Source organism: Zea mays, chromosome 1 (assembly GCF_902167145.1).
Source record: "Zea mays cultivar B73 chromosome 1, Zm-B73-REFERENCE-NAM-5.0, whole genome shotgun sequence".
Lineage (NCBI taxonomy): Eukaryota > Viridiplantae > Streptophyta > Magnoliopsida > Poales > Poaceae > Zea > Zea mays.
The window spans coordinates 254,097,262-254,239,119 of record NC_050096.1 but is presented as its reverse complement, the minus strand read 5'-3'; the positions used below and the strand labels follow the sequence as shown (position 1 = coordinate 254,239,119).

The 141,858-nt window shown below is 46.9% G+C and overlaps 7 protein-coding genes, 4 long non-coding RNA genes and 1 pseudogene across 14 annotated transcripts; 2 read left to right on the top strand and 10 right to left on the bottom strand.

Annotated features, from left to right (window-relative positions):
- Positions 1–32,685: 32,685 nt before the first annotated feature.
- LOC100274988 (uncharacterized) lies at positions 32,686–34,602 on the top strand. Its single transcript, NM_001149215.3, has 3 exons — positions 32,686–32,958; positions 33,814–33,908; positions 34,065–34,602. Exons 1-3 carry the CDS (start codon positions 32,880–32,882, stop codon positions 34,338–34,340), a joined length of 450 nt encoding a protein of 149 aa, NP_001142687.1. The 5' UTR covers positions 32,686–32,879; the 3' UTR covers positions 34,341–34,602.
- A 393-nt stretch (positions 34,603–34,995) lies between these two features.
- Positions 34,996–35,793, bottom strand: LOC100275314 (uncharacterized). Its single transcript, NM_001149421.2, has 3 exons — positions 35,576–35,793; positions 35,419–35,482; positions 34,996–35,336 (listed from the first exon to the last, which is right to left on the bottom strand). Exons 1-3 carry the CDS (start codon positions 35,742–35,744, stop codon positions 35,192–35,194), a joined length of 378 nt encoding a protein of 125 aa, NP_001142893.2. The 5' UTR covers positions 35,745–35,793; the 3' UTR covers positions 34,996–35,191.
- Positions 35,794–36,136: 343 nt separating this feature from the next.
- Positions 36,137–44,606, bottom strand: LOC100280460 (acyl carrier protein). Its single transcript, NM_001153380.2, has 2 exons — positions 44,204–44,606; positions 36,137–36,551 (listed from the first exon to the last, which is right to left on the bottom strand). The coding sequence occupies exons 1-2, from the start codon at positions 44,414–44,416 to the stop codon at positions 36,354–36,356; spliced, it is 411 nt and encodes a 136-aa protein (NP_001146852.1). The 5' UTR covers positions 44,417–44,606; the 3' UTR covers positions 36,137–36,353.
- A 229-nt stretch (positions 44,607–44,835) lies between these two features.
- On the bottom strand, positions 44,836–63,139 carry LOC103643660 (factor of DNA methylation 1). Of its 2 annotated transcripts, none has more exons than XM_020546803.3 (7): positions 62,741–63,139; positions 61,145–62,059; positions 60,770–60,948; positions 60,552–60,641; positions 60,199–60,483; positions 59,909–60,112; positions 44,836–45,326 (listed from the first exon to the last, which is right to left on the bottom strand). In XM_020546803.3, exons 1-7 carry the CDS (start codon positions 62,949–62,951, stop codon positions 45,099–45,101), a joined length of 2,112 nt encoding a protein of 703 aa, XP_020402392.1. In that variant the 5' UTR covers positions 62,952–63,139; the 3' UTR covers positions 44,836–45,098. The 2 variants fall into 2 exon arrangements, with proteins under 2 accessions (XP_020402392.1, XP_020402393.1); XM_020546804.3 differs by having other exon boundaries at positions 61,145–62,038.
- LOC109943521 (uncharacterized) lies at positions 45,104–45,884 on the top strand. The gene is made up of 2 exons (XR_002266453.3): positions 45,104–45,385; positions 45,463–45,884. It is a non-coding gene; the product is annotated as an uncharacterized lncRNA (long non-coding RNA).
- Positions 63,140–64,048: 909 nt separating the features above from the next.
- Positions 64,049–66,565, bottom strand: LOC100193634 (60S ribosomal protein L24-2). Its single transcript, NM_001138733.2, has 6 exons — positions 66,489–66,565; positions 65,740–65,778; positions 65,487–65,562; positions 65,304–65,405; positions 64,587–64,735; positions 64,049–64,418 (listed from the first exon to the last, which is right to left on the bottom strand). The coding sequence occupies exons 2-6, from the start codon at positions 65,748–65,750 to the stop codon at positions 64,271–64,273; spliced, it is 486 nt and encodes a 161-aa protein (NP_001132205.1). The 5' UTR covers positions 65,751–65,778; positions 66,489–66,565; the 3' UTR covers positions 64,049–64,270.
- Positions 66,566–67,943: 1,378 nt separating this feature from the next.
- On the bottom strand, positions 67,944–68,618 carry LOC103643659 (probable histone H2A). The gene has a single exon (XM_020546805.2). It carries the CDS (start codon positions 68,522–68,524, stop codon positions 68,174–68,176), a length of 351 nt encoding a protein of 116 aa, XP_020402394.1. The 5' UTR covers positions 68,525–68,618; the 3' UTR covers positions 67,944–68,173.
- Positions 68,619–68,759: 141 nt separating this feature from the next.
- Positions 68,760–70,512, bottom strand: LOC103643658 (uncharacterized). 2 transcript variants are annotated; one of them, XR_561185.3, is made up of 4 exons: positions 70,329–70,512; positions 69,911–69,971; positions 69,665–69,819; positions 68,760–69,254 (listed from the first exon to the last, which is right to left on the bottom strand). It is a non-coding gene; the product is annotated as an uncharacterized lncRNA (long non-coding RNA). The 2 variants fall into 2 exon arrangements; XR_561184.3 differs by having other exon boundaries at positions 69,911–69,967.
- Positions 70,513–70,654: 142 nt separating this feature from the next.
- LOC103643657 (uncharacterized) lies at positions 70,655–71,340 on the bottom strand. Of its 2 annotated transcripts, none has more exons than XR_561182.3 (3): positions 71,180–71,340; positions 71,011–71,047; positions 70,655–70,738 (listed from the first exon to the last, which is right to left on the bottom strand). It is a non-coding gene; the product is annotated as an uncharacterized lncRNA (long non-coding RNA). The 2 variants fall into 2 exon arrangements; XR_561183.2 differs by having other exon boundaries at positions 70,656–70,728.
- A 1,697-nt stretch (positions 71,341–73,037) lies between these two features.
- On the bottom strand, positions 73,038–73,341 carry LOC103643656 (uncharacterized). The gene is made up of 2 exons (XR_561180.4): positions 73,261–73,341; positions 73,038–73,180 (listed from the first exon to the last, which is right to left on the bottom strand). It is a non-coding gene; the product is annotated as an uncharacterized lncRNA (long non-coding RNA).
- A 167-nt stretch (positions 73,342–73,508) lies between these two features.
- On the bottom strand, positions 73,509–74,492 carry LOC103645446 (inositol polyphosphate multikinase IPK2-like; annotated as a pseudogene).
- Positions 74,493–104,804: 30,312 nt separating this feature from the next.
- On the bottom strand, positions 104,805–105,641 carry LOC103645445 (probable xyloglucan galactosyltransferase GT19). The gene has a single exon (XM_008668499.1). The coding sequence runs from the start codon at positions 105,639–105,641 to the stop codon at positions 104,805–104,807; it is 837 nt and encodes a 278-aa protein (XP_008666721.1).
- Between the last annotated feature and the right edge of the window lie 36,217 nt (positions 105,642–141,858).

Below are 141,858 nucleotides of genomic sequence, written 5' to 3'. Positions count from 1 at the left end.
TGCTGGCGACCACCTTCGAAGCAGAGATCCTCCCGCTTGCGCCATCGTCCGAGGCCGGGGCGGATCTCGACGAGGGTGGAAACGAAGCCGAGGGCGCGGCTCCTTCTCTGGGTGACGCCTGATTCTGCCGGAGCAGTTTATTTTGAATGCATATGTGTCTTTTGCGGCCACCGAGGCCCGAACACTTTATCGTTGTAATATAAGGTTGTGTCTCTTTTCCTCCTGTTTTGTGTATCCGGACTCGTTCGTCAGTAGCAGGATTGCCTACCCAAGTAAGAGTTATTTTTCGCGGTAGGTGACGAGTGAGGTATCCGTATCCCAGAGGCGTAGGAGTCCCTCGGCTCGGTCGGCCTTGCCACTTACATGTACTCTTATTCGTTTCTTGGGGTCCTGTTACTGATATAGCCGGGAGACGCGAAAGTCGTTTTGATGGAAGACTTTTTCCGAGGAAAATTTTGACGCGGAGGGGGTTCGCCCCTTCTAGCCCCCGAGGGAGGGTCGGGCTTTGCCGAGGCAAGGCTGACCCTTCCTTGATGGTTAGACTTTATTGGCGTATGTAAACGAGGTGTATGAATGACTTGAAAACATCTTAAGGGTAGAAGCGACGTAGCTGTCGGATGTTCCAAGCGTTGTTGTAGACCTCGCCTTGACTGTTGGCCAGCTTGTATGTTCCGGGCTTCAAAATCTTGGCGATGATGAATGGCCCTTCCCAGGGAGGCGTGAGCTTGTGGCGCCCTCGGACGTCTTGTCGCAGGGACTGCTGATACCGCGCCGAGTGTAGTAAGGCCATGTCCCGAGCCTCTCCCAGCTGGTCCAGTGAGTCTTCTTGGTTGGTTCGATTGCTTTGGTCGTCGTACGCCCTCGTCCTCGGGGAACCGTATTCTAAGTCTGTGGGCAAGATGACCTCGGCACCATAGACTAGAAAGAACGGCGTGAAGCCCGTGGCTCGGCTCGGCGTTGTCCTCACGCTCCAGACCACCGAGGGGAGTTCCTTCATCCATCGCCTGCCGAACTTGTTGAGATCGTTGTAGATCCATGGCTTGAGCCCTTGCAGAATCATGTTGTTGGCACGCTCTACTTGCCCATTCGTCATGGGGTGAGCTACGGCGGCCCAGTCCACCCGGATGTGGTGATCCTCGCAGAAGTCCAAAAACTTTCTGCCGGTGAACTAGGTGTCGTTGTCGGTGATGATGGAGTTCGGGACCCCAAAGCGAGGGATGATGCTGGTGAAGAACGCCACCGCCTGTTCGGACCTAATGCTGTTCAGGGGTCGGACCTCGATCCACTTGGAGAATTTGTCGATGGCGACCAGCAGGTGCGTGTAGCCCCTGGGTGCCTTCTGCAAGGGACCGACGAGGTCCAGACCCCACACAGCAAATGACCAGGTGATGGGTATTGTCTGCAGAGCCTGAGCGGGCAGGTGGGTCTGCTTCGCGTAGAATTGACACCCTTGGCAGGTGCGTACAATCCTAGTGGCATCAGCCACCGCGGTTGGCCAGTAAAAACCCTGTCGGAAGGCGTTCCCAACGAGGGCTCGAGGCGCTGCGTGGTGACCGCAAGCCCCCAAGTGTATTTCTCATAATAACTCCTGACCTTCGGTGATGGATATGCATCGCTGGAGGATGCCTGAGGGGTTGCGGTGGTAGAGCTCCTTCCCATCCCCCAGCAAGACGAACGACTTGGCGCGCCGCGCCAGTCACCGAGCTTCGGCTCGGTCGAGGGGCAGCTCTCCTCGGTGGAGATATTGCAGGTACGAAGTCTGCTAGTCTCGATTAGGCGGGACCCCATTCCGCTCTTCCTCGACGTGCAGTGCCTCACCCTCGGGGGCCGAGGGTGCCTCGGGCTGAGCCGAGGGCGCCTCGGGCAGGGCCGAGACCTTCTCAGGCTCGGGCGTGTCGTCGGTCTTGACTGAGGGTTGATGTAGGTCTCAGGAGAAGACGTCCGGGGGAACCGTTGTCCGCCCCGAGGCTATCTTAGCCAGCTCGTCCGCAGTCTCGTTGTATCGTCGGGCGATGTGGTTGAGCTCGAGCCCGTAGAACTTGTCCTCCAGGCGCCGAACCTCATCGCAGTAGGCTTCCATCTTCGGGTCGCGGCAATGGGAGTTCTTCATGACTTGGTCGATGACAAGCTGCGAGTCACCACTAGCGTCGAGGCGTCGGACCCCTAGCCCGATGCCGATGCGCAACCCGTTAACCAGAGCCTCGTACTCAGCCACATTGTTGGACGTCGGGAAATGGAGGCGCAGCACGTAGCGGAGGTGCTTCCCGAGGGGTGAGATGAAGAGCAGGCCCGCGCCCACTCCTGTTTTCATCAGCGACCCATCGAAAAACATGGTCCAGAGTTCTGGCTGGATCAGAGCCGCTGGAAGCTGGGTGTCGACCCATTCAACCACAAAGTCCACCAAGACTTGGGACTTGATGGCCTTTCGAGGGGCGAACGAGATTGTCTCGCCCATGATCTCCGCTGCCCACTTTGCAATCCTACCCGACGCCTCTCGGCACTGGATGATCTCCCCCAGGGGGAAGGATGACACCACAGTCACCAGATGAGACTTGAAGTAGTGTCGCAACTTTCGTCGCGTCAGAATTATCGCGTATAGTAGCTTCTGGATTTGCGGGTAGCGGATTTTGGTCTCGGATAGTACTTCATTGATGAAGTAGACCGGCCTCTGGACGGGCAATGCATGCCCCTCTTCTCGTCTCTCAACCACGATCGCGGCGCTGACCACCTGAGTGGTAGTGGCGACGTAGATCAAGAGGGCTTCTCCGGCAGCGGGAGGCACCACGATGGGTGCGTTCGTAAGGAGCGCCTTCAGGTTCCCGAGGGCTTCCTCGGCCTTGGGGGTCCAAGTGAAGCACTCGGTCTTTCTTAAGAGGCGGTACAGAGGTAGGCCTCTTTCACCGAGGTGCGAGATGAAACGGCTCAGAGCCGCAAGGCATCCCATGACCCTCTGTAAGCCTTTCAAGTCCTTGATGGGCCCCATGTTGGTGATGACCGCGATTTTCTTTGGGTTGGCCTCGATGCCCCGCTCGGAGACGATGAACCCCAAGAGCATGCCTCAGGGGACTCCGAAGACGCACTTCTGGGGATTGAGTTTTACGCCTTTCGCCTTGAGACACCGGAATGTCGTTTCAAGGTCGGAGAGGTGGTCGGAGGCTTTCCTCGTCTTGACTACGATGTCATCGACGTAAGCCTCGACGGTCCGACCAATGTGTTCGCCAAACACGTGGTTCATGCACCTTTGGTATGTCGCACCCGCATTCCTCAAACCAAATGGCATAGTAACGTAGCAGTACATGCCAAAAGGTGTGATGAAAGAAGTCGCGAGCTGGTCAGACTCTTTCATCTTGATTTGGTGATACCCTGAGTAGGCGTCGAGGAATGACAGGGTTTCTGAGAGCACCTAGAGGGGGGGGGGTGAATAGGTGATCCTGTAAAACTTCAAAGATTAAGCCACAAAAACTTGTTAAGAGTTAGCACAAGTATGGCCAAGTGGCTGGAGAGGAGTCAAAACACAATAACCACAAGAAAGCAATCACAGAGTTGACACGGTGGTTATCCCGTGGTTCGGCCAAGTACAAAACTTGCCTACTCCACGTTGTGGCGTCCCAACGGACGAGAGTTGCACTCAACTCCTCTCAAGTGATCCAATGATCAACTTGAATACCACGGTGTTTTTCTTTCCTTTGATCTTTTCCCGTTTGCGAGGAATCTCCACAACTTGGAGTCTCTCGCCCTTACAATTGAGTTCACAAAGAAATACGGAGTAAGGTGGGAATGAGCAACGCACACAAGACTCGAAAATCAGAGCAACAACACGCACACAAGTCGCAACAAGAGCTCGCAACGCAACACAAAGAGTTCACAACTCCACAAGAGCTCTATATGCTATCACAATGAAACGAATGCGTGAGATTGATGTCTTGGTGCTTAGAAGAGTTGTAGGAATGCTTGGTTGTCTCCTCCATGCGCCTAGGGGTCCCTTTTATAGCCCCAAGGCAGCTAGGAGCCGTTGAGAGCACATCTGGAAGGCTATCCTTGCCTTCTGTCGTCGGGCGCACCGGACAGTCCGGTGCACACCGGACAGTGTCCGGTGCCCGATTCCTTTCCTTAATTGGCGAAGCCGACCGTTGCCGACCGTTGCAGATCTGGCGCACCGGACAGTCCGGTGCACACCGGACAGTCCGGTGCTTCCTTCCGACCGTTGGCACGGCCACGTGTCGCGCGCCGATCGCGCGGCCGACCGTTGGCCCGGCCGACCGTTGGCTCACCGGACAGTCCGGTGCACACCGGACAGTCCGGTGAATTTTAGCCGAAGTCGCCGGAGAAAAACCCGAGAGCGGCCTGTTCGGCCGAGGCAGCCTGGTGCACCGGACACTGTCCGGTGCACCACCGGACACTGTCCGGTGCACCACCGGACAGTCCGGTGCCCCAGACCGAAACAGTCCCTTGGCTGTACACAGCCAAGTCTTCTCTTATCTTCTTTTATCTGTTTCTAACACTTAGACAAATATATTAGTACACAAAACCAATGTACTAAGGCTTAGAAACATACCTTAACTTGTGATTTGCACTTTGTTCATCCATGAGCATATTTTCACATTTAAGCCCTTGTGTTTGCACTCAATCACCAAAATACTTAGAAATGGCCCAAGGGCACATTTCCCTTTCAATCTCCCCCTTTTTGGTGTTTTATGCCAACACAACATAAAGCAACTAGAACAAGTGCAAAATCACTTCAAATAAAAACTGACTTTGAGTTTTATTCAATTTTGACATATATGGATCATCCTTTGCCACCACTTGGTTTGTTTTTGCAAATCAAACCCAAATCTCTATCTCTAAGTCAAACACACATATTGAAGTATAAAGAGAGTCATTCCAAAAGAGATTGATCAAGGATTTCAAAAACTCCCCCTATTTCCCATAATCAACACTTCTCCCCACAAGAAGCCAACTTTTGACAATAGAGACAATAAGAGACAATAAAAGCTTTTGACAAAACAAAAACTCTATTCTACTATTTTCAAAATCTCTCAAGTGGTAGCTGATCCATTTATCACTTTGGCCTTTATTTTCTCCCCCTTTGGCATCAAGCACCAAAACGGGATTAATCTTGGCCTCTTAACCCCATTGCCTCACCAAAGTCTTCAATTAAGAGCAAATGGCAATAAGATTTCATGAGATGAACTTGGAATTAGTTACCCTCTCATCGGAGTGCAGTGGAAGTCTTTCATGGTCCAAGTCCACCTTTTCCCTTTCAATCCTCCTCCGAGACTAAATCATCAAACTCAAGCACATGGTTAGTCTCAAAGGGTCAAGTTGTAACACATCTCCCCCTAAACATGTGCATCACTTTGCAACGGACTTGTGAGGTCCAGGGAGTGTTTGTACAACTTGAGCACCATAATAAGCAACAAAATGCAAAAAGGAACATGATCAAAGGCATAAACACATGTATGCTACAGTTCAATCCAGGTTCCGCGAATCTAAGACATTTAGCTCACTACGCAGCCTGCAAAAGGTCTTCTCATCTAGAGGCTTGGTAAAGATATCGGCTAGCTGGTTCTCGGTGCTAACATGAAACACTTCGATATCCCCCTTTTGCTGGTGGTCTCTCAAAAAGTGATGCCGGATGTCTATGTGCTTTGTGCGGCTGTGTTCAACAGGATTTTCCGCCATGCGGATAGCACTCTCATTGTCACATAGGAGTGGGACTTTGCTCAGATTGTAGCCAAAGTCCCTGAGGGTTTGCCTCATCCAAAGTAGTTGCGCGCAACACTGTCCTGCGGCAACATACTCGGCCTCAGCGGTGGATAGGGCAACGGAGGTTTGTTTCTTAGAGTTCCATGACACCAGGGACCTTCCTAAGAATTGGCACGTCCCTGATGTACTCTTCCTATCGACCTTACATCCAGCATAGTCGGAGTCTGAGTATCCAACTAAGTCAAAGGTAGACCCCTTTGGATACCAGAGCCCGAAGCAAGGCGTAGCAACTAAATATCTAAGAATTCGCTTCACCGCCACTAAGTGACATTCCTTAGGATCGGATTGAAATCTAGCACACATGCATACGCTAAGCATAATATCCGGTCTACTAGCACATAAGTAAAGCAAAGAACCTATCATTGACCGGTATGCTTTTTGATCAACGGACTTACCTCCTTTGTTGAGGTCGGTGTGTCCGTCGGTCCCCATCGGAGTCTTTGCGGGCTTAGCGTCCTTCATCCCAAACCGCTTTAGCAGATCTTGCGTGTACTTCGTTTGGGAGATGAAGGTGCCGTCCTTGAGTTGCGTCACTTGGAACCCAAGGAAGTAGTTCAACTCGCCCATCATCGACATCTCGAATTTCTGCGTCATCACCCTGCTAAACTCTTCACAAGACTTTTGGTTAGTAGAACCAAATATTATGTCATCGACATAAATTTGGCACACAAACAAATCACCATCGCATGTCTTTGTAAAAAGAGTTGGATCGGCCTTCCCAACCTTGAAAGCATTAGCAATTAAAAAGTCTCTAAGGCATTCATACCATGCTCTTGGGGCTTGCTTAAGTCCATAGAGCGCCTTAGAGAGCTTACACACATGGTCGGGGTACCGTTCATCCTCGAAGCCAGGGGGTTGCTCCACGTACACCTCCTCCTTGATTGGCCCGTTTAGGAAAGCGCTCTTCACATCCATTTGGAACAACCTGAAAGAATGGTGAGCGGCATATGCTAGCAAGATTCGAATTGACTCTAGCCTAGCCACAGGAGCAAAAGTCTCCTCAAAGTCCAAACCTGCGACTTGGGCATAACCTTTTGCCACAAGTCGAGCCTTGTTCCTTGTCACCACCCCGTGCTCGTCCTGTTTGTTGCGGAACACCCACTTGGTTCCCACAACATTTTGCTTCGGACGAGGCACCAGTGTCCAAACTTCATTGCGCTTGAAGTTGTTGAGCTCCTCTTGCATGGCCAACACCCAGTCCGGATCTAGCAAGGCCTCTTCTACCCTGAAAGGCTCAATAGAAGAGACAAAAGAGTAATGTTCACAAAAATTAACTAATCGAGACCGAGTAGTTACTCCCTTGCTAATGTCACCCAGAATTTGGTCGACGGGATGATCCCTTTGAATCATCGCTCGAACTTGGGTTGGAGGTGCCGGTTGCGCTTCTTCCTCCATTACTTGATCATTTTGTGCTCCCCCTTGATCAAGCGCCTCTACTTGAGGTACCTGTTCGTCATCTTTGGTTGGGGGATGCACCATAGTTGAGGAAGAAGGTTGATCTCGTTCATCTTGTTCCTGTGGCCGTACTTCTCCAATCGCCATGGTCCGTATAGCGGCCGTCGGAACATCTTCTTCATCTACATCATCACAATCAACCACTTGCTCTCTTGGAGAGCCATTAGTCTCATCAAATACAACGTCGCTAGAGACTTCAACCAAACCCGATGATTTGTTGAAGACTCTATACGCCTTTGTATTTGAGTCATAACCTAATAAAAACCCTTCTACAGCTTTGGGAGCAAACTTAGAATTTCTACCCTTCTTCACTAGAATGTAGCATTTACTCCCAAATACACGAAAGTACGATACATTGGGTTTGTTACCGGTTAGTAGCTCATACGACGTCTTCTTGAGGAGGCGATGAAGGTAGACCCTGTTGATGGCGTGGCAAGCAGTGTTAACGGCTTCCGTCCAAAAGCACTCGGGGGTCTTGAACTCTCCTAGCATCGTCCTCGCCATGTCGATGAGCGTCCTGTTCTTCCTCTCTACCACACCATTTTGCTGTGGTGTGTAGGGAGCGGAGAACTCGTGCTTGATCCCTTCCTCTTCAAGGAACTCCTCCACTTGAAGGTTCTTGAACTCGGACCCGTTGTCGCTCCTTATCTTCTTCACTTTGAGCTCAAACTCATTTTGAGCTCTCCTGAGGAAGCACTTGAGGGTCCCTTGGGTTTCAGACTTATCCTGCAAAAAGAACACCCAAGTGAAGCGGGAAAAATCATCTACAATAACTAGACCATACTTACTCCCTCCTATGCTTAGATAGGCGACAGGTCCGAAGAGGTCCATATGCAGCAGCTCCAGGGGTCTTGAAGTGGTCATCACGTTCTTGCTGTGATGTGCTCCTCCCACTTGTTTACCTGCTTGACAAGCTGCACAAGGTCTATCTTTTTCGAAATGCACGTTAGTCAACCCTATCACGTGTTCTCCCTTTAGAAGCTTGTGAAGGTTCTTCATCCCCACATGTGCTAAGCGGCGATGCCACAGCCAGCCCATGCTAGTCTTAGCTATTAAGCATGCATCTAGACCGGCCTCTTCTTTTGCAAAATCAACTAAATAAAGTTTGTCGTCTAATACACCCTTAAAAGCTAGTGAACCATCACTTCTTCTAAAGACAGACACATCTACATTTGTAAATAGACAGTTATACCCCATATGACATAATTGACTAACAGATAGCAAATTATATCCAAGACTCTCTACTAAAAATACATTAGATATGGAGTGCTCATTAGAAATTGCAATTTTACCTAAACCTTTTACCTTGCCTTGATTCCCATCACCGAATATGATTGAATCTTGGGAATCCTTGTTCTTGACGTAGGAGGTGAACATCTTCTTCTCCCCCGTCATATGGTTTGTGCATCCGCTATCAATAATCCAGCTTGAACCCCCGGATGCATAAACCTGCAAGGCAAATTTAGGCTTGGGACTTAGGTACCCAACTCTTGTTGGGTCCTACAAGGTTAGTCACAATTTCCTTAGGGACCCAAATGCAAGTTTTATCACCTTTGCATTTTGCCCCTAACTTCCTAGCAATTACTTTTCTATCCTTTCTACAAATTGCAAATGAAGCATTCAAGGCACAATAAATTGTAGAAGGTTCATTCACTACTTTCTTAGGAGTACGAATAACATTCCTTCTAGGCACATGATGAATAGCATTTCTTTTAGGAACAACATTTCTCCTAGTAACATTTCTATCATACACATAAGAGGAACTAGGAGCAAACATGGCATGAGAATCATAAACATATGAATCAAAAGCATCATGACTTACATTTCTAGTTTGTCTTCTATCATGATACAAAAAAGCATGGTTCCTTTTAGCACTAGTAGCCATAGGGGCCTTCCCTTTTTCCTTGGCGGGAATGGGAGCCTTATGGCTTGTTAAGTTCTTGGCTTCCCTCTTGAAGCCAAGTCCATCCTTAATTGAGGGGTGTCTACCAACCGTGTAGGCATCCCTAGCAAACTTTAGTTTTTCAAAATCACTTTTGCTAGTCTTAAGTTGAGCATTAAGACTAGCCACTTCATCACTTAATTTTGAAATGGAAACTAAGTGTTCACTACAGGCATTAATATCAACATCCTTACACCTAGTGCAAATTTCAACATGTTCAACACAAGAGTTGGATTTATTTGCTTCTACTAGTTTAGCATTTAAATCATCGTTTATGCTCTTTAAGTTAGAAATAGAATCATGGCATGTTGATACTTCACAAGCAAGCATTTCATTTCTCTTAATTTCTAATGCAAGAGATTTTTGAGCCTCTACAAACTTATCATGTTCTTCATACAACAAATCCTCTTGCTTTTCTAAAAGTATATTCTTTTCATTCAAGGCATCAATTAATTCATTAATTTTGTCTATCTTAGATCTATCTAAGCCCTTGAACAAACATGAATAATCTACTTCATCCTCATCACTAGATTCGTCCTCACTTGAAGAAGCATAGGTAGAATTGCGAGTACATACCTTCTTCTCCCTTGCCATAAGGCATGTGTGGCGCTCGTTGGGGAAGAGGATTGATTTGTTGAAGGCGGTGGCGGCGAGTCCTTCATTGTCGGAGTCGGAAGAGGAGCAATCCGAGTCCCACTCCTTGCCTAGATGCGCCTCGCCCTTTGCCTTCTTGTAGTGCTTCTTCTTCTCCCTTTTGTTCCCCTTTTCCTGGTCACTTTCATTATCAGGACAGTTAGCAATAAAATGACCAAGCTTACCGCATTTGAAGCATGATCGCTTCCCCTTGGTCTTAGTCTTGCTCGGCTGTCCATTTCGACCCTTTAGCACCGTCTTGAAGCGCTTAATGATGAGAGCCATTTCTTCATTATTAAGCCCGGCCGCCTCAATTTGCGCCACCTTGCTTGGTAGTGCCTCCTTGCTCCTTGATGCCTTGAGAGCAAAAGGTTGCGGCTCGTTGATCGGTCCATTCAAGGCGTCATCGACATACCTTGCCTCCTTGATCATCATCCGCCCGCTTACAAATTTTCCAAGAATTTCTTCGGGCGACATTTTGGTGTACCTGGGATTCTCACGAATATTATTCACCAAATGAGGATCAAGAACAGTGAAGGACCTTAGCATTAGGCGGACGACGTCGTGGTCCGTCCACCGCGTGCTTCCATAGCTCCTTATCTTGTTGACAAGGGTCTTGAGCCGGTTGTAAGTTTGAGTTGGCTCTTCTCCCCTTATCATGGCGAATCGTCCAAGCTCGCCCTCCACCAACTCCATCTTGGTGAGCATGGTGATGTCGTTCCCCTCGTGAGAGATCTTGAGGGTGTCCCATATCTGCTTGGCATTGTCCAAGCCGCTCACCTTATTGTACTCTTCCCTGCACAAAGATGCTAAGAGAACAGTAGTAGCTTGTGCATTTTTATGAATTTGTTCATTGATAAACATAGGGCTATCCGAGCTATCAAATTTCATTCCATTCTCTACAATCTCCCATATGCTTGGATGGAGAGAGAATAAATGACTACGCATTTTGTGACTCCAAAATCCGTAGTCTTCCCCATCAAAATGTGGAGGTTTACCAAGAGGAATGGAAAGTAAATGCGAATTCGAACTATGTGGAATACGAGAATAATCAAATGAGAAGTTCGAATTAACCGTCTTCCTGTAGTCGTTGTCGTCGTCCTTTTGGGAAGAAGAGGACTCATCGCTGTCGTAGTAGACGATCTCCTTGATGCGTCTTGTCTTCTTCTTCTTCCCATCTTTTCGCTTGTGTCCCGAGCCCGAGTTGTTGGACTTGTCATCCCTTGGCTCATTGACGAAGGACTCCTTCTCCTTGTCGTTGATCACAATTCCTTTCCCCTTAGGATCCATCTCTTCGGGCGGTAAGTCCCTTTGTGAAGAGAACGGCTCTGATACCAATTGAGAGCACCTAGAGGGGGGGGGGTGAATAGGTGATCCTGTAAAACTTCAAAGCTTAAGCCACAAAAACTTGTTAAGAGTTAGCACAAGTATGGCCAAGTGGCTGGAGAGGAGTCAAAACACAATAACCACAAGAAAGCAATCACAGAGTTGACACGGTGGTTATCTCGTGGTTCGGCCAAGTACAAAACTTGCCTACTCCACGTTGTGGCGTCCCAACGGACGAGAGTTGCACTCAACTCCTCTCAAGTGATCCAATGATCAACTTGAATACCACGGTGTTTTTCTTTCCTTTGATCTTTTCCCGTTTGCGAGGAATCTCCACAACTTGGAGTCTCTCGCCCTTACAATTGAGTTCACAAAGAAATACGGAGTAAGGTGGGAATGAGCAACGCACACAAGACTCGAAAATCAGAGCAACAACACGCACACAAGTCGCAACAAGAGCTCGCAACGCAACACAAAGAGTTCACAACTCCACAAGAGCTCTATATGCTATCACAATGAAACGAATGCGTGAGATTGATGTCTTGGTGCTTAGAAGAGTTGTAGGAATGCTTGGTTGTCTCCTCCATGCGCCTAGGGGTCCCTTTTATAGCCCCAAGGCAGCTAGGAGCCGTTGAGAGCACATCTGGAAGGCTATCCTTGCCTTCTGTCGTCGGGCGCACCGGACAGTCCGGTGCACACCGGACAGTGTCCGGTGCCCGATTCCTTTCCTTAATTGGCGAAGCCGACCGTTGCCGACCGTTGCAGATCTGGCGCACCGGACAGTCCGGTGCACACCGGACAGTCCGGTGCTTCCTTCCGACCGTTGGCACGACCACGTGTCGCGCGCTGATCGCGCGGCCGACCGTTGGCCCGGCCGACCGTTGGCTCACCGGACAGTCCGGTGCACACCGGACAGTCCGGTGAATTTTAGCCGAAGTCGCCGGAGAAAAACCCGAGAGCGGCCTGTTCGGCCGAGGCAGCCTGGTGCACCGGACACTGTCCGGTGCACCACCGGACACTGTCCGGTGCACCACCGGACAGTCCGGTGCCCCAGACCGAAACAGTCCCTTGGCTGTACACAGCCAAGTCTTCTCTTATCTTCTTTTATCTGTTTCTAACACTTAGACAAATATATTAGTACACAAAACCAATGTACTAAGGCTTAGAAACATACCTTAACTTGTGATTTGCACTTTGTTCATCCATGAGCATATTTTCACATTTAAGCCCTTGTGTTTGCACTCAATCACCAAAATACTTAGAAATGGCCCAAGGGCACATTTCCCTTTCAGTTTCGCACCCAGCAGTGGAATCCACGATTTGATCGATGCGAGGCAGAGGGTAGGGAACCTTCGGACATGCTTTGTTTAGACTAGTGTAGTCTACACACATCCGCCATTTCCCTCCTTTCGTTCTTACAAGCACAGGGTTGGCAAGCCATTCAGGATGGAATACCTCTTTGATGAACCCTGCAGCCATCAGTTTGTGGATCTCCTCGCCTATGGCTCTGCGCTTTTCTTCGTCGAATCGGCGCAGAGGCTGCTTCACGGGTCGGGATCCAGCTCGGATATCCAGCGAGTGCTCGACGACATCCCTCGGTATGCCAGGCATGTCCGAGGGACTCCACGCGAAAACTTCAGCGTTCACGCAGAGAAAGTCGACGAGCACTGCTTCCTATTTGGGGTCGAGCTTGGAGCCGATCCGGATCTGCTTGGAGGCGTCGTTGCTGGGGTCGAGAGGGACGGACTTAACCGTCTCTGCTGCCTCGAAGTTGCCGGCGTGGCGCTTCGCATCTAGCGCCTCCTTGGAGAGGCTCTCCAGGTCGGCGATGAGGGCCTCGGATTCGGCGAGGGCCTCGGCGTACTCCACGCACTCCACGTCGCATTCGTACGCGTGTCGGTACATGCGGCCGACGGTGATGACCCCGTTGGGGCCCGGCATTTTGAGCTTGAGGTAGGTGTAGTTGGGGACGACCATGAACTTGGCGTAGCATGGCCTCCCCAGTACTGCGTGGTAGGTTCCTCAGAACCCGACCACCTCGAACGTGAGGGTTTCCCTTCGGAAGTTGGAGGGAGTCCCGAAGCAGACGGGCAGATTGAGTTGTCTGAGGGGTTGGACGCGTTTCCTAGGGATGATCCCATGAAAAGGCGCCACGCCTGTCCGGATCGAGGACAGATCGATCCGCAGGAGCCCGAGGGTCTCGGCGTAGATGATGTTGAGGCTGCTGCCTCCGTCCATGAGGACCTTGGTGAGCCTGACGTTGCCGATGATGGGGTCGACAACGAGCGGATATTTCCCCGGGCTCGACACGTGGTCGGGGTGGTCGCCCTGGTCGAAGGTGATGGGCTTGTCGGACCAGTCTAGGTAGACTAGCGCCGCCACCTTTACCGAGTAGACCTCCCGACGCTCTTGCTTGCGGTGTCGAGCCGAGGCGTTCGCCACTTGCCCACCGTAGATCATGAAGCAGTCGTGGACCTCGGGGAACTCCTCTGCCTTGTGATCCTCCTTCTTGTCGTTGTTGTGGGCCCTGCCACCTTCCGCCGGTGGCCCGGCCTTGTGAAAGTGGCGCCAAAGCATGACGCACTCCTCAAGGGTGTGCTTGACGGGCCCCTGATGATAGGGGCACAGCTCCTTGAGCATCTTATCGAAGAGATTGGCACCTCCAGGAGGTTTCCGAGGGTTCTTGTACTCAGCGGCGGCGACAAGGTCCGCGTCGGTGGCGTCGCGTTTCGCTTGCGACTTCTTCTTGTTCTTCTTCTTAGTGCCGCGCTGAGCGGACGCCTCAGGGACGTCTTCCGGCTGGCGGCCCTGGGGCTGCTTGTCCTTTCGGAAGATGGCCTCAACCGCCTCCTGGCCAGAGGCGAACTTGGTGGCGATGTCCATCAGCTCGCTCGCCCTGGTGGAGGTCTTGCGACCCAGCTTGCTCACCAGGTCGCGGCAGGTGGTGCCGGCGAGGAACGCGCTGATGACGTCCGAGTCGGTGACATTGGGCAGCTCGGTGCGCTGCTTCGAGAATCGCCGGATGTAGTCCCGGAGAGACTCTCCCGGCTGCTGGCGGCAGCTTCGGAGATCCCAGGAGTTCCCAGGGCGCACGTACGTGCCCTGGAAGTTGCCGGCGAAGGCTTGGACCAGGTCGTCCCAGTTGGAGATCTTCCCCGGAGGCAGATGCTCCAGCCAGGCTCGAGCGGTGTCGGAGAGGAACAGGGGGAGGTTGCGGATGATGAGGTTGTCATCGTCCGTTCCACCCAGCTGGCAGGTCAGTCGGTAGTCCGCGAGCCACAGTTTCGGCCTCGTCTCCCCCGAGTACTTTATGATGGTAGTCGGGGTTCAGAACCGGGTCGGGAACGGCGCCCGTCGTATGGCCCGGCTGAAAGCCTGCGGACCGGGTGGTTCGGGCGAGGGGCTCCAATCCTCCCCGCTGTCGTAGCGTCCCCCACGCCTGGGGTGGTAGCCTCGGCGCACCCTCTCGTCGAGGTGGGCTCGACGGTTGCGGTGGTGGTGCTCGTTGCCGAGGGGACCCGGGGCCGTGTTGCGCGGCGCCCGGTGTGGACCGAGGCTTCCCGCACGAATCGGGAAGTCGCGGCGCGATGCTCCGAGGGGTACCCCTGCCTTCGGGAGGCAGAGCTTTCGGCCCGTCGGACCGCGGCATCCTCCAGGAGATTCTTGAGCTCTCCCTGGATACGCCGCCCTTCGGTGGTCGATGGTTCCGACATTGCGCGGAGTAGTATTGCTGCTGCAGCCAGGTTCTGGCTGACCCCACTAGAAGCCGGTGGCGGCCTTGCCCTGACGTCTTCGGCAATGCGGTGTTGGATGCCCTAGGGTAGATGACGTGCTTCTCCGGCCGGAGCTTGGTCTGCCCATTCCTGCCCAATGTTCCGCCGGAACTGCTCAAGTGTTCCTGCTCCCTCGTCGAGCCTGGCCTGCATCTCGCGGATTTGCTCGAGCTGTGCGTCCTGACCTCCCGCAGGGACTGGGACAACAGCTAGCTCCCGAAGGATGTCAACGCGAGGCGCAGGCCTAGGGGGATCGCCGCTCTCCGGCATACCAAGATGGTTGCCTTCGCCGGGACCCCCTAGATCGACGTGGAAACATTCACGACTTGGGTCATAGTCCTCGTCGCCAAAGCTGCGGCTACCATCGGAACAATCGGAGAGGCAGTAGTCGCATGTAGTCATGAAGTCCCGCATGGCACTGGGGTTACCGAGCCCGGAGAAATCCCAACAAAAGTCGGGCTCGTCATCTTCCTCGGAACCCGAGGGTCCGTAGGTCGAGACGGCCGTCAGTCTATCCCAGGGCGACCGCATATGGTACCCCGGAGGGTTGGTACATGCCTCTATGAAGGCTTCCACCGAAGCGAGGTCGCTTGGTGGGTCGAAGCTGAATCCAAAAGGCACGAGATGGGAATCGGTCGGTACCTCTTGGTCGACGGGCGGTGACGAAGTCGCGTCAGGGGCGGACTGCACCGTTGTCTCAGGTACGAGGGCGACGCCCAGCAAGTCCTTCGCGAGCGTGCTGGCGTCGTTCGTCTGCTTGGGGTTGGCGTGTTGCGGGGAAACGACGCTCGTCTTCGTCTCAGACGCAAGGTTCAAGCCCGACGTGTCCCCCGCTGGGGCGCCGGCGTCGTCGATGAAAGGATCACGATGCCCAAGAGGGGGGTGAATTGGGCTTTTCTAAAAATCAACACTAATTAAAACCTAAGCAAGAGCTAAGCAAGAGCCCAACTTCACCCCAATAACTAGCACTAAGAATATAATACTAGAAATGCAACAAAGCTAAGACAATACTTCAAATACTTGCTAAACAAATACACAATGTAAAGTGCTTGAATTAAGTGCGGAATGTAAAGCAAAGTTTAGAAGACTCCTCCAATTTTTCCCGAGGTATCGAAGAGTCGGCACTCTCCACTAGTCCTCGTTGGAGCACCCGCGCAAGGGTATCGCTCCCCCTTGGTCCTCGCAAGAACCAAGTGCTCACTACGAGATGATCCTTTGCCACTCCGGCGCGGTGGATCCCTCGAGACCGCTTACAAACTTGAGTCGGGTCACCAACAAGATCTTCACGGTGATCACCGAGCTCCCAACGCCACCAAGCCGTCTAGGTGATGCCGATCACCAAGAGTAACAAGTCGTAGACTTTCGCTTGACCAAGAGAAGCCTAATGCAAGTGGTGTGTGCTCTAGGTGGCTCTCACTAGCGCTAATGAGGAACAAACGCGGATTATGATTCTCTAATCTCCTCACTAGGCTTTTGGTGCTTGCAATGCTCTAGCAATGTGCTGGAATAAATGTGGAGTGCAAGACCATGAATATGGTGGGTGGAGGGGGTATAAATAGCCCTCACCCACCAACTAGCCGTTACAGGCATTTCACTGCGCAATGGCGCACCGGACAGTCTGGTGCGCCACCGGTGCGCCACCGGTGCGCCAACGGTCGTTTCCAACGGCTAGTTCTGACAGCTAGCCGTTGGACTCATGGCGCACCGGACAGTGAACAGTTCACTGTCCGGTGCACACCGGACAGCCCGGTGCGGTGTCCGGTGTGCCACTAAAATTCAACTCTGAAAGCTGCGCTCTCGGGTTTCTGCGGAGGGAAAGCCTCTGCCGCGGACCATCCTGGCCCCACCTGGCAGAGGGTGCACCGGACAGTCCGGTGCACACCGGACAGTCCGGTGCCCCAAAGCCAGAAACACTAACTCTTGTTTTTCAGCTGATTTTCAAATCGGTTTTCGTTCTAACTTGTGTGTGAGCTCTAGAGTGACACTTAGCACTGTGTATGAGTGTGATTGTGCACCAACACTACACTAGAACTCTCTTGGTCAAACTACTCATCGACAACCCCTCTTTATAGTACGGCTAAAAGAGAATAAAAGACCTAACTAAACCGCAAGTGTCCACATCTCCTTAACACTCGGACTCCGTAGACCTTCACCTTTTGTTTCGTCGTTTTAGCCGTCGCTTCGAGTTCTTATCTTCGGGATTGTTTTCACCGTTGTAGTACTTCTACCTGTCATGCGACCTAACTTACCATTTGTCTCTGCAAAACACACGTTAGTCACATATAATATTACGTTGTCATTAATCACTAAAACCAACCAGGGGCCTAGATGCTTTCACTCTCCCCCTTTTTGGTGATTGATGACAACCCTACAAGTTTTGTGAGAGTAGTTTGTTTTGAAGTTTCTGTCAATAGAAAGAATGGTTAGTTATACTCAGTAATCTTTGACAGAAAGAACGTGTACCATAATAATAAGAGTGAGCGCATACACATCATCAGATTCTTGTTCATATAAAAGTGAAGTTAAAACAATGAAACAAGAACTAGAGGACTGGTGATAAAATATAAGGTGAAAACATAATACACACAGTCAATCATAAGCAACGAGAGTATATGACGAGTTTGTGAGCCAAAAACATCAAGCTAGTACAGAGAGTAGCAAGCACATATATTACATCAAAATGAGTCTCTCTCTAACTCCCCCTAGCTCTCACAACTCATATCTCTCCCCCTTTGGCGTCAAACACCAAAAGGGACCTGAACCTAAACATCTGAAGCAGGAGGAGGCGGCGGGGGCGCATCCGGTCGTGGTCGAGGCAGCAGAGCGAACGCCGGCGGAGGGTCAGAGTCAGTCTCGGATCCAGGATCTGCGGTAGAAGCTGGAGCTGGTACTGACTCGGACTGAGGCCGCGCTGCAGGAGCTACCGGAACAGAAGCGGTCACAGATACTGCCACAGCAGTAGTGGTAACAGCAGATGCTGGTGGCACTGGCGGCTGCGGGCAGACAGAGCTGAGAACCGGAGAGGTGAACGCCAAAGTGATCGGCCGGAGCGGAGAGGGACCAACAGGGGGTCCTGACAAAATCGATGGCACCACTGGAGCGTGAAGCAGAGGAGGTGGAGCAGACTGAACTGGAGGTACTGAGATACCAGAATGCTGAAGCATAAGAGCCATGAATGCCCTAGTCTCAGCCCGATCCTGAAGTAGCTGCTGCTGAAGTGCATCCTGCCTGTCCTGCATGTTCTGAAACATCGAGAGCATCCTATCGGATAACCGGGCCTGCTCGGCCGCCAGGTTGGCCAGAATCGTAGCAAGAGTAGGGTCCATAGTCTGAGGAGGAGCAGGGGCAGCACTAGAACTCCCAGCCTCATGATCATGTGAGCGTGGAGGCATAGGAGGCGGAGGCGGAGGAGGAACCCCAAAATCATCATCATCATCAGCTGTTGTACCCTGAGTGTCAAACTGTCGAAGAGCTGCATCCTCGGCCTGAGAGTCAAAAACAGGAGCAGAAGCTGGCACAGGAATCTCAGGCGCAGGACGGTAGGATCCAAAAACGAGGCGTGAGGCCTCAAGGGTGCTCTGAAATCGAGGGGGCTGAATCAGCTGCGCAAAGATGTGGCACAAGTAGTGAGCATAAGGCAACTGCCGACGAGCACGAATCCCATCCAGAACGGTGTCCTCGATCTCACAAATCAGGAAGTCCACAACGTCAAACTCAGAGTGGGAGACCAGGGCACCAAGGAGCCAAAGCTGAATATGAGTGGTAGCCTCCCTGTATCCCATCCTCGGCAGAAGAGTCCGTCTGATGAGCTCATATAAGTACTGTGCTGCTGTAGTAAAATCTGCCGGAGAACGTCGCGACCCATCTGTGAAGGGCGGGCGGAACAGAGCCGCGACGTGAGCTGTACCCGGAGCCACACCACCGTGAGGGCGACGAGGAGGGTCAGAAGTGCCGTAGCAGAGACTGTGAAGGCGAGTCGTCGACTCGGGGAATCCAAATAGCTGGCGGATCTGACTGGCAGTAATTGTGACATCCTCACGCTCAAAGCGGAACCTCATCCAGTGATGATCCGGGTCTATCCAAACAGAGGCGTAAAAGACACGGACCCACTCCTCAACATACCTGCCGCTGATAGTCAGAAGGGTCTGAAGGCCAGGCAGATAGGTGAGGTGCGCCTCAGAGTCAGCACCGGCTGCAAGCAGAAAGGCTGGAAGATCCAAAAGCCGGTGCACTCGCAGAGCTATCTGAGCAGACATCTGAGCTCTGAAAAACGACTCCTGAATACGTGTGCTGAAAAGATCACCTGTTGCAGGGTCTCTCTGAGCTGGTAGCCAAGACTTCACGGGTACGTATCTGAACCTACGTACCCGTGCCGCTGTAGCACGCTGAAGGTCAAACAGTCGAGGATCCGAAACCAGAGGACGAACCTCAGTCTCATCACGCTCCCAGAATCGAGGTGGAGGGACAGGAGGAGCTGAAGCGGGAGCGAGAGCAGGAGGAGCAGTGGAAGCTGGCGTAGTGGAGGTAGCGGGTATGGCTGTGGAGGTGGATGGAGCAATAGGAGTGACGGGAGCAGGCAGAGTGGGTGGCGGAGTGGAAGCGGAGGTGTGAGTGGAGGAGCGAGGCCGGGAGGTGAGACGACGAACACGGTAGGCGATCTGATCTGACGGAGTCTGCGGCTGATCTCCAAGCTCGGCCTGCGCAGCGGCTGCTGCAGCTGCTGCCGCTGCACGGGCTGCTCTGTCCGTACGCCACTTCTTGCGGCCTTCCTGCTGCTCCAAGTAAACAGTCTTGCCCTTGACCTGCCTGAAGGGGCGACGAGGATCCTCATCATCGCCTCCCCCTGGCGCCGACACATTCTTCGTGCGCGGCATCCTGAACTGATGTCTGGAAAGCTCACACGAGAGGTGACGATCCAGGCAGGACGGGAGACGGCACACGGGCAATCAAGGTCACTGAAATGACAGAAGAGGTGAGCACGTATTAGTCACATAATCATAAGTATATGAAATGTGAATAAATACATACACAGAGAGATATGGCACGAGACGAGACGATCGAGAAGTCAAACGACGTGAAAACGACGTTTGAAGGATAAATAGTGTCATAGGATGTTTGGAATTCGAATTGAGGCACAAAACGATATGGAATTGAGCCGATACTTCACGAATAGGTTTATATAGGTGAATATGAGTGAAGTGTGTGCTTGGTTTGAATTTAGGCGAAGAAAAAGGGATTTGGGCACTCGGCTCGGAAACGATCGCTCAAAACGGGAAATTTGGTGAAATTTAAGCCTGGAATCTCGGATTGGCGTGAAATTTGGCAAGAGTGTCACTGGAAGTGTTGTGAAGGTGCCTGAAAAATTTGGGTTCAATTGGAGCATTTTTGGCTGGTTTGGGCATTTTACCGAACACGTGGTGGGCGAGATATTAGAGTTTCAGAGAAATGGTCATATGAGGAGTGAAAACCCTCCCGAAGGAGCCAAGAACCTGCAGGGATACACAATAGGGACAATTGAACACATTCCACCAACAGGATTCACAAGATTTCATAGGATTTGAAGTGATGCACAAGGGGTGGAAAAGGGAGCCTCTGCTCACAGAACCGAGAGGGAGGAGAACAGGGCTGCTCACCGAGGAGGGAAGGAGAGGTGCCCGAGGAAGCCGGAGCACAGACGGAGACGGTGGCCGTCGGTGGTCGCCGGAGAGGAGAGGTCGCCGGCGGGCTCTGGGAATCGCTAGAGAGAGTGTGCTGGTGGGAAAAGAATGAGCCTCTGGCTCGGATGCGGGCTGGAGGCCTTTTTTTAAAACGCGATATGGGCGCACCGGACAGTCTACAGTGTAGCTGTCCGGTGAACCACCGGACAGCGCACAGGAAAACGGATTTTTAGCGCGCGGCTGCCGGTGCACCGGACATTGCACAGTGCAGTGTCCGGTGCACACCGGACTGTCCGGTGAGCCCAGACAGAGGAGAGTTGGAAAATTTTGAATTTTTCTATCTAACTCCCAACCAAACCAAATCCCAACTTATAATCACACAAAATAACACTTGTTGGGACAGGTATTGGCACCCTCATATACTTTTCAAAATATTTTGCCATAGGCTAGATAATTTTTAGAGAAAATAGGCAAATGGTGAATTTTGCATTTTGGCTTGCACTAGGGGTTTTTCATGAGTGATTTGAGTTTTGAATACTCCCCCTAAGTGCAGTACCTCATGCATATTTCAAGAACCAACAATTACATAAAAAGTAAGAATTTAAGTGCTAAAAGCTTAAAAACTAAGACTTGTCAGGTTTGACCCGAGTTAAGCTTTTTCACTCGCTTTGTTGGCGGTTATCTCAACTAGGTTAGACAAGTCCTAGATGTAGTACAAGGAATTTTAAACATGCAATGCAAGCTTGACAACACCATTTGACATTTTACATAAAATTTCTGAGATCAAGAATATTTAGTTCATTCCTCAACATGCAAAAGCGGGTCTTATCAAGTGGCTTAGTGAAAATATCCGCTAATTGATCTTCCGACCTTACTCCTTCTAAAATGATATCTCCTTTAGCAACACGATCTCTAAGGAAGTGATGACGGATATCAATGTGCTTGGTGCGAGAGTGTTGTACAGGATTATTAGCAATTTTAACAGCACTCTCATTATCACACAACAAAGGTACCTTTTCTAGAACTACGCCATAGTCTAGAAGAGTTTGTTTCATATGTAAAATTTGTGTGCAACAAGCACCTGCGGCAATGTATTCCGCTTCGGCAGTTGACAAGGCAACACTATTTTGCTTTTTGGATGTCCATGAAACTAGTGATCTACCAAGCAGATGGCATCCCCCAGAAGTACTTTTCCTATCAATTTTGCAACCGGCATAATCCGAATCGGAATAGCCAATTAAATCAAAAGTAGCTCCTTTGGGATACCACAGACCAACGCTTGTGGTGTGCCTGAGATACCTAAGAATTCTCTTAACAGCGCGAAGATGAGCTTTCTTAGGATTAGATTGAAATCTAGCACACATGCAGACACTAAACATAATATCGGGCCTAGATGCGGTAAGGTATAATAAACTACCAATCATAGAACGGTAGAGAGTTTGATTAACCGGGTTACCTCCCTCATCTAAGTCGAGATGTCCATTTGTAGGCATGGGGGTCTTGATTGGTTTGCACTTCTCCATGTTGAACCTTTTCAACAAGTCTTTGGTATACTTCTCTTGTGAGAGAAAGTTACCATCTTTCATTTGCTTGACTTGAAAGCCGAGGAAGTACGTTAGCTCACCAATCATTGACATCTCGAACTCTTTCGACATCAACTCACCAAATTCCTTGCAATGATAGTCATTTGTCGAGCCAAAGATTATATCATCAACATATACTTGACAAATGAAAATATCACCGTTATGTTTCTTTGTGAAGAGAGTTGAGTCGACGGTCCCGATCTTGAAGCCCTTTTCGATGAGGAAGTCGCGAAGGCGCTCATACCAAGCCCTTGGAGCCTGCTTTAGCCCATATAGCGCCTTGGACAACCTGTAAGCATGGTTAGGATATCTAGGGTCTTCAAATCCAGGCGGTTGCTCAACATATACAAGTTCATTTATGAAGCCATTTAAAAATGCACTTTTTACATCCATTTGATAAAGTTTTATATCATAGCATGATGCATATGCAAGTAGGATACGGATGGCTTCCAGTTGAGCAACCGGTGCAAAGGTCTCTCCAAAATCTAAGCCTTCAACTTGAGAGAATCCCTTTGCGACAAGTCTTGCCTTGTTTCTTACAATTACACCTTGATCATCTTGTTTGTTTCTGAACACCCACTTTGTTCCAATGATTCTTGCATCTTGTGGAGGCTTCTCCAGGGTCCAAACTTCGTTACGGGTGAAGTTGTTAAGTTCTTCATGCATGGCATTCACCCAGTCCGGATCCTGTAGCGCCTCATCTATACAAGTAGGCTCAACACAAGAAACAAAAGAGTGATGTTCAATAAAAGAAGCATGTCTATGTGATCGAGTAATAACCCCTTGTGAAGGACTCCCGATGATTTGGTTTTGAGGATGAGCTTGAAGTAGTGATGAGTTTCTCCTGTCAACCACTTGGGAAGAAGATCCTGGAGCATCAACATCTTCGGCTTGTACCCTTGCTTGTTCATGAGAGACAAATGTATCTTCATTTGCATGCCTCTCATCTTTTTCATCATCTTGTGGTACATTTGATGAAGAAGGCCTGTCAATGATTTGCACCTCTTCTTCATCTTCTTTTGGTTTGATAGCTCCAATAGGCATGTTCTTCATTGCTTCCCTAAGTGGCTCATCACCTACATCATCAAGATTTTCAAGTGCTCCTTGGGAGCCATTAGTCTCATCAAATTCCACATCATATGTTTCTTCTACCACGCCAGTGGCATGGTTGAATACTCGATATGCTTTGGACTTTAATGAATAACCCAAAAGAAAACCAATATCACAGCGTCTTTGAAACTTCCCTAGGTGATGGCGTTTCTTGTAGATGTAGCATTTGCACCCAAACACCCGGAAGAAAGAGACGTCTGGCTTTTTCCCATTTAGCAGTTCATAAGGAGTCTTCGCAAGTAGCCGGTGAGGAAATAGCCTGTTTGATGCATAACAAGCAGTGTTGACAGCTTCGGCCCAAAACCTCTCTGGTGTGTTATACTCATCAATCATTGTTCTTGCAAGGGTGATCAAGGTCCTATTCTTCCTTTCAACAACTCCATTTTGTTGAGGTGTATATGTGGCAGATACTTCATGCTTGATCCCAATTTCATCACAGTACTCATGAATGTTGGTGTTGTCAAATTCTTTGCCATTGTCACTTCTAATCTTCTTAATCTTGCAATCAAATTCATTTTGTGCTTTCTTGGCAAACTTCTTGAATATAGATGCAACTTCAGATTTGTCATGGAGAAAGAACACCCAAGTGTATCTTGAGAAGTCATCAACAATCACTAGACAGTAGAGGTTGCCACCGGCACTGACATAATTTGTAGGTCCAAATAAATCCATATGAAGTAGTTCCAGTGGCCTTGATGTTGACATGAAAGCTTTAGTGGGATGTGTATTAGCAACTTGCTTTCCAGCTTGACATGCACTGCATGGCTTGTCTTTTTCAAACACCACATCTTTTAATCCTCTAACCATATCTTTCTTTAATACCTTCTTGAGTGTGCTCATCCCAACATGTGCAAGCCTCCTATGCCAAAGCCATCCAAGAGAAGCTTTGGTGAAGAGGCAAGTTCTTAAGTCTGCATCTTCTGAAGTGAAATCCACTAAGTAGAGGTTGTTGTATCTAAATCCCTTGAATACCATTGATTCATCATCCATCTTTGTTACAATAACCTCTGTTGGAGTGAATAAGCATTGAAGTCCAAGATCACAGAGTTGACCCACTGATAATAAATTGAAGCTCAAAGGTGCAACTATGAGAACATTTGATATTGATAAATCATTTGAGATTGCCACCTTGCCAAGTCCTTGCACTTTTCCTTTTGAATTGTCTCCAAATGTGATTTTATCTTGACCATCAACATTCTCATCTAGTGAGGTGAACATCCGTGGGTTGCCTGTCATATGTTGTGTGCATCCACTGTCAATAACCCAATGGCTCCCACCGGTCTTGTAGTTCACCTACATTCACAGACAATTCAAGCTTGAGTTTTGAGGGCCCTATATTGCATAGGACCAGTGACTCTCTCAATTAAGGACTTTGCCACCCAGATTTGTCTAGGTCTACTCTTGTTTGGTGGACCTAGGAATGTAACCTTAACCTTTCCATTTGCAACCTTTCTTAGAACATAGTGAGCATTGAAAGCAAATGGTCTTGAGTGCTTAGGCAAGGGAGTTGGTGGTTTGGCTTTGCAGTTGTGGGCAAAGTGACCTTCATTTCCACACTCAAAGCATTTGATAGGCTTGTGAGTCTGCTTTGGCTTGTATTGAGTGGTAGCTTTCTTTTGCACAAAAGCATTGTATCCAATACCACTCTTGTTGTTTTTCATAACAGTGTTCATAAGCAGCTCATTTTGGAGGTATTGACCTTTGTTGAACTTTTGCACACTTGTTGCAAGATGTTCATTTTCACTTTTTAGTTTCTTGACCTCATTTTTAAGCCTTTGATTATCCACTGCCAACTCATTGTTGAAATCATTGTTCTCAATAGCAACCTTTCCTCTATTAGTTGCATCAGTCAAATAATTCTTCAACTTTTGGTTGTCTAAAGTCAGGACTTCAACTTTTTCAGTCAATTCAGCATGTAGACTAGTTTGCTCTTCTTGACTCAAATCATCACATGAGGTTGCTACATCAAACTTAACAACAGGGTTAATAGCCTCATGTGTTTTGCAAGATAAAAGTTCATTTTCAACAAGAAGATTGTCATGATCAAATTTAATTTGAGTATAGTCTTCCTTGATCTTTACTAGTCTATTTTGCAACTCCCTATTAGCTTCATTTAATTTGTCATATTTTTCCTTAGCATCTTCTAGGGAGTTTGTGAGCTCATTTATAGTTGATGACATAGTTTTATTTTCTTCTTTTATTTCATCACTAGCCTTTATAACTATGTCATATTTGGCATTTAAAGATTCATTTTCATTTTTCAACCTATCACATTTAGCTTTTGACTTTCTAATGATTTGAGTATATTCTTTAAGCAAGTCAGCTAACTCATCATATGAAGGTGAAGCAAATTCCTCATCACTATCACTATCACTATCATCAGCAATATTAATATCATTTTGTACCTTCCGTTCACCCCTAGCCATGAGGCATAGGTGAGAAGTGGATGATGGCGATTGTGGTGGTGAAGAGAAGTCCCCGGCGATGGCCGCAACTTTTTCATCATTCTCTTCTTCACTTGAAGAAGACCCACTTGATGATTCGATGTCGGTGAGCCAGTCGCCAACAATATATGCCTTTCCATTCTTCTTCTTGTGGAACCTCTTTTGCTTCCCATCCTTTCTCTTGAAGAATTTCTTTTCTTTCTTTTCATCATCGCTGTCATCTTCTTTCTTGCCCTTGAACTTGTTCTTCTTGGGCTTGTTGCATTGATGAGCAAGATGACCAAGCTCACCACAGTTGTAGCAGTCCATCTCAGAAATGGGCTTTCTTTTGTTGGAAAAGAACTTCTTCTTTCTTGAATCAAATTTGATGCCTTCTCTATTTAGCTTCTTCAACATCTTGGTGGTCTTCCTTACCATCAAGGCAATGTTTGCATCAAGGTCATCATCACTTGAGGATTCTTCCTCAACTTGTATTTTTGCTTTTCCTTTTCTTTCATGATTTGCTTTGAGAGCCAAATCCTTTCTTTTGGAAGATGATTCTCCTTTGTCGTTGATGTGCATGTACATTTCATGGGCATTGATCTTTCCCAAAATTTGTGTAGGTGTGGTAACTGAAAGATCCATTTGATGTAGCACAGTGACAATGTGTCCATATTTGTCTATTGGGAGGACACTGAGAATCTTCCTCACAACATCCGGTTGTGAGATTTGAGTAAGCCCCAATCCATTAACTTCCTCTACAAGAATATTAAGTCGTGAGTACATAGCATTTGCATTTTCATTAGTAAGCATTTCAAAAGAATTTAACTTTCGCATGGCTATGTGATATCTTTCCTCGCGTTCACTTCTAGTTCCTTCGTGTAGAGCACAAATGTCCATCCACAAGTCATGAGCATTTTTATGATTTCTTACTCTATTGAACACATCTTTGCAAAGGCCTCTAAAAAGGGTGTTTTTGGCCTTAGCATTCCATTTCTCATAATTGAACTCATCACCTACAAGATTTGTGGGATCTCTAGGTTCGGGGAATCCTTGTGTGGCGGCTTTATAGACACCAATGTCTATAGCCTCTAAGTATGCTTCCATACGAATTTTCCAATAAGGAAAATCGTCACCATCAAAAACGGGAGGAGGTCCATCCCCACCGGACATCGTAACTCTAGCGGTTAAGCTAATCTATGAGCAACAAGGCTCTGATACCAATTGAAAGGATCACGATGCCCAAGAGGGGGGTGAATTGGGCTTTTCTAAAAATCAACACTAATTAAAACCTAAGCAAGAGCTAAGCAAGAGCCCAACTTCACCCCAACAACTAGCACTAAGAATATAATACTAGAAATGCAACAAAGCTAAGACAATACTTCAAATACTTGCTAAACAAATACACAATGTAAAGTGCTTGAATTAAGTGCGGAATGTAAAGCAAAGTTTAGAAGACTCCTCCAATTTTTCCCGAGGTATCGAAAGAGTCGGCACTCTCCACTAGTCCTCGTTGGAGCACCCGCGCAAGGGTATCGCTCCCCCTTGGTTCTCGCAAGAACCAAGTGCTCACTACGAGATGATCCTTTGCCACTCCGGCGCGGTGGATCCCTCGAGACCGCTTACAAACTTGAGTCGGGTCACCAACAAGATCTTCACGGTGATCACCGAGCTCCCAACGCCACCAAGCCGTCTAGGTGATGCCGATCACCAAGAGTAACAAGCCGTAGACTTTCGCTTGACCAAGAGAAGCCTAATGCAAGTGGTGTGTGCTCTAGGTGGCTCTCACTAGCGCTAATGAGGAACAAACACGGATTATGATTCTCTAATCTCCTCACTAGGCTTTTGGTGCTTGCAATGCTCTAGCAATGTGCTGGAATAAATGTGGAGTGCAAGACCATGAATATGGTGGGTGGAGGGGGTATAAATAGCCCTCACCCACCAACTAGCCGTTACAGGCATTTCACTGCGCAATGGCGCACCGGACAGTCCGGTGCGCCACCGGTGCGCCAACGGTGCGCCACCGGTGCGTCAACGGTCGTTTCCAACGGCTAGTTCTGACAGCTGGCCGTTGGACTCATGGTGCACCGGACAGTCCAGTGCGGTGTCCGGTGTGCCACTAAAATTCAACTCTGAAAGCTGCGCTCTCGGGTTTCTGCGGAGGGAAAGCCTCTGCCGCGGACCAGCCTGGCCCCACCTGGCAGAGGGTGCACCGGACAGTCCGGTGCACACCGGACAGTCCGGTGCCCCAAAGCCAGAAACACTAACTCTTGTTTTTCAGCTGATTTTCAAATCGGTTTTCGTTCTAACTTGTGTGTGAGCTCTAGAGTGACACTTAGCACTGTGTATGAGTGTGATTGTGCACCAACACTACACTAGAACTCTCTTGGTCAAACTACTCATCGACAACCCCTCTTTATAGTACGGCTAAAAGAGAATAAAAGACCTAACTAAACCGCAAGTGTCCACATCTCCTTGACACTCGGACTCCGTAGACCTTCACCTTTTGTTTCGTCGTTTTAGCCGTCGCTTCGAGTTCTTATCTTCGGGGTTGTTTTCACCGTTGTAGTACTTCTACCTGTCATGCGACCTAACTTACCATTTGTCTCTGCAAAACACACGTTAGTCACATATAATATTACGTTGTCATTAATCACTAAAACCAACCAGGGGCCTAGATGCTTTCAGTCGACTTGCTCGACAGCCGACGAGGTGTCGCCTTCTGCTTGGCCAAGGTTGCCCCGCCTCCTCCTCCGTCGGTGGGGGAGGTGACGGGACAAACCCGGATGTTGTTCTTCCGCCATGTGGGGAAGACGTCGTTGATTCCGCCGCCGGCGGGCAGGCTGACGGCCGCCATTGTCGTTGTCGCGCGGCGGAGGAAGGAGTATCATGTCGTAGCTGCCGTCGAGGGACATGAACTCAAGACTCCCGAAACGGAGCATCGTCTCGGGTTGGAAAGGTTGCTGGAGACTACCCATCTAGAGCTTGACGGGAAGCTGTTCGTCAGCACGCAGCAGGCCCCTACCTGGCGCGCCAACTATCGGCGTTTCGACCTCGGGGGGTCCCTGGACCGACGAGTAAATTGTCGCTGCGTGTCCCAGCCCAGATGGGTCGGCGCGAGACAGGACACAAAGGGGGGAGAACAGTAAGGGGAAACCGCGGCCTTCGTGTTGTCCTGCGCCCAGGGCAGATGGATGCGCTTGCAGTAGGGGGTTACAAGCGTTCGCGTGGGAGAGAGAGAGCGAGAGCCTTATGCGTCGGCTCGTTCTCCCACGCGGCCAACCTCCCGTACGAGAGCCCTGGACCTTCCTTTTATAGACGTAAGGAGAGGGCCCAGGTGTACAATGGGGGGTGTAGCAATGTGCTAACGTGTCTAGCAGAGAGGGGCTAGTGCCCTATGTACATGCCGTTGTGGCTGTCGGAGAGGTGTTGTTGCCCTGTTCATGTGATGTCGTGGCCTTCGGAGGAGAGCTAGAGCCCTGCGGAAGTACAACTGTCGGGGCTGTCGGATCCTTGCTGACGTCTCCTTGCTGACGTAAGGGGCTGGGAGCTGCCGTCGTCATGGAGCGTGCGGGGTGTCATCATTACTTGTTTACTGGGGCGAGCCAGATGGGACGCCGGTCTTGTTCCCCGTAGCCTGAGCTAGCTAGGGGCAGGGTAATGATGGCCCCCCTGGCGACGTGGCCGGTCCAGGCCCGAGTTTGGGCGAGGCGGCGATTCCTCCGAGGTCGAGGTTGAGTCCGAGCCCTGGGGTCGGGCGAGGCGGAGACCATCGTCTTCCGGAGCCGAGGCTGAGTCCGAGCCCTAGGGTCGGGTGAGGCAGAGTTCGTCGTCTTCTAAGCTGAGGCTGAGTCCGAGCCCTGGGGTCGGGCGAGGCGGAGTTTGTCGTCTTCTAAGTCGTGGTTGAGTCTGAGCCCTGGGGTCGGGCGAGGCGAAGTCCATCTTCCGAGGCCGAGACAGGGGCCGAACCCTAGGGTCGGGCGAGGCAGAGCTTCCTATGTCGCCCGAGGCTGGACTTAGCCGCTGTCGACCTCACTCTGGCGAGTGGCACGGCAATCGGAGCAGGGCAGGCGACGCTGTATTCCTGTCAGGTCGGTCAGTGGAGCGGCGAAGTGACTGCGGTCACTTCGGCCTTGTCGACTGGAGCGCGCGTCAGGATAAGATGTCAGGCGGTCCTTGCATTAAACGCTCCTGCGATATGGTCGGTTGGTGTGGCGATTTGGCCAAGGTTGCTTCTCCGCGAAGCCTACCCGAGTTGAGCCTCGGGCGAGTCGATGGTGCGTCCGTTGCTTGAGGGGATCCTCGGGCGAGGCGTGAATCTTCCGGGGTCGGCTGTCTTTGCCCGAGGTCGGGCTCGGGCGAGGCGGGATCGTGTCCCTTGAGCGGAGCCTTGGCCTGAATCACGCTCATCAGGCCTTCGCAGCTTTGTGCTGATGGGGTTTACCAGCTGAGATTAGGAGTCTTGGGGGTACCCCTAATTATGGTCCCCGACAACACCTGAGAGAGATAGCAACTAGGCAAACTAGTTAGTCCATTAGGTTTGTGATGGACGTCAAACACCAAAATCGATTATAGAAAATGGTTAAGTCCATTTCCCTTTCAGATGACTATAAGGTTTTTGATACGATTGCCCTGTGGCTGACACACTAACACCGAGTTTGTCTCTGAACAACCCGGATAGATACCTCATAGCTAATCTTTTCCACCATGTCTGGTGACTATCCATTAAGTTTGTGGGTGGAAATCTCAGGTTGTCTAACATCATTCTGTCGGCTTTCCTCCTAGGGATGTTCGAGATGTGTGTTAGGTGTCCTATTAATGCCACCACCTCCTGTCCTATATCTCTAGGGCTCTGGTGGCCGAAGAATATTCGGCCCTGTGCGCATGAGGTGGCACGTCATGGTTATAATATGCTGTCGATGGGGCACCGTAGTGAGGTTGCGATGGGTGCGGGGACTGCGCATATTGTGTAGCTCCCGGTTCTGTGTACACAGACCCGGACGGTTCGCGCGTGAGGGCCCAGACAATCCGCGACCTGGCCAAATTGTTCGGGGTTGTACCGAGATAGTCCGGTCATCTGTGGTGTGACCTGGGTGGTATGCGCGGGGATTCGCGTGGGGTCGAATGGTTCAGCGAAACACGCCGGACGGTCCGTGACGTATCTAGACGGTCCGGCGTAAGGGGTCGGATGGTCCGCTACCGAGCCGAATGATCCAGGGGTACACCCAGATGGTCCGGCCATGTATGACGCTACCTGAGTGATCTGCGCGCGGGCTTGTGTAGGGTCAGACTATCCGGCGAAATACGCCGGACGTTCCTCGATATATCTGGACTGTCCAAGATGACTCACGGGCAGTCCGATTGCGTCTAGAGTCAGTCAGGTGCTTGGCGGCGACGGTTGTGATGGTGACATGAACATGTGCATCGATGTACCATACGATGGCTAGGCCAAGGGAGACCCATTTGTAGTCGATGTGTTTGGCGCGGGTGATTCCATATTAGATTCATACGTGGAAAAGTAGGGGCAATATATTTCTCATATGAAAGCGCTCATTTTTTAAATAGATTCATCTACGTATTTTTTAACTGTTCCCCTCGTTGTTCTATAAAAGCCTCAAAAGCAGTGGTAACGTAAACGGTGGATGAACGGCGAGGCTCTGTTTAGTGTTTAGACGGAATTAAACGATATGAACGGTTTGCTACTGTAGCACTGTTTTATCAAGATTAAGTTAGCTTTCAACCAGAATAAATGAATAAATCCACATATATTTGGTTTATTGTGACACTGTGATATATATAATTATATTTATATATAACGAACCACGTGTCAGCATTATATATAGAGCTATCTCACTGAGTGCGGCTTCCTGTGTAGCACTAGCACGTCATTTCGTTGCTATGGATGGACCTGTGAGATATTATCACATTAAAGAAACTTCATATATATCACGTTGGCCTGGCCCCTAGCTGAAATGGCCCGAACAGCCGACTCCATCTGACTGGCACACGTCGATATTATCCAAAGGAGGCATCTTTGCAACTTCTAAAAAAGAGAGATAAAGAACTAGAACAAGCATCCAAGCAAGCACCTATGCATGGACGATGTCGTGTCGACGAGCCGGCCCGTGTGGGTTGCGTTGCATATACTTGCAGTGGAGAAATTTGCTATTTTGCCACTCTCAATTTTGGCTGCCTGTTATTATGTCATCCCGTGTCTATGACTGGTGGGACCGTCTGTGTCTATGATTTGTGGGTCCGATGGCATACTGGCGAAGCCCACAAATGATAATGGCAAAATTACCAATGGCTCACTTGCAGTGGCGTCAAGCGTCTGTGCGTGTGATGCATGTCGGCGTGACCTCAATATCTTTTTATTAATATATTAAATTTGGATAACAATCGATTGTTTTTAATCGGTTTGTCTCTCTGGATTGCAGTTGTAGTAGTTGACTTTAATCTAAAGCGAACAAGAATTCAAGTTATTTTCAAATTTGTACTATAAAAGCAAATTTTTAAAAGTACCAGAGCTCATTTGATTTAGCTTCTGCATTTTAAAAGTACAAGCTGGTTCAAAAGGCTGAATAGAGAATTAGACCATGTTTGGTTTCTTTAGTCTAAGGACTAAAGTTTAGTTAGGGGATTAAAGTTTAGTTCCTAACATGTTTGGTTCTAGGGGCTAAAATAGTAAGAATATACTAAATGACTTATAAGAAGATTAAAATGTCATTTAACATTCTTCTGCTATTAGTATAATTAAACTAAATGAGTGATAAATGTGGAATTAATATGGTTTAGTCCTTTTTAGCACATATGTGAAGGACTAAAGACTAAATTATTTTAGTCCATATTTTAGTCCCAGTATTTGGCAAAAAATAAACTAAATGAGACTAAAAACTATAGAGACTAATTTTTAGTCCATCTAACCAAACACTCATGCTCCCATAGTTTAGATAGACTCGTAATTTATAGACATATTAGCAATTATAAAAGAAGACAATACTTTTAATTAAAAAAACCATTCATTCCAACCAAACGGCAAACGCAACCCTAGGAAGCAAGCCCACAGGACCTCTCTGCTTCTGCGGTTTCGGCATTGGGATATAGTCCCTACCAGACAGAATCGATTCCAGTCCAGGCTTCCAGCGCGAGAGGGATCCATCTCCGTTGAGTCGAGGCGGCTCCAACTCCGGCTCGTGGCCTCGCGGACCAACATGGCCGCCCCTTCGCCCTCGCCGGTGGAGGCTACCCTACCGCCTGAGGCCGCGGCCGCCGCCGAGGAAGACCAGTGGGGTGAGTAAACCTGCCGCCGCGCACTCGCCTCTTGCTTACCGACACCTGCTAGCTTGGGGATACGAGTGGTTTAATTTAGGCATGACATGGGTAGGGGTGTTTCGAGGAACGGATGCTCCTGGGTACTGGCCTCCTACCGTCGCTTGTGATTCTCTTGCTGTTCATTCAGGAAATGCTCATGTGCAAAGCATGCTCGTTGTCTGGGTGGTCTGTTGGGGAACATGTTTAGAACCTCATGTTGATAGTGGTCCAGGAAGTTTGGGTCACTGTGGGGGTGTAGAATCTGACCAAGGGGCTGTTCTAGCCTGTATGCTGTAAGGAACCGTGAGGATTTTTAGGTGTAAGAGTAACATGGTAGTGACCTAGTACTTACCAACAGTTTTATAAACTGCAAGAACATCTGCCGGTTTTGAGAAACGAAATTGTGAGTTTTACCTTCACCCCGGATTTTCATTCTTGGTCGAGTTAGTCAAGATTACATGAACGCATTAGCAGAACGCATGCCTTCATTTGATGAAACGGGGTGAAGGTTACTAGCTGCTGAAACAAAATATCATTAAGAATTTAAGATGCTTTCTCCATTTCAGAGAGATATACCATGAGGTCATGAGCCAGCTCAGGTAAACTGTAAACCTTTTCTGAGTGGATGGGAACATTATAGATCTATGTATGTATGCTTGGGGTTGTTGATTGCGACATGTAACTGCAATTTAGTCATTGGAGTCTTAGATTTTGACAGATTTCTCTGTTAGACTCGAACATGTTCTGTGAATTGCGTACCATGCTGAGCTCCATGTGTTCTGCACTGCTGCTATTTTTTTACACATGCTTGTAACGTCGCTGGTGCAATCACAGATGCTGATGGATATGTTATTCCTAATTTGCCCACTCAAGATAATGATGTGGCTGAGCCTAGTGTCCCCAAAGAAAAAGATCCTGAGCCTCTACAGGTACATTTCGGAATTCTTTTCTGAACTCTTTCTCCGCAGATTTACTTGTCTGTCATATGCCCCCTCCCCCTTTTTTTTTTAAAAAAAAAGACCTTTATGGACTACTGGTCCATTGGTGTCCATTGCTTCATGGAGATGATATTCATGCTTGAGCAGGCAAACGATGAGAAAATATATCTGGGACCTCATGGAGCTCCACCATCTCAAGCAAAGCAGCAGGAGCTGAACACCGTTGGCCGCAAGCAGCGGTTCCGGAACAAGCTGAAGGAAGCAGATAGGAAATTCCCCGGCAATGCTCAGGAGAACAAGGTGGAGAACCTAAGGGAGCTGATGGGTGCTAGAGGTGGTACCAGCCTGCCTAAGAGCTCTCCTCGTGATTGGCTCGATCCGCACTGCCATGAATCTGAATTCGACAGAAAACCAACTAGATGACCGGCAAACGATGCAGCGTGCGTTTACCTGAAGGTTGATTACGCTGTAGCACTGGTGCGAGGTGTTATTCGCCAATAACAGATACTTATGGTTGACTAATAGATGAAGCAAAGCAAAAGGGTTTCTTGTGGTGTAATTTATCGGAGCTCTACTGTTCTCCATGTCGCGTAAATACTCTTAATTCTCGGTTGTGCGCGTGTGTCGTTGCATTTGCTATTTACATTGGAAAAATATATGGAAACAAGTTGCTGTTGCGTAACTAGTATGTAATGTCTGATGATATGCGATCCTGAGCACATGCGAAAATTTCTGCTCATATGTTTTGAATCGATTCATAAACATGTGGTTTTCGCCTTTGCACCCATGTCATGTTACCGTCTGAACCTTTTGTTACGCTAGCCGCAGATTGATCGATTCATTGACAGCATTGGCTACACATTAATTAATGTACGAATATGCCATTGTTATACAAGACCCTTTTTTTTGGGGGTGGGGGGGGGGGGGGGGGGTGATTGTAGCAGGACCTATTGTGAGGTCTACCAAAAAACCAAGTTGTGGTTCTGGCTGTTATGATTCTACAACTGCAGATGGTACAAATCTTCTCTTGTGCGAATAACTGAAGATTGATACCAGGGCACTGAATCGGAACACAGCCTGAAGAGTGAAGATTGAAGTTGTTGCGAAAAGGTAAACAGTTTCGGGTTACATACACCACGCGATCATGCAATTATGCTCACACGCAAGAACTCTTGTCTCTATATATGAAGGTACAAAGTCGCAGGACACACGCTGGATGAGATGCAGGCTGACGAGTCAGCATCTATGATCCAGGCTGGCTGATCGCGTTACGGTCATCGCACAGGGACCTTGATCCAGCCATTGGCGAAGGCGATGGCGAGGATGACGAAGGGGGTGGACATGCCGAAGATGATGATGTAGGGCAGGGGTGTCATCATGGGGTTCTCCCCCTCCCTCTCCCCCGCGGTCTGCCAGTACCTGCATGCATCCCATCACCCCACGCATCCGAGTCACTCACAGGCTGCTACGAGGAGAGGTGAGATTCACACTGCTTGCTTACTGTTCTGGCTCCTCTTCCTTGGTGATGAACTTCCGCTTGCCTGCAGGCTTCAGCTCTCCGTCTCCTGCGTGCGTGGATCAGTTTATTTGGGCCAATCTTGTCTTTTGTTTCAAAAACTGAAGAAACATGACTGGAGAAGACGGAGGAAAACCCGTACCGAGCTTCGCTGTTACCCTGGTGCGCTTGCTGACGATGGCGCGACTGCAGAACAAACCGGTGCCAGCGGCGCCTTTCCTCGACGATGGCTGCTGCGCTGTGATGGCAGTGCGGCTGCCGGCGGCGAGGAGAGGAGGAGCTGCCTTGGCCATGGCTGGGTTGGTGTGCATCACAGCCGCATGCACGTCACATGATATGGTAGTACTACTAGTACCCGTGTGTGACGGTGTTCAGGAACAGGACGGGTGGATAAGGCGAGTGCTACCCTGGCTCGTCGTTCTCGTCCATGGCATGAGCCAAGGGCCACAGATTGCGGCGACGTGGTCCAGTCATATGGCACCACGTCGCATGCCTGCCAACCGTTTGGGGGCTGTCAATTGATGGTACCATAGGTCGGAAATATATTCTGGACAGCAGCGGTCAAAAGAAACAAAAATATCCACTGTAGGAGATTTTTTTTTTAAAAAAAAAGAAATACCAGTGTACAGAAAACGTATAGCATTGGCTATGCTAATAGAATCCAGTACAATGTACAAGTCTTGAACATGAACCATGATCGACATAGAAAAAACTTCACTTTGTGACAAACAACCGAGATAGAGATAGTTTCACAGTATTGACAGACAATATAAACGCATTGGAACAGCATTTCCTTCCATACTGGAAAAAAAAATTAAAAGGAAATCATGCGCATAGATCGTCCTTTGTAACCCAGACTCGTTATGATAAACACACACACAAAAAGAAAAAGAAACATTGCACTCGGTTTCATCTGTCCCTCAGGATCCACCGGCATTTGTATCACTCGCTTCAGATTCGGATATGATGTACTTGGCAACATCCGCACAACAGGTCAGCTTGTCAGCCTTGTCATCAGGGATCTCAACGGAGAACTCTTGTTCAAAGGCCATAACAAGTTCCACCCGGTCTAAGCTGTCCAAGCTCAGGTCCTTTTGGAAGTCTGCAGTCTCGGTCACCTGCAAGCGTTTACAAGGTGAAAATGAGGGGCCAAAGCTCAGATGCAAACCGCTTGATGTGCAATTCGTAAAGTCACTCAGTAAGCAACCACTAGAATCGGGCTATATATATACTGATTAGATGCTATGGGTAATTTGCACCCCTATAAAGAGGAAATATGATCCATAGTTTGCAGCTAGCATACTCATTAAAATGATACTCCAAATGCACTAGTTTTTTTTCCACGTTGGAACCAGTAACTTAAAAACAATTACGCTACTGCTACGATGCATCGCAGCAATTACAATGCATTCACTTCTCAGTCTCACATGACCTCCCCTCAGCTGTGATGCACTTCAACAATGCCGAACGTTTCTTTGAAATGCTAGATCCCAATGCATTATTGGTTCAATGTTGTGTACTTAATTTAGCATCTTGTTTTTTTCCATGCAGCATTAACTTTAAGATTGTAAACAGTATTTCTTGGTTTTTTAGGAAAATTTCAAGCAAGAATTGTTCTGTATAAATTTCCCTTTTAACTTTATTAACTCAAAATAACAGTGACATACTCCGATCACAAAAATTGTTAAGCTAAACTTATGTTATTGGACAACTCTTTTGACTTCTCCTATACATAATCTAATCTGTAATTGAAGGCATTAATTGTCATTTTCTTCATAAAAACCTATACTTTGCATATTTCTGACAACGTGAACAACCAATGTGCTGAAAATCCATAGCTAGAATCACAATTGAATTTCAAGCGATCTGTTCTAACTCCATTGTTTATTGCATATTATCGTGGGAGCCACACTGCTGACTTACTGTACAATATTTTGTCAATGACAACAAGATGTACTATGTCAAATTAATTGCCATATAGAGCTGTATTTGTGTCCATCGTGTGGTCTTTCCATGAAACCAGACCTAAAAGAAACATATCAAATGATTCCATTAAGCTTAAATTCCAACAGGCTCCATCACAGTTGCCTTGTTGGTCATTGCACTACTGTACCCCCTCCTCTTACCTGCCATCACTACCCTCGTGTGCTCCTCTTGTTCCTAGTTCCTACACAATCTCTTGTCAACGTAAATGTGCCAAGAGATCCAACCCCATTAGCCCAGAGTTGAGTTGCTTGCTCCCTTCTCAAATTAGGTATTGGAGTTAAACATGCTGACCTCCTACTAATGACCTTGCCGATGAAGGATCAGTCATCATCAGTTAATTTCTCAAGTTAAGAATCTCAAATATACTCTATAGTCTATACAAAAAATAATACCACTGATGTGGATCCTTTCACCGACATAGACCAAGTGTGATCTGTCATCTGTGATGCAAGAAACAACTATCATCCACAAGTGACTGAGTTTGTTTCAAGTTGGTTTGAGTTCAGTAGTTTGTTTTCGTCTTGTTCAGAGTTTGTTTCAGTTAGTTCCTAGCTTTGAAGGATTGAAGAGAAAGCAGCAGATTTGTCGGTCAGGAAGTTAGAGCTGCATCTACCTTTTGAGCTCCAGCAGCAATCATTTGTAATTAGAGCAGAGTTAAGCCCAATAGGGGCGAAGCTAGCAGTAAAATCAAGGTGGTGCACCACCACAACAATTTGTAAAAAAAATCATGTCATGAACAGTAAATATTAATCAATTTGCTAATAAGATTTGTAACTACTATGGTGCCTGTACACCAGGGTAAGGCAATGTGGCGTCGCCCCTGCCCAATACACTAAAGGGTTACTCAGAGCTTCCTTGTGTACACTAAAGGGTTACTCAGAGCTTCCTTGTGAGGGAGACTACGCCATCGCTAGTTAGCCTATCGACCAAACCAATTAACCATATTACGGACAGATACTCTTTTAAATTGAACAAGAAGCTTTGCAAGAAAATGTGAATGCCAATACTATAAGTTCTCAGAACTTTAGTATCTTGTTTTAGTGGTCAGGCAATTACAGAAATGTTACCCAAGCATGACATAATGGAAATAATATGTGACAAAAGGACGCGCTCCAAACTTCTGCTCCTTACACTATAAAGGAAGTTATTTCGCTGGACTTGCTACAGGACAACATATCAATGTGGACTAGAATATGCATTAATAGATATTACTGATGAACCTGATCCTTTCAGCAATGATTATGACAGTCTATTAGTCTAAAATTCGTGGAAAACAGTTGTGCCGATTATTTCAAAGAGGCATCAGTGAAACTGTCAGGGCCTAAGGAGGGCCACGGAGGGGCTGCGCAGCAGCAGCCATGGGCCCTCCAAGGGGGATTAGATAAGGATAGTTAGAAATAAGATTAGAAGATTAGTTGAGATTATCTAGGAAGGTTATCAGTTAGTAGTTTGTTGAGAGTTTTAAGGAGATAAGGATATCTAGCTAGATAGGGGCGGTCAGCCGGCCTATTTATGTAATCAATGGATGAGAAATAAAGTCGGCAAGAATTAGAAGGGAGAAACCCTCCTCTTGCTCGGCCGCCTGGGCATGGAGAGCGGCGATGTGGTCAGCATCGAGTCCAGAGGCGTGGGGAGCATCTGGGGTGGGCGGGGGTGTCCCCTGGTCGACCGGAGGAGGGCCGATGGCGAGACGCTGCGCAGTGGCCATCTGGGCGGTCAGTGTGGTGGCCAGGGCGCGCTCTTGTTCCAGTGCCCAGGACGCGGCGCGCTCGCGCTCTTGAGAGGCGGCCAGGGCAGCCTGGATAGCTGCGATGGCCGATGACATGGTGGGGTCGGTGGGGAGGGTCGTGGAAGCCCAAGTGACATCGGCAACGAGCGGACGGGTGGTGGAGAACCCAGGGGGCGGCTGCCTGGGGAGGCGAGTCGGCGATGGAAGACCGGTGAGGGCGCCTGTGCACGCCGGGTAGGCGGTGCGGGCGCTAGCCGCAGTAGTGGCGCTAGGCGAGGAGAGGATGGCGGCCAGGGGCACGGTCAAGCGCGCGTCGATGTCGGTGCTGGCTGCGCCAGCAGGGGCTACGATAGCACCAGCAGGGGTTGGACCCACGGTAGCGCCAGCAGGGGCCAGGCCGACGGCAGCTCTGGCATGGGCGGCCACGTCCGGCGCGCCGACGCCGACGTTCTGCAGGGCGGCGGTGTGGAAGTGGTCCATGGAGGGTGGCGGCACGGTTGGAGCACGGGTCTGCGTCCTGGGCGCGGGCGTCGCGAGCACAGGGGCAGGGCGCGACGACCTGGCTGACGGGGGCCTGGGTCTCGTGCAGGGCGCTGACGCGCGCTGGGCGTCGCTTCTGGCCGCGGCGCAGCAGGGGAGCGCAAGGAGGACGGGCCCGCGGCGGGGCCCTCGACGGACGGTGCGGGATAAGGATCTCTAGCTAGATAGGGGCGGTCAGCCGGCCTATTTATGTAATCAATGGATGAGAAATAAAGCAGACAAGAATTAGAAGGGAGAAACCCTCCTCTTGCTCGGCCGTGAGCAGAAGCTCCTGGCCGGCGCCCTGTGAACAGCTCCAACCATCGAATTCCCTCTCCAATCCCTCACCGATATAGCGACCATAACAGAAACAGTAAAAGTTTGTCAGTTCATCGTTTTCATCAATGTAGACTTGTTGTGACAGATTATTTGGTCCTAAAAGATTTCGTTACACAGTCCCATCGTAAAGAAATCTTTACATAACAGATTCGCTAAAGAGACAACTTCTTGAGTTGCACCCTGCCTGCTATGGTTTGTTTTATGGATCAGGTTGCTATTGCAAAAGGAGGCATGCATATAAGCGATGACTGAAGGAAGCATATCTTTGCAAGGATGTCAGAGTCTCAGAGATATCTTCCAGGAACTGAGAAGGATGTTGGAATATCGTTATGCACAATAGTTTCGAGACTTCTTGTTTTAGATTGTCTGATGCGTTGTAGGCTATGAGCCCATTTCAGCTGACATTCTAACAGCCTCAGCCCTACACTGATATATCATTCTTTTGATCCGTTGAATATATCCTGAAGAGGTAATCGATCCATGAGAATGCTAATAGTTCTTTAGGATAAAAGCCCATGAGAATGCTAATAGTTCTTTAGGAAAAAAGCCCATTAGCAAATGATTTATAAGAACACTAATAAACCTTTAGGCCCCGTTTGTTTCCTTGGAATTGAATTCCATTTTAATAATTATAATTTAGGCAAAACTAATTAAGTTCATATATTTATATATGTAATATATTTGTATATTATCCTAAATCATATGAGAGAGATAGTTATATACTACATTTATGTTATAGCGAAGCAAGTAGAAGAGTGTGCTATAAGTTGTACATCGGAAAAATAACATGTAAATCTATAGAATCAATTTCCATCTATCACCAAATGAATTTGAGATAGGCTTATATTGTTAGAACTGTATTAGGGTTTGGGTACATTTACTCTCTTGCCCCTCTGTAATGGGCCAGGCCCAACTCATGGCTATTAATATAAAGCCCCACCCTATCCTAGGGTTAGGGTTTCCTCACTTCTACATGGTACCACAGCCTCCCAGCCGGCAGTTTTTTTCCACCTAGCCGTCGGCTGCCTCTCTCCCTCCCTCCTCCCAGCCGTCGGCTGCCTCTCCCCCACCCTAGCCAGCCGGCCAGCCGCCGCCCTCTGTCGCGCCCGCCCGCCCCAGGGCGCCGCCAGGGTCCCGGCGCCCCTGCTCCGACAGGGCCCGCGCCGCCCCCCGGCGGCCGCGCCCTGTGCCGCCCCCTGCAGGCCGCGTCCCTGCCTCCTTCCCTCCGACCCGGCGTCGAGCGGATCCGGCGCGCACGGATCCAAGGCGTCGCCAGGAGCACCCGCCAGGAGGCCCGCGCCCCTGCCTCACCTGTGTCGAGCAACGCCCGACGCCGCGCACCCGGTCGCGCCCTTCCTGCCGTAGTGCGTGCTTCGGCAGCTGTCCAAGTCGCACCTCCCTGCACCGGCTGACCGCGCCCCAGCCCTAGCAGCGTCGCGGCCCTCCTGCACCGGTCCCTGCCCGCCGGATCTTCGTCGTCCACCGCCGGCCGCCGTCTGGCCCATATCCCGCTGCGCTAGCCCCGACGCCGTGCCCGCTCTTCCCAGCCGTGCCGCAAGTGGGTCGGCCTCGCCGGAGCAGCCTGCTCCCCCTGCGCGCCCTCCTGCCCTGCCGCAGTGGGTCGGCCTGGCCGGAGCAGCTGTCGTGGCCGTGCAGCCCGCTCACCCCTTGTGCGCCCTGCTTCTGTGACACAGTGGCCATCCTCGCCCTCGGCTTCGCTGCGCCGGTTGAGCTACGTCCCGGTTCCATGGCGTCACCCCCGCCACACATGAGCTTTGCCTCGCCCGCTGCTCCCGTGGCTCCTGACTACCACGGCCGTGCTTTTGCCCTGGCCGTCGGCGCCACTTCCTCCCTGTCTCCGCCCGTTTCCGTCGGAATGGCTGCGTGCGTCCTTCTCAACGATGGCCAGCTTGTCCGGGGCACCTTCGTGCACTTCGATCCCACCATGAGCCCTGTCCTTTGTGACTGCGTCGAACTCCACCCCCAGGTCGGCTGTCACGTGTCTGGACCCCTTGTCTTCCCCCGTGCAGTGATTGCCTCCCTGGCCATTGAGCCCTCATTCCCTCCCTCCCCTCCCAGTAACCACGTCAGAGCTCCTCCTCTGGCTCTCTCTGCGCACCCTACGGCCTCCCCACTATCTCCCTCTCCCACCGATTGGGTGGTCGACTCTGGGGCCTCCTTCCACACCACTCCCACAACTTGTTCGTTATTCCACTCCCATCCACCACACCCCTCACATCCTTCCTCCATCGTCGTAGGCAACGGTTCCACTCTCCCAGTCACCTCAGTAGGTGCATCAGTTCTTCCTGGACCATTCTGCCTTAACGACGTCCTTGTTGCTCTCGGTCTGACTCATCCCCTCCTCTCGGTTCGTCGCTTCACTAGTGACAACCACTGCTCTATGGAGTTCGACCCCTAGGGTCTCACCATACGCCACCTTCCCACACATGTTGTGCTCGCTCGCTGTAACAGCTCCGGCCCCCTCTATTCTCTTCACTTGCCCTCCACTCCCCCCACATTCTAAAAAAATAGCATATTCTATTAGTAAGATTCCAATTCCTTAAAATGAAAGGAAACAAACGAGACCTTAGGGTAAATCCCATTAGTAAGAGTTTTCTATATATAAAAAGGGGCTGGCATGCTTCAAAGACGTCATCCTAAGGTTGTGGGGTGCACAAGAGTACAAGACATCATCGGCGTTTCTCACAATGCGTGTACAATACTAGCATACTGGTGTTACGGCTTTTCATCACCGCACAGATGGATACCGTAGAGACTAGAGACACGGATGTTGTTGCAGTGTTGATCAAAAACAAACTTAATGAGGACATGCCAACATGTTGCTGCTGCTACACAAAAACATTCAACCCCTATTACATCGACGTTGTTCTTCTTCTACTGCATTGTAGGTCTAATAGTCAGGGGTGGAGCCAAGGGGGCCGGCAGGGGCCATGGCCCCTCCCAAGGCTGCGGCATACATATATATATACTCCAAATGTTGTGTAGTCTAAATATATGTACTCGAAATTTTGTCAATATAATTAATCAAAGGTTTAATATAGTGGTTAGTAATATATAATCCATAACTCTTGTAGTAAGCCAACCAAAGTCTAAAAGAGACAAAAAAAATATAAGATAAAATATTTGTTGAATGACCAATTGATGGCACGAGACGTCAAACCTAATTTGCTTGCAGACGCTGATATCTAAACCTCACTCCTTTATGATTCATCTTATCGTCTCGCTGGGCAGCTGCCGATTGCCGCTGACCACTTGACTTGCCTATGACATAGCCTCACAACCAAAGTCTAGAGAAGTTGATCACGCGAAGCAACAGAATGAGCGCTAACTGCGTCGATCACCATTCACCAGAACCACATGCCGCAGTTGGGACGTCCGCAGAGACTACAAAAACTAGATCCAAATATGGGTAACTTATATACATACTACATTAGATCTAGTGGATAATAAAATCTACAAATTTCAACTAAAGTTGTTATCTGATAGTTGTTGTTTACACGACTAATTTGACATGTACCTATGCAAGTTGATGATTTTTCATGGATCCTCGAGGCTAGTTGAAATTTTGGATTCTCTCAAAAAAATTGTTAGACGTCTCATGAATACTATAGCCAATATATAACAGTTGAATCTCATCAATCGGACATTCATCATTATATCGTCTTTATTATTTTAATATTGTTACTATGTCATAACTTTAGTTCAGTATATTAATTAGCTAGAAAATAAACTCATGGACTAAGGTAATTTATAAAGAACTAGAATTCGCATTCCATATCGAGTACTTAAACTTGTAACATGATATAATATATTTTCATCATATAATATTGATGAATTGGTCGGCACCCTTATATTATAATCCTGGCTCCGCCCCGGCTAATAGTAATCCTATGTTGGTATATGCTATCTTAGTTGAATGTAGAAATGTTAGTTAGTGTGCCTAACATGCACATTTTCCAACAAGATTCACTGCTCACATATAGCAACCACCTAATTTAAGTGCCGGCCATTATCGACAGGATTCATCCAAGGTCGTGAGAGTTTGAATTTGGGTGGGTAAAAAAGCCAACCATTTCCATTCGAACCAAGAGCACAGGCTCACGAACAAGCAAAGAAGTATGGAAGAGGAAACGGGGAGGATAGAACATTGAGCAGAGGCAAGACGCAAGAACCCACCTTGTCGGCGTCGATCTTGTCGAACTTCTTGACCAGGTTAACGACGCGCGTCCTGATGTCCCTCTCCAGTTCGGAGCTGCTGCCGCTACTGCCCTCCTGGCCCGCCGGCGCGCTCATCCTCCGAGCGAACCCGCCGCCGCCTCCACGTGCAGCAATAGGAGCCGCCGCGCGGAGCCGGAGGTGCTGCAGCACCGCACTCCGTACTGTTTGCATGTTGCGCTGCTCCTTCGCTAGGCCGACTGCGACCGGGAGCGACGACGAAGGAACGGAGGAGGTCAGGTATTCGCGTGATTGAGCGGAGCAAGACGAATTTGGAAACTGCGGGCGCGGCAGCGGAAGGCAGGGCAGGGCGGCGGCTCCCGGGTTCTCTCCCGTGCGGCTGGCGTTGCGGTAGGGAATATTTGCCTGCGGTCGGTGACGCCAGCAGCAGACCAGACTGGATTTGCCTGTTTGGGCCTTGTTGGAGAAAATGTTATTTTGGGCCTACTTTTGGACTCCTCGCTTCAGGAGCTCAACAAGGCTTTGGGCCTCGGGTGAGATATTGTCGGAATTCGAGACGCGCACAGAAACTACGCTGATCTCTCCGGAAGCCGTAACGCTCTCTCTCCACGTTCACTTTCCAACACAACAGGTATAATAATAAATATTCTATAATCTTTATCTAGTTCTGGTAAAATCATTAAACACTACAGATATTTTTTATACATATAGATCATTGCACTAGGTGCCATAGCCAATCTAACCGTCCAAGAGATCGGACAATTTTTTTAGTAGTGCTACTGGTACTAGGTCTTCCATCAGCAGAAAAAGTCAGGGGATCAGGGTCTCAGCTCTCACTGTCAGGGACATCGACCCAGGAACCAATGGCACAAGGGCCATCAGGCATCAGGCCCGCCTAATGCTTCCTCTTGTTCGCCTTCCACTGCTTCACTATGTAGGCTACTGCCTCGCCCATCGGTGCTCTCCGGTCCTCCTTGAAGTTCCACAGCTCCGGTATGGGGTACCTGCCGCTTGGATTGTACTCGTTCATCTCAAGAAGGGCCTTGACGACCACATCGTGCGCCTGCACACCCAGTTCAGCCTTCAAAGCTTGCAGCTTCTCATCATCCTCCCGAATTATTTCCTGCACCATCGAGTGAGTGTTTTAGACACAGCAAGCAGGCCAAGCATGCTTCACCACAGGTTAGCTAAGCATTTCAAGCAAGAGTCAGCTTCAGACGGGATTTTCCTGTGACAAGTTCTTTTTCTGTTTCCTGCAGAGCTTGTATTGAATTCCAGTGCAAGTGTCAAACCGAAATGGTTTCACACCACATTCTTGGAAAAGAAGAATACTGCAGTGCTAATTGTGGGAAGTACTAATGTTGACAAAGTTGGATGGCAGAAGCACAAAGAATATGCTAAAAACAATTACTTGGCTACTGTCTGAGCAATCAAAGTGACCCGATCAATGCACACAAGATAAACTTGAAAGTTGACTTATTTGGGATATAATTCGGTTAAAATTAAATCCAGAACAGATGAATAATATTCTCAAGGAAGTGCAGTAACAGTTGGCTCCAGTAAAATTATTTCAAACTTTTTGTATGTTTGCTTACAAACCGGCTTTCTTCCTGAATTACAAAACTGAAAATGTTCTTTTACATCCTATTCAAAAAGATCAATGGTATTTACAATTCATTCAGTTCAAAAGAGCATTCTGCAATCTTAATGTCACAGACATGCTATAATATCTAAGTATGTTACATATCTGATGTCCAAAGAATACTGCAAGCACAGGACTTCCACAATGATTGCCCTAAAAGAGTGTTTCTAGTACTTATTCCCACAAGCCACAATGTGGAGGTTACAAACTCAAACGACGCTTTCTTATCGACTAACATCCAAGTCGCAGCAGCAACACACAAACAAGCAGACAAACAATGGTATGAAAAACAGGAAACAAACTAGTTCAGTCCACATGTTAACAAATAAAACACACCTTGCTTTCATGGATTACTGAAATAACATAATCAATTCAATAATTCCTAAATCTGTAGCTCATAAGTAATACTCCCTCCGTCCCAAATTCGAATGACTGACAATGAATCTAGACATACATACAAAATACATTCATAGTGTCGGCGTTTCGACCCCGGGGGTCCCTAGACCGACGAGTAAATTTATCGCTGCGTGTCCCAGCCCAGATGGGTTGGCGCAAGATGGAACACAAGGGGAAAGCGCGGCTCGTGTTATCTCGCACCAGGGGGTGTGCTCGTAGTAGGGGTTACAAGCGTTCGCGAGAGAGAGAGTGAGCCTGTTCGTCAGCTCGTTCCCCCGCGCGACCCTCCTCCTTTCCCGCAGGAAGGGCCTGGACCTCCCTTTTATAGATGCAAGGAGAGGGTCCAGGTGTACAATGGGGGGTGTAGCTTATGCGCTAACGTGTCTGGCAGAGAGGTGCCTGAGCCCTGTGTACATGCCAACGTGGCTGTCGGAGAGGTGCTTGAGCCCTGCATAGGCGATAACGTGGCTGTAGGAGAAGTGCTTGAGCCCTGTAGAAGCACAGCTGTCGGTGTTGTTGGGATCTTGCTGACGTCTCCTTGCTTCCGTAGGGGGCTGAGAACCATCGTCGTCATGGACGCACGCGGGGAGCCATCATTACTTGTTACCGGGACGAGTCAGATGGGACGCCGGTATTGTTCCCCCATAGCCTGAGCTAGCTAGGGGTAGGGTAATGATGTATCCCCCGTGGCGCGGTCGGTCCGAGCCCAAGGTCGGGCGAGGCGGAGACTTCTCCTGAGGCCGAGGCCAGGGTCGGGTGAGGACGCGATTCCTCCCGAAGCCGAGGTTGAGGCCGAGCCCTGGGGTCGGGCGAGGCGGAGATCACCTTCGGAGGCCGAGGTTGAGGCTGAGCCCTGGGGTCGGGCGAGGCGGAGCTTCCTGTTGCGCTCGAGGCTGAACTTGGCTGTTGTCAGCCTCACCCTGGTGGGTGGCACAGCAGTCGGTGCGAGGCGAGCGGCGCTGTTTTCCTGTCAGGTCGATCAGCGAAAGGGTGAAGTGACTGCGGTCACTTCGACCTTGCCGACTGAGGCACGTGTGTCAGGATAAGGTGTCAGGCGATCCTCGCATTGAATGCGTCTGCGATACGGTCGGTTGGTGAGGCGATTTGGCCAAGGTTGCTTCACAACGAAGCCTGCCCGAGCTGGGCTTCGGGCGAGTCGAGGGCGCGCCCGTCGCTTGAGGAGGCCCTCGGGCGAGGCGTGAATTCATCCGGGACTACTGTTCCCGCCCGAGGCTGGGCTCGGGCGAGGCGAGATCGCGTCCCTTGGTAGACGAGACCTTGACCTAAACCTCGCCCATCAGTCTTTGTGGTTTGTGCTGATGGTGGTTACCAGCCGTGTTTAGGAGTGTTGGGGGTACCCCTAATTACGGTACCCGACAGTAGCCCCCGAGCCTCAAAGGGAGTGTTGGTACTCGCTTGGAGGCTTTGCCGCACTTTTTTGCGTGGGGGCCGGCCTTTCTCGGTTACACTTTGTTCCGGTGGGTGCGCGCGAGCGCACCCGCCGGGTGTAGCCCACGAGGCCTCGGAGGAGTGGTTTGACTCCTTTGAGGTCTTAATGCCTTTCGTGACGCCTCAGCCTGTCTGGTTGTTCCCTCATGCGGCCCGGCCGTAGCCCGGGTGCATGGTCAGGTTCCGAGTTTTTAGGCTGGTTTGTTGACGTTGTCAACGGTTTGGCCGTAGCCGGGTTGCGAGAGCAACCCCCGAGCCTCTGCACGGAGCGAGAGGACGATCAAGGACTGTCTCGACTTTTATTATACGCCCCTTCGTCGCCTTTCCGCAAGGAGGAAGGGGAAAAGCGCCATGTTGCCCTCGGAGGGCACCGAACATGGTGTCTCCAGTGAGTTGCTAACGGGTAATCCGAGTAGACACTCGTGCGCCGTTCGATAAGGGTCGGCTAGTGGCCCAGAGGCGCGCTCCAAAAGTACCTGCAGGTGATTTGCCGGACCCGGACCCGTTCGATAGAGTCCGAGGGCTCGATGCCTCCCTCTGGTGGGATTCCGTTACAAAATCGCTCCTGCTGGTCTCGTAAATGTCCTAGAGTAGCTCAGGAGCGTAGCCCGAGCCTCGACCATGTAACGGACGTACCCAGAGTCATCCCTCGCTCTGCGTGCTCTGGGGCGGCTGTCGAACCCTTCCGAGGGGCCAGCCTTCGAACTTCTGATCAGTAGTGGGCGCGGAGCACGAGTGCTCTGGGCGGCTGTCGAACCCTTCAGAGGGGCCAGCCTTCGAACCCCTGATCAGTAGGAGGGCTCGGGGCCCGCTTCCTTCGTGGAGAAGGATCCCTTTCGAAATATCCCCTTTCCCGGTCCCTGTAGCAAGAGAGAGAAAGGGGAAGAGGAAAATGATATGAATTTAAATGGTGTGGCGCACCTTTTTTTTGACGCGGTCATTATGGCGGAGGTGAAACGACGCCCGCTTCGCCTGCCAAAGGTGTTGCTTGCCTTGTCGCGGAGTTAATGCGACGGGACGGGCGGTTCGCGGGGCGGCCGCGTGCACGAGTCGTTCGAGGAACGGAACACGGGCGCGTCGTCTTCACGCCGTGGGAGAGGGCTCCCCTGCCGCTCCAGGAGGGGATGCGAGCCTGCGGGCGATTTGACCGCTGCTTCCGCTTGTCTGCTGCCGCCATTACTGCCGATCCACTTTTGGCCATATAAATCGCTACGCCTCCTCCCGCGGCTGACTGACCCGTGATCGTTGCGCTCGATTGGCACTGTTGGGCCATGCGCAGGGTTGCCTCGAGTCACGGCACCGGTTCCGCAGTCGAGAAGGCGCGGCATTGGCGCAGGTGGCGGTGCGGTTTCTTGCACGTAGTAACCGGCGCGCCGGTTACATGACGTGTGGGCCTGGGCCTCCATGCCGGATGCGACGAAGCCGAAGGGGTGCGCCACTGCAGTGCGGTTGCATGCCACCTGCATGGCGGTCCGCCCTTTCGACCGCTGGTTTCGGTGAGGATGGAGGAGTGCTTGTAACCGCGGGGCGGTTACACGCTCCGCGTGCGGCAGTTTGTCTTCTTCCGTTTCGGGTCAGCTTGCATGACGTGTGGGACCCAGCCCCCGTGTCGTAGGGGGAGGACCACGGAGCACGTCAGTGAAGACTTTGCCCGTGACGCTTGAGGATGCGAGTGGGGAGAGCCGCCTTTAAAAAGGGATCGATCCCCCGGGCGGTAGCCATGCCTTCGCACTCCCCTCATGCATCGCGCCCTTCCACCTTCCGAGCCCCCGGATGGGGAGCACCCGCGTTGCCTTTGTCTTGCTGCTGTTGGAGGAGCACGACCTCGCGGGGGTTGGCACCCTTCAGCCATCGCTCGGCTTCAAGGATTTTCATCATGCAGCCCGGCTGCATTTCCTCGCCAATGGTCATCCAGGATGATGACCACCAGTTTGGTGGTGGGGAGAAGCAAGTCGGGTTGCGGCCTCTGCCCCGCCCTCAGTTTCAAGGATCTTCATCATCCTTGTTGTGGCGGAGGGCGAGCTGAGCCGGTTCTACCTCCCGCGTGGGCCGGCGACCCGCTTCTTCCTCCGGCGCTCGGGGGAGAGGGGCATCCTCCAGCTGTGCGGAGGAGGCGTCCCCCAGCCATGCGGAGGAAGGCGAACTGCAGCTGCTTGGACAGGGTGCAACTGTCCGTCCTCCACCCCAGGCGGCGGTTGTGCCGTGTGCGGGCCGGCCACGTCCAGGTCCTCCCTGCGCCGTTGGCTGCACAACACGTCGTACGTCGCGAGGGCGGTACTCGTGTTCTGGGATGGTCTCGTTCTCGTTCTCGTGGCGAGAACGGGAGTGAGGACCTGCCGGTGCGCTTTGGGGCGGCCGCCGCTCGCTGGTGCGGTGTTGGTGGGCAGGTGGCTGCCGTCATCGGTGCTGAGGTGGTGGTCGCCATAGGTGAGGCTGCCTCTACCGAAGCGGTTGCTTCCGCCGACGACACTGTCAGTGCCACCTGCGCTCCGGGCCTCCGGCTCTTTGGCTTTAATGGCTGGTTCTCGTCCCCCGTGAGGGGACGTGAACGAGGGCCTTCCAGCGGTATCGTTTGCCCTGGGGCTATCGCTGCTGCTGTCTTGCCGTCCGAGACGGAGGTCGTTGCCGCGCTGTTGGTGCAGCGGTCGCCGGCGAGCCACCCGGAGTTTGTTGTCCCGCAGGCCCTCTGGTGTAGAGGTTGTTCATACCCGCGGGAGTGGAACCGGAGTTCCGTTTGTAATGGCACCCTGAGTATGGGTGTTTGTTCATTGTGGCTGTCGAGGCCTGAACGTCTGGGTATTTGAGTGTAATACCGTGTTTCTCCCTCATTTCGAGCACTAGGACTCGCCTGTCGGCTAGCTGAACCGCTTAACCGAGCGTGAGTTGCCTTGCGCGGAAGGTGCCGAGTGAGGTATCCGTATCCCGGAGGCGTAGGAGTCCCTCGGCTCGGTCGGCCTTGCCGCTCAAGGCTTCTCTTGCTCAGTTTTAGAACCATCGGCCGCTCTGCGATGAGCTGGAGCCGGAGGCAGCGGCGTCGGCGTGGACAGAGGCGGAGTCGACTCGAAAAGAGGCTTCGTCGGCCCGAGAGCACGTGGCTTCCCTGGTCGAGGAGGTGCAGCGGCGGCGGCTGGAGCTTGGCCAGGTCGTCCGCTAGCGGGACCAACCCCGGAGTCACGCTGCCGAGGCCGTGAGCCGGGCTGAGGTCCTCGGGGGACAACTGGCTGTGGCTACGGAGCGGCCAACCGAGGTGTCTGCTCGGGCCAGGGCCCTGGCGGAGACCCTGGCTGCGATGGCCCAAGCGCGGTGCTGGCGTCCTCCTTCGAGGTGGAGATCCTTCCGCCCGTGTCGCCGTCCGAGGCCGGGCCAGGTTCCGCCGAAGGTGGAAACGACGCAGAGGGTGCTACTGCTCCCTCAGCCGATGTCTGAACCTGCAGGAACAGTTTGTCTGTAGTATGCGTATGTTTTTTGCGGCCGTCGAGGCCTAAACAACTTATTGTCGTATTATAAAGCTGCGTTTCCTTTCCTCTTGTTTCGAGTATCAGGACTTGTTCGTCGTTAGCAGAATCGCTTATCCGAGCGAGAGTTACTTTTCGCGGAAGGTGATGAGTGAGGTATCCGTATCCCGGAGGCGTAGGAGTCCCTCGGCTCGGTCGGCCTTGCCGCTTACGTGCACTCTTACTCGTTCGCAGGATTCTGTTATCGATATAGTCGAGAAGGCACGAAAATCGTTCTGGCAGAAAAGTTTTCGAGCGTTAGGACTTGTTCGGCAGCAGAATCGCTTATCCGAGCGTGAGTTACTTATCGCGGAAGGTGGTGAGTGAGGTATCCGTATCCCGGAGGCGTAGGAGTCCCTCGGCTCGGTTGGCCTTGCCGCTTATGTGTACTCTCGTCGTTTTCAGGATCCCGCTATCGAAGCAGTCGAAAAGCACGAAAGACGTTCTAGCAAAAGACTTTTTCCGAGAAAAAATTTGACGCAGAGGGGGTTCCCCCCTTCCAGCCCCCGAGGGAGGGTCGGGCTTTGTCGAGGCAAGGCTGACCCTTCTTTGACGGTTAGACTTTATTTGTGTATGTGAAGAGAACGAGGTATATGAACCACTTAAAACATCTTAAGGGTAGAAGCGTCGTAGTTGTTGGATGTTCCAAGCGTTGCTGTAGACCTCGCCTTGATCGTTGGCCATCTTGTATGTCCCGGGCTTCAAAATCTTGGCGATGATGAACGGTCCTTCCCAGGGAGGAGTAAGCTTGTGGCGCCCTCGGGCGTCCTGCCGCAGCCGAAGTACCAAGTCTCCCACCTGGAAGCCTCGGGGCCGAACCCCTCGGGCGTGTTAGCGTCGCAGAGACTGCTGATACCACGCCGAGTGTAGCAAGGCCACGTCCCGAGCCTCTTCGAGCTGGTCCAATGAGACTTCTCGGCTGGCCTGGTTGCTTCGGTCGTCGTACGCCTTTGTCCTCGGGGAACCATATTCTAAGTCTGTGGGTAAGATAGCCTCGGCCCCATAGACTAGAAAGAACGGCGAGAAACCCGTGGCTCGGCTTGGCGTCGTCCTCAGACTCCAGACCACCGAGGGTAGCTCTTTCATCCACCGCTTGCCAAACGTGTTGAGGTCGTTGTAGATCCTCGGTTTAAGTCCCTGCAAAATCATACCGTTGGCACGCTCCACCTGCCCATTCGTCATGGGGTGAGCTACGGTGGCCCAGTCCATACGGATGTGGTGGTCCTCACAGAAGTCCAGGAACTTCTTCCCAGTGAACTGTGTGCCATTGTCGGTGATGATGGAGTTCGGAACCCCAAAGCGATGGATGATGTTTGTGAAGAACGCCACCGCCTGCTCGGACCTGATGCTGGTTAGGGGTCGGACCTCGATCCACTTGGAGAATTTGTCGATGGCGACCAGCAGGTGCGAGAAGCCCCCCGGGTGCCTTCTGCAAGGGACCGACGAGGTCCAGACCCCACACAGCAAACGGCCAGGTGATGTGTATTGTCTGCAGGGCCTGAGCGGGCAGGTGCGTCTGTCTCGCGTAGAATTGACACCCTTGGCAGGAGCGTACAATCCTAGTGGCGTCGGCCACCGCGGTCGGCCAGTAGAAGCCTTGTCGGAAGGCGTCCCCACGAGGGCTCGGGGTGCTGCATGGTGACCGCAAGCCCCCGAGTGTATTTCTTGCAATAGCTCCTGTCCTTCGACGACGGATATGCATCGTTGGAGAATGCCTGAGGGGCTGCGGTGGTAGAGCTCCTTTTCATCACCCAGTAAGACGAACGACTTGGCGCGCCGCGCCAGTCGCCGAGCTTCGGCCTTGTCGAGGGGTAGCTCTCTTCGAAGGAGATATTCCAGGTACGGGGCCTACCAGTTCGGGTTAGGCGTGACCCCATTCCGCTCTCCTTCGACGCGCAGTGCCTCACCCTCGGCAGCCGAGGATACCTCGGGCTGGGCCGAGGCCTCCTCGGGCTCGGGCGTGTCGTCGATCTTGACGGAGGGTTGATGTATGTCTCTAGAGAAGACGTCCGGGGGAACCGTTGTCCGCCCCGAGGCTATTTTAGCCAGCTCATCCGCAGTCTCGTTATACCGTTGAGCGATATGGTTGAGTTCCAGCCCGTAGAACTTGTCTTCCAAGCGCCGAACTTCGTCGCAGTAGGCCTCCATCTTCCGGTCGCGGCAGTGGGAGTTCTTCATGACTTGGTCAATGACAAGCTGCGAGTCGCCACGAGCGTCGAGGCGCCAAACCCCTAGCTCGATGGCGATGCGCAACCCGTTAACCAGAGCCTCGTACTCGGCCACGTTGTTTGACGCCGGGAAATGGAGCGCAGCACGTAGCGGAGATGTTTCCCGAGGGGTGAGATGAAGAGCAGGCCAGCACCTGCTCCTGTTTTCATCAGCGACCCATCGAAGTACATGGTCCAAAGTTCCGGTTGGATTGGAGCTGTTGGCAATTGGGTGTCGACCCATTCCGCCAGGAAATTCGCCAAGACTTGGGATTTTATGGCCTTCCGAGGGACGAATGAGAGTGTTTCGCCCATGAGCTCCACTGCCCACTTTGCTATCCTACCCGAGGCCTCTCGGCACTGGATGATCTCCCCCAGGGGGAAGGATGACACCACAGTCACCGGATGAGACTCGAAGTAGTGTCGCAACTTTCGCCGCGTCAGAATTACTGCGTACAGTAGCTTCTGAATTTGCGGGTAGCGGATCTTGGTCTCGGATAGCACTTCACTGATGAAGTAGACCGGCCTCTGGATGAGCAGTGCATGCCCTTCTTCTCGTCTCTCGACTACGATCGCGGCGCTGACCACCTGAGTGGTTGCGGCTACGTAGATCAAGAGGGCTTCTCCCGCAGCGGGGGGCACCAAGATGGGCGCATTTGTAAGGAGTGCCTTTAAGTTCCCGGGGGCTTCCTCGGCCTCGGGGGTCCAAGTGAAGCGTTCGGTCTTCCTTAAGAGGCAGTACAAGTGCAGCCCTCTTTCGCCAAGGCGCGAGATGAAGCGGCTCAGAGCCGCAAGGCATCCCATGACCCTCTGTACTCCTTTCAAATCTTTGATAGGCCCCATGTTGGTGATGGCCGTGATTTTCTCTGGGTTGGCCTCGATGCCTCGCTCGGAGACGATGAACCCCAGGAGCATGCCTCGGGGGACTCCGAAGACACACTTCTCGGGATTGAGCTTCACGCCCTTCGCCCTAAGACACTTGAATGTCGTTTCAAGGTCATAGAGGAGGTCGGAGGCTTTCCTCGTCTTGACAACGATGTCATCGACGTAAGCCTCAACCGTTCGACCGATGTGCTCTCCGAACACGTGGTTCATGCACCTTTGGTATGTCGTACCTGCGTTCCTCAAGCCAAATGGCATAGTAGTATAACAGTACATGCCAAAAGGTGTGATGAAAGAAGTCGCGAGCTGGTCGGATTCTTTCATCTTGATTTGGTGATAACCTGAATAGGCGTTGAGGAATGACAGGGTTTCGCACCCAGCAGTGGAGTCCACAATTTGGTCGATGCGAGGCAGAGGGTAGGGAACCTTCGGACATGCCTTGTTTAGACCAGTGTAGTCTACGCGCATCCTCCATTTCCCACCTTTCTTCTTTACAAGCACAGGGTTAGCTAGCCATTCGGGATGGAATACTTCTTTGATGAACCCTGCGGACATCAGCTTGTGGATCTCCTCGCCTATGGCCCTGCGCTTCTCTTCGTCGAAGCGGCGCAGGTGCTGCTTCACGGGTCGAGCTCCCGCTCGGATATCCAGCGAGTGCTCGACGACATCTCTCGGTATGCCCGACATGTCCGAGGGACTCCACGCAAAAACTTCGGCGTTTGCGCGGAGAAAGTCGACAAGCATTGCTTCCTATTTGGGGTCGAGCTCGGAGCCGATCCGGACTTGCTTGCAGGCGTCGTTGCTGGGGTCGAGAGGGACAGACTTAACCGCCTCAGCCGGTTCGAAATTGCCGGCGTGGCGCTTCGCATCAGGCACCTCCTTGGAGAGGCACTCCAGATCGGCGATGAGGGCCTCGGACTCGGCGAGGGCCTCAGCGTACTCCACGCACTCCACGTCGCATTCGTACGCGTGTCGGTACGTGGATCCGACGGTGATGACCCCGTTGGGGCCTGGCACCTTGAGCTTGAGGTAGGTGTAGTTGGGGACGGCCATGAACTTGGCGTAGCACGGTCTCCCCAGCACTATGTGGTAGGTTCCTCGGAACCCGACCTCCTCGAACGTGAGGGTTTCCTTTCGGAAGTTGGAGGGAGTTCCGAAGCAGACGGGCAGATCGAGTTGTCCAAGGGGAAGGACACGCTTCCCGGGGATGATCCCGTGAAAGGGCGCCGCACCAGCCCGGATCGTGGACAAATCGATCCCCAAGAGCCCGAGGGTCTCGGCGTAGATGATGTTGAGGCTGCTGCCCCCGTCCATGAGGACCTTGGTGAGCCTGGCGTTGTCGATGACGGGGTCGACGACGAGCGGGTACTTTCCTGGGCTCGGCACGCAGTCGGGGTGGTCGCCTTGGTCGAAGGTGATGGGCTTGTCGGACCAGTCTAGGTAGACTGGTGCCGCCACCTTTACCGAGCAGACCTCCCGGCACTCCTGCTTGCGGTGCCGAGCCGAGGCGTTCGCCACTTGCCCACCGTAGATCATGAAACAGTCGTGGACCTCAGGGAACTCCTCTGCCTTGTCGCCCTCCTTCTTGTCGTTGTCTTGGCCTTTGCCACCTTCCGCCGGGGGGGCGACCTTATGGAAGTAGCACTGAAGCATGACGCATTCCTCAAGGATGTGCTTGACGGGGCCCTGGTGATAGGGGCACGACTCCTTGAGCATCTTGTCGAACAGGTTGGCCCCTCCGGGAGGCTTCCGAGGGTTCCTGTGCTCGGCGGCAGCGACAAGATCTGCATCGGCGGCGTCGCGCTTCGCTTGCGACTTCTTTTTCGCCTTCTTCTTCGTGCCACGCTGGGCAGACGCCTTGGGGACGTCTTCCTGCTGGCGTCCCTGAGGCTGCTTGTCCTTCCGGAAGATGGCTTCGACCGCCTCCTGACCAGAGGCGAACTTGGTGGCGATGTCCATCAACTCGCTCGCCTTGGTGGGAATCTTGCGGCCCAGTTTGCTCACCAGGTCGCGGCAAGTGGTGCCGGCGAGGAACGCCCCGATGACATCCGAGTCGGTGATGTTGGGCAGCTCGGTGCGCTGCTTTGAAAACCGCCGGATGTACTCTCGTAGGGATTCCCCTGGCTGCTGGCGGCAGCTTCGGAGATCCCAGGGCGCACGTACGTGCCCTGGAAGTTTCCAGCGAAGGCCTTGACCAGGTCGTCCCAGTTGGAGATCTACGCGGGAGGCAGATGTTCCAGCCAGGCTCGGGCGGCGTCGGAGAGGAACAGGGGGAGGTTGCGAATGATGAGGTTGTCATCGTCCGTTCCACCCAGCTGGCAGGCCAGCCGGTAGTCCGCAAGACACAACCCTGGCCTTGTTTCCCCTGAGTACTTGGCGATGGTAGTCGGGGCTCGGAACTGGGTCGGGAACGACGCCCGTCGTATGGCCCGGCTGAAGGCTTGCGGACCCGGTGGTTCGGGCGAGGGGCTCCGATCCTCCTCACTGTCGTAGCGTCCCCCATGCCTGGGGTGGTAGCCTCGACGCACCTTCTCGTCGAAGCGGGCTCGACGGTCGCGGCGGTGGTGCTCGTTGCCGAGGCGACCCGGGGCTGCAGGCGTCGCGTCCCGCGTGCGCCCGGTGTGGACCGAGGCCTCCCGCATGAGTCGGGAAGTTGTTGCGCGATGCTCCGGGGGGTACCCTTGCCTTCGGGAGGCAGAGCTTTCGGCCCGTCGGACTGCGGCATCCTCCAGGAGATTCTTGAGTTCTCCCTGGATATGCCGCCCCTCGGTGGTGGATGGCTCCGGCATTGCTCGGAACAGTATCGCCGCTGCAGCCAGATTCTGGCCGACCCCGCTGGAGGCCGGGGGCAGCCTTGCCCTGGCATCGTCAACGATACGGCGCTGGACGTCCCGAGCCTGATGACGCGCTTCTCCGGCGAGTGCTCGGTCTGCCCACTCCTGCTCGATGTTTTGCCGGAGCTGCACAAGTTGCCCTACTTCCTCGTCGAGCTTGGCCTGCATCTCGCGGATTTGCTCAAGCTGTGTCCTGACCCCCCGCAGGGACTGGGACCACAGCTAGCTCCCGCGGGATGTCAACGCGAGAAGCAGGCCCAGGGGGATCGTCATCCTCCGACATACCGAGGTGGTTGCCTTCGTCGTGACCCCCTATATCGACGTGGAAACATTCGCGACTTGGGCCACAACCTTCGTCATCAAGGCTGTGGCCATCATCGGAGCAATCGGAGAGGCAGTAGTCACATTCGGTCATGAAGTCTCGCACGGCACTGCGATCGCGGAGCCCGGAGAAATCCCAACCGGAGTCGGGACCATCCTCTTCCTCGAAACTCGAGGGCCTGTAGGTTGAGACGGCCGTCAGTCGGTCCCAAGATGACCACATATGGTACCCCGGAAGGTTAGGATATGCCTTTACGAAAGCGCTCACCGAAGCGGGGTAGCTTGGTGGATCGAAACTGAATCTAAAAGGCACATGGTGGAAAACGGACGGTACCTCTTGATCGATGGACGGTGACGAAGTCGCGTCAGGGACGGACTGCACCGTTATCTCAGGTACGAGGCTAACGCCCAGCAAGCCCTTCGCGAGTGTGCTGGCGTCATCTGTCCGCTTGGGGTTGGCATGTTGCGGGGAAACGACACTCGTCGTTGTCTCAGGCGCGAGGACAATGCCCGACATGTCCCCCGCTGGGGTGCCGGCGTCGTCGACTCGCTCGACAGCCGACGAGATGCTGCCTCCTGCCTGGCCACGGTTGCCCCGTCTCCTCCTCCTGCGGCGAGGAGGGTGACGGGACAAACCCGGATGCTGCTCTTCCGCCACGGGGGGAAGACGTCGTCGAGTTCGCCGCCGCCGGGCAAGCTGACGGCCGTCGTTGTCGCTGTCGCGCTACGGGGGGAGGAGTACCATGTCGTAGCTACCGTCGAGGGACATGAACTCGAGACTCCCGAAGCGGAGCAGCGTCCCAGGCTGAGAGGTTGTTGGAGACTATCCATCTGGAACTCAACGGGAAGTTGTTCGTTAACACGCAGCAGGCCCCTAACTGGCGCGCCAACTGTCGGTGTTTCGACCCCGGGGGGTCCCTGGACCGACGAGTAAATTTGTCGCTACGTGTCCCAGCCCAGATGGGTTGGCGCAAGATGGAACACAAGGGGAAAGCGCGGCTCGTGTTATCTCGCACCAGGGGGGTGTGCTCGTAGTAGGGGTTACAAGCGCTCGCGAGAGAGAGAGAGAGAGTGAGCCTGTTCGTCAGCTCGTTCCCCCGCGCGACCCTCCTCCTTTTCCGCAGGAAGGGCCTGGACCTCCCTTTTATAGATGCAAGGAGAGGGTCCAGGTGTACAATGGGGGGTGTAGCTTATGCGCTAACGTGTCTGGCAGAGAGGTGCCTGAGCCCTGTGTACATGCCAACGTGGCTGTCGGAGAGGTGCTTGAGCCCTGCGTAGGCGATAACGTGGCCGTCGGAGAAGTGCTTGATCCCTGTAGAAGCACAGCTGTCGGTGCTGCTGGGATCTTGCTGACGTCTCCTTGCTTCCGTAGGGGGCTGAGAACCACCGTCGTCATGGAGGCACGCGGCGAGCCATCATTACTTGTTACCGGGGCGAGCCAGATGGGACGTCGGTCTTGTTCCCCCATGGCCTGAGCTAGCTAGGGGTAGGGTAATGATGTATCCCCCGTGGCGCGGTCGGTCCGAGCCCAAGGTCGGGCGAGGCGGAGACTTCTCCTGAGGCCGAGGCCGGGGTCGGGTGAGGACGTGATTCCTCCCGAGGCCGAGGTTGAGGCCGAGCCCTGGGGTCGGGCGAGGCGGAGATCACCTTCCGAGGCCGAGGTTGAGGCCGAGCCCTGGGGTCGGGCGAGGCGGAGCTTCCTGTTGCGCTCGAGGCTGAACTCGGCTGTTGTCAGCCTCACCCTGGTGGGTGGCACAGCAGTCGGAGTGAGGCGAGCGGTGCTGTTTTCCTGTCAGGTCGGTCAGCGAAAGGGTGAAGTGACTGCGGTCACTTCGACCTTGCCGACTGAGGCACGTGTGTCAGGATAAGGTGTCAGGCGATCCTCGCATTGAATGCGCCTGCGATACGGTCGGTTGGTGAGGTGATTTGGCCAAGGTTGCTTCACAACGAAGCCTGCCTGAGCTGGGCTTCGGGCGAGTCGAGGGCGCGCCCGTCGCTTGAGGAGGCCCTCGGGCGAGGCGTGAATTCATCCGGGACTACTGTTCCCGCCCAAGCCCAGCCTCGGGCGAGGCGAGATCGCGTCCCTTGGTAGACGAGGCCTTGACCTGAACCGCGTCCATTGGTCTTTGCGGTTTGTGCTGATGGTGGTTACCAGCCGTGTTTAGGAGTGTTGGGGATACCCCTAATTACGGTACCCGACACATAGATTAATTAATTAATGAAAGTTTAGTCTAAAACGAAATATATTTTGGGACAGAGGGAGTACAATTAAATGAAAATATGCATCGATTTGACCCCCAAAAATTCCAGAACCTTATATTGTCATTAATTATTGTCAATCTGATATTGCCATTAATTATTTTCCAGTTCTTTATGCAATCAACAAGTAAACCAGCTGCTGCTACCCATTTTCAAACCACCGCAAGAAACTACACAAAAAGGGATAATGAGACAGTATCGAGCCGTGAGGAATGAAGCACCTTTGCCTGTCCACCAACATCTATAACTTTGAAAGGATGCCATTCTGGTTGCCTGATCTCATCTTCCCATTTCGAGCACAGAATTGACAATGACAACTCGTCTGCTGTTTTCTCTTTGCAAGAGACAATGAAAGCTTTCTTGTCAAGCTCACCCATTTTTTTGACACCAACAATGGATCGAGCTGATGACATATTAAGTAGGTCCTACATAGCAAGTAAATTGTGCTCAGAGAAAGAAAAAAAAGGAACAATTGACTGAAGAAGCTGAGTCGCTAGTATAGAGCTTATACAGTAGTCAGTTCTTTCTTGGCTTCTTCCAGCTCATCATTGGTTCTTCGTTGCTTAATAATAAGGGTCTGGTTTATAGAATCAATATGATCCATTTCTTCATCTTTCTCTTTCAGTGCTTCATGCAACTTATCGAGCATTTCCTTCGATTTTGCATCTTCCTTTCCCATATGCTTCCATACCTCAAGATTCCCCCTCAACTGTTCTCTTTCCAGTTCAAGTTTTTGTTTGGAAGCCAACTGCATTTCTAAATCATATAGCATCTTCCTGACATTTTCTTTCTCTTGCTGCAGTTTTTTGCCAGTTAGAAGGAATTTTCACCATATAAATGCACAAAATAGTGGGAATGCAATACCTCTTGTTCCTTTACAAGTTTTAAGAACTTCTCATCTTCTTCCTTCTTCTTTAGGGTTGCTAAATCGAGAAGCCTGTTCTCCTTTGCAATCTGTAAGAGCATTTAATAGCATACATATGAACAAATATACTATTGAATAAGAAACAGATGAAAGCTTTGTGATAAAACCAGGAAATCAGGAACATCCAACAGTATTGAAAAACATAACGAGGACCTACCTCTTCTTTTGCCGCTTCAAGCTTTTCTCTGTTAGTACTGTTCATAACCAACTTCTCAAGTTCCTCGTGTCTCCTGCCAATTTCTTTTTTCTTGGTTTCCAGTTCTTTATGCAATCTAATATTGTCATTAATTATTTTCCAAGAATTTCGACGAGCATCTTTCTGCATATTTAGTATCCCTGGTGATCAAAGGAGCAAAACAAACTCAGCAATTTCAGAGAACACATGACCACAATATGCTGCATCCAAGTATATTTAGCCATTCAGATTTTGTGTTCCAAATTTCCACATAAAGAAAACATGTAATACAATTCAGTAATTAGTATTCTATATATGATGTAAAAACGAGTGCAAGACCAAAATATCTGTACATACTTTCATTGTGCTCTTCAACCAATCGATCATTCTCCTCCAACATCCTATCAAGTTTCATTGCATTCTGATTGTTCTTCAGCTCCAGTTCACTCATATGTTTATTTGTTGCGTCAATTTGGCGAGCATAATGAGCTACACGCTCGCCAGTTTCTTTCAGACCCTCTCGTTCCAGGTCACCAACACTTCTAAGATTTCCATTTTTCCTTAGATACTCCCCAATTGGCTCAGGTGAGTTGTAATCATCTGTTTTTGCAAGCCATCCATAAAGGTCGTCCTTTCTGCAATTTCTTTTTTTCCAATCAGGCTTACTGTACTGCTCGAGTACAAAATGATTTTCAAAAGCCATTGCATCCTTAAATCCACTCCAATCCTTAGCAAACTTGACGATAGCGCAAAACTGTTGGTTCTTTCCATCCCTAAGGGTTGTGGCTTGGAGGGGTCTGAACCGCGAGAACTGTGCTGTTAGCCTTTCTTCACTTTCCCTGGAACATTCTTTGCCTTTGAACTCACACTGCAAATTAACCACAATGCCCATCCATGGCCACACAAAGATCTCTTCATCCTTTGGAGTTTTTGGCTTGTAGGGAACAATTTGCAATGGTTGCTCCAACGTGCTGGCTATATCCTTCTCCAAGAACATAGCAAGCCCCAGGTGTGATGCCTTCACCTTGGCGCTGCGCTTAGAAGCAGCCCCTATTCCTGTGGCATGCTGCAGTAGATCCTTTAGGTTGTAGTCCTGCCTCTTCTTGCCAGGGCAGAAAGGGCAGCGGAAGGCCTCACCACGCTTCACGTTCAATTTCCCTGCTCGGAGTTGGGCACAAATCTCCTCCTTGTGCTCAGCAATATCTGAATCGCTAATGTCTGAATCTTCTGCAGAGCTATGTTCCATTGGAACTGGAGAAATGGGACAAAATCCTATGGGTGAACACATGGAAAAGCGGGCGGCATTACCTACTGACTAAACAATAGTAACTGACAAATATAACACTGTCAGCTGGACATCAAATGAAACATTACTGTAGGAAGTTTGCAACTGGATCCAGCAACATTAGGGAGCAATTTCATTTTCTTCTTAGACCAATCAACTTCCTACTTCTTTGTACGGTGTAGATTTTGGTGATTTGGACATCACATCATTTACCGGATTAAAAAAGTTGCTTAACTGCTCAGAATGTGGGGAATCTTACACGTATCTCCCACTCATCAAATGGTGAATCCGCGCTGTCTAGCGCTAAAAATATCAGTTCAGTTTGAAGGATGACAGCAGAATCTATGTACAACGAGTGATTTGGAGACTTATTCATAAACCGTATTTCTACAAGAGACTTGGTCCCATCCCATTTTCGATTCCGGATGCACACTAGTCCCATTTCCGAATCATTCTTTTGGAAACAAGTGAAACGCAGATTCAAGGTGTCGAGTCACTTGGGTACTCACCGGACCAGGAAAGGAGACGATACTTTTTTTTGCAAAACGATCGAAGTTATTAGCCATAATACATGCATATATGCACTTGTAATTAGATCAATGGTAAGTTAGGGTTTGAGTACTCGGTTTCGAACAGCAGAAAAGGAAAGACCAATGGGCTGGGCGTACCTGGTGGTGCTCCTCGCCGGCGTACGGGCCGAACAAGAGCTGGGCACCTGGCACCTGCCGTAGGCGTAGGGCGGCAGCGACCTAGACACCTGGCGTAGTCGTAGTAGAGACTAGAGAAAGACTGGCTATCCGCACTTATATTACTCTGACATGTTTGGTTCGGTGTGAACCAGGGATGAGATAAGATCAACCTTGAATTGACATTGTCCATTATTTTTTGAGTGCTGGCTCCATCCACTATTTTTTAAAAATATTGCTTGAATCTAACTTTGGACCTTCAAACCAAACACATGTCAAGTTAAAATGATCACATCTCATCTATTTTCATTCTTTCTCGTCCCTACATCCAAACACTACCTAAATTTCTATCCTGACAAAATTATTTTGGCCTTGTCATTAAAATTCTCTATTCTATATCACAATCATCTATAGTCATGTTTACTCTCTATATTAACTTTATACCAACTATCATATGTTATATCACTTCTTTTCGATTCTTTTTTATTTCCTACTCAACTAACTCCTAGTGTCGCATTTGTCTACAGTTGGCCCTCTCTCGTTTGCAGTACGCACTCTTGGAATGGCGTTGTTGGTGGCCTCCTTTAATTTACAGTGCTTGGGGAATTACACCGCTGCAGCACTTTCCTACTACATATTTAACTCTATGTTCGGTGGCCCACATGACGCTGGATTGAGAAATTCAGTAGCCTTGGGAGAAATTGCTCAACACCGCTACTGAATTTCTACCAACGCTACTGAATTTGGATTTGATAAAGGGGCGCTCTATCAATTTAGTAAATTCGGGAACAAATCCATCGTTTTGATATCGAAGATCTATAGAGTACTGTAGAGCTGCTGGAGGAAAAAAATTTCATCTGATTTTTTATAAATCTCTAAAATAGTCGCTAAGCTCTTGTGCAGTCGCTGAGTCCTCACTTTATGTTACCAGCTATCCAAACGGCAGTTTTTCCAATAGCAGATGTGGAATGCTCCGGACCTTTATTTCAATGGTTTTCGTTCTAAAACCTGACATTCCAAACAGCTTATTACTCTTATCTCTCGTTTCAAACTCAATGCATCATAGCCTAAGCGGAGGGACCATCTTCGATCTAGATGCAGCAGTGTCTATACCGGGCATGGAGACGAGCATACCCCACGGCAGAATAGACCGTTTCTGCCGGCATGGAGACGAGCCAGGTCCAGAGCCCCCAACCAAACATCCTATAGCAGATCATTCGGTTTCACTGAGGCACCAGCACCGAGCCAGGATGGCGCGGGCATATCAGCCTTGTCTAACCAAACACAGCTGAGAAACAAAGCAAACCATCATCCAAGCTGAGGAAAGCATATGAACATTTCACCCAATATAAAGATAAATAAACTCAACTCTCTTGAGATGGAACTCAAAACCCACAAACAACTCTGAAAGAAAATGCAAAATTAACCGAGGTACTACAAAAGTGGCGTTGGTGCAACAAGGTGGGCTATGGAGGAGCAATTGCAAGGTCAAGGAACGACACTTAGGTTCTTTCAGCGCTTGCCACCGCCACCACCCAACTTGGGGCCCTTGGAACCCTTCTGGACCGCTCCCTTCGTCTGTGCCTTCTGGGACTTGGTCACCTCAGCCTTTTTCGCCTTCTTCTCATCCTTGGTCTTCTTGATGCGCTCCTTGATCTCACTGCAAAGGTGTCAGTGGGTGTTCAAATGAGCCTGATATCAAGCATCTGTATCTATTGTGTTTCTGTTAAATGTCACTCAGAGATTTTGTTGGTTAGGCCAACAGACAGTTACCACTGTCATAGGCACAAATGATGGCTTTATTTTATTATAAAATCGACAAGCATACCGAAGAGCAGCTTCTCTAGCAGCATCGCGGACCTCGGGCTTCTCAGCCCTCTTCTTCTGGATCACCTCTAGGGAAGCACCCACAATGGACCTCGAGTATGGCTTCTTGGTGGCGCGGCGCCTCTTCTTGACAGCCTCAGCATGGATATCCTACAGACAGAAATGGCTAATACATGTAAAAGGTTCTAGACTTTTAGCGCCATAATAAGTGTGGCGAGAGTAATTGTTGTTGCAAAGATTTATTCAGATGTCATGCATCAGATAGATGGATACAGAGGCAATGATGAAGGATTATATAACAAAGCATGCAAAAATCACATGATTCAGAAGACAGCTAACTATATTGGCTAACATCAAATGTACATTAACACTGCTAGGTAAGCTAGTTAATGTTATACATCTGCATCTGCATATAAATACAGAAGTTAACATATTAATCACAATCCAGAATGGTGATAAATTATACAAAGCGAAGGTTTACTGTAATCCTGGTCTTAGCTTAATATGACTTGAAAAATCATTAAAATCATTTCATTCAAGAAAACATTAAATTCAACAACTATCAAACTTTGAGTATATCATCTCATCTCTACCCAGATGGTTGAAATATTTAGCTCATACAAGAAAAGCTGTAGCTAATATATAACCAAAAAAGCATGGAATCACAAGAGAAGTGAATGGATGACATTCTTAAAGTTGACTGGGAAATATCACATACCTTCTTGTGCTGCTTCCTGTACATTGCTGTCCAGGTAAGCTTTGCAGGCTTCAGGCGGTTGTGGAAGTAGCGCTTGCATTTTGAGTTGGCAAAAAGGAAAACCTATAAAACATATGTAGTTTCTTTCCATAAGAAGATTTTATAATCTTAGACATCTCTTACAAAAATATGATAGCTAGTAACCTGAGAATCAGCACGGATAAATCGGATGCCTTTCCCAGGATAAATCTTCTGGCCGCTGAAGCGGCAGAGTTCTGTCCTGCAAGGATATGATCATACTTAGAACAATTTTGAGATCAGTAACTCTTGCTAATAACATTTCTTAGAATAGTCATTAATCAGTCACATAAAATATCCTAATCATGCAGAAAAGGAAAGGCATTGACTAACCAGATCTAATAATATTTCAATTGCAATAAAAGATGCAGAAACTTACTTCAGCACCATCTTCTCAGCTTCAAGAAACCTTCACCAACTACATATTTTACATCAAACAAAGAAAGAAAATCAGAATTGATGATTTGTATGGTTGATGATGCAACTAAGTACAAAACCTGAGAGGTCAGTAACAATGTATTAAGCAACAAGTTAAGTTTGCAGCCACACGAATAACAGGATTAGACAGGCAGCAGAAACCAGGTTAGTTTACAGCCACACAAATACCAGGATTTTACAGGCAGCAGAAACACAACCAAGAGTAAATTCCTGCTGCAACAGTTCAATCCTCGTGCATCTCGCACATTAATGAAATTGGCAACTATGCAACGCCAAAACACATAGCAACCAAGTGAATGGGCATTCAATTCGAAAGGGTGACACAAACATCTAAATGACCAATATAATTCAAAATTAGATTTAGCTGTCTGGTGACTACTGGCAGCAGAAACACAGAACAAATCTCTGCTGCAAAGCGGGTTCCCTGATCCATATAGCACAACGAAAAGTAAGGCAACCATTGCAACAGCTATATCGACACGGTACATGTGCCGATGTTTATCTAGCTGGCCAACAGTGACTAGACCTAAACAACTACAGGTGCAACAAATAAAACCATCAAATGACCGAAACCAGATCACGAAAATGGAATTAGGGACGGTTCTAGCGATAACCGTACGAGATAAGGCGAGCGCAACAGCTAGTCTAAGGCAGAAACAAAGGGAAAGAAGGTTTCGACGGTTGCAACACCTTCCGAGCAGAGGCGCGGAGCTGCAGACGGCCGCCAGGCGACGTTGGCGGCGGTGGAGGAAGGAGGAGAGTGTTTTGTGGCTCCGCTAGGGTTTGGCCATTTATAGTAGCTCATGCGTGGGCCGACTGACTGGGCTCGGATAAGCTGCGAAGTAGCTGCTTTTGAGCCCAAAATTCCATTGTGAGCTTTAGCCATAACGTTCAATCGATGGGCCTTTTTCGGCAAAATTAGCAAAAAAAAAAAGGTCATTTCTACCTTAATGAACTACTAGGTCAGTGCCCGTGCGTTGCAACAGAGTCCTATAATATCTCGATAACTTATATATACAAATGTGTTATGCAGTTATGAGATAAAGGATGACATTCGCGAGCTGTCCGGGATGACATCGAAGAGAAATTCGGGTCTGTGATGTACGGACACTCACCTAGTAGTGTATTATATAAGATAGGTCAGTGCTCGTGCATTGCACCTAGTTGTGAATGAACTGGAACTGAGTGAAAAAATAAAAAGAAAAATGATATCCAATTAAATTGTTTATACTGCATGTTTTAGTCATCGCCTGATTAAGCATCCACTTGAAGCCAATAGCAGTAGTGCACTCATTCTTGGAATCACCTCCTCTCCTCAGCAGCTGATACACACACAAAGAATTTGGCTAGGGCTGAATCACCCATCTACCAGTTAGCACGGTCGCTCGTACTACCAGAGCAATGCCGAGGGGTATGCCAATGAAGTAGTAGCATCCGACGTTGATGTAGGCAACGATTGCTTGCCACCTGCGGCCAACGCCCACTCCATCAGCCGTTGTCAAGTGAGCAAAAAGCTCAGTACCAGTAGTAGTGGGAAGAACACAACAAATGCATTACTGAAGGCGGATAAGTCTGTTCTCCAGTGAACTAACTTATGTAAAAACTGTAGTGACACTTGGATTAGACCTATGACCTATGGTTTAATAGTATCATTTTAGTTAAATACATAGCTTTATTTCCCAAGTTTATGAAAAGGAGATTAGTAGATTACTGGTTTACTGATCTTCCCATTTCTCTTAACCTCTTAATACCTTAGCATTAGCCGCACATCAGTTAGTGAAAATGTACATGAATTAAAGAAAAGAATTCCAACCTCAAATATCTCAACAGCAACGCAAACACAATGATCGTCTTCGCCAAAAGCAGGAGCACAATGGACAACACTCGTTCGACCATCATCCGTGACATAGTTATCCGCAATAACTCTAAACACACTCTCTTGAAGTTCAAAGAAAAAAATTAAATAGAGCAGTATATCTGTAACCAAAAAAGGTAGCAGCCCTAAGCAATTATAAGAACCAAAAGGCTACAGATACATGCTTCAGTAATTCTTTGCTTTAGATGATAAATCTGAGCCCCCAGCACCCCGCAGGGCTACCAACAACATATTATAAGTATAATTGCAGCTACAAAAAAATTTAAAAATAAACCGAATAGCAGTAGTCACATAACTAAATAAGCAACCAGGTTTGCACCCCTGAAGTTAACAACTCAACACAAACACAATAACCAAATAACTAATGAAGCAGTACCAGGCAAGCGTTACACAAAGGAGCTCCAACCTAACAGCTCAACTAAAACCTACGGTACAACAAGGACTCGCTCAGGAGCGCACAGAAGTCCAGTTTAAACTAAAGATGCACATCCCCTAGTCTTCACTCCTTGGATGACTTGTTGGTCAGGGACTTCTGAATGTGCAGTATGACACCTCCGCCTGCGATGGTGCTCTTGGTGAGAGTGTCCAGCTCCTCGTCTCCATGAATAGCTAGCTGCAAATGGCGAGGGGTGATACGCTTCACCTTCAGATCCTTGCTAGCATTCCCAGCCAGCTCCAGAACCTCGGCAGTCAAGTACTCCAGGATGGCAGCTGAGTAGACGGCTGTGGTGGCACCAACACGTCCATTTGCCTGAGTCCTTTGCTTCAGCTGACGGTGGATACGTCCAACAGGGAACTGAAAGCACATCAGTGAATATTTGGCCCTCTCCACTTTGATGGACTCCAGCATGCTCCCTAGATCCTCGGATGCGAGGCTGTCCTCCAGGGCATGCTGTCCTGCTGGCTCTTCCCTGCCATCCCACTCCTGCAGCAGCCCTCCTACCTCCGTTAGCGAGATCCCGTCTTCCAGTACGACTCTGGCAAATATTTGGTTCGACACTAAACGTATTAGGTGAAACCATTTGAGGACAACCAAATCTATAAGCAGGAAAGCAAGTAGAGAATAAAATATCCCAAATACGTACGTGAAACAAGAGCATGCACCATTGTTGATGACAAAATCCTTACCGACACCATTGGTTAGCTGCAGGGCCATATGAGCAAAAATGAGAGTGCACATACTGAATATACTGAAACAAAAAAGAAAGAATAGGACAATAAAATACCAAGATAAGCGATATGTGCACCCACGTTGTACATAGGAAGCATGAAAATGGAACCACAAGTGGCTACAATATGTAGGAAGGATCGGGAACAGAAGAAATAGCACACGCCTAAAATAATTTTGATCTTCCAAACAGACATAGCTTCACGAAGAACAAAAACAATTGGAGCTAAAAGCTGAAGTGACACATGATAATTTGAGCATTAAAGCATTCAATAGACTCACAACCACGATAAAAAAGGCTTCAACATATCGCCGTTTTTTCTCAGTCCACTGAACCAAATTCTGCTCGTGGCGAAAGGAATCATGATTTTCTGACCACTCTTCCAAATCTTTTGCTGTGTACATGAAGTATCTACAAAATAATTGCAGCCTTCTAAGGTACTTGAAGGATAAAAAAATCTTAAATAAAAAGATAAATAAGATACAAATGAACAAAACATCATGTGTGTGGAACCGCAGATGTAATATGAAAACCAGGAAAATTACAAAATATTCAATGTCGCTCGTTCTACTGGTAAGACACAAATGGATTTATTAAGCATGGCATGGTTCATTAGACACCAAGCTGGACACAAGAAAACCGAGAAGGGACTATCATAGAACTTTTGCACGGGTTTGATCAGTCTCAGCCAAGTTTACTATCTATGGTTATTGGTTAAATTGAACTAAAATTGCCACACATGTTATGTACAGATTCACGGATCAATCACATCGAAATTGACATTTCATTGTCGCCTCTAGTATAATGACAACGACACATACCTGTGGATCACCTATGTCACTGTCCGGTCGAGGCGTTGATGGCTTCTGTGGAGCAGATGATTTGGTCGAATTTACTGCTCACAACCATAGTATTTCAGCCCACCGTTACCAGGTGGAGGCAGCACCTGCCACAATTCGAAATTCCTCTCCGTTTGCTGCCCAAGAAACATGTAAAAACAACGGATATACATTACAATGAGACAGCAACCAGACAAATCTGAAAAAAAACAAATATTCATTACTTACAGATGGGTCAGTTGAGATCTAAACCTTTGTACCATCGACCTGTTCCCATCTTCTATTCTGTCTTTGCCATATGTAAGCAGTGATTAGTTGTTATAACTGAAAGATACCCATGAAGAATATATAGTTGTTACAACACAAAAGAAGATGGTCCTGCACACAGTTTGCAACCTATCAAAAAATACAAACTGACAGTCTAATAAAAACCTTAACACTTGAGTTCATTATGATAACTATAGTTGTTTGACATAGAAATGCTTTCTAGCGCAATATGAAATTGAATGAACAAAAAATTGATGTATACTTTAATTTGGTAAATACCTTTATTGAGGGAATTTCTATTGGATCTTCTGTAACTGGTACTTCTATCCTAAACACAAGATAATCTGACAAACTAATAGAGTTTCTTAAGGGAATGTACCTTTCAACAAGACCTTCGGCTCTAACCACTTTCATGTTTCATTTCATTAAGGTGGTCCTTCTGTTGCATGATAGAACTGCAACAGAACTTGATACGGTTTTATGCAAGGCATCCATCTGATGGGTCAGTTGAGATCTAAACCTTTGTACCATCGACCTGTTCCCATCTTCTATTCTGTCTTTGCCATTTGTAAGCAGTGAGGAATAGTACCCACTGAAGTTAGACCATATCTAGTAACAGTCACAGAAAAAGAGTGATCCAGTTAAGATCATTGATATTAAAAAATAGTTAAGATCCCTAACCTATTTTGGAGGATAAAGAAACATTTGCTGCTGCATTTTCTAAGACTTTAAAACCACATGACTCATACTGGAAGGATACTTGAGCCTTTCACCCAACTCTGCACTCAGCTGTTATTCACCATCATAAAGATCTTTTAGTTTAACAAATTGATGATAACAGGTTTCACAAAAAAACATCTTAGCTGTTAATAATAACATCATTTTTTCAATTACTTAAGACAAGTAACCTTATACCTAGCCTCCAGATCAACTCCCAGTTGTTCAATTTTTTGTGCCATAGCTTAAGTGACAGATAATTTGAACATGATGAGATAATGATACACAAAATAAAACATATTTGCTAAGACTGTAAAAGCACATGACTCAGACTGGAAGGATACCTGAGTGGCTGAGTCTTTCCAAGCTCTTCACCCAACTCTACACTCAGAGGTTGTTCACCATCATAAAGCTCTTTTAATTTAATCAATCGTTGATCACAGGTTTGGCAAAAAAACATTTTAGCCATTAATGGCAGCATCATTTTTTTTTCAAATGCTTAAGACGACTAACCTTATCCCTTGCCAGTAGTGAGGTATGAGCATTGAACGAACTGGCACCGACCTAAGAATCTGAAAAGTCATGAATAGCACATTAAGTAGAATTGAGAGGATGAGTCCCAACTTTATAGATCATTACAGAAGCAAAATATACTAAGACACGCAAATTCTATTGAACCAATATCTACTGAAGTAATCCTGCACAACGCAAAGGTGAATGGACCATAGGGTGTGTCACATAGAAAAAGGGCTGAAACGAACAAGAAACTAAGATGAAGGGTGGGGCAAGAAATTGGGACGACAACAGTCTAGGGATGAAATGAAGCTGCCCTTTGTAATCACGTAGAAGGGATTGGGCCACCACACCGGAATGAGAAATCTAGCAGAAGCGATAAAATGAAGCATTATGAGAAAGGATTTAAAGTGCGATTCAAGAGGAGCGAAGGATGTAGAGAGAAGAACATTACCTTTCGCCTTGCACGAGATGAGACTGAGCAGCGTAAAGAGCAAATGCTTCTTTTGTAGGCGTAGCTTGCTTGCGCCTACAAAAGAAAAGGAATTGTCAGAAAAACGGAGGAAATATAAAATCTATGACGACACTCAGTGTACATCAGTGACAAAGATAGAGCAAACTGGACAGAGATATGCTTACCTTGTGGGGGCATAAACTTGTGTTACAAGGGGTGAATATATAGGGAATTTTAGTCATAATCACTATTTTACAATTTTGAGCCCCTTATATATGTGCATAGTAGTGGCCTCGTTTCATAATAAAAAATGGGTGCACCTATATTGTTGAAACATTACCCTAATTCCCCCACGTTATACTGTTACCACTATTGTCAACTTACCAAAGAGCAACATTGTCAACTGAAACATCATACTATCATAAGTTTGTCTAGATCAGGAACTTAATAAGATGCAGAGCAAACATAATAAGCAACCGACAACTTTATGCAGAAAATGTGTTATTTTGTTTGCCAATGTTTAGTGATGAAAACTGCAAACTACTACATCTGTTCATAAATATGACACTGTTGACTTTTTTTGAAACCTTTGACCACTCTTATTCAAAATATTTATTCAAAAATGTAAAATTTTAAGTCAACCACAGACTACCTTAAGTGATAAAACAAAATACAACAAAATAAATTATAACTCATTATTTTTTGAATAAGACGAGTGGACAAAGATTTCAAAAAAGTCAATGGTGTCATATATTTATGAACGGGAGTATCATACAAAGATACCAATGCGATAATTATGTTGTCACAAGCTTGATTTCAGAAGGAGAATAGTACCAGCCACATCCCATTCAAGATCGAAAACAGAATTTATAAGCATTTAAACTCAAATAATACTGATAGTCAATTATGGCAAGACCTTCTACGGACAATGGAAAATCAAAATAGTATTATAAATAAAGAATTCTTCAATAATACCATTATGAATATGAACTAACCAGTTGTCTTCGGACCATTTACATCCTTCAGTATCCACTACATGTAAGCTGAATGCATGTCTTGACGCTGGAGAAAGGTTCTCAAAACTGTACACAAAAAGTCATAACACTATTAATTTGAAACAATACATCTCAAGTAGGAAGAATTAGCAATATAAAGGAGAATCACCTCTGATGTATAAGATCTCCATGTATAACCACCAAAGCACCAGATTTTACTTCCAGCGGTACAAATTCTTTCTGATCATAGACTGGGGAGGGCCGATCAAAATGTGTACCATTTTCATCTCTGACCATACGTCTCACCAAACCCTCTAATACAAAACACAAAAGTTAAAAATTAAACTTAGACAGTCCTGCCTTTCAAGACGTTCTTAGGCATAAAGTAATTGTATTAAAAATACTTTTGTGTGATCCTGGAATTGCCCACAGGCAACCATTGTTGATTGTTGCATCTTCAAGTGCAAGCCACAACCCTGTGCATGTACGAGGTTCCGTGTAAAGGAATGTATTATCCTGGTGCGGCACGACCTCACCACCAATACCTGGTTGCTATCAAAAAGAAGAAGAAGAAACTAAGAATTTAAGAAATAACATATAATGTTAGCAAAAATAGGGTCCAAACAATCTACCTTAAATATGTACATAGATTGAATGACTGCAGGCCTCTTGTAGCCTAAAGAAGAGAGAGGAATTAGACCCTCACATGGCCCTGCGGGTTCCCGGACTGCTCGTAGTAGATGGTGTGGACATCGGAGACCTTGAGGAACCCAGAGTCGTACGGCTCGACCGGCGTGTACACAGGCTTCGACGACGGATCCATCTGTGCGGCAATGGGAACGGAGAGGCTCGCGCGGCAGTAGCGGCGCGTGCCTTTCGCCTATCGCAACCCAGACCCCCTTTCCCTGCAAAGGCGGCACAGAGAAAACCACTATCACAAACCCACGAGTCAGGAACCCCATGTGCCGCTGGTCCATGGGGACGGGTAAATGAGGCCGAGATCGCGGAGGCCGACGACGATGAGGCGGTTACTTGAGCGTGGGTGGGGGTGGTTTGCGAGCGTGGGCAGCATCCGACGGATGACCAAAACGGAGGCGGGACTGCAGCAGCATCATAGCCCAGAAGAATCGACGCCGAGTAGAAGTGGAACAGAGTCTGTTCCTCGAACCACGCCTTGAGCTTGCGCAGCTGTGACAAGACTCCACCTTTTCCTCCGTACACCGCCGCCGCGAGCGCGCAGTCCATCCCCTCGTCGGCAACGGATGACACGTAGCGCCGGAGCACGCGGCGGACGCTGACGGTGTCCATAGCCTTCACCTCCGGGCGCTCTGTCCGCCACACGGCGCCCTCGGGGCCGACGACTCGGACGCCGGAGACGCGGAATCCGAGCAGAACGCTCGTGGTCCCGCGGTCCTTGGCGAGGCACTTGGCGATGTAGGGCTCCAGCGAACTCGGTGGCCACGTGATGGCACCGATCTTGATGTCTGCGACGCAGGGCGCCTCAAACCCCGCGAGGAGGTCGTCGAGGACGAGGTGCGGATGTGGCTCCCCGGGCTGCGCCTATGTGGGGAGGAGTCGCGTGCCGTGGAACCGGGGGAAGAAGGTGTCTCGGATGCGGGCCGGGACGGCGGCGTGGGCGGAGAACGCCTCATAGAAGGCGACCTCGTGCTCCCCACAGTCGCCGGCCTGGAGCGGCTTATAGAAGAGGCCGGAGCCGTCGATGAGCGGGCCCAGCTTGCTGGCGGAGGCGCGGTGGCGACGACTTAGTGCTCCGGCGGGGTGGAGGTCGGACATGGTATGGGGACTATGGGAGCAAGGGGTGACGGGTGGCGATGGTGGAAGCGGTGGGTTTGCGGCGCAGCGGAGAAAGAGATTTTGGGGGCGGGGTGGTTGCCAAAGGCAGGGACGACTGGGATGAGGGAGGCGGAGGGGCGGGGGCGGAGCACGATCGGATGGCTTTGGATGAAGCGAACGGTCTAGATTCATGGATGGCAGAACGAGAAAAGGCAGGCTACCCTTAGAGCCTTAATAAGTAGTATAGATTCATAATTCCTAAATCCAATTGATGCAATATCATACTTGTTGAGAACATATTCATTAACATTTTGGAGAATTGTATATCAGTATAGCTGTGAACACATTCAAATTAAGACTAAGAAGTGCCAACTACCAAGCATGCTGATGCTCCCTATGTTCTGAAAATTTTGAAATGCGATACAAAATTGAAAACTGATCAGATGGATAAATTACCAAATAAAACATACCATTTAGTCTATCGAGAACTTCAATTGCTTGATTTCTTGTGTATCCCTCATTCGCATCCAAAATAAATGAGCAATCTGGATGGACAAGCCTCCATATGCGCTAGTATATGTTAAAGGAGCCCTGTAAGCAGCAGTGAAAACATGTAGGCAGGTTATGAACTTAAGAATAATAACAAATTGACACTGCTAATTCTGTATAGAATCATGAGTTTTTGACTTACAATAGTGAGAAGTGGCTGGCACATCGAAAAAATGGTTGATGCTGATTAGTATTTTGATCCCCTACACCAACCACCTAACAGAAGTTAGATGGTAATATATTAACACCATGACACAAAACTTACAGCTATTACTTCCTATGATACCCATTTCCCATTCACAGCAAATTGGCAAATCAGATAGTTCAGAACAAACACAGATCAGAACTATGACCATTCTTATTTTGTTTTGACCTGGGTTGACCGTTCCATTAGCAATTGAGACGATTTGAACAAAGAAAACGACAACCTCATCACTGCCCCCTTTCTGAATTAGAGATGTTAATAGCGATCGTTCCTGCAATTAGCAATAGCTGAGGCGTCCTTACTGAATTAGCGTGTTGGGGATATGAACCCGCACAAACTCCTCAGGGTCTGAATTAACGAGATCCGATATCAAACCACCGGAATAACCTCATCATGGCCCGAATTAACGCGTTCCAAAGTTAAACCACCACAATAACCTAGACAGAGAACAAACTAAAACATCAAAGCCCTAACGCAAGCATCACACTGCAAGTCAATCGTCCGAGAAAAAACACACCCTTAATTGGTAAACCCTGAGGATTCAAGCCTCCAAGCCCAAGCGTACTCCTACCTCGCAAGCTTTTGCCTCTAGCGGGACCTAGAAATTGAAGAGTCCAAACCAACCCATCAAAAGGTAATGAATCTTACCGGAATGGAGTCGGGTGGCCTCTGCCCCGCGTTGCCATCCTGCTCCGCCATGGAATAGAGAGGGATGTGGGCGCCAGTTACGGTTTCGAGAATGAAGTAGGGTCGGGGCTCACCGCGGATGTCGAGCAGCTGCACAGCATGCCGAACGATGGCGTCATGTGGCGGGTTGCACCTGTAGTGGTCATCATAGAAGGCACAGGCCACCAGCCTCACCAGTCTGCCAAAAAACCAACCCACCCGATCCCGCACGGAGGTCAAAAAAAACGGCCGCAACCAAGCTTTCGAGAATGAAGTAGGGTCGGGGCTCACCGCAGCCGCCGTCGTGCCAGGAGGAGAGCATGGAAGCCCCGACGGCGAGTGTGGCGGTCTCCTTGCACCGCAGGCCCGTGATAGCGTCACTGCGAACGAGATTCGTGCGAGCGGGACGATGGAGGAAGGAGGGTGAGGCCGTTGATTGGGCGACGACTGTCACGGCGGGGCATCGCGTGCGGGACCGGGGAGGAGGGGGCGGTGGGGCGAGGGCATGGAAGCAGACGTGGGATGGATACAGAGGCTGGGGCGGGGGCGGGCGGACTGTGGGCATGGCCGGGGAGGCGAGGCGAGGTGTGGGTGGCCAATTGACTCACGGATCTGCCAGAGCGCCCACGGCGGGGCATCGCGGCGCACGCCCGGCCCGCGGCGATGACGGAGGGCAGCACGGGCGCCTCGCCCTAGCCGACGACGACGTTGGAGAGCGAGGCGAGGCGCGAGGACGCGATGGTGAAGGGCGCGACGAGCGGGATGCGGAGCGGGCGCGCGCCGGCCGCCGACATGTCCACGGAGAAGGTCTCCTTGAGCGCGTCGAAGCCGAACGAGCCCACGGGGGAGGGCGGGGACGTGGACGGCGAGACGGCGCAGAGGCGGGTGGTGGCGATGGCGGGCTGTTGGCGGTGGATGTGGATCGACCTCGTGGGCGCCGCCGCCGATGGGTGAGCGGGGCGGTACATGCACGACGATGGGTGGGGCGGGGTGGTTGCCAAAGGCAGGGACGGCTGGGACGGGGGAGGGGGAGGGGGCGGGGAGGAGCACGGTCGGATCGCCCTGGATGAAGTGAACGGTCCAGATTCACCGACGGCAGAACCAAAAAAGGCAGGCTACCCTTAGAGCCTTAATAAGTAGTATAGATTATTCACCCCCTCAACAATTGTTTAAATGACCTAACTACTGGTTTAAAAAACGTTAAATAACTAATGTAGTTTTAAAACCACAAAAACTGTTTATGAGTTTATAAAACTATTGAGATTCAAAAGATAGATCGGAATAGGCCAAATTAAAATAAAATATTCAGCACTTATGGAAAACATCTCTAGAAATTTTCAAAAAGTAGATTTAGCTTTAAGAAAATAAAAATATCCAAAAAAACTAGTAGATAATAAAAGTATGAGATAAAACCAGCAAATAGCATAAATTTGACCTTGAATACATTCACTATGATTGCATCTTGTGTTTTATTATGAAAAAAATGAAACGTGTCTATGCATCGATTAAAATACTCTATTTTTAAAATTTTGAGAAACCTAATTGTTGTAATATTTTAAAGGTACTTTCATGATATATATAGTTTTTTTAGATTTCATGTCCCAATATAGGTTTAGGATTTTTGGGGCCAGAAATACAGTTATTGTGGTTTAAACAAACTTGTTAGGTATTTACCCTCTTATAAATGTCTTAAAATCACTTCTAACTAGGGAAAAGAGGTGATCTATATAGTTTTAAGACTTGAGGAAACAATATGTATAATTTTGAAGTTTAAGAAAAAATCTTGTACCAACACATATAGAATCAAGACCCATTCAGGAGTACAACACTTGCACATGTTCATCCATCGACATTTCAACATCATTTGACATAAGACACACCAAGCAATTCATTATGCTCATAACAATCACAGAGCGTAATGGTTATATTTCATTATCATATTTTTGCATGCCAATAAATCCTAAAAAGAATCATGCCAATAAATCGCCTGCACGGGAACAAAGAGGGAGAGGGAAGGCTCCAGGACGACGTGGGAGGGTCAAGTGGCCAGCGTATAGCGCATGTTTTCATCCACCACATCTAGGGCTTCGAGAACGCACTCCAAATTTTAGAGGACGTTGCTGGAGGGGTCCAACCACCCTTTATCCTCTAGATTTAGGGTAGCAGACGATTTACTGTCGCTTGCTGGAGATAGCCTAAGGAACTTCTGTCCTCTCTACCCCCTTTATTTACTCCCTCCAGTAGGCTTGCTTTCCTCCTTCCGCCCATTTCATCGCCTTTTCAATCTGTAAAGCACTTCTGATTGCTCTTCGTCCGTCTTCAGTGCCTTAAGGAATGACAACTAATCTTTTTTCATTGTTCTGGTGCTTCATGGTTTCTCTTATGCTCTGTTAATGCCTACTTTGTCCTTGTAGGTGTGCTCTTGGGATAATGTCCTTGGTGATGTAGGCTACCAGGAGTCTTGCCATCTCCTTTGTTATGTGCTCCGGGCATAGGTACCTACAAACTTGTGTCGCTCTTCTTTTGATTATGAGTTCTTTTGTTCCTATCGATGCTCGATATCCTAGGCCCTATTGCACCTATTAGCCATTAAGGAATCATATGTATAACCTACAAATGAAGCATTCATAAAAAGAAAATCGTCGAGGGAATCTTTAATGGAAATCATAGCATGGAATGAGGTAGACAGTTCTACACTGGCAAAACGAGTTGACCTCTTCTTTGAGCATCGAGGAGCTCAGAGGCATGCCGAGGACAAGCTCAACAGACTGTGCTTCATCATCGACACCATAGGAGACCTTTGCACCATGGCCCTTGGTGATGATGCGGTGGGCGGCGACGACAAGGACATCAACAACGACTCCGCTTCTGAGGTATCACATTCTGCCGCTGATCTCGTCGCTAAGGTAGAGGAGTTGACAACTACTTTGGCTAGTCAGGATGAGTTGCTTAGGCTTGTTGCTCATGAGATGAAGGATTTTAAGAGCAAGAACGAGAGCACACTTAGGGAGCTTGACTCTACTAGAATTTCTATTGTGGTGTCTAATTAGACTAAGTGGGATGGGTGTGCCCTACACATGTCGAACATCACCACATTATAGACCAAGTACGCCACCTTGCTAGATGAGTGCTACGAGTTGAGATCTAGGTCTAGCTTGTTGGGTGCATGTACTGCTTGTCCTAGCTTGCAGATTGAACTAACAGAGAAGAATGTAGGATAGCCTCGCTTGAGAAGGCTAGCTCAGTGAGTGCATCTGCACTTGCACAATGTGCACTTTGTGAGGGTTTGCAGTCTACCCTTGAGTCCTACAAACATGACAAGACTAGGATCAAGGAAGAAAACACATACCTTCGACCAGTCTCGAGCTAGGTGTCTAACAGTAAGCCCTAGTTGGGCATGATGGTCAGTTAGTTCAAGAGGGGAACTGGCAGACCAGGGTTAGGCTTTGCTGCTAGACTAGGAGTGACGCTCAATTTGGAAAGGTTAGTGAGTGCAGTGGCTTGAGTCGATGTGAGAAACATCCAGACACCTCCAAGCTTGTCAAAATCACTCCACCCAAATCTGCCACCCCTGTTGTGAGAGATGGAGTGTTTGTAGAGTCTGTGAGAGCACCACCTAAGTGGTGTCCAAAACCTAACCATCTCAAGAACACACTTGACACCCTACCTGACATAGTGACCCCCTTCATAGAGCACCCAACCACGCAAAAAACCCAAATCCCACAAATAGACTCCACCTAAGAGAGAGGTGAGATTTCATTGTGACAATTGTGAGAGGGATGGTCATTTGGTTGCCTTTTGCTTTAGGAGGAAGAGAGATGAGCGGGGGGGGGGGGGGTTCTGATGTGAGCAGAAGGAACATGAACCACCCCTCCCATGGTGTTCATGATTTTCCTACTCAAAGACAACATGCGAGGCTTAGAGGTGCTTTCCCTCTTGCTGTTAGGCCTCTGGTGGTGAGACCACAAGGTGGTCATGCTCGGTGGGATGCTAGTCGTGTGCCATATGGCTAAGGACCCCATGCGAGTAGTTTTTTTCCTACTTCTCTAGCGAACCACACTTTCCTACTCGTGGTGATCACTATCCCCCATGGGACCCAAGATGTTTGGTGTTTTCCCTAACACTTTTTAGGGGCAAGTGTTGTAGCACCGGTGTTCTTCATAGTTTACAAACCCCAGTGTTGTGCCATTTGCTCACCCCATGTCTTATTACTGATGCAGGACAGAGGCCTGGAGAACATGTGGCTCATGGATTTGGCTGATCGTGCCACATGACCTGATGCTCTAGATGGTTCTCTAGCCTTGACCTCATGATTGGTAGGGAATACATCACATTCGCGGATAAGTCGAGAGGTAAGGTTGTCTCTCGTGGCACCATTCGGGTGAACGGGAGCTTTATGCTCAAGGATGTTGCTTTGGTTTCGGACTTGCATTTCATTATGCTTCTTGTTTCGCAACTCATTGAGGACGACTGTGAAGTGCGCTTTAAGAGGGGCCTCTCTCATGTTTTGGATGCAAAGGGAGATCTTGTTTGTTAGATTTATCCATTTGTTCGAGTTTTTCGAGCTGATTTTCCCATTCTTCTAGCCCCTCTCGATGTCTTTTGGCAGGATCTCCCTCTTTGATTTAGAAGTGACATAGGAGCTTAGGTCACCTAAGTTTTGATCTTTTGTGATGACTAAGCTCACTTGACCTCATCCAATAATTGCCTAGATTGAAATTTGAGAAAGATCTTGTCTGTCGCCATTGTTGCCATGGCAAGATGGTTAATGCTTCCCATTTCTCGGCCACCAAAGTGATGACCTCGCAACTCGGCGAATTGCTTCATATGAACATTGTTGGTCCAACTTGGGTTTGCTCGTTTGGGGGATGTGGTATGTGCTTGTGGTCGTTGACGATTTTTCTCACTATTCTTGGGTGTTCTTCATGAAGGAGAAGGATGAGACTTTTGCTCATACTTGAGTTTGTTTCTTATGTTGCAAAATGAGTTTCCCAAAAAAACCATGAGAGTGATTCACAGTGACAATGGCACATAATTCAATAATATTCAATTTGAGACCTTTTGTGCTTCTATAGGACTCGAGCATCAGTTTTCCTCTTCGTATGTGCCTCAACAGAATGGTATAATTGAACGCAAGAACCAGGCCCCTGTTGAGATAGCTAGGACGATGCTCGATGAGCATAGTACTCCTAGGTGTTTTTGGGCCGAAGCAACCAACACTGCCTACCATGTGTCTAATCACATCTTTCTTTGTGCTTTCTTGAACAAAACTTCTTATGAGTTGTGATTTGGACGACCACCTAAGGTTAGCCATTTTAGGGTGTTTGGATGCAGATGCTTTGTTTTGAAACATGGCAATTTGGACAAGTTTGAGTCATAGTCTTCTGACGGTGTTTTTCTTAATTATGCATTACACTCTCGTGTTTATCATGTTCTCAACCTTGGGACTAACCGAATCCTAGAGACTTGTGAGGTGACATTTGATGAGACTTTGCCTAGTCCATCCCCTATGTTTGAGCCTGCATGTACATATCAGATGGGTGAGACCATCTTTGTGGAGGAGGAGCACAACAACGCTAAATGGGTGATCCCGAGCCATCTCCACTAGCTCCCCTAGTTGAGCCTGCGTTAACGACCACGGACGACGGACCCAACATGTCTACTTACACAACTTGGGGTTCACTCGAGCCTGAGGGTACTGAGCCCAGAGGAGTTGAGGCTGCTGTTGAGGGGGAGGCCACTTCTTTGAGGGAGGCTCTGTAACATGTCCAATGTGATCAGCCTCCTCAACATATGATTGGTGAGCTTCATGAGCAAGTCACTTGCTCTATGTATCATGAGATGTCTCACTTTTCTCACTCAGCTTTTGTTGCTTTTTTATCCCTAGGATGTTGGACACACTTTGTTTAACCCTAACTGGGTCAATGTTATGTATGAGGAGCTTGAAAATTGTGAGAGAAATCGGGTTTGGATTTTGGTGCCACCTCCTTTGAACTACCATCCTATCGGTACCAAATGGATTTTCAATAACAAACAAAGTGAGGATGGGATGGTGGTGCGAAACAAGGCGAGGTTGGTTGCCCATGGATTTTACCAAAAAGAGAGTATTGATTATGTGGAAACCTTTGCCCCTGTTGCCCATTTAGAAGACATTAGAATCCTTCTTGCTTTTGCTGCTCCAAAGGGTATTAAACTTTTTCAAATGGATGTCAAAAGTGCTTTTTTGAATGGGTATATATAGGAAGAGGTTTATGTGAGGCAAACCCCTGGTTTTGAGAGTTCCAAGTTTCCAAACCATGTTTTAAACTCCAAAAAGCTTTGTATGGTTTGAAACAAGCCCTAGAGCTTGGTATGAGCATTTGAAATATTTTTACTTGGAAAGGGTTTTAAAATGGGCTTTGTTGATAAAACTATTTTTCTCCTTAAGCATGGCAATGATACCCTTTTAGTTCATATATACGTGGATGATATCGTCTTTGGTGGTTCTTCTCATGCTCTTGTTTCCAAGTTTTTAGATACTTTGACTAGGGAGTTTGAGATGAGCATGATGGGCAAGCTCAACTTCTTCCTTGGGCTGAAAAATCAAGCAGACCCAAGATGGGACTTTTGTGCACCAAGGCAAATACACAAAGGATGTCCTGAAAAAGTTTGACACGGACGAGGCCAAGCCTCTTTTGATGCCCATGTTCACTGTGACAACGTTAGATGCCGATGAGGATGGTGAGTCCATGGACTAGGAGTACATGAGCATTATTGGCTCACTCTTATACCTAACTGCGACGAGGCCATACATACACTTTGTCGTGTGTCTGTGCGCACGTTTCCAAGCTTCCTTGCGCACTTTCCCATAGGTAGGTTGTCAAATAGATTATGAGGTACCTTCGTTCAATTCTGAGGTTGGTTTGTGGTGCTCGTATTTTGTCCTGTCTTTGTGTGGGTATTCAGACATTGATTTTGCGGGATGTCATTTGGATCGCAAGTCTTCTTCGGGACTTGTCAGATTTTTGGGACTTCGTTGGATTCCCGGTCTTCGCGAAAATAGTCTCGTGTTGCCAATTTACCATAGAGGCTAAGTATGTCACTGTCGCTAGATGTTGCTCGCAATTGCTTTGGATGATGGCTATGTTATGAGATTTTGGCTTGGATTTTCATCATGTGCCCTTGCTTTGCAATAACACGAGTGCCATAACTGTTGCCAAGAACGATGTGCTACATTTGAAGACCAAGCACATTCATGTTTGCTTTCACTTTCTCTGAGGTCATTTGAGAAAAGGGACATCGATTTGTGCCACATTGATACAAATAGATAGCTTGCTGACATTTTGACCAAACCTCTCAATCAGTCCACATTTGCTCATTTGTGAGGGTAATTGGGTGTTTGCTTCCCTTTTTGACTGAGGGCCCCCCTTTTGGTTTTTCTTCCTTTCTTCTGTTGTTCATGTAGTTTCTAGATTTTGTTTCTTGATTTTAGTATCATATCTTCATTTGCATCTCATGTAGCATTTAGAACTTCATTAATATAACTGCTAGAATGTGACCATGCTTTTAGTAGTGTGTTCTTTGTGTACATGATGATGCTATGGCCTGCTTAGGCTCCTTTTGCTCATATTGTTACAGTATTGTTGAGCTAAGCCTGGTTTCATAATTATGAACTTGGTTATTACTTGCTGAATCCAAACATTGTTCGCCATTGAGATTGGCACCTAACATGTGTAGGATGTGTTGAGATCCTTTTTGCTGTCACTAGTATGCTAGGCGGCTATGTCTCTTACCTTGAGTCATTCACTATCTTTATTCACTGATTCTGCGCTAAAATCTAAATCAATATATGTGAAATTCAAAATGATCGAAATGGTTTGCATTTGTCACCACATCACTATATCGAGATTGCCTCCATTTGCACTTTTGGATGAACTTGAGCGGTGTAGTGGATGATTGAAACCAGTGTCTTTAGCTTTTGAAAAGTGAGATAATGACAATGCTTACAACCTATCGCCCTCACATGCTTTGTGTAAAACTTGTGATCCACTGCAAACTTTGAAAACTTACTCAATTTCAAGTTTACAAATCTGATTCTAGCATGATGAGTGACCACTGTTTGGGGTAGTTCACCTTGTTTACCTTTGACTAGAACTTGGTTGATTTCCTATTTACTATATGCCTAGTGTTGTTTTAGTGGTGAACTTCTCTTTTGACTTGCTTAAAACTGAATCAAAATGCACAATATCTTGTGCATATGATCAGTTTGAGCGCTTGCTAGCACATGCATTTATTACTGCACACATAGCACAACACCACTTAAAGCATTTTTACACTCTGAGTGGTATACTCCTGAAGCTCCTGTATTCTCTCCATTTTCTACTCTCTTTTTTGCATTTCTACATTTTCTTAGGGGAGGTCTCTTGTCGAGGGGGAGTTTCTGTTTCTCCACTTGTTTGTGGCTTGATGAGTCCATTTGTCAACAAAGGGGACATATTTTGGATTGTCAAGGGTCTGGAGGAGTGTTGAGGGAGAAATTCTAGAATTTTGGGGATTCTTCATTTTTTTTCTTGTGATCATATCAAGGGGGATGAATTTGAAAGAGGGAGAATTTGAGCATTTGCTAGTTGTGTTGAGTCGTTTGCCTCTTTCTAGACAAACTATAGCTTTATTTTTAGTACTCATGCTGATTTTGTGCTCTGATGTGGTCTTGACATTTGGCTAGTGGTGTTGAGCTCTTCTTTTGCCTCTTCTTGAGGACTATCCATTTTCTCGCTTGGTCCTGTTGAGCCATTGCCCATTTATTTGGGGACCAAACTTTACTCGCTCTAAATGACTTGTTTTGGCTTTTGTCTGGCTTTTGGCCATTCGAGTGAGATTCTCTTCTTTCTTCTTTTGCTGATATATGTTTATGAGGTGGTGTTCAGAATGCCCTGATCAAGGGGAGATTGCGAACAAAAGGTTGATTTGTCCCTTGTGGTTCGGGTTGATGATGAGTGATTGTCAATGGGTAGGGTCTCGGGTGGAGTCATGGACTAACCGAGGCGTGAGTAATGTGTTGTGCAACCATGTCTCTTGGCTTGTGGTGTGAAGGTATGGAGCACAGGTATGGCGGTCGACCGCGAAGGTGAGGTCATGTGGGTTCGTGTTGATGGACCAAGAGCGGCGAAGGACAAGTGCTGGGACTTGGTCGATCGACCAGAGAAGCCGACTAACTAGCCATGGTGGTTGACACTTGGGACATACATGGGCGCGAGTGTCGGTGTTTTGGGTCCGACCGCACTCCCGGGGTTGCCCCTCAAGGTGTTTTTAGGAGTAGGACGGTGTCGACAACTGTAGCAAAATGGTTCGTGCCGATTGCACGAGGGACAGTGGACAAGGTTTACAGGTTCGGGCCGCTTAGAGATGCGTAACACCCTATGTCCTGGTGAGTATGCTCGGTGAATGTGGTTACAAGAGAGCTCTCCGGATTGAGAATACAGAGAGTTGGTGTGGGTGGCTATGTTATATGGTCGATCGTTCTGAAGGGGTGCCCCCTAGGCCTTATATACTCGACCGTGGGGCAATACATGTGGATATGATAACAACGTGTAGCTAAAAGATAGTGAACTGTTTGAGTTTATCTCCCTGTGGTTCTGCCGACTTATCCTCGCATGGCTCCGTTGCATGGGGGCTCCAGCGCGGGAAAGTCGGATCTCTATTGTGGTCGCTCGCTCGACGTTGTGGGTCGTTCGGGTTTGCACCAATCCGGCCTCATATCGATCTGCTTTGCTGGTTGTCTCTCCCCAGGCCCACGAAAGAATGACCTTACGATTTATTGGGCCCTTGGGCCTTTCGTGAGGTCTTTTACTCTTTTAGTGGACCCGGGGGATATCTATCCCCCACAAGTCCCCGATCTTTGGGTTAATTTGGAGGTAATCAGTCCAAAGATCCCAGGTCCAGCTTGCAGGTGATTTGAAGAAAATGACTTCTTATTGTCTCCTCCTGCTTTGATCACTCGTAGACCGAAGCTTTGTTTCGCGCTTGTGCCTTAGGGGTCGGCATTTCAATTTGTAGGATTCTGAACTTCATTGGGTGCGCCGGAGGTGCACCCAATGGGTGTAGCCCCCCGAGCTTCGAGTAGGTTTTAGAAAATAATCTACTCGAAGGTCTTCCCCAGAAATTATTTCCGTCTGTGCTCCTGCGTTTTGGTTGAGGGCCGGCCTTTTAATCTTGTCCCACGCCTTAGAAGTCGGCACTATCTTGGCTTGGAATGATAATTCATGGGGTGCACCGGAGGTGCACCCAATGGGTGTAGCCCCCGATCTTCAAATGGATTTTTGAGGATAATCCATTCGAAGGTCTTCCTTTTGTGTCTCTTTGCTGAAAATTATCCTTTCTGTTTGTAGAAATTGGCATGAAACTATCCGCATTATGCTTTGGAGGTCAGCATTATGTCATCAATATTATGCTTCAGAGGTCAGCATATATTTTGTCTTTAGTAGCCGAGTTCGCAATCCATCCATATCTTGCTAGGTAGTGCAATTTATTTGCTCTGCGACTGATTGGACGTTTGATGGACGTTCTCTGCCTAGTCTTCACGTCGCTTCTGTCGGCCATATTTTGTACTTCACTGGCTATATTTGGCTTTCCTCTGATCCTTACTGATATCTCATTTTTGTCTTGAGGTATTCACTGCGTGCCCTGCACAGATGTGACCGTTTTGAAAAATATACTGATAATTCCTGGGCGTCCCCCCAATGGGTGTGGGCAAGGGACGGCTTGGTACGCTGAGTGTTTTAGCCGGCTGCTTCTGAGTAGTAATGTGATGTGACGACGAGTGTAATCATATCCTTCGCGTTGTTGACTGGAGTCCCAATGGGTGTTGTGTTGCATGAAACGGCGTCAACCGCCTGACGTGTCTTCAGACGGGTTGAAGTGCTTATTGAATGCTTTGCGACTGTTCAGTGACCGCGGTTGGAGGTGAGCGGTTGCCTTCTCCTTCTATAAATAACGCCGTTGTCTCTCTGGCTTTTTCACATCTCTCGCTGTTCTCTGTTGCTTCCCTTTCTTCTCTCCCTTCTGCTTCCACCATGGGCAAGAACAACAAGCGCAAGCGTGAGCCAACTCCTCCATCGGAGGAGTTTGGTGACTCGGAGTACTCAGAGGAGGAGTTCTCCTCTGAGTCTGAGGGGTCTCCGGCTCCCACCCCCCTGCGTGAGTCGTCTGATGACTCAGACGACTCCCAGGGCCTTGCGGCGGAGGTCTGGACGTACATCCGGGCCGTCGAGCGCTCCGGGCTCGAGGGCTCGGATGAGTCGGAGTACTCCTCGGATGGGGAGGACTCGGACGACGGCGGCGAGGACGAGGACGACGACGACGACGATGGTGGCGATGGTGACGGTGACGGCAGCGACAGGGGCGGCAGCGGCGGCAGCAAGGACGGTGACGGCGGCGGCAGCAGGGGCAGCAACCGGGGCGGAAGCAGCAGGGGCAGCACCAGGGGCGGCAGCGGCGGCGGCAGCAACAGGGCCATTGGCTAGATGCCACTGGTCTTTTAGATATTAGTATAGTATAGTTAGAATAATGTAGTAGTAGTGTAGAGTAGTATAGCGTAGTGTAGTAGTAGTAGCAGTAATGTAATATAGTAGTAGTAGGGAAGTATCAACTCGTAAAGAGTTGATTTGTAAGTATGTTATCTTCCTTCTAATGAAAGAATGATGTTGGCTTCTCCTTTATGATTGTCCTACTCATTTGTGAAGCTGATTCCTTTGAGACAGTAAATGAATAACTTGGGGATCAAACTGATGCTTTCAGAAATAGCTGCCGAGTAACTTGTAGACGGTGTCGGCGCTTTAGAGGTAACTGCCGAGTGACCGAACACAATATCAGAGTTTTTAGAGATAACTGCCGGGCGACTTGAGACAATGTCAGAGGGCGACGTCAGCGTTTTAGAGGTGACACCGAGCGACTGAAGGGCGACGTCGGCGTTTTGGAGGCAACGCCGAGCAACTGAACACTATATCAGCGTTTTAGAGGCAACGCCGAGTGATTGGAAAGCGACGTCAGCATTTTAGAGGTAATGCCGAGCGACTGAACACGATATCAGCGTTTTAGAGGTAACGCCGAGCGACTGGAGGGCGACGTCGGCGTTTTAGAGGCAACGCCGAGCAACTGAACACTATATCAGCGTTTTAGAGGCAACGCCGAGTGATTGAACACGATATCAGCGTTTTAGAGGTAACGCCGAGCGACTGGAGGGCGACGTCGGCGTTTTAGAGGCAACGCCGAGCAAGCTGAACACTATATCAGCGTTTTAGAGGCAACGCCGAGTGATTGGAAGGCGACGTCAGCATTTTAGAGGTAATGCCGAGCGACTGAACACGAAATTGGCGTTTTGGAGGCAACGCCGAGTGATAACAGGCCGCGCGAGCCACTTTGAGGATGATAGCCGAGTGATGAGGTGGCGCACCGGTGTTCTGGAGATAACTGCCGGGTGACTACGTGGCACGCCGGGGTTTTGGAAATAACCGCCGGGTGCTGACTGGGCACTTTTTGAAACGGTATCTGGCTCGAGAATATCCCATAAGTGCTACGCTTTTAGCCGCCTTTGCTTTCCGTGCCCTAGTTCTTGCTTTCTCGCTTCCGAATCCTCTCTGCTATTCGCCTCCCACTCCGCTCGCTGGTAGAATCGAGATGGCGCCCAAGAGGAAGACCTCGAGTTCATCTGCTGTGGTGATTCCTCCAATCGACCCCAACAGCCAGTTGCCTTTCGCAGGTAACCACATGTCCGTCATTTCTGAGCCTAAACTTCTCCACCTCGTATCCATCGGGGGTTCTTCCTCCGCGGGAACTCTGTTCTTGGCGGATTTGCCATGGGTTTACTGTTCCGACTGAGGATACTCATGAGTCCGTTGTTTACGCCCCTTTCCTTCTCCGCGGCCTTGGCCTTCCCATTTCTCCCTTTTTCCGCGGCCTCCTTGATTTCTACCATCTTAACTTGACCCATTTGAACCCCAATTCAATCCTGCAAATCTCCATTTTCGTTCATTTATGCGAGGCCTTTCTTGGCGTGCTGCCGCATTTCGGTCTGTGGAAATACTTGTATCATTGTCGCCCTGGGATGGCCGGGGGATAACATCAGTTGGTTGGGGGTGCCAGCTTGGAAATGCGCCGCGGGAGGAAGACTGAATATCTCGAGATCCCTCTCAAGGACAATATCAAAGGATGGCGCTTGGAGTGGTTCATAGTTGAGAATTATGGGAATTCTCTCCCCTCCCGGTCGGGAAGACAGCCGGACGTTCGCACCCCAAGCTGGACCGAGTCTCCCACAGATCAGGAGGTAGCTGAGGCAGGTGTGTTGCTAGCTGAAGTTGGACTGCTGAAAGAGAGGGGTCTGACTGCTGAAGCCGTGGTTACTAATTTTGTTTTCAAGAATATTCAGCCATTGAAAGACAGGGCATACCCAGCTTATCTGTATCGAGGGCTAGCCGACTCAACTCGGGTTACTAACAGAAGAATTCCCTCTGCAGACTTGGTGAGCCGACTTGAGATGATCCTTAGGGGCAAAGTGTCGAATGTTGGTGCTCCAATGGCATACTCGGCCTGGAACCTGCCTCCTCCCAAAGCCTTCACCCTTTTTGTGTCGAATCCACCTGTCACTGATGGCAGTTTGGGCCTTAGAGTGCGACCCTCTGCTGATGAAGTTAGTGCCTTGGTTGCTTCGCTTGGGGAGATTCCTGATGATGAATGGCAGGTCCATTTTGAGGTGCCCTTGAACCCTAGCGATGCAGAGATAAGTGCTATGCTTGATTTGCTGGCTGAGGATTCTTCCGACGCTGCTCCTGCTGGGGCGTTGGTAGTGACGCCCCTCCCAGAGGCTGATACAACTTTGGATACTCAGAAGCCTGTCAGTACTCGCCCGAGGCGCCCTTGCCGAGCCAATCAGCCTGATCTTCTGCTGATGAGCAGAAGAAGAAAAGAAGACGCCTCCGGCGAGTATCCAGTTTGGATCAGGACGCTGGTACCTCGGTTCCTGCTACTGAAGAAGTGCCTGCGACTGGATTTACTGATGCTGACCCCAATGGGTGTACCCAATCCACTGCTGATCCCAATGTGGGTGCTCCATCTGTTGCTGAACCCAATGGGGGTGCTGCTTGTGTTGCCAATGTGGATGACGAGGAGGAAGAAAATGAAATTCCTTTGTCTCGGAAAAACAGTCGACAGTTCATCGCCAGCGGTGAAAGTAGTGTAGTTCCCTCTCCTGCTTTGTCTGCCCTCATTGGTCTGCAAGAACTGTCTCTGGCCAACTTTGATCAGACTCTTGAGGATATGGTCCCAGAGGACTTGTTATCGGAGCCAGTGGATGATGGTGCAATGGAGGTTTGCGCTGACGTGCCTGATGCTGGGTTGAGGTCATCCCGTGCCTCGTCGACCTTAGAGCACGATCTCGAGGGTCGGGAGACTGACTTGGATCGTCCTGGTCCTATGGAAGTAGCTGAGGGCTCGTCAGCCTTAGAGGTGGCTACTGCAGAGAACTTGGACCCCAAGGATGGTGCTGACACATGCCCAGCCCCCAAGGATGTCGCCGGGGATGACTTGGCTCGGGTGGGGAGTGTAAGCCACTGCCCAGCCCCCGAGGGTGCTGCCGGGGATGATCCGGCTCAAGTGGGCAGTGCAAACTATGACCCAGCCCCTGAAGGTGCCCGAGCGGGGTCTCCCTCCTGTACTTCCATGGACGTTCATGCGGGATCTCCTCCACACTCTGGCTGTATGGTGGTAGCCCAAGCCTTGGACCAGGGAGTCGCTTTAGAGGGCAGCGTCCCCGCTGACCGAGTGTTGAGCTCTGTTGATGGTATCGAGCTGGTTCCTGCTGGTTTGTTGCAAGCTGCTTCGGGCGGTGGCCTTACACCTGGTTATCAATTGATCTCTCCTGATTTGGGGACCCCTTCGTTCTTTTCCAACCTCCAGGTACTGTGATGTATTTTAGCTTGATTTTCACATTGCATGAACTGCTGTCATTACACTCATCTGTTCTCCTCATCAGGCTTTGGTGGATGGGATGGCTAGCCAGCTGAGGCTACAGGGTGCTTCTGTCCCAGAAGTAGCTTCATCTCTTGCATGTTGGAATCCAGTGTCACTTCAACATCGCGTCTCTGAATTGGAGGCAACCAACGCTGGTTAGTGCTTTTTTGCTTCTCTTTGCCTTCACTGTGGACTGCTTTACATTTTGACCCCCTTTTGTTTGATTATCTCCTGTTAGGAATGACTCGGCAGATCTCAACTCTTGAGGAAAAACATTCCCGAGATCAGGCTGAATTGGTCCAGCGGTGTACCGATTTTGAGGAAAAGTACTCTCAGAGCCGAACTGAACTGGGTCAGGTCTCCGCTGCCTTGGATGACACCAATGCACTGAGTTCTTCTCTTCATGCTCAGCTTAATTCTGAGAAGGTGATTTACAAAACTGTACTTTGCCTTGTTGTGTTCGTATTACTTGCTTGGTTTTTGAGGGGGTTGACTTTTGCTTGCAGGAAGAAAAACGTATCCTTGCTGCTTCTCATGACAGTCTTGACAGATTGTATCGTGATTCTAGCAACTCGCTGACCATCTTGGAGAGGAGTCACCGCTTTACTATGGAAGAATTGGACAATCAGCGATGTAAGCTGCAGGAATCCGCGGATGAAGTGGCCCGTCTCAAATAGCTGATATCGGCGAAGGACGCTACCATCAAAGAACTCCGAGCTTCCAAGAAATCCATTGTCCAGGAGTTAGAAACTGCTCGACTGGCTGCTAAGGTTGCCGAAGAAACTTCTGTTACTCTCAGAGCCCAGCGCGACAGAGCCATGGACAAGGCTATTCGGGCGGGGCGAATCTTGATGAGGAGACCCGGTGTGGTTGTTCCCGAAGATATAAGGGCTGATGTGAATGCTGCCCCTGATTCCTCAAGTCGCCCTTCTTCGTCGGTCGCTCCTGAGAAAGATATTGCGAAATAGGGAAACATTTTGCGTGCTTTGAGCGCGCGGTTAGCATGATCGAATATTTGTTAGAGGACATTGGTTCAGCATTCGAATGATATAGTTACTCTCTTATTGTTTCAGAATTCATCAGTTCGTAAAATTGCAGTAGTAAAATAATGCACGATGGTTATGAAATTCATTTGCGGGATATAGAAGTCATCCTTATATGAGTAATTGTAATCTCGTCGGATCGCCTTAAGTCGCTACTGACTTAAGTCGCTTGCTTTTGTTAGTAGGGCGTAGTGGTCACCCTGAATTGCGTAGTCGTGAGCATGTTGCACCGGCTTAAGTCGCCACCGACTTTAGCTGATTGCTCCGTTAGTAGGGCATAGTGGTCACCCCGAGTTAAGTAAGCGTGAGCATGTCGCACCGCCTTAAGTCATTGCCGACTTAAGCCGATTGCTCCGTTAGTAGGGCATAGTGGTCACCCCGAGTTAAGTAAGCATGAGCATGTCACACCGCCTTAAGTCGTTGCCGACTTAAGCCGATTGCTCCGTTAGTAGGGCATAGTGGTCACCCCGAGTTAAGTAAGCGTGAGCATGTCACACCGCCTTAAGTCATTGCCGACTTAAGCCGATTGCTCCGTTAGTAGGGCATAGTGGTCACCCCGAGTTAAGTAAGCGTGAGCATGTCGCACCGCCTTAAGTCGTTGCCGACTTAAGCCGATTGCTCCGTTAGTAGGGCATAGTGGTCACCCCGAGTTAAGTAAGCGTGAGCAAGTCAATCATGAACAAACTGAGTACCTTTGAAACCCCTTTTTTATTGATGGCATATTTCTACTTTACAGAGTACATCGTCGTCCCGATAGCTTCTGAAATATAGCTAGGGATAAAACTTCCTGAGGTGTTCTATGTTCCAGGAGTTCCCGACTTCTGTGCCATCCATCTGAGTGAGACGATATGATCCTGGCCGAGTGACTTCTGCTACTATGAAGGGTCCTTCCCATAAGGGCGATAACTTGTGCCGTCCTTCCCCCGTTAGAATTCGGCGGAGGACGAGATCTTCTACTGAAAAGGATCGCTGTCGCACAGCCTTGTCGTGATAGCGCCTTAGAGTCTGCTGGTACCGTGCTAATTGGATTACCGCATTCAGCCGTTCTTCTTCAAGTATATCAATGTCCTCCAGCCTGGTGGCCTCGACTTCTGCTATGTTTTCGAAGATTAACCTTGGCGCCCCAAACTTGAGATCGGCGGGTAGCACTGCCTCCGACCCATAGACCATGAAGAAAGGAGTGTTTCCATGCAGAGCTCGGCTAGGTTGGGTTCTTAGGCTCCAAACGACATAGGGCAATTCCCTTATCCACTTTCCTGCAAATTTTTCATTCTTATCGAAGACCTTTTTCCTGAGTGCCTCCAATATCATCCCGTTGGCTCGCTCAACCTGCCCGTTGGCTCTTGGATGTGCTACAAATGCATACTTGATTTGAATGCTCTTTTGCTCGCAGAAGTCGAAGAACTCTGAACTTGTGAAGTTGGATCCTAAGTCAGTTATGATGCTGTTTGGTATCCCGAATCTGAATATTATGTCTTGTATGAATTCCACGACCTCAGCAGAGGTTAAAGAAGCGATGGGCTTGAACTCTATCCATTTAGTGAATTTGTCGATCGCTACCAATACATGAGTGTATCCCCCTTGAGCTTTCTTGAAAGGTCCAATCATATCCAGTCCCCAGCATGCGAAAGGCCAAGTTACTGGTATGGTCTGCAGTTGCTGTGCTGGCAGATGTTGTTGCTTTGACAAGTATTGGCAAGCTTCGCACCTCTGAACTAACTCGGCTGCATCATTCTTTGCTGTTGGCCAATAGAATCCTGACCTGAAGACCTTTCCGACTAGTGTTCTGGAGGCTGCATGTATTCCACATTGCCCAGCATGGACCTCCTCCAGAAGTTGCTTCCCAGTGGACGGGAGAATGCACTTCATGAGGACACCTGATGCACCCCTTCTGTACAATGTCTCCCCAATGAGTGTATAGTGAGCCGACTGTCTGGCAATGCGCTCTGCCGAGTTCTTGTCATCTGGTTCTTCTTCATTCTTTATATATTTGATGATTGGCCTTCTCCAGTCGTCAGAGTCTGACTCGGGTTGATCTATAATGTTGCACTCTTCTGTTTTATCCATTGAGATACTCGGCTGTAGTATTTCTTGCACAAAGACTCCGGGTGGGACCTGAGTTCGACTGGATCCTAGCTTGGACAGTACATCGGCTGCTGTGTTCCGATCTCTTTCTACATGATGAAATTCCAGACCCTCAAATTTATCTTCCAGCTTTCGGACGACAGTACAGTATTTTCCCATTGAATCGCTTGAACAATCCCACTCTTTGTTTATCTGGCTAATGACTACCAGAGAGTCTCCGTATACCATCAATCTCTTGATGCCCAATGATATGGCGATGTTCAATCCATGGATCAGAGCTTCATACTCGGCTGCATTGTTGGAGGCCGGAAATAGCAACTGGAGGGCGTATTTGAGGTGCTCGCCTCCAGGTGCGGTGAAGAGAATTCCTGCTCCTGCTCCCTGTAGCTTCAGCGAGCCATCGAAATACATTCGCCATACTTCTGCAGTCTCTGGGTTATCTGGTACTTGTTGTTCAGTCCACTCTGATACGAAATCGACCAGTGCTTGAGTTTTGATGGCAGTGCGGGGTCGGAACTCGATGTCATGAGATCCCAGCTCGCAAGCCCACTTGGCTATTCGGCCAATGGCTTCCTTGTTGTGAATAATATCCCCTATTGGAAAGCCAGTGACTACTATGACTTTGTGGTCATCAAAGTAGTGACGTAGCTTGCGGGCAGTTAGAAGTACTGCGTATAATAGCTTCTGAACTTGAGGATACTTTTTCTTTGAGGGGCCTAGAACTTCACTGATGAAGTAAACAGGATGTTGCACTGGGTAGGCATGTCCTTCTTCTACTCGCTCGACTACCAACGCGGTGCTTACCACGTGAGTCGTGCAAGAGATATACAGTAGCAGATCTTCAGCTGGTTGAGTTGACGTAGCTCGTCGGGGTGGCTTCAGTACTGGTGGTGTTGTCAAGAATTTCTTCAGTGCATCTAGAGCTTCCTGTGCTTCTGAAGTCCACTGAAACTTATCCACCTTCTTGAGTAGCTTGTAAAATGGCAAACCTTTTTCCCCCAGCCTGGATATAAATCTGCTCAAAGCTGCCATACATCCAGTAAGTCACTGAACCTTCTTTTGTGATCGAGGTGCTTCCATCTTCATGATAGCTTCAATCTTATCCGGATTAGCCTCAATTCCTCGGTGGCTGACGATAAACCCAAGCAACTTTCCTGCTGGTACCCCAAAAACACATTTTTCGGGATTAAGCTTCCATCTATATCGTCTCAGACTGTTGAAAACCAGCTGTAAGTCTTCGATGAAGTTTTCCGAATTCTCCATTTTGATTACCACATCATCTACGTAGGCCTCCACACGCTTGCCCCAGTGATCGGCTAAGCACGTTTGGATGGCTCTCTGATAAGTCGCTCCGGCGTTTTTGAGGCCGAACGACATGGAGGTATAACAGAAAGCACCAAACGGAGTGATGAACGCTGTTTTTTCCTCATCTTCCTTCGCCAAACTAATCTGATGGTATCCGGAATAGCAATCCAAGAAAGACAGCACAGAACATCCAGCGGTGGAGTCCACCACCTGATCTATCCTTGGGAGCCCGAAGGGATCCTTCGGACAATGTTTGTTGAGATCGGTATAGTCGACGCACATGCGCCAATCCACTTTATTCTTTTTGAGTACAAGAACGGGGTTGGCTAACCACTCGGGGTGTAACACCTCTCTAATAAATCCAGCCGCGACCAAGCGAGCTAACTCGGCGCGAATAGCCTCTCTCTTGTCGGGCGTGAAACGACGTAGCTTTTGCCGAATCGGCCTTGCCTGGGGATAGACCTTCAGTTTGTGCTCGGCCAGTTCTCTTGGGACTCCCGGCATATCCGCAGGTTGCCATGCGAATACATCTCGGTTATCTTGCAGAAACTGGACGAGCGCGCTTTCCTATTTGTCGTCCAAGCTGGAGCTGATGATGGCAGTCTTGCGTTCATCAGCGAACCCCAGGTTGATCCTCTTGGTTTCTTCAGTCGGCCGCATAGAGGTCGCAGCCTGAGCTTCGTTTGCCGGTACTGCAAGGTCCTCCTCAGGCTTAGAGTTCGCCAGTGTAGAAGGAACCGCCGACGGCTTGGTGGTGAGGGCTGCTTGGATGGCCACTCGGAAGCACTCTGCGGCGCCTTGGAAGTCGGCGCGCACAGTTATGATTCCTTGCGGTCCTGGCATCTTCAGTATCATGTACGTGTAATGTGGAATGGCCATGAATTTGGCCAACCCCGGCCTCCCGATGATGGCGTTGTACCCGCAGTCGAAGTTCGCCACTTCGAACCTCAGGAACTCGGTTCTGTAGTTCTCCGGAGTTCCGAAGGTGACAGGCATGTAGATGTGGCCCAGCGGGTATTCCCCTTCCGTCGGCACGATGCCGAAGAAAGGAGTGTCCGACTCGTGGAGCTCTTTGAGGTGAACTTCCAAGCCTTGGAGTGTCCGGGGGAAGGTGACGTTGATGATGCTCCCCCCGTCCACTAGCACCTTCTTCACCCGGCTCTCTCGGATCACCGGATCGACGAGGAGCGGGTATTTGCCTGGATGGTCGAAGTTGAGCCATTGATCCTCCCGAGTGAAAGTGATCGGGTGCTCCGACCACCGGTATGGGGCGGGAGGACCGGTGGTCGCCACCAGTATCTGGCGGTCGTTGAGCTTTTGTTGCCTTTTGTTCTCCTGCGACCCATGTTCGCCGAAAATGACATTGACCTCCCTGTCAATGTGCGGGAAGGCTCCTCCTCCTCCCTCTCCTGCTGATGGGGTTGTCGTGGTTCATCTGGTCCTCCCCTCGGCGGAGGAGGAGGTAGAGGTTGGAAGGGTCGACCGTGCCCGACGGAGTGCTTGAAGTCCCGGCAGTTACGAAGAGTGTGGCGCATGTCTTTGTGGTACGGGCACTGGGCGTCGAGGATGTCGTCCAGCGCGCGTTCGCCTCCGCGAGGTCCTCCTCGGGCGCGAGAGGCAGGTGGTCCGGCGGCGTGCACTTCTTCGCGAGGCCTCTTCTCCCAGCGTTTGTCGGGTTGCTGGTTCGCGTCGCGTCGTGGTGCTGCCGGTGCGGGCTTTGCTCCTCCGATGAGGTCCTGAGCTCGCTCGTCGGCGGTGATGTAGAGATTGGCTTCCCGGAACAGCTCCTCGGAAGTAGTTGGCGCCTTCTGTAGTATGGCTCGGACGAAAGCCGAGTCATTGGATCCTCTGTAGAAGTCCTCGATCACGACCGCCTTCGTGACCTCGGGGATACGATTTCTCATGGTCTGGAACCTTTTGAGGTACGACCGAAGACTTTCGTCCCCCCGACGCTTGATGGATTTGAGGTCCCATGGTTGCGCCGGTTTGTCGGAGAGGGACTGGAAATTGGCGGTGAAGCGTCGACTGAAGTCGCCCCAGTCGTCGATGCAGTGTCGGGGTAGATGTCGCAGCCATTGCAGCGCGTCTTGCCCAAAGACAATGGGTAAATATGCGGTCATCACGTCTTCGGACGCCCCAGCAGCTCGAGCAGCGGTGGTGTAGACGGCTAACCAACCCCCTGGATCCTGCTTAGGTTCATATTTGTCGACATTGGATACCTTGAAGTTGGGAGGCCATTGGATGGCCCTAAGGCGCGGAGTAAGAGCAGACACTCCGCAGGTGTCCTCCTGTCGTCGGGGATGATGCCTATCCTGGGGAGGGGAGTAGTTGTTGTGGTTCCTCGACCGTCCCCGGGTAGTACCGCCAGTTGAGGCCGTTGCCGACTCAGTTCTGGTGGCCTGGCTCCGAGCTGGGATGCCATGATCCCTGTCGTACTCCTCCCGGCGGCGGATCTTGTTCTCATGCCGCCGTTCACGCGAAGCGTTGATGGAGCTTCGCGCGTCTCGGCGACTGTTGATGGCGTGTCGTAGATCGTTCGGCGGGTGAGCGAGCGGTAGAAGATGGTTGGCTACCTGGGTGAACAGTCGTCGGTAGCCCTCGGCGTCGGGAGTCCGAGGGAGTCCATCAGCTATCCGAGCTAATACTCCTCCGACTTCGCTCGGCGTGTTCATGGCTCGGGCAAAGTCGGGGTTCAGGTTGCGCCCGAAGAATGGATTCTCCCGGCGTTGCCTTGCATCTTGCTCGGCTTGTTCCTGAGTCCGGCGGCGATCACGTCGTCGGGAGTTCCTTCGTTCTCTGAAGACGCGTTCTTCCGGAGTTTCTCCTATCTCCGAGACCTCGTCTCGCGAGACAGGTTGCTCCGGATCCCGTTCTCCGGCCGCGTGATGTCGTCGAATGTTCCTGCGCCGGTTCCTCCGTCGGCGGGATTCTCGTTGAGGCGGTTCTTCTCCGGGTGCGGTCGGCTCGTCGTCGGAGACGGTAGGCGACTCCACTCTCCCGATGAAGAGGACGTCGGGGTAGAATGATGCTGCTGTCGTGGCGACCTTCTTTCCGTTCTCCTTTGAGGGCGGAGGAACGAAAAGAACAACTTGCTTCCCCTTGGTCTCCTTCTTCCTCGCGATCTGTGTCCATTCTTTTGTCGGGGAAGTAGACAGTGGAGTTCTCCGGGTTAGCGGGCCCTCGGCCCCCGACTTTCCGGAGATGATCTTTTTCCGGAGAGCTGGAGGTTGCGCTTCTCCAGCATTTTCGGAGTTTGTTGGAGGAGACTTCTTTTCCGGCGGATCCACGATGCGGTGTAGAGTTCCCTCTTCATCCGCCACGGATGAGATTGTTCCAAAGCAGAATATGGATCCGGGACACAGGGTGATCTTGCTGTAGAAGGTGACGGCCATTGAGCTAGCTTGGATCGTCGACACACCCCCTACCTGGCGCGCCAGCTGTCGGTGTTTTGGGTCCGACCGCACTCCCGGGGTTGCCCCTCAAGGTGTTTTTAGGAGTAGGACGGTGTCGACAACTGTAGCAAAATGGTTCGTGCCGATTGCACGAGGGACAGTGGACAAGGTTTACAGGTTCAGGCCGCTTAGAGATGCGTAACACCCTACGTCCTGGTGAGTATGCTCGGTGAATGTGGTTACAAGAGAGCTCTCCGGATTGAGAATACAAAGAGTTGGTGTGGGTGGCTATGTTATATGGTCGATCGTTCTGAAGGGGTGCCCCCTAGGCCTTATATACTCGACCGTGGGGCAATACATGTGGATATGATAACAACGTGTAGCTAAAAGATAGTGAACTGTTTGAGTTTATCTCCCTGTGGTTCTGCCGACTTATCCTCACATGGCTCCGTTGCATGGGGGCTCCAGCGCGGGAAAGTCGGATCTCTGTTGTGGTCGCTCGCTCGACGTTGTGGGTCGTCCGGGTTTGCACCAATCCGGCCTCATATCGATCTGCTTTGCTGGTTGTCTCTCCCCAGGCCCACGAAAGAATGACCTTACGATTTATTGGGCCCTTGGGCCTTTCGTGAGGTCTTTTACTCTTTTAGTGGACCCGGGGGATATCTATCTCCCACAGCGAGGGCATGGTAGAACGGATCGTGCTGGCGGCATGGTCGAGGACTAGCTGGACACATGTCTAGGAAATGGGAGGCACGCATGTGGTGCGCTACTTGCGACAATTTTGTGGTTGAGCCTCAAAACCACCCATCTATCGGTTTTACTGAGTTTGGGCCTCAAAACTCGGCGATGCGGTTTCAGCAGAAATTGGAGGCGACACGTGGCGTCATTGCGAAGGGTGCGTCAAGGCGAAGCAACTTTGTGTGGAGCATGTGGCCTTTAGATCAAAATCGTAGGAGTTGACCCATTTCTCCCCCGGCTAAGTGGATAGACTCTATGTATCTAGGGTTAGTTTAGACTAGTGGAATAAGTCTCTATAAATAGATGGGTGGGCTGTTATGGACAAACATCTCTTTGTCTATTGCATTTTGGCTCTTGTTTAGAAACTCCTAGTTTTACTCCTCTAGGTTGCAGTAGGCTAGCCGAAGATCCGCATGTGTTTTTGTTCTCATATGTGTCATTGTAATCTTCAACTCATTATTCTAAGCAAGGGTGGCTAGATCCATCCACAAAGTTGGTTCAAATCCCATGCTCAGTTTTGATATGCTAATGTTTTTATTTGATTTTGCCTTCGTCTCTACTCTTCCTCTATTTTCTTGAGTTGTGGAAGAACCATCGAGTTCTTATGTTGTGGCTGTTGTTGGCGAGTGCCTTGGGGTGAAGATCACTTCTTACACCATTGTGAACATCTGGTTCAAGCAATTTTTGGTCCTGATCTCAGTTCATCCCCGTTTGAGTTTGTTTGAGAAAACCCCAACAAAACCCCAACCAAAATGGAATTTTTTATATGTGCACAAAGTTTTGTTTTGCTCTAGTTGAAACTTCATGGATCATCTTCTTTGCCTTGCACAAACTTCTTGTGAAATTTGGGGAGTTTCTAAGTTGTTAACTCAGCACGGCACTACCACCTATTGCGCGACACCGCCACTTGTGCTATTATGTGCTTTTGACTCTAATTTTCTGCAGATAGTTGAGCAGTTTCTTTCCTGGCATTTTGGTGCAGTCAACCGACACTGAATTGATTTGCACAGTGCTTTGCCGCTTTGTGGGTTCCGTGGGGTTTTTGGTTGAAGTTGGGATCAAGTAACATTGTTCTCTTGATTAGAGAATTTTTAGTGGCTCCCATTCACCCTCCCCCTCTAGTCGCATCATCGGTCCTTCAAAAGAAAATCGCAATCAATCAAACACAAAGACACAGTGATTTGTTTATCAGTTTGGTTTCCCAATGAAACATACTTCTCTGTTGAAGAGTGCGAAAGGACCGAAGCTCTTTCAACCTCTCAAGTGATTCCAAAAATCAAACTTGAGTCCTCTCTCTTTTCTCAAGCAGAGAGACCAATATCTTGGCAAGGTGCTCCACACGTTGAAGGCTCTTGCTAGCTTTACAATCAATGGATGCCTTGCAACAAGTCACAAGAACGCAACCACACGTCTCTTTAGCACTCTCATAAGGCTCTATCTCAAATCACACACGAATGCCTATCTCAATACTCCATTCTCGTTTTTGTGGTGCTTGGAAGGCTTGATATCTTTGAGATTGTTACTCTAGTGTATTGAAGTTATTGCTCAACTCTTGTGTGTTGAATGAGCTAGTTGGAGGTGTATTTATAGTCTCCAACCACCAAAATGGTCATTGGTACCAACTCCCAAAGTTGGACTGAACTTGCGTACATCGGACCTCTGCTGCTCTGACTATTCAGTGGCTGTTCTGAAAAAGGTGTTAGCTATTAGGTGGTATCAGACCGGTTTGGTGCACCACCAGACCCTACCACGTTAGTACCACGTAAGCTCGGCCATTGAAGCTATGAATCTAACTGTTGAGTCATGAAGGTCTGATGGTCATTAGACCTCGGTCTGGTGTGCCAGCTGCTTCTTCTCTGAAAAACTTCTTCTGCGCAATTCGTCTAGTGCTCGGTCCGTTGGCTCACTAGACAGGTTCGATATACCAGCCTTAGCTACCCAAAAAACAAGCTCTCTATGCACTCGGTCCGGTGCACATCGGACCTCGGTTTGGTGCACCAACTATCCAAGTGCCAAAAATCATTCTCTTGGAACTCGGTCAGGTGCACCACCAGACTAGTTCGGTGCACCCAAACATAGAGTGACTTTTCCATTTTTAGCTCTATTTGCTTGTCTTCTTTTGGTTGTGTTCTTGAGCATTTATATGACTTAGACAAACATATATATATATATATATCTAGAGTCAATCCAACTAGTTTAAGCCATAGTTCTTCATCTATTTGGACACTTCAACTCATATTCCCATTTTAGCTCAAACTTAGCCACATAACACCAATTTTAATGTTTGATTTTTCCAACCTCTCTAAGGTGCTCAAATATGTTCCTAGAGTTATTTAGAACGTATCCAAGTGCTTTAACTACTCATAGTTCATCTTTTTCAAAACATGCATTTTCTACCTGATTTTGAGCTATTGTTCAAGTTGAATCTTCTATAATTAATCTTATAAATATATGCAATCATGCACTTAGCAAACTAGTTAGGGGTGTTTAAATGCACTAGAACTAATAGTTAGTTGGCTAAAAATTATTAGTGGAATTAGCTAGCTAACAAATAACTACTTAACTATTAACTAATTTACTAGAAATAGCTAATAGCTGAACTATTGGCTAAAAATATATATTATATATTATATATATATATATAAGAGGCTAAATTTTAGAAAACAAATTTTAGTCCCTAGAATTTCTAACTGGGAGGTCTTTTTTAGTCGTATTGTTTGACAGTTACGCTATCTCCAGCAGTTTTCCTATCCCTTCTCTATCCCACCTTATATTTTAAACTTCACTCTGTAAATAGTATTATCTACAAAATAGTGTTTTTCATGATCATATGTACGATGTATTGGACACAACCTTAAGTCATCCTTGAATTGTTGGTTTCCATCATTCATCTTTGATATGTGCATGTGCTCATGAGTAGTGCCGGAAATTGGGCTGTGTCGGGCCAACACGACAGAGGCCATTGTAATTCGAGCAAAATAGGCTCGAGCCAAGTAGGCCCAAAAAATTTTCGAGTTGTGTCGTGACAGTCCAAAGAGTAGAAACAGTGATCCAGTCTGATACTAAAGCACGTCGGACCTTCATCGGGCCATGCCAGCCCAAACATGACCTGCCTATTTGAACCACATAAAGTTCAACTATTACAACCACATAAGTCTGTAGCTTACTAAAATTTAAGAGTTTTAAAAACACTATGGGCTTCAATGGGCTAGGCCGACCCAAACACGACACATGTGTGCGGGTCGTACCAGGGGCATGCTAGGACAAAAATTAAGGTCTAACCTAGCCCTATCTTTGGGTCGTGCTAGCTATAGATGGCCCATTTAATAGTGTTATGGGCCAGACCGACACAAAAGCTGTGCCATGCCTGAGTCACTGCCTCGGCCCGTAATATCGGTCCAGCCCAACACGATTATATATATTTTTTATTTTACAAAAAATAGTATATATACATATATATATTTACGGTTTATATTCGCTATATCATAACTTGACCTTGGTTCTACTGGTTAGCTGGCTTCGTGCAGCGTCTCTCGCCCTTGCTCTAGGAGCTCATGGGTTTGAATCCTTCGACGACGATTTTTTATTTTCTATTAATTTAATTAAATAGCCTTAATGAGCTAACGGCACCGCCCGACACAGTCAGCAGGCCGGTGTGTCGTGTCCGGACTGAGGCTGCAGCACGCAGGCCGATCCCACATGACCCTGATTACTAGTTGGGCCTAGAGGACCCATGTTGGGTCAGACCGAGCCGCCTGTTCGAGCACCTATAGTACTAGCCCTGCCTTCTGACCAGCTAGCCTAGCCCATAAAACTTTGTGCTAGACCATGTTTTTTGTCTCCACATTTCAGAACGTGTCCGTACTTGCTACGAAGCACGGGTCATGTTCGCATCATCACTTTTACATGTTGTTAGGATATATACAACATATCATATAAAATAGAGGATTTATAATATACTCTCTCTGGTGTAGTGGTGTCCTATTAGTTGTCGTTTTGGACAAGTTTTGAGTTAAACTTATAAAATTTTGACTACAAATAACTATTTTATTATGTAGTTTTGAAACATAATGCTTATATACACCGATTTGTCTTAACAAGTACTTTTATAAAAGTATAAATGTATTAATGGTTTATTTGTATTTTAATAAAAAAATATTAATTAAAGTTATATTTTGGAAACCGTATCGCTGTGCTAACACAATAACTAATAGTACACCGGAGGGAATAGATAACATTGTTTATAGTGATGAGACTGATGGAGACAGGCCTTACATTTGCTCTTTGAATGCGCGCTATTCGCCTTCCGCGGGTGCCCGCAGCTGTCCGAGACTTTAAACGAAGTTACGAAGGCGACGTGCACGGACGCTAGTAGTGCGTGGAAATATCAAACACAAGATCCTTAACGATGGAGACGATTTATTCGGTTTCACATTGATGTGTGTATACATACAAGTAAGTACTAATAGAATAGACATTACTGATACTCCATAAGGTTAGAGTATACACTTTCTCCGCCAAACAAATATACTTTTAATACCTTAATAATAAGGTTAATCTTAGTATCTCTACTACTTATTAAGGCTCTAAAGGTAGCCTGCCATTTTCTGTTCTGTTTTTTTTCATTTCTTGTTTTGCCCTCATCCATGTCCGGCTCAAAAAAAGAAATCTGCAAAAATTGTGAATCAAACTCAAGACCTACTACTAGATTAGAGACAACATATCCACCACACCACGTCTTATTTTGTTGTTATAGTAGAAGATATGAGAGTTATTAAAAGTAAGGTATGACTGATGCCACACTAAGCTATAATGGCTCCTCCGCCGCTGCTGTTTGGAGCTTTCCGTCATTGCTATTTTATATTACTGTGAACATGCCATGACTGTGTACAAATATTGTAATCATGTTGTCGTTATCTATGCTTGATATTTTTTTTATCAAATAGTAATACAATGGTATATAAATTTATTTATCGATCATGTCTACTTGAGAGGATGCTCTCAAAACTTTCTTATTGAGAAGGCTCGATAACCTCACCAAAGAGGACAAGATGCAGATAACGATGATATCAACTTGGGCTATTGAGCTGTACTTAGACAAGGTGTCTGCCATTCTGTTTCCCAGCTTCAATATTGGGTTGAGTAACTGCCTTTCCAGATCTTATTTATTATTTGTGTAATTTTGTAGATTAATCACCTAATGGAGGATACCACTGTCACTATTATAAATTGAGTAGCAGAGCCTAATAGCTCAGAATATTGTTAGGTAGTAAGTGAATTCTGTGCTTTTCTTAGTGACAACAAAGATGTATTAGCTGAAGCAACAACAATGAAAGGCATAAATATATATACCGAGAAACAGATTGCTAGGTGTGTAAGGGGTAGCCTGCCTCCACCTGGTTCTGCCTTGAACCAATTTAGACTGTCCATCTATATCCCAGCACCGTTTGTCCCAGCAATGGCCGACACGGGCGGGAGGCGCCGCCCGCGAAGAGCATCAGCGTGGCGCAACGCAAACGGCGCGCGTGGGCGAGCCAGGAGCGGAGGTGGCCGAGAGACGACGGGTGGAAGGACGTCGGGTGCGGGATCGCGTGCTCCTGCCATGGCCACGTGCGGGACTCGAGAGTCAGGGATGTGAAGTTGGCCAGCTCCGGCAGTCGCAACAGCGACGACGAGCCCCATAGCCTCGGATCCACGCCCGGCGACTGCGCGTAGTCCCACGTGGACCCCGCGACCACCAGGAAATGGTCATGCCCGTGCCAGCGAGGCAGGATATGCGCCTGGTCCGGTGATAGGAACTCCGCCAGCGCCACACCGTGCCTCGTGGATTCGTCAAGCAGGGCCGGATCGATCACGTACGACAGCGCGTTGAGAGCCGCGTAGTAGGGTAGGAACACGACATCGGCTAGGTCGTCGGCGAGGCAGTCCCGTTCCAGGATGCGGCGGTGGAAGAAGGCCTCCAGGAGCCTCGCGTCGTTGCAGTACCAGGACCGGTTGTGAGGGTGAGTGCGAGGGCCGAGTCCGTGGTCAGCGAGCGACTCGCAGGGTGGGACCGAGGTGGCCGCGGCGGACGGGTCGGCGAGCGGGAAGGCGTTAGCGTCGCAATGGCGGAGGAGGTCGGTGTTGAAGTGCGGGGGCAGGCCACGTATGTGGATCCGCCGTCCTGCGCAGGGGTCCGGCCCTGCGGCGTCGGCGGTGCCGGGCAAGGCGGTGACGCTGAGGAAGGGGAGGAAGATGAGGAGGGGATTCACCATTGACTGACCTCGGGAGGGAGAGTACGAGTGTCCGTGTAACGGTAATGGCGTAATGCCTTGATTACTCCGTTGTTGGAACTAAATTTCCTACTAAACCACTCTGTCTCTAAACACGTACTCGTTTGAGAAGAAATTCATAGGATATTTATAATTTATGTAGAATTTAAATTAAATTTTATATTAAACCACTGTAATTTAAATAGATTGAAGAGATTGCAAAGATATCAAACAAGCCGTCCTATATCCTCTCTTAATTCATATATGGTGCAAATGAACTGAGGAGGGTACGAGCATGTCATCCCATGTTTCGGTGTTTGTTTTTAGCGACTAATTTTTATTCATCCAATATATTTTAGATGCAATTCAACCACTACCATTCAGCAATTCTAGATATGCAAGGCATGCGATGTTTTTGTTGTCACTGGTATAATTCTTTATTTGTTTCATAATACAATTTATGATTCAATTCTACATGTAGCAACTAAATGGGAGGCCTTCTCCTTGCAGATGTGCCTGATATAAACTTTGCAATCTGTTTCTCCGTATATATATTTATACTAATTTTTAACTCCTGTGACAACGCATAGGCACACACCTAGTATATGTATATATAGTTTATCTATTAAGAGCCCTGGGCTCTATATAACTGTGGAGAGCCCCAGCCATCAAATCTGCAAATCCATTTAAGCCCACGTCCGATCACTTTTTATGCAAGCGAACTGATTTAGCGTAAACGGAAACCCATTTTAGCGTAAACAGAGTAACAACCGCGAGCCCTCATTCCAGAAATAGCGGCTTAGGCCCACTTTCCAGGTGGTCAACCATATATTCCTTAGTCAACACATGTTTACGCTATTTCATTCTCCTATTTATACACAATAGCGATTTAGCGTAACTACTTCAGCCGACCCACGTCCTAGAAATACAGGAATTGGCCCACTACCCCACTTCCCACGCGGTCAAACATTTCTATACCCTAACCCCCGCGCGGTCAACCTTCCTGGCCGACTCGCCGCAATTCTTTAGGGGTCGCCAGGGCGATTCATCTTCATCCTCTCCCGCCAGCGCGATTCGCCATCCTCCGCCGCCGCACGCCCTCAACTTTAATCGCCGCCGCCGTTGACAGCATCGTCGAGCCACTGCCGCTGTCAATCCTTCGCGTCCCGCGTCACATTGGCTCACATCCGCGGATGCTCTATCGTCCGGATTCCAAGGTGCTTGAGTTGCTCTTTTAAATTTATGCTTTACAATGCAACTTCCTAATCTCCTTCTTCCCTTCCGTCAGTGTGAATCGCCTTCATTTGTCCCCGCGCGAACTCAACCCTAATCGGCGCCGCCGTTGACAGTGTCGTCGAGCCGGCCGCCGCTGTCAATCCTCCGCCACCGCGTCACATCGGTATTTTACACGCCCACCAACGGTCATCATTGATCTTACTGTTCTTGTGCGATTATGGTTCAGTTTTTTATCATAGAGCATGTAGCTTTGATAAAGGTTCACGGACCTGTTGTTTTAGACTCATTGAATGCTCAAATTGTGTGGGTGAAGATATATGCAATGATGTGAATTATACATACCTTTATGAAGTAGTGGTTGATATTTTGATGTGGAAACAAGTGTGCTGCTCATGTCTTCGTGCTACTATATACTATTCAGATAAACTGAAATGTATTTCACTTTTTATATACTTACTGGATCATATTTTTCACATAAATATGGTCATCAATCATGTCCAAATTGCAACAATAAATATTTGAACTTCTGGTTGCATGTTTTGTTTTAGTCATGTATAAATGTTTAGTTACCATAATAAAAATCAAATACAGTTTATAATCCACAACTGTCGTTAATAAACTTAAAACAATCCCAAATAAGTCAATGCTTCCAACAGATGCTTTATAGTCTAAGGCAGACTCATATGATATGTATTATGTCTATGAGTTCTATCACACTAAGCAACAATATTGCAAATGATACACGACAAGAAAATGTACCTGAACATCAACATCAATTGGCATACTGATGGAGCAAAAAAGAGGAGTCCCATTCTTTCGAAGAAAGAGAACTAAATTATCATGAAAAATGTCCATATCTTGAATGGTGCAGTCCGAGTCAGGTACCGTCACAATCTAGAAATAGACATGCAATCACCAACTTAGGAAACAAATTATCATCCCTAATGTGAAATAATACTGCCTACATAAAGAAAAACTGCTTACAGATAACAACAACATTTCACCCATACTACAGAGAATCATATTGAAGCTGTGTGTTTCAAAGGCGGATGTGACCGACATCTTTTGATATTAGAGATATCAAATCATCAATGCTACTGAATACAAATATAATAACATTAGTAAACTAATAGGCACTGCCTACATATCTCTTTTGTGCCGCAGCTATATGAACATATATGTTCAACTTCCAAAATGGAACTAAATCGACCATAAACCACAGAGAAAGAGAGAAACCTGCCATCTATCCACCAGTGACTTTTCAGCCCTACACCTGGCCAGATAGTAGCCTTCAGTTGTCGTTTCGATATCATTTACAGGAGCATCGGTAAGAATGTAAAAGAACCCGTTGTGGTGCTCCAAAAAGTACTGAACTTTGTCAACACGTTTCCGTATAGGCCATAATCCTTCTCTTAGATTATCAGATTCAATTACAAAAATCTGCAGACATAGAAGCAAAATATAATAATAAAGTATATATGCAAAAGGCTAGAAGATCAATGATGCAAAGTGCATTGGGAATCAGAAAAAAGTTTGAAAAGAAACCTTCCTTAGATGATGTCCTAGTGTTAGAATTGACAGTCATATACTTAAAATCTTTTGTGCTTGTAATATCCACGCAACAGTTTACATCTTTCTCCGTGAAAACTAGAAACCCTGCTTCATCCGATTACAACTTTTTTACAGAAAACCCTATCACATGTTAGCATTTTTAAAATGAATAATTACCAAAAACTAATCAAGCTTCAAATAAATAGAATATGTGACTTTGGTGAGAGAGAAATTACTGGTTAGGACGTAGAGTCTCATCACAGACAGTGTAAAACAAACTTTCACTATTGCCAGACCATGCTAAACTAACTACTCCCTTGTTTGGTGAACTAAAGATGACATGCTCATACATCAGATCTTTCACTTCAAGGGAAAATAGTTCACCCCCAGATGTATCAACTGTATATGCAAGAAACCTATCATCTGGAGAGATTCGACAACTCCCAATGTGGACATAACCTGTGCAATATCCAAAATAACAAGATAATAAATGAATGCAGCTAATCAACAAACATCCTCATTTTGAAAAATCAGTAAACAGGAGCAAATAGGATGGTGCAGAGGCTGGATGTTTTCTTCCCATTATCATAAAGGAATAGCAAATTGCATGAGACCATAAATGGTAGAAGATTATTTCTTCATTGTGTTATTTGCAAACCCAGACCATAGTTACTTGAACGCAACAAAAATTATATCAACCCATTAATTACCAGAATGAAACACTGAAATGACCCCAAAAGCTCAAGGATCTTGAACTAAAGATCATACTCAACTAACCTCTTTTTTCTTATCATACTCAACTTAAGTCACCAACCCACACAATTTAGGCGGTTCTAGATATGTAGAGAGGTCAAACAACAGGCATATCTATACAATTTAGACGGTTCTAGATAAAAACGGGACAAGACTGCATAAGTCTATAACTTGTAGACCTTGTTTATTAACATACATCAATTCCAGAATGTGATTCAGTCAGTTGGATGTTTGCTTTTTTTCCAAGTAAATTATTAGTGTTTTATTATGTAAAAGTGTTTAGATGCACAGTAAGGGTCTAATATCCATGTAAACTAATATGTTATGAACTGCAGAATTTTGAACTTCTAGTTGCATGTTTTGTTTTAGTCATGTATAAATGTTTATGTTGCTGCTTATTAACTACTACTAATGCATAAATATATATTTTTCTGAGTAAATACTGTTTTAGATTAACAGTCTGTTGGTTTGCATATATATATATGGCAATTTCTATAATGCAATGATACGATTTTTTTGATGTTTGACTGTGTTGACATTTATGTTGTTAGGGTCATATAACACAATTGATGAATTATAATGTGTATGACTGTGTTGAGTGTACAATTAGTTCGTATAATCATTGGTGTATATGTTGATGTAACTCAATAAAGCACATATGTTTTACATTCTTCCTTTGCAGGCTGGTGCTTCAATAATGCGGAAGGTTGATCGACCCCCAACCAATCCGAAGCGTTTAATCATTGAGTCAAGTCAAGAATGTTTCAGTGTTGACATTCCACGCTCGACTGACATTGGAGACCCTACAAATACACGGTCTGATTGTGATCCTCCGCAGCATAGAAAGAGGGGTGTTGCAGCCGATGGTAAAAAGATTCTTATGCCTAATGTGGATGATGATGATGACTTTGAGCCACCAAAAAAGAAGTGCAATATCTCAATGGATGCCCCAAATAAGATGCAGGTGAGTTTACAACATTGTAGAAATTAATCATTTCCAATATTTTAATCATGCATCTAATCACAATACATACCTTATGTGCTGAAAGATATAGCTTTCTACATTACCTTATCTCATTAATCCAAGACAATCATAGGCCAAGGAACTTTGTATAAATAAGAACACATAAATTGTGATATTTAAGTATTAACATATTTATCCATCTATCTACCTTTTCATTATAGAGACTCAACATCAGATGCAACCCAGGAGATGTTCTTGCGTCCATTCAGATATTGAATGAAAGGCAACATCAAGCTATAGTCAGAAAAGGATTCTCTAGTATTGTTGACATGACAATTGATGCAATTGGATGTCGAACACTTCTTTGTTGGCTCATGCAGAAGCTAAACCCCAGAGACATGACTCTTCGTATTGGTCCAGACAAAGAACTCAAAATCACCAAGCAGACTGTCCATCAGATATTGGGTCTTCCAAATTTGGGTGGTGGAAAGCCACTTAATATTGATGAAGCGAATGCTGCGGCAACACTTCGGGCCTCCTTGAATATTAGCAAGGATGAGTTTGTTATTTCAAAGCTCCAGGACAGATTGAGACTAGGACAGGATGATGATCTTTCTATCAGATGTTTTTTTCTGATTCTCTTCAACCGACTGCTATTCCCAATAGCTAGTTGGTCTATTTCTTACAATGAGGTTCTACTTACAGAAGAAATGGAGCGGTTCCCTGAAATTGATTGGTGCCATCTAATTTTTAGTGACTTATGTGAGGCTGCACAGAAATGGCACAACAGGAGCATTAACAATGTGTCGGCGACGATATATGGCTGTTCCATCGTTGTTCTTGTAAGTTTCATAATTAATTTGGCAAATCTTTTATTACATTAATCAATTGCAATTTGAAAATACATACATATATTATGTGTTTACGTTTATTTGTATATGACTCTCATGATATATATGTTATGTAGCTGTATTATTTGGATCATTTGCACCATGCCGCTGCTCCAAACAACAAAATTGGCACTCCGCGCATAAAGTATTTTAATAAGAATATCATAAGGGTGTTGTCAATAGCCAATAAGCGGAAGCCTCGCCAGGGTGGCGAACCATTTGGTGTTTGCCCTGTGAGTCTTCATTTCTTCTATCATAATTTTCCTGTTTTTTACAACAATGTTATTTATGACTAGTTACAAACCAATGATTTTAGTAGTCATATAATGATCTCAATTCATGGCATGAGTCAATCCACATACATAATTATTAATTTTCATTCTGTTTCATCAGTTTCATAGCAGCAGTGAGACATGTTATGTCTCAAAATTGCCATCTACTGGTCAGCTTGAGGTTAGATCACATACCCACTATGTTCTTTGTTTGTCTGTTGCTTTACCATACTTATTATATCATTATTATATTTTTTTACTTCAGTCTCCAATGAGGCCAGAAACAGTTGATGAAGACCCAAATCAACATGGTCGACTTCCAAATATAATCATCCAACTCCCTCTTATGCAAGACCTGATGGCAAATAAGATTCAGATGCTTCCTGTACATCAACGCCAGAAGTTCCAAGCTAAGTTGATTGATTATGACTTATAGGTTGGCAAAATATTTGCCTCTATCAAGCAATGTTTGAATACTATTGGTACAAAGCAGTCCAATCTAGCTGCTACATTTGGAGAGTTGATTGATGAGGTTCTTCGGGCCGACGAATCTGTTACACCAAATACTGTTAGTATTTAAGCTTGACTTATATATATTTTCTGTCTTGATAACGTGCATTTCATGTTTACATATTATGATTAACGTACACTTCACCTTTTTTTTGTGCAGCAAGGTCAGACAGTGCCAGGTGGCACAGTTGACCATGACTCTGGACTAATATTTGACAAGACTCTTATTGGGAGTGTTTGTGCACCAGGCATCTTCTTATCTGAATTAGAATGTGCTCGCGCTCTTCGGGCATACTTGTGTTCTAAGGTCATTGAATTGGACAGGTACATACTTTTCAAATTGTTTGACTTGGCATAATGTTTAATTCTTATTAATTCTGATTGATCAACATCGTGGCAATGGTATAGATACTATTAAGTTTTATTCAATCTTTATATGCAATAAATCACTATTCCCATTTAGTAGCTTAAATTCAATGTTCAAATTGCATATATATTATGTAATTATGTATCTCATATATACAAATAACATTTGTTTCTATTGTTGTATGTTCAATCTTTTCATTTGTAGAAATATAATTGACTTTGGTGAATATCGTGCCAATTGTCGTGACATACAACAATCTTTTGCTGATGGCGCATGTCTCGTCAACGTGTTTATGCAATGTTTCATTGAGTGTGTCCGCGATGACTGTTCTAAACATATTCCTCCACTGAATGCTCACCAGCTCATTCTAGATGTTAATGTTGGGGTATGACTTCTACATTTATACCTCTTTTTTAAATGCATAGCATATATGGAAATTACATAATACTTCTCTATCCTATTAGGCTATCTTGAACTTTGAGGAGCAGGAGCAACATAGTAAGTCTCCTCGTCCATTTGACCCTTCAGTTTTGGAGAGTTACCTATTGAAGACACTGCCTTCCTTCAAGCAGCTGGATGACTACAAATCAGTTAATTTCTATTCCTTGACCCATCACACTCTCACTGCATATTGCTGCATTTAAATTTCAATCAAATCATTCATATCAACCATAGTGTATTCAACATTTGTTATTTCCATTTTGTGTGCATGTAGGTAATGGTACCCATGCTACGCTCTGGACATTGGACATTGTATGTTGTTAATCTTCAGATTGGACGCATACATGTGTTAGATTCCAACCCATATGGACCAGAGATGGGTGGGACTATCTGGAAAAATTACCATTGTATACCTATGGATATGGTGATGCGTCACGATGCCCGATCTTCACGACGTAGGATCAATCTTCAGATAACTAGCTTCAAAGAAGCCAAGATAACTTGCTGCAAGCAGCGATAACTAGTGCAACTTGACAAATAAAACTCGAAGCCAACCACCGTCTTTAACCGGTAGCCTGAATCGAGGATTCGCCCAACCACACTCTCAAAGAACCAACCAACACAGCCTACAATCAATCGAGGAGACCTCGAAGGGAGTAGGAGCACCAATTGGGAGCGGATGAAGCCGCCGCTTCTGCAATCCCGCGTAGGAATTCACAAGAGCAAAGTGGTAGAGATCACTCTCAATATTTGTTAGCACACAACTGAACAAAAGAGTTCTGTTTTAGATTATCATAAGCTGCCTTACATCATAGACATAGGGGGGTATTTATACTAGTAACAACCAGCCTTAGCGAGGTATAAACACAAAACAAAAGTATTTTCACGAGCTAATGTGAAGGAGCCTCTTCGGGAGATCTGCAGAGCTGATTTCCGTGTGGCTGTTTGACTTCTGCGCAGCCTTCAGTATTTTGACAATAACTTCTTCTAGGAATCTTCAAATGACGTGGGGCTGGATGCGTTGGAAAGCTGACTTGATAAGCTTTCTCATCATATATAGCATGCTTAATGAAACTTCGTAGAATGATGCAGTTTAATACGAAAACTTGGTCATCAAGCTGACTGTTGACCTTCTGACCAGTCGGCACTAAAGTAGGTCGGCTGCCTTTCTGGTAGATGTGGTTAAGTCGGCTTTAGAAGCATTGGAAACTAGACTTCAAGAGCTTTCCAAAAAGTACTTATGGGCCTTCATAGCTTTTGGGAATCAAAAGATATGACTGTTTCTTCTGGACGGTTCTATTGCGCTGGACTGACTCGGATATAGCTCTTCTTGCTGATTCGCCCTTGATATGTTTTGTCCTTCCTCTTTGGTGAACCTAAGTAATATCAACATACACGACTTAGGTAGCATAAAATTCTCATTAGTGTTTAAATGAAATTCGTAAAGTAGCGCGTGCACCTCTTGCTGTAGCTTCTTAGCTCGGCTACGTGTAATTGGTCCATCAAAGACTTGGGTTGGTGATGATGTTGGTTGTACTTGAGTTGATGTAGTATGACTTGGGGGTTGTAACATGTTGCTTAATGACGTGGTCATATCATCCTCCTCCCCTTGAAAAGGAGTCGTCCTCGACTCTGAAATGTCTTCGCTTGTATATGGTAAGAGGTCAGCAACATTGAACATGTTGCTCACGCCATAGCTTGGTGGAAGATCTATCTTGTATGCATTATCATTGATCTTGGTAAGAACACGAAATGGACCATCCACTCGTGGCATCAATTTGGATTTGTGCTGATCAGGAAAACGCTCCTTGCACAAGTGAATCCAAACCAAGTCACCCGATTCAAATAACACTTTCTTCCTATGCTTGTTCATGCTTGCAGCCTTGCGCACTACTTTGAGCTCAATTGCTTCATTGGTCTTCTCATGTATCTTTTTTATATATGCAGCACACTTGGAAGCTTCCATATTAGTTCTTTCCTGCAATGGAAGGGGCAACAAATCTATCGGAGCAATAGGTTTGAACCCATATACAATTTCGAAGGGGCATAAATTAGTTGTAGAATATACTGCCCTGTTATAAGCAAACTCCACGTGTGGCAAACATTCCTCCCAATCCTTCAAGTTCTTCTTTACCATTGTTCGCAGCAGCATTGACAATGTACGATTCACTACTTCAGTTTGGCCATCAGTTTGAGGGTGGCATGTGGTGGAGAACAAAAGTTTAGTCCCAAGCTTTGCCCACAATGTTTTCCAAAAATAGCTCACAAACTTCACATCACGGTCAGATACGATGGTCTTGGGCACTCCATGTAGCCTCAAGATTTCTCTGAAAAATAAATTGGCAACATGTGAAGCATCGTCGCTCTTGTTGCATGGGATAAAATGAGCCATTTTTGAAAATCTATCAACCACAACAAAAATAGAATCTCTCTTTTTTCGAGTCATCGGCAGCCCTAAAATAAAATCCATGCTTATGTCTTCCCAAGGAATTTTAGGAGTGGGTAAAGGAGTATATAAACCATGAGGGTTCAATTTTGACTTAGCTTTGTGACAGGTGACACAACGCTCCACAAATCTGATGACATCTCTCCTCATCTTGGGCCAATAGAAATGATCACTGAGCATTTCATAAGTCTTCTTTTGTCCAAAATGACCTGTTAGACCGCCTCCATGTGACTCCTGCAATAAAAGCAATCTAACCGAAGAATTTGGTACACATAGTTTGTTAGCTCTAAACAAAAATCCATCATGTATATGATATTTTTCCCAACCTTTTCCATCTTTACAATGATTGTATGGTTCTGAAAATTCAGGATCATCATTATACATTTCTTTCAAATTTTCAAGACCCAAAACTTTTACCTCTAGTTGATTCAATAACACATTCCTTCGAGACAAGGCATCAGCGACCACATTGTCCTTACCTTTCTTATATTTCACAATGTATGGAAATGTTTCGATAAACTCAACCCATTTGGCATGGCGACAGTTCAGTTTGGCTTGCCCTTTCAAATACTTCAAAGCTTCATGATCGGAATGAATAACAAACTCTTTTGGCCACAAGTAGTCCTGCCATGTTTCAAGTGCTCGGACCAAAGCATACAATTCTTTGTTGTACACAGAATAATTTAATTGAGCACCTCCCAATTTTTCACTAAAATATGCTATAGGTTTTCCTTGTTGCATTAAAACTCCTCCTATCCCAATCCCACTAGCATCACATTCTACTTCAAAAGTTTAAGTGAAATCAGGAAGAATAAGTACAGGTGCTTCAGTCAATCGTTTCTTCAATTCTTGAAAAACATCTTCTTGTCAGTTTTCCCATTTAAATTCAACACCTTTCTTTGTCAATTCATTTAAAGGGGAAGCGATAGTACTGAAATCTCGCACAAATCTTCTATAAAAACCAGCAAGACCATGAAAACTTCTTACTTGACTTACATTCGTTGGAGCTGGCCAATCCTTGATGGCTTTCACCTTGGATTCATCCACCTCTATTCCTTTTGCTGAAACGACAAAGCCAAGAAACACAACATGGTCTGTGCAAAAACTGCACTTCTCAAGATTAGCAAATAAATTCTCCTTTCTTAGCTCATCTAAAACTTGTCGAATGTGTTTCACATGTTCATCAAAAGATTTGTTGTAAATTAGAATATCATCAAAGTATACAACAATAAATTTTCCAATGAAAGTTCTTAAGACATGGTTCATTAATCTCACAAAAGTACTAGGAGCATTTGTCAAACCAAATGGTATCAGTAACCATTCATACAACCAAAATTTTGTTCTAAATGCAGTTTTCCATTCATCTCTAGTTTTAATTCTTATTTGATGGTATCCATTTCTCAAATCAATTTTAGTAAAAATTGTGGAACCACTTAATTCATCAAGTATATCATCTAGCCGTGGAATAGGATGGCGATAGCGAACGGTAATATTATTTATAGCCCTCCAATCAACACACATCCTCCAAGATCCATATTTTTTAGGTACTAAAATAACAGGAACAACACAAGGGCTTAAACTTTCACGAACAAAACCTTTATCAAGAAGTTCTTGCACTTGCCTTTGTATCTCCTTAGTTTCTTCAGGATTGGTTCGATATGGTGGACGGTTAGGAAGTGCAGCCCCTGGAATGAGATCAATTTGACGCTCAATCCCACAAATTGGAGGTAGTCCAGCCGGTGTTTCTTGTGGAAACACGTCTTCAAAGTCCTGCAAAAGATCAGCCACAACACTAGGAAGAGATGTTATGTCGTTAGGAGAAATCAAAACATCCTTGTTCACAAGTACAAAGAGTACTTGATATGGGTTGTTCCTCACTTCTCTCAGCTTAGATTTTGTGGCTAGCATAACTAGATGTTCTCCCTCTTCCTTCCTTTTATCTCTTGAATTTGGCTTGTAGCACTCGCTCACCGAATTGTGGATGGCACTCAATTTCTTTTGCTCTTCTCCTCCTCTACTTGCTACACTAATTTCAGTTTTCTTTTGTAAATGTTCAGCCATGATTTGTTGAGGGGTCATAGGCTTGAGTACAAATTTTCTCCCTTTCAGATCTAGCGTGTATTGATTTGTTCTTCCACAATGCTAAGAATATCGGTCATATTGCCAAGGTCTTCCTAGCAGCATGTGACACACAGACATGGGTGCAACATCGCACTCCACTGTGTCAACATACTCTCCAATCTTGAACGGAACTTTCACCTTATAACCAATCTTGATATCTCCCGATTCATTCAGCCATTGGACATGATATGGATGAGGGTGTCGCTGCAACTTCAAACCAAGCTTTTCAACCATCTCACGACTTGCAAGATTATGACAGCTCCCTCCATCAATGATCACCTTTACTACTTTGTCTTGCACTTTTGCTCGCGTTTGAAAAAGATTATGTCGCTGTCCAATTTCAACTTCTTTCATTTGAACACTCAAGATTTGTGTAACCACAAGAGTAGTACCATGCTCAAATTCACATCCCGTATGTTCTTCAGATTTATCAATGTCATCTTCATTTCCTGCTTCAGCTTCCTCTTCACTAGCTAATGTATATTCTCCATCATCAGTCACAAGGATCACACGATTATTTGGACACTCCTTTATGACATGACCACGACCTCCACACTTGAAGCACTGAATACCACTACTCTTGGCTGTTGAACCCACTGATGTTGAAGTGGATGCTGCTGGTTTATAACTCGTGTTTGGAGCAGCACCGTTCTTTCCACTAGAATTGCCTTGAATATTGGATCGCAAGCCTCTAGTTGAACCTTTTGTTGCTGAGGATGCAGCAGTAAACCTTGAGATCGATTTGCTTCCTCCAGTCATGGTTCGTGCACCATATGACAAGGGCTTGCTGCTCTTAGCATCTTGTTGCAGCTGGCGTTCAGCTTTGGTGGCTTGATGTACCAAATCAATAAGACTTTGGTACGACTGAAACTCAACAATACGCTAAATGTTGCGGTTGTTGGGTCCATGCTTCGTCGCCGAAGGTCTTACAGAAAGAAGTGGTCCTCGGATGAAGCTGTTTGTATAAGATGCCGAAGGTTCCTCTTCGTAAAGCTTCGGCATTACAAACCGACTTAAAGATAGAATGACCTTTTAGTCCATAAAGGTCCGAGTCAATGTTGTAAGTTTTTATAAGGGGCATACTTGTAATTCCTCACAGGCTGCGTCCTGTGCCTATAAATAGTGAACAGTATTCCGTTACTGTTCACGCATTCTGGATTTTGCAATCGCATCTCTCGGAATTCAACCTTTGCCAAGGCTTAGGTATCATTGTATTTAATGATTCCGTATATTAAGTAAATATAATATAAGGCATCTGTGATTTATCCATTCATTTTTTACCTTCTATTTCTCATTATTTTACAATGTTTATTGAAAGTTTATTACGAAGGTTCAACTTCGTAATAATACTCTCATCAACCTTCGTCCAAAGACCCATTATCCTCAAAGGATTAATGCTTCATGGACGAAGGACGGTAATATTTAACATTTATGTTGCCTTGTTCTTAATTCATAGCATTTGAGAACAAGTCTCCAACATTGGCGCCCACCTCCGGTGAACTCACTTCCACTTTTTGAGCTGATGGCTTCGTTCAACAACCAAGCTGGAGCTGCTTCGGACCCGAAGCTGGTGCTCCCGATCACAGGTGGCTCCTCCTCAGAGCCAGCTAACAAGAAACAAAAGAAGGAAGCACAGAGAAGGGTACAGCATGTTGGGGTACAAGGACCCTTCATCAAGTCAAGATGGTCTCACATTCCTATTACCTTCTCCCAAGAGGACCTTCAGCTCAAAGATTACCCACACAATGATGCCATGGTTATCTCTTGTGTTATTAAAGGATTTCTGGTCCACAATGTTTTGGTTGATACAGGCAGTGCAGCTGACATCATATCTGCTAAGGCCTTCAGACAGATGCAAGAACCAGAAGATAAGATTCATGATGCTACACATCCTCTCTGTGGCTTCGGAGGAAGACAGATAGTAGCACTGGGCAAGATCACCATGTCAGTGACCTTCGGGTTCATCAACAACACTAGAACTGAGCAAGTTGTGTTTGACATTGTTGACATGGAATACCCTTACAATGCAATTATTGGTCGTGGTACTCTCAATGCCTTCGAAGCAATCCTTCATCCTGCTTATCTTTGCATGAAGATACCTTCGGATCAGGGACCCATTGCTATCCATGGAAGTCAGGAAGCTGCAAGAAGGGCCGAAGGCAATTGGACTGACTCAAAAGCAATCCATAACATAGATGGAGCTGAAGCTTGTGAACAGTACAAATTCAGAAGGGAGAAGGCAGCTTCAGCAGATCAGCCGAAGCCTATGCTCTTATGTGAGGACATAGCAGAGCAGAAGGTGCTGTTAGGCTCTCAGTTATCCGAAGAGCAGGAGAAAACCTTGATAAGGTTTTTGTTCAATAACAAGGATGTTTTTGCATGGTCAGCCAATGATCTCTGCGGAGTTAATAGAGATGTTATTGAGCACTCGCTCAATGTCGATCCATCCTTCAGACCCAGAAAGCAAAGGCTTCGGAAAATGTCAGATGATAAGGCCGAAGGTGCTCGCAACGAAGTCAAAAGACTCCTCAGTGCAGGAGTTATCAGAGAAGTGAAGTACCCAGAATGGCTAGCTAACACTGTTATGGTAAAAAAGGCCAATGGCAAGTGGCGAATGTGCATTGATTTTACAGATCTTAACAAGGCTTGTCCGAAGGATGAATTCCCACTACCAAGGATAGACTCTTTAGTTGATGCGGCAGCTTCTTCAGAGCTCATGAGTCTGTTAGACTGTTATTCAGGCTATCATCAAATTTGGATGAAGAAGGAAGATGAGCCGAAGACTAGCTTCATAACTCCAAGTGGCACATATTGCTATCTTCGGATGCCTGAGGGGCTCAAAAACGCTGGAGGAAGTTTCAGCCGAATGACTGCGAAGGTTCTCCAATCTCAAATAGGCAGAAATGTGCTAACTTATGTTGATGACATCATTGTCAAAAGCATGAAGCAGGAGAATCATATTGCTGACCTACAGGAGACCTTCGCCAGTTTCAGGCAAGCTGGCTTAAAGTTAAATCCAGAAAAATGCGTCTTCGGAGTAAAGAAGGGAAAATTTCTTGGATGCTTGGTTTCAACAAAGGGAATTGAAGCTAATCCAAGTAAAATTGAAGCTATACTTCGGATGGAGCCGCCAACTACAAAGAAGGGGGCTCAAAGATTGACAGGAAGATTGGCATCTCTCAATAGATTCATATCCAGATCCGCAGAAAGAAATTTACCATTCTTCGAAGTGCTGAAGTCGGCCGAAGTCTTTCAATGGGGACCAATCCAGCAGAAGGCTTTCGAAGAACTGAAACAGTATTTGATAGATCTAACAACATTGACTCCACCAATGCCAGGGGCTCCTTTATTATTATATGTGGCAGCTTCGCACTCAGCGGTAAGTGCAGCGCTTGTCCAGGAGAAGCTTGATGGTCAAGTCAAGAGGCAGGCCCCAATATATTTTGTTTCCGAGGTCCTTAGTTTATCAAAGAAAAATTATACAGAGTTGGAGAAGGTACTGTATGCTGTCTTGATGGCCTCCAGGAAGCTTCGACACTATTTCCAAGCTTACAACATAATTGTTCCTTCTTCACAACCTCTGAAGGATATTATGAGGAACCGAGAAGCTACTGGAAGGATTGGAAAATGGGCTGCAGAGCTCAATGAATTTTGTATTGAATATGTTCACAGATCTTCGATTCAGTCCCAGGCGTTGGCAGACTTCATTGCTGACTGGACGCCAGGGGCTCAGGAGGAGGAAACGAACAAAGACAACGAAGCCTGGACAGTGTTTTGTGATGGATCTTGGGGAACCTTTGGAGCAGGAGCGGCTGCTGTGTTGGTTTCACCTTCCAAAGTCAAAACTTGTTATGCGGCAAAGCTTGATTTTAATTGCACAAATAACATTGCTGAGTACAAAGCATTGATTCTAGGTCTTCGGAAGTTAAAAGCAATGGGAATCAGAAGGGCCATACTTAAAACTGATTCCCAGGTTGTTTCGGGTCATATTGACAAGAGTTGCAAGGCTAAGGATCCGAAGCTTGAAAAATATCTGGATATGGTTCGAAGAGTTGAAGCTTCCTTCGAAGGGTTTTCTGTCAAAAATATCCCTCGAGGACAAAATGAGCATGCTGATTTGCTAGCTAAGTCAGCAGCACAGGGGCTGCCTCTACCTTCGGATGTGTTCTTCGAAACAATAAAAGCACCTTCGGTGGAACTTCTTGAAAGAGCAGTCCTTAACATATCTCCTGTTTTTAGCGAAGATTGGAGAACCGAGATCATCTCTTACCTTCAGGGTAAATTCCTTTCAGATGACGAAGATTATAACAAGAGGATAGAGGCAAGAGCTCGTCCGTATGTCATGATAGAAGGGGAGTTGTACAAACATGGAGTCTGTGCTCCGCTGCTCAAATGTTTATCCAGAACCGAAGGTATAGAGTTAATGAAAGAAATACATGCAGGCCTGTGTGGATCTCACATCGGATCTAGGCCGTTACTTGGAAAAATTTTCCGTCAAGGGTTTTATTGGCCGAAGGCAGCTTCGGATGCAGCAGAATTGGTTCAAAAGTGCGAAGGTTGTCAGAAATGTGCAAGAGATCAAAAACAACCTTCGTCCTTGACACAGCTCATACAACCCACTTGGCCATTGCAAAGGTGGGGCCTTGACTTGTTAGGTCCGTTACCACCGGCCCAAGGGAACCTGAGATATGTTGTAGTAGCTGTGGAATATTTTTCTAAATGGATTGAGGCGAAGCCTTTAGCCACAATAACTTCGGCTACTGTTCAAAAGTTTTTCTGGCAGAATATTGTTTGTCGTTTCAGGGTGCCAAAGGCTATCACTGTGGACAATGGAACACAGTTTGACTCCGAAGCTTTCAGGGATTTCTGTGACCAAATTGGTACGAAGATCCATTTTGCATCAGTTAGGCACCCGGAGTCAAATGGACTCGTTGAAAGAGCCAACGGCATTATAATGACAGGAATAATGAAATTAATCTTCAATCAACCCAGAGGAAAATGGCCAGATCAGTTAACCAAAGTGGTGTGGAGCCACAACACGACAACATCAAGGTCTACAGGCTTCACTCCATTCAAGTTGTTATTCGGTGACGAAGCAATAACTCCAGAGGAAGCTAAAACCGGATCAATAAGGATAGTAGCTTCAGCAGAATCAGATTCCGAAGCTGCTTATTCTATAGAAAAAGATGCTTTAGAAGGGATCAGATTGCAAGCCGTGGAAAATATCAATAAATATCAAGCTGAAACAGTCAAATGGCGGGATAGAAAGGTTCGGCTAAAAATATTGAGCCAGGGCACTTGGTGCTTCGGAGAGTGGCCAACCCAGAAACAGTGGGCAAATTGCAGTTGAAATGGGACGGACCTTTCTTAGTAGCATCTTCGTCAAGACCCGGTTCATACAGATTGAAGGATATGGACGGCAACGACATTCCTAGGTCTTGGAATGCGGATGAGCTTCGGCGATATTATGTATAATTCGATGTAATTTTTCATATTTTTTATTTTTTCTTTCATGGCACCCTTTTCCTTTCCAAAGGGGGAGAAAGGTTTTTAATGGGGCCAGCATATGTAATTTCCTTTTTTAGTTCTATAAGAGCAAAATCCCCCAAAGAATGTAAATGTAAAAGCTGAGAGCGCACCATCGAGTGCCAAAAAGTAAAGGCGAAGAAGCTCCAAAGACGTTCCTAAGGGAATGCAGAGCTTACAGCGAAAAGTCAACGCTGATTCCGCCAAAAGTAAAGGCGAAGAAGCTCCAAAGACGTTCCTAAGGGAATGCAGAGCTTACAGCGAAAAGTCAACGCTGATTCCGCCAAAAGTAAAGGCGAAGAAGCTCCAAAGTCGTTCCTAAGGGAATGCAGAGCTGAGGTGTGATTGTTTTTAAGAAAATAATGGCTATGAATATGGCTTCGGATACGTGTTTGGCCATTCATTTGCACATCACATTACATCATAGCATTTGCATTCATAAACATTCATCTAGGCATATGTAGGATAATCATCTTCATGGCATAAATGGTTGCTTCGGCAAAAAGAGGAAAAAGAAGGGGAAGAAAGAGCTTCGTGTACAAAAAAGAGAGCTTCGGAAAAAACGAAAATGTTGTTTTCTATGCTTCGTTGCGTACGAAAAGAAGGGAAGGTGTTTTTTCGTCTTCGGCTCAAAAAAGAAAATTTCGTCCACATCAAAGCATTTCTCATACATCAGTGAAAGGTTAAGGATATATTACAAGGTATGAACAGAATACATTAAAAATAAGTTTTGTTTACATTTACAAAATTCATCTCAAAAGGTTTCTCAAGTATTGTCTACAGTCTACTATCTAATCCCCAAGGAGCTTCGGCTTCGGCGTCATTCTTGATCTTCGGTTTCGGCTTCGTCATCCTACATGAATAAGGTTGTTGTAAGTCAAAATCAAGCTTACAAGAAAAAGTAATCATAAGGTATGGTTTCTTACTGGTTCAAGGTGGCTACGAGCTTCGTCTCCAGCCTTCTCTTGCCCTCCTTTTGTCCATATCATTTTTACAAATCTGTTCGAGATACTTCAGGCAAGATCAGGGATGTCATCCAGGATTGATGGTGATAAAGTGAAATTTGGCCTATTGACAATCTTCCCATGATCACAGCCAGCCTTCAGGAAGGCTGCAGCAGTCCCTCGAGAAGCCACCCAGGCACAGAAGTCACCATGCCCAGCTATGACTTCGTCGAGCTCGTCAATCTCCCCCTCAATGTGTTCGAAGGTTTTCGGTAGATCTTCAGCTGAGGGGGTAAATTTTTCGCTGCTGGCTCCAACTGTGTAAAAAATCTTTCTTAACCGTTGAATGCACTTGTTGCTAAATTCCAGGCATTTTTCTTGAAGACCTGTCAGTAGCTTTCTCAAATCTGAATTTTGTTGAGCTTCGGCTTCAAGTTTTGCATTAAGATCTTGTTTTTCTCGTTCGAACTGCTCAGACTGGCGGAGAAGCTTCGTGTTCAGTTCTGATATTTTTGCTTCAGCTTCCGCCAATAAACCTTCGGTTGCCTGGAGCTCAAAGTTCTTTTTCTCAAAAGCATCTGATTGCTCCTTTATCTTGCTTTCTAAATTTCCTATTATAACTTCATGCTTTTTATCTTCAACATCTTGTTGCATTTGCAAGGCTTTGCTCAGCAGCATACTCTGCACGAAAACAAGCTTCGTCAGATATGTTTTTATTATTAGAAACAATAAAAGTTAAGGGGCAAGTAGTTCACCTTGAAGTTGGAATAAAATAAACTACCAACGACATGTTGTCGTCGGTAGCGGCTGATATCTGTTTCTAACTTCGGGAATCCTATACTCTTGGACAAAGTACTGATAACTTTGGCTCCTGTTTGATCTCGAATGCAATCTATTTTTTCATCATCAACACCTCCGAAGAGGAGTGCCCCAGCTTTGTATCCACAGGATTTGGCATACTCTTTAAGCTCTTCTATTTCAGCTTTTGATAGTTGTTCTCCAACTAAATTCTGGAACATGAATGTTTCCTTTTCTGAAGCTTCATCAGCAATTTCTTTTCCTTTCCCCGACGCTGTGGTCACGGCCTCTTCGGCGGCGGTGGTAGCTTCTTCTGCAGCCATGTCTAGCAGTATTTGGTCAATATGTTCAATTGTGCTCTCCAAATTCACATCTTCAGCTGAGGCAGCTTCGGCAGCTGCGGCCTCCGAAGGTACAATTTCAGTATCTGTTCCCTCTGCAGCCGCTTGTGTTTTTTGGGCCGAAGCTCTCGGCGGCGTCTTGTCAATTACCTCTGTCACAGTAATAATTCTTTGTTTCTTTGCCTTGATTGTTTTCTTCGATTTTTCGGGCTCCTTGTCCTTCTGAAAAAACTTTGTCAGTTGAGGGCCCAGTGGACTTAGCTTCGCAGGTAAGGATTCAGTCATTACCTTCAGAATTTCCTCAACGACAGCGGCAGAGGGCGATGCGGGGGTTTCTTCTTCGTCAGATATGCCACGCTTAGGAGGGGACGCTTTCTTCTTCTTCGGAAATTTCTTTTTTGGTAGTTCTTTTTCATCTTCATTTGATGCCTCAGCTTTCCTTTTCCTTTTTTGGCCTTCGGCGCCTTTGTTCAGATTTTCGTAATCAGGGTATTCGAAGCCCAGGGCGTCCAGTACTCGGTTTAATCTTCGCTTCGGACGGGTGCCGAAGGCCGCAGTCATCAATTGATCTTCTTTTTTGGAGTAGTTGCCAAGTATTTCATTACACATAAATTCAATTGTTTCCAACCACTCTTGGCAAGGTTTTTTAAAGTATTTCTTGAACTTGTAATAGTAGGGCAACCGTACAAGTTCCCCTTTCTTCTTCTCTCCCTGTAGCTTCGGCATTTCCCATTCTTTTGAGGTAGGAAAAACCCTGAAGGATAGGAATTCTTGCACTAGATCCCTAGTTCCAATATGTTCTGCAATAATCTTGAATTCGCTCACCGCGGCCAAACTTGGACCACCTAATGTCATTTTGCACCGAGGTCTTGTTTCTCCGAAAGTTAATTCAAGAGGGCTCTGAACCAGCTTCTCTTTATCTTCGTCAACCTTGACGTAAAACCACTCTGATTTCCAGCCTGCCGGCCACTTGCTTCGGTAGCTAATCACGGGAAACTTCGTGGTTTTCCGATAAGCAAAGTTATAGCAACCAAAATTTTCATGCAATCCGTCTTTTCTGGCTTTCGTTTGGTAATGTAGTTCATGAACTCGACAAAAGCTGTCGGCAAATGGTTCCATCGCCTGGCTTCGGAGAGCCCAGATGTATACGCTAAGCCTGACAATCGCATTGGGAGTCAGCTGGTGAAAGTAGATACCAAATTGATCTAGTACGCCAGAAATTATCCTATTCAAAGGAAATCTTAATCCAGCCTTTAAGAAGCTCTTGAAAATGACTATTTCATCCTTTTCTGGCTTCGGGGTAGTTTCTTCCCCCCCAAAGCGAAGTAACTTCTTCTCATTTTCAGTAAAATAGCCCGACTTCACCATCTTGGGGAAGTCAGCCTTGGAAACAGTTGACTTGCCAAAGTCCAAATGGCTGGGCTTGCTTGGTGCGGCAATATGAGAATCATCTTCAGGATCAGTTTCTTCAGTGTTTTCTTCTTCTTCTCCTTCTACGGCAGTTGTTTGTTCTGTTTCAGCAGTAGGGTTTTCTTCTGTAGTTACCATCCCGGAACGTCGCATTGCTTCGGAGATAGGGACCGTTTCCGAAGCTTCAGTTTCGTCCCCCTCACGCTCAACCCTGGCGGTAGAACGGACTCTGGCCATTTAACTATGAACTTGTGAAACTTTAATACTTTTTTCTTCCGAAGCAGGCTTCAAGATGGAGCTTCGTTCGATTCCGACAGACAAGCTTCGGCGACGGTTAAAAATTTTGGCAGCAAAACAGTGCAAATAGCAGTAAATGCTGTGGTAACTTCACACCTACTCGTCTGTTTATATAGTGCTGCAGGTAAGAAGGCGAAACGCTAGAATTTTTACACCAGGCGGACACCCGCTCGCACTCGCTGTACGGTGGACCGCAGAGACCGAACAGTAACTCTGCAAGGTGGGGCCGCTACACGCAGGGAGATTGAATCGTTTCTCGACAACGAGCTCAGGGAAGGTGTTTTTGAGACCTTCGGCGCTCCGAAGCCTAAGAAACTTTTTTCACGGATCAAGCTCGTTACGAAAAACGATCTAGCACCGCGAAAGGGGCTACTGTTGGGTCCATGCTTCGTCGCCGAAGGTCTTACAGAAAGAAGTGGTCCTCGGATGAAGCTGTTTGTATAAGATGCCGAAGGTTCCTCTTCGTAAAGCTTCGGCATTACAAACCGACTTAAAGATAGAATGACCTTTTAGTCCATAAAGGTCTGAGTCAATGTTGTAAATTTTTATAAGGGGCATACTTGTAATTCCTCACAGGCTGCGTCCTGTGCCTATAAATAGTGAACAGTATTCCGTTACTGTTCACGCATTCTGGATTTTGCAATCGCATCTCTCGGAATTCAACCTTTGCCAAGGCTTAGGTATCATTGTATTTAATGATTCAGTATATTAAGTAAATATAATATAAGGCATCTGTGATTTATCCATTCATTTTTTACCTTCTATTTCTCATTATTTTACAATGTTTATTGAAAGTTTATTACGAAGGTTCAACTTCGTAATAATACTCTCATCAACCTTCGTCCAAAGACCCATTATCCTCAAAGGATTAATGCTTCATGGACGAAGGACGGTAATATTTAACATTTTATGTTGCCTTGTTCTTAATTCATAGCATTTGAGAACAAGTCTCCAACAGCGGTGTAACCCAGCCATGAAACGTGCAATGGTTTGCTCTTCGTCTTCATACACATTGGTTCTAATCATGGCCTTCTCCATCTCCTTATAATACTCGTCAACAGAGAAACTTCCTTGCCTCAAATTCTGCAATTTATCAAAAAGATCACGCCGATAATGCTTCGGCACAAAACGAATTCTCATTTCTCGCTTCATCTCTTGCCAAGTAATAATAGGGTCCTCTCCATCTTCTTCACGATCACGAAGAAGTTGCTCTCACCAAATCAGAGCATATCCTTCAAACTCAAGAGATGCCATTGCAAGTTTCTTCTCCTCTGAATAATTATGTAGGCGGAAGATTTTCTCCACTTTCAATTCCCATGTGAAATAATCTTCAGGATCAGATCTACCATCAAATTTTGGCATGGTAAACTTAAGTTTCCCAAATCTCTCTTCTTGGTTGACGCCTCTATGATGACGACGACCATAGCGATGTTGAGACCGATCATCATCATTCCCAAATTCAGATTCCTCGTTGTCATTATTTCTTCGATTCCGGCCTCTTCCTCTACCATATGCAGCACCTTGATTTCTCCTCCCATGTTCACTTGCTCTTCTAGAATAATTTCCTTCATCTTCTTCCCCATCTTCATCATGGTTTCTTACACCGTCGGGGAGTCGACGACGACCTCTGATTTCAGCCATAAGTGTCTGAAGATCTTGTGCCAACAGATCTTGCTTGGCTTCTATGCTTTGTTTGAGCTCATTGAATTGTATCAGGGTGACACATTCTTCAATCTCAACGTTGGGATCCATCTTCCTGCGAAGTTAGTGGCAACAAGGCAACAAATATAGGTGGAATATGAAGCTATATAGAATCTCACAACCTCACCACTCTTACCAACCAAAGCTCTTATGAGTTCCCTACGGGTTGCAAGAAAATGTGTGGTGGTAACAAGAAAGTGGTGGTTAAGCGAATACAAGACCAGAGTACCGATTACGATGGCTTATATGTGGAGCTTGGTGGGGATTAATAAACAAGGGATACAATCTGAATTCTAGTTGTTGTTAAGTTAAATAACCATCCGACTAAAAGTTCCCTGCCTAGTGCTGACCACAAGATACGAGTGATGTAAATAGATCAAACACACGCGTAAGAAATTTCAGATTTGATGCAGACAAGGAGTATGATTGGAATGCAAGTGTTGCAATCAGATCCAACCAAAATTTTGCACCAAATGACAATAGCAAACTGGTTGAACAACTTGATAAAATTTTTAGCACTTGTGCACATAAACAAACTGATTGTTCTACTTTTCTTTCACAATCTTGTTCAACACTTTTCTTTGGTACTTTTCTTTCTTCTCTTTTTTTGATACTCTTTTTTTTAATAGAACTAAACACAGAGATCTGATATGATATTGTACACTTTATAATACTTAACAAAGAACTTAACCAGCAGCTATAACTTAAATAGGATCAAAGTTAACGCGAAGGAAATGATGAGAGTTTTCAGACTTTTCTTTTTGTGGATATTTTCAGATATATATAAGAGGCTCAAAGGAAACACAAAGGATAGAGTGACCAGCAACTAAACAAAGATTCTAAGGACTGAAACTTAACAAAACTCACTGGAACAACAGATTGAAACAAAGGGCTATGGCAAAAATATTTTATGGCTTTTTGGTGGATAGGACGAACACAAAATATATGTAGCTAAGGGTAAAGAATCCTACCATGGCAACTGAGGCTTTGATACCAGATGATGCGTCACGATGCCCGATCTTCACGACGTAGGATCAATCTTCAGATAACTAGCTTCAAAGAAGCCAAGATAACTTGCTGCAAGCAGCGATAACTAGTGCAACTTGACAAATAAAACTCGAAGCCAACCACCGTCTTTAACCGGTAGCCTGAATCGAGGATTCGCCCAACCACACTCTCAAAGAACCAACCAACACAGCCTACAATCAATCGAGGAGACCTCGAAGGGAGTAGGAGCACCAATTGGGAGCGGATGAAGCCGCCGCTTCTGCAATCCCGCGTAGGAATTCACAAGAGCAAAGTGGTAGAGATCACTCTCAATATTTGTTAGCACACAACTGAACAAAAGAGTTCTGTTTTAGATTATCATAAGCTGCCTTACATCATAGACATAGGGGGGTATTTATACTAGTAACAACCAGCCTTAGCGAGGTATAAACACAAAACAAAAGTATTTTCACGAGCTAATGTGAAGGAGCCTCTTCGGGAGATCTGCAGAGCTGATTTCCGTGTGGCTGTTTGACTTCTGCGCAGCCTTCAGTATTTTGACAATAACTTCTTCTAGGAATCTTCAAATGACGTGGGGCTGGATGCGTTGGAAAGCTGACTTGATAAGCTTTCTCATCATATATAGCATGCTTAATGAAACTTCGTAGAATGATGCAGTTTAATACGAAAACTTGGTCATCAAGCTGACTGTTGACCTTCTGACCAGTCGGCACTAAAGTAGGTCGGCTGCCTTTCTGGTAGATGTGGTTAAGTCGGCTTTAGAAGCATTGGAAACTAGACTTCAAGAGCTTTCCAAAAAGTACTTATGGGCCTTCATAGCTTTTGGGAATCAAAAGATATGACTGTTTCTTCTGGACGGTTCTATTGCGCTGGACTGACTCGGATATAGCTCTTCTTGCTGATTCGCCCTTGATATGTTTTGTCCTTCCTCTTTGGTGAACCTAAGTAATATCAACATACACGACTTAGGTAGCATAAAATTCTCATTAGTGTTTAAATGAATTTCGTAAAGTAGCGCGTGCACCTCTTGCTGTAGCTTCTTAGCTCGGCTACGTGTAATTGGTCCATCAAAGACTTGGGTTGGTGATGATGTTGGTTGTACTTGAGTTGATGTAGTATGACTTGGGGGTTGTAACATGTTGCTTAATGGCGTGGTCATATCATATGGGTGATAGGAAGTTTTCATGGGCCAGGTCAATAATGAGTAGGCTCAATCTAGCCATACAAAATGCTCGACCAAGATCAGGCCTCCCTACTTTTTTGAAGTACCCTATTGAACTCTTGAATAATTGGCCAACAATGAAATTGGGGTCTAATGATTGTGGATTCTTTGTTATGAGATATATGCAGCACTACGACTACATGGTTGGAGCTATGAATGCAGTCATTGATCCGGTACATAATATATAGATAGTATTTTTTTTTGTTATGACATAATGTATGTATAGTTATGTCTAACTCACCTTTTCCTTATATTGGTTTGCAGGATAATTCAGAGGATATTCGCTCTCTTGTACTACAGTACATAATATTCCATCGACTAAACAGAAACAGCTCCATGGTTTCACATCTGGATAGATTCAAGTTCTCTCAGTAGTAGCCTGGTATAGTTTACTCTCTCTGAATGGTAGTCTGAACATGATGGTCTGGTTGCTTTTGTTGGCTTCAAGTTATTTCAGTACTAGCTTAGTTTAGGGTACTGTCACTGAATGGTGTTGATGTACATATTGGTCTGTTGGCTTATGTTAGCATTCAGATAATACTTTTGTCCATATGCGCTCTTAGCAAACTCTTAGATATGTCATTCCAGATATGTTTTAGATGGACATATTTATATATGCTAGTTATGCACTTTATCATTTGTGTTCTGGTTTTTATATCTTCTTCAGTTATGTACTTCAATGCATCGGCTGTTTTATTCTGTTATGTACGTTCGCCAGTTCTGCTCTGGTGTGATTATGCATATAACTGAACTGGTTTACGTCTTTTTATATACTTATTTACTGTATGCGTCTGTTTATCCAGTGCCAATACGCTGCCTTTCTATGTTCAGTTATGTACAATATTTTTAGTTCTTCTTTGTATTGATTATGCAAAAATCTGATACAGTTTATGCATATAACTGAACTGGTTTACGTCTTTTTATATACTTATTTACTGTATGCGTCTGTTTATCCAGTGCCAATGCGCTACCTTTCTATGTTCAGTTATGTACACTATTTTCAGTTCTTCTCTGTATTGATTATGCAAAAATCTGATACGGTTTACGCTTATTCATTCAGTTTTTTTCGTTTGGTGCCAGTACATACATATTGACTTCAGTTCGCCGGCTGTTTGATTTTTTCAATATAAATACTGTATATGATGCAGTGAATATATGATTATATAGCCAAACAAACCCAATAGTAGCATAGCTCATAAGAAATAATTACGTTGCATTAATAGATATAATCCATACAGTGAGCTTTTAACGTAAATATTCATATTCATCAAATAGTATCATGATCATAACATTTCAATATCATCCATTATTTATGTATAAATGTTTTACAATCATGTCAAATTATCGTCATCCGAACCATGTTCTCCAGAATCGGTATATTTATGTTTTTTTGATGTGGATGTCTCATTCCACTTCGGGGCCATTGTTGAATTCTTGTTTCTAGACTCAGGCGGTCGTCCTCTTTTTCTATCAGCAAGGTTAGCCAATTTAACCCTATTTTTCTCTATAGACAGGCAGGTTCGACTGTTGTGTCCATCAGCAATGCCACATTTTTGGCACTTTCGAGTTTTCTTCTTTTCTCCTTTCGCACCCAGTTTCACAACTCTTTGTTCACTAGTTTTTATCGTCCTTCCCTTTGGCCTTGCATTATTTGGACGCACTAAGCTTATGCCATCTACATCATATTCCAGTCTCTACATGCCATACAAAGAAGTATTTATAGGTACAAATGTTATGATGTCAGATTATAAATATTTACTAACATTAAATATACAGAATATCTGCAATTTAATAAATTTAAAATTCATATCTTTCTAACATCCCCATATTGTGTCCCTTCACAATCATCATTTCCAACAAGCGTCATTTGCAGTTCAGATTGATGATGTGCATCAATATTTATGCCTCCATCCTACTCATTAGTGCATTATAGTCAATATTACAAATAATGTATAAATCATCCCATGTGTTTGCATTATACATAAATTCCATTGTTTTTTTGCCATAATATTACCTGTTGTCATGAATGTACTGCCACATGCTCCTCGTTATCACATTGCGATACATGTTCAACTTCAGCGTTTCCAACAACATCCTCTTCGCCCTGCAACATTTAATTTTTACAATTAGCAATAATTAAGTTCTGAATAAAATGTTCAACAATTTTATATAAAACAACACCCACATGGTTGCCCTCTCCAGTACTTGCACCACCAGCATCTTCACATCCTATATCTGGCTCTAAATGCCCAAGCATCTCCAATAGTTCATCCATTGTGTCCAAGGCCTTATCACTCCCTGCCTTTGACATACTAGCATGGTTTACTACCTTCGTTGCCTTTTTAAGCAACATTTTTTGCCTATATGATTTTGTTTCTCCATCTTTTCCACTCATTTTCCTGTCATCTCTTGAAAATACCACATCTTGCCTAGCTGAGTATGTGTAACGCTGTAGAATGTATTCCTTAGGTATCCTTTCTAGCTAAATGTGCATGAATGTTCGGATAAGATGCACACAAAATAGTCCTACATTTAAACAAGGGTGCAACATTTCACATTCACCTTTAATTATTAGCGTATAAATAATATGACGTTATATCTTAACTCTTGCTTACCTGTGTGTTCCCACTGTTTGCATTCACATTTAAACTTTCCTGCCTCTACATCCACCTTCACTTTGAATTGGTGTTGCCCCCACACGATTCTTTTCGATCTTGATGTATGCTGCACCAACCAATCATTTGCGCCTCCATCTGGATCAAGTGATATCCTATATGCAGTAGCGTATTTTATTGACTCCTCGAACCTATTCATCACAACCCTTGTGTATGCCCTTGCAACCCTAATTTCGAACATATATAGTGTTGTGGTGTCTTTTTGACCCTGCATATATAATAATTAGATACGTGTTGCGAGCCTACTAAATAGTATAATGCATAAATAATATTACATACCATACATCCTAGTGTTTCCTTTCCTTCTTGCATTTTCCTGCTATGCAGTAGTTTCAACATTTGCTTCGCAAACTCATGAAGTGGGGTGTTTGAATCGATATGAGCGCTCTTCACGAGTTTGTTCATGCTCTCGCTACGTTGCGTAGACACCATAAGCCCACAATAGTCATGTTTGAAAAAAACAGGAATCCATTCCTTACACATTTCATATAATTTTCTAAGAGTGCCATCTTCATGCAGGTTGAATTCATCAATCAACATTTTCCATGCAGCCTCAAACTCTATTTTAGTCAATGGATGATGTACTATAGACTGGAATTTTGTCTTAAAATCCGCTTGAGCATAACGTGCATACAACTCATTTAGAAATGTCATGTACCTATTTTGCACATGCCATAGACACAACCTGTGGACTGTGTTTGGGAAGACCCAACGTAATGCCACTGGCATTGCAGGGTCTTGATCTGTAAATATACATTGTCGGACATTATTAGATGGTTATTTTTATGTAAACAATATATGGTACATAACAAAACACGACTCACATGCATTGTAAATATACACAAGATATTGAATTTATACTCCATGTACTTCGAGTTCATAGTTATTATATATACATAAATCATACCTGTCAACATTACTCTTGGTCCTTCAGTCCCCATGCATGTCTTGAATGCATTAAACACCCACTCGAATGTTTCAACAGTTTCATCTCCCAACAATGAGAACCCAAACACTGTACATTGTAGGTGTTGGTTTGCACCAACAAACATTCCTAGGGGTTTTCCATACAAATTAGTCTTATGAGTTGTATCAAATGTAACTGCATCCCCAAAATCAACATACTCTCCTTGCTGACTAGCATGAGACCAAAAAATACTCAATATTTTTCCTTCGTTGTCTAACTGGAAATCAGAGAAAAATTATGGATTATCCCTTTTGCATAATGAAAAAAGCCAAAAGCTTAGACACATCATTGGCATTCTTTTCTCATTGCTTTGCCTGTTTCCTGTATAGTTCAAAAAATTGTAATTATTACTCATTAACTTGACATGGATTTTAAAATTTATATAATAAATTCATAAAGAAAATGATTCTTACAAATTAGCAATGTCCTTTGCTGTAATTGGTACGTTTTCAGGACCACCATGCATCTCAGACACGAAGTCCATGATACAGTGTTGCGGGATTCTGCTTTGCTGCATTGAACTTAGAAACTCCATGTACTCAGGATCATGAGTCTTGTTGTATTGTAGGTGTTTCTTTACAGTATCCTTCTTAATGAAATCATGATTATGTTCTAAGTGGACCAGATCGATTCTTACGGCTACAATATTTTCTTTTGAGTCATCATAGATTTTTTTAGTTTCAAACTAGCCTTGCATTGTGTTCTCCTCGATGATGTATTACAGATTCTTGGATTACTAGCTAACCTTTTTGTATTTCTACCCTCCATTGAACAATTTAACCACTTACAGTTCTTTCTCTCCCTATACTTTTTAAGTGGAAAACCAACCTCATATGCGTAACGACTGTAAAAATTGTATGCCTCATCGACATTTCCAAATGTCATACCGATCCTAGGCACCATGTTTGGATCAATACTTTCAGGCTGTGAATTAACATAATCATAAATACAATTAATGTTATATTATTTATACTCTTAATGTCATTTAAATTGTATAATAGACATAACCAAAGATAAATAACTTACATGACTTCAGAGGATATTAGGTGTATCTTGTTCATGATCACTAATGGTCCTCATAGGCACCATTTGATTTGCTGCTACCATTGTTTCAATTATTGTTGTATTGCCATCATTGACCTGGCGCTCGTAATTCTGCAGGTGGTGTTACTATATTTATCCGTGGACTCGCAACACAGTTTGGAGATACAAGTCTTGGTGTGGGTGCTGCTGGTAGACCACTGCATGTGTCTGCAAGCTGGCCATCATATTTGACTGATTATTTTATGAACTGAAGTAATTACAAATGTTAATGTACCTGATGTAGCTCTATGCAATGACACAGAACTATCATCGCCAGTTTCTTCTTCTCTGCTGTCAGCCATGGTAAACAATGCAATACAATGTGTCACCAGTTTCCTTTTTATATGCCCTGTTCTGGCCAATCTTGTGTACAATGTTTACGCTATTTCTTGCGATCATTTACGCTCTATAAAGTTTGTTCCTGCATGCCCGGAGATATTATCGGACACGTGATAACAACCCGAGAGAATTTATCTCGGTTTGTTGAAACAGTTTTGTATTTACTCAAATATATGTACCCAGTTACGCAATTATATATACATATTTATGCCTCGCGTTTCTGCTTACGTGCATGCCATGCGATATTTTCGGGAGGCTTCAGTTATGGTTCGCGATTTTATCGCGTATACCTTTTTACGCTAAAACACACACAAGTTTACGTTGTGTTGGCTTATGATTTACGCTGTGGTTCGACCAGACCAGGAAACCGCCGATCAAACCTGCGGGCTGCCCGGGTCCGTCTAATTGGCTGGGGCTTCCCGATACTAATGGAAGCCCTGTGCTTCCATTAGTATATATATATATATATATATATATATATATATATATATATATATATATATATATATATATATATATATATATATATATATATATATATATATATATATATATATATATATATATATATATATATATATATATATATATATATGGCAGGTATAACAGGAGCCCTGAGCTTTCAATAGTTAAAGTAAGCCTAGCCGACCACCCCGCGCGCCGACTCAACCAGGCTGTCGGGTGCACCACCCGCCCCACATCTGTGCGCGCAAAAAAGAAATGCATGCATGAGTCAAACACGTCCCCTTGCATGCGCGTAAATTTAGGAAAGATATGTGTGAAGGTTTCTATTTTTAAATGCTTTATTTTCTCCATAAATTTAGGATCGCTGCAACAGCCATGCAGCTAGACTCGTAAGGACTATTTTATGATATATACCGATACTAAATATGCTAAAATATGTAGATAATTATGCAATTCGGTATACTTCATAAAAATATGTTACCAACTGCATGCGCACAAATTTATGATGAAAAGAATGCGCAATGAAAGAAAATAAATTGCACGAATAGAAACAAAAAACGTATTTAATCTTTTATTTCCTTCATAAATATAGGATCCCTCCAACAGCCATGCAGCTAAACACATTAGAACTAGTTTATGATATATACTGATACAAATTATACTACACGGTGTAGGTATTTATGTAATTCGGTACACTGCGTAAAAAATCTCGCATGTTGTTCACTGGTGGACGCATCTCTGGGTTGGAGCATAAAAACTTTAAGTTTTGAGCATAAAGTCCCTCAATTATAAGCGTAAATACCGAGCTAATGTGAGAGGTTGATAGCTCTAGTAGGTTGTTATTACGATCCTATTTTTATGACAGATCCGAAAAATATGACAGCCGCATGCATGCGGTTCCTATTTTTATACATATCCAAAAATTATGGCAAAATGCATGCATGAGTCAAACACGTTCCCTTGCATGCGCGTAAATTTAGGAAAGATATATGTGGCGATTTCTATTTTAAATGTTTTATTTCCTCCATAAATTTAGGATCGCTGCAATAGCCATGCAACTAGGCTCGTAATGACCATTTTATGATATATATTGATACTAAATATGCTATACTGTGCAGATAATTATGCAATTCGGTATACTGCGTAAAAATCTGTTACCAGCTGCATGCACACAAATTTATGATGGAAAGAATATGCAATGAAAGGAAATGAATTGCATGCATAGAAACAAAAAATCACATTTAATGTTTTATTTCCTTCATAAATATAGGATCCCTCCAACAGCTATGCAGCTAAACGCATTATAACTAGTTTATGATATATACTGATACAAATTATACTACACGGTGTAGATATTTATGCAATTCGTTACACTGCGTAAAAAATCTGGCATGTTGTTCACTGGTGGATGCATCTCCGGGTGGAGCGTAAAAACCTTAAGTTTTGAGCATAAAATCCCTAAATTATAAGCGTAAATACCGAGTCAATGTGAGAGGTTGATAGCTCTAGTAGGTTGTTATTACGATCCTATTTTTATGACAGATCCGAAAAACATGGCAGCCGCATGCATGCAGTTTTTATTTTTATACAGATCCAAAAATTATGGCGAAATCGTGGGAGTTTTCATTGCATGCGCAAATTACGAACAACATAAATCAAGGAATTGTCTTTCCAATGTGCATGCAAAAAATATGCATGCAGTAAACTGAAATACGAACTCCGTGTTTAAGCATAAAATCGTATAGTTTTAAGCGTAAATAATACATGTGGTAGGCATAAAACACAATAATCGAAAAAAACACGAATCGAATGAGGTAGTGGCCGGAGGACGTCGTGGATGACACAAGCACAAATGTAGGTCATCACTCGGGCCGCCCAAACTGCGCCGGATCGGAGGACGTCACGCGCGATCATCGCTGCGCTCATCTCGCGCCTTCTGTGACGCCGCTCGCTTGAACCTCGTGCCTCATGCGTCATCGTCGCTACTCGCACGTCGACAGGCGCCGCTTGCTCGCCGGCCTTGGAAGTGCCGCCTCCTCGGGGCCTCGGGGCCGCCGCCGCTTGCCCGCACAAGGGCCCCGCTGTCGCTCGCCCTCTGGATAAGGGAGTCGCCGCCACTGACCTGGGAACTGTCGCCGCTACTCCGGATCGAGGAACCTCCACCACCGCGCGTCGAGGTCATGGAGCTGCGGCCACCGGCTGGGGGTCCACCGCCACGCACGCTCTGGGGCAACCGCCATCATCGCACGCGGCGTCGCTAATGAATTGGGGTGGAGCGTAAAAAACTGAACCCTAGCACTCCGGGTCTTGTTTTATAGACATCCGGACCTGGTCCGGCTCGACCGGATTGCACCGTTCGACCTGGGCTTCCTCTAGTTATTGGAAGCCCAGGGCTCTTAATATATAAACTATATATATATATATATTGATTGTATATTACAAGGCATGGACTTCTAATAACTAGAGTAAGCCCTGACTCAATGGTACCGTCCGGTTCAATCGAACCAAGTTCGAGCGGCTATAAAAACACCCCAGATCGTCAGTGATTAGGTTTTAGCGGCGACAGCGGTTCCCTCGAGCATGTGAGCGGCAGCGATCTCGGGTGCCAGTGGTGGTGCCGCCCCGAGGCAGGCGACCGGCGGCGGCGCGCCACCAGGATCGAGCGACGGCGACACTCTCGAGGCGAGCGGGCAAGCGGTGACGGCGCTCCCAAAGCGAACGAGCGATGGCGGCGCACCCTAGGCCCAGTGGCAATGGCGGTTGCGCAAGGTGCGATAGGCTTGAGCAGCGGCAGTGGTGGCCACACGAGATGCGGGTAGCTCCGATGGTCACGCGAGGCGCGGTCGTCTCTAGCGATGGTGGCCACGCGAGGCATGGGTGGCTCTAGCGTCCTACGACGACCAACTCCTCTGATCCGGTGGCTTTGGCGGCATCGTTGAGAGCACCTAGATGGGGGTGAATAGGTGATCCTACAAAAATCAACTATAAACAACACAAACTTGGTTTATAATAAGTGTTAGTGAAAGCTAAACCTAAGTTGTTATGAGTAGAGACGGAGAGAGGAGAACTCTTCACTTGATTGCTCCTTTAAAATGTGTATCAAACTTAGGAGCAATAATACAAGTGAATATGTGAACTCGAGAAGACGATAGTCATAATAAAGTAAATGAACACGAGACACGATGGTTTTATTCCGTGGTTCGGTCAATGCCTACTCCATGTTCTGGTGACCACCTTTGGTCAAGGGTTGCACTCAACCCCTCTCAAGTGATCGAAAGATCAAACTTGAGTACCATGGTTGTCTTCCTTACATCAAACCTAAGTTGTGAGAATTCTCCACAAGTTAGAGTCTCTCACGCCTTACACAAATGATCTTAATCAAAACCAGAGTAAGGAGGGAGTAGAAAAACACACAATAACATAATCGTAGCAACAACACTGAAAGTCGCCTAGAGGGGGGGGGGGTGAATAGGCAAATCTGAAATTTATAAACCTTAAGCACAATCTACAAGCCGAGTTAGCGTTAGAAATAAAACCGAGTCCGAAAGAGAGGGCGAAACAAATCAACCAAAGAAATAGAGAGGATGACACGGTGATTTATTTTACCGAGGTTCGGTTCTTGCAAACCTACTCCCCGTTGAGGTGGTCACAAAGACCGGGTCTCTTTCAACCCTTTCCCTCTCTCAAACGGTCACCTAGACTAAGTGAGCTTTTCTTCTTAATCAACGGGTCACTTAGACCCCTTACAAGGACCACCACAACTTGGTGTCTCTTGCTTGATTATAAGTTGCTTGAGAACAAGAATGGAGGAAGAAGAAAAGTGATCCAAGCGACAAGAACTCAAATGAACATAAATATCTCTCTCTCACTAGTCACTATGAGTTTGGAGTGATTCCGGACTTGGGAGAGGATTTGATCTCTTGTTTGTGTCTTGGAGTGAAGTCTAGAGCTCTTGTATTGAATGCAATGGCTGAAAACTTGGATGCCTTGAAGTGTGGTGGCTGGGGGGTATTTATAGCCCCAACCACCAAAATGGTTGTTGGGGAGGCTGTCCGGTGGTGCGCCAGCCACATCACCCAACTGTTAGGGTTCGACCGTTGGAGCTCTGACAGCTGGGACCACCGGACAGTCCGGTGGTGCACCGGACAGTCACTGTTCACTGTCCGGTGCGCCTTCTGGCGCTGCTCTGACTCTGCGCGCGCTGTTCGCGCACTGTTCACGTTCACTGTTCACTTTTGCAGACGATAATTGGCGCAGTAGCCGTTGCTCCACATGGCACACCGGACAGTCCGGTGAATTATAGCGGAGTGGCATTTCCAGAAACCCGAAGCTGAGCAGTTCAGAGTTGATCTCCCTGGTGCACCGGACACTGTCCGGTGGCACAACGGACAGTCCGGTGCGCCAGACCAGGGTAGCCTTCGGTTTCTTTTGCTCCTTTCGTTTTGAACCCTATCTTGGACTTTTTATTGGTTTGCGTTGAACCTTTGGCACCTATAGAACTTATAATCTATAGCAAACTAGTTAGTCTAATTATTTGTGTTGGGCAATTCAACGACCAAAATCATTTAGGAAAATGTTTGACCCTATTTCCCTTTCAATCTCCCCCTTTTTGGTGATTGATGCCAACACAAACCAAAGCAAATATATAAGTGCAGAATTAAACTAGTTTGCATAAGGTAAGTGCAAAGGTTGCTTGGAATTGAACCAATTTAAAATTTCATAAGATATGCATGGATTGCTTTCTTCTTTTAACATTTTGGACCACGCTTGCACCACATGTTTTGTTTTTGCAAATTATTTTGGAGATTCTTTTCAAAGTCTTTTTGAAAATAGTCAAAGGTATATGAATAAGATTTCGAGAAGCATTTTTAAGATTTGAAATTTTCTCCCCCTGTTTCAAATGCTTTTCCTTTGACTAAACAAAACTCCCCCTTAATGAAATTCTCCTCTTAGTGTTTAAGAGGGTTTTACAAATTGAAAGAAGATCAAATATTTTAGATACCAATTTTGAAAAACTCCTCCTTAAAATATAGATAACAATTGAGATATAATTTCTTAGAGGAATACTAATTTCAAAGATATCAATTGAAAACAACTTTGTTTCGAAATTTTTTGAAATTGGCGTGGTGGTGCGGTCCTTTTGCTTTGGGCTAATACTCTCTCCCCTTTGGCATTAATCGCCAAAAACGGAGTCTTTAGAGCCCTTTTTACTTTCTCCCCATTGATACTAGTAATAAGAGTGAAGATTATACCAAAGTGGAGAGCGGTGCAGAGTGACGACGAAGGTTAAATGATATCGATAGAGTGGAGTGGAAGCCTTGTCTTTGCCGAAGACTCCATTTCCCTTTCAATCTATGACTTAGCATGAAATACACTTGAAAACGCATTAGTCATAGCAAATGAATGAGATATGATCAAAGGTAAATAAATGAGCTATGTGTGCAAAATATCAATCAAAATTCCGAGAATCAAGAATGTTTAGCTCATTCCTAAGTTTGGTAAAGGTTTTCTCATCTAGTGGTTTGGTACAGATATCAGCTAGTTGTTCTTTGGTGCTAACATAAGCAATCTCGATATCCCCCTTTGTTGGTGATCTCTCAAAAAGTGATACCGAATGGCTATGTGCTTAGTGCGGCTGTGCTCAACAAGATTATCTGCCATGCGGATTGCACTCTCATTATCACATAGGAGAGGGACTTTGGTTAATTTGTAGCCATAGTCCCTAAGGGTTTGCCTCATCTAAAGCAATTGCACACAACAATGACCTGCGGCAATGTACTTGGCTTCGGCGGTAGAAAGAGCTACTGAATTTTGTTTCTTTGAAGCCCAAGACACCAGGGATCTTCCCAAGAACTGACAAGTCCCTAATGTGCTCTTTCTATCAATTTTACAC

Coding starts and splice junctions, on each gene's coding strand:
- LOC100274988 (NM_001149215.3), top strand. CDS start 32,880: ATGGCCGCCCCTTCGCCCTCGCCGGTGGAGGCTACCCTACCGCCTGAG. Junction 32,959..33,813: donor CGCCGAGGAAGACCAGTGGG/GTGAGTAAACCT, acceptor GTGCAATCACAG/ATGCTGATGGATATGTTATT. Junction 33,909..34,064: donor AAGATCCTGAGCCTCTACAG/GTACATTTCGGA, acceptor ATGCTTGAGCAG/GCAAACGATGAGAAAATATA.
- LOC100275314 (NM_001149421.2), bottom strand. CDS start 35,744: ATGCACACCAACCCAGCCATGGCCAAGGCAGCTCCTCCTCTCCTCGCC. Junction 35,483..35,575: donor CAGGGTAACAGCGAAGCTCG/GTACGGGTTTTC, acceptor CCACGCACGCAG/GAGACGGAGAGCTGAAGCCT. Junction 35,337..35,418: donor AAGGAAGAGGAGCCAGAACA/GTAAGCAAGCAG, acceptor GGATGCATGCAG/GTACTGGCAGACCGCGGGGG.
- LOC100280460 (NM_001153380.2), bottom strand. CDS start 44,416: ATGCAAACAGTACGGAGTGCGGTGCTGCAGCACCTCCGGCTCCGCGCG. Junction 36,552..44,203: donor ACAAGATCGACGCCGACAAG/GTGGGTTCTTGC, acceptor AAACGCTTGCAG/GTGACCGAGACTGCAGACTT.
- LOC103643660 (XM_020546803.3), bottom strand. CDS start 62,951: ATGGACAATGTCAATTCAAGGTTGATCTTATCTCATCCCTGGTTCACA. Junction 60,642..60,769: donor TTGAAGCGGCAAAAGAAGAG/GTAGGTCCTCGT, acceptor ATGCTCTTACAG/ATTGCAAAGGAGAACAGGCT. Junction 60,113..60,198: donor CCAAGAAAGAACTGACTACT/GTATAAGCTCTA, acceptor CTTGCTATGTAG/GACCTACTTAATATGTCATC.
- LOC100193634 (NM_001138733.2), bottom strand. Junction 65,406..65,486: donor TTATCCGTGCTGATTCTCAG/GTTACTAGCTAT, acceptor TATGTTTTATAG/GTTTTCCTTTTTGCCAACTC. Junction 64,736..65,303: donor ACAGGAAGCAGCACAAGAAG/GTATGTGATATT, acceptor TTCTGTCTGTAG/GATATCCATGCTGAGGCTGT.
- LOC103643659 (XM_020546805.2), bottom strand. CDS start 68,524: ATGCTGGAGTCCATCAAAGTGGAGAGGGCCAAATATTCACTGATGTGC.
- LOC103645445 (XM_008668499.1), bottom strand. CDS start 105,641: ATGGTGAATCCCCTCCTCATCTTCCTCCCCTTCCTCAGCGTCACCGCC.